The sequence below is a fragment of the Cheilinus undulatus genome, linkage group 7 (assembly GCF_018320785.1).
Source record: "Cheilinus undulatus linkage group 7, ASM1832078v1, whole genome shotgun sequence".
Classification (NCBI taxonomy): Eukaryota; Metazoa; Chordata; class Actinopteri; order Labriformes; family Labridae; genus Cheilinus; species Cheilinus undulatus.
This window is the reverse complement of record NC_054871.1, coordinates 32,529,679-32,673,857: the sequence shown is the minus strand read 5'-3', so window position 1 is coordinate 32,673,857 and position 144,179 is coordinate 32,529,679. Positions and strand designations below refer to the sequence as shown.

Sequence of the window (144,179 nt, the reverse complement as noted above, 5' to 3'; positions counted from 1 at the left end):
GCAGCTGCGGTTTCAGAGCCTCGTTGTTCGTTAAGCACAGCATCGTGTGCTGTAAGTAGTGAGACACGCATGTACAAGCAACGCCTTTGAAATCCTCTGGTGGGAGAGCAACAGTCATTTTCTGGAGGTTATACCTCGAGGCTATTTGGTTTTAATCCCGGGTTCAGTGCGGCTCAGACCAGATGAAATGACATCTCACGCCTTGCATCATTATCTGCAAGCAGGCAATAAGATGCTGGCTGCATGTTTGAGAAGGAAGCCGATTAATTCAGCGGTATGTTTGCATAAATCTTCATGTTAAAGGCTGCTGTGAGTCGTCTTTATGGAATGCGCCATGCAACTTACATAAGGATGGGGTCTAAACATGCAGCTTGAGTTACGATGCACACAGTCTGCTGAGATTTCTGTATAACACAGGAGCATATCACAGCCTGCAAACGTGTCGCCTCCCCGTTTCTCCTCTCCTGTGTGTATGTGATCAGGATGTAGAGTGCGTCTGCGCCACATTGTTAAGGCCGATCTGGCGAGCCCTGAATCTGTATCGATTTCCATTCCCCGGCCTCTGCCTTCCATCTCTGGAGCTGCGCCATGCAGCCATGCAACCCCCTCCATCTCCACCATGCAACACCATTTCTCCCATTAACAGCTCACCCTTCAAACACACACTCTACACAACGACTAATAAACTTCGCATGTTCTCTCTGTACACCTATCCTGATGACTTTTTTTTTATTATTCCAAAAGGTTTCAGTCGCTGATCTCCATTTCTGTGATAGAGGAGGATTAGCAGCACGAGACAGCTTACAGTTCACACACAGTTAACCTCTTTCTGCTCATTATACATCCCACCCACACTGCTCCGACCAGCCGACCTTATTATTCTAAATTATGTAATTTTAATAGAAATCAGATTAGCGACAGAAGCACGAGCCTGCACTGTCTCCCACATCCTCATCCATTTCTCTTTTTAGGCGCGCGCGCGCACACACACACCTCGGTCCAATTCACACGGGGGGCGTACTTAGCAATTATACATGCAGCAGAGGTCTGGACTCTGTACAGTCTCGAACACCGTCTCTTCTATTTTAGATGATCAATTCCTACGCTCCTCCGTCGCCCCCTCGCCAAACCGGATCGATAGGAGAGAATGACCTTTAAATCAAATTGCTGGCAGAGTCGACTGAATGCACGCGGCTAGCTTCAAAGGGTTAACGGCGCTGCGTGCGCGCCCCATTTCAATGCAAGAATACAAAGGACTGAAAAAATTAAGATCATCACAATTAAAGTCATTACATGTCCTCGTGCTCTTTGCTAGATTGGCTTCTTAAAGTGATGCTGCTGCTTGCTTTAGTTCTGTGTGTGTGTGTGTGTGTGTGTGTGTGTGTTCCTTAGTGGAAAAAAAAAAAACAAATCATACAGTGGCTTTTGACCTGCCACAATCTGCAGAGGTTTACACAAGAGCAGAAGCAGGTGACGTGTCCAAAGAGCAGACTGGTTGTGCGATTAAAAATGTTGACCACAGCAAATCAGCTCAGCTGTTATGTAACAACGGGATGCCCCCAAAATAGTGTTGCTGCTGCACCGTGCGTCCTGCGCGCTTGGACGCATCACAAGTAGATAGAACGGTGTTTCCCGAAATCTTTATTTCTAAGGAATGATCTCTGAAATGAGTTTAAGTCACATTATAATATCATCATATCGTTTTACTCTCTTTTTGCTGCTAAAGTGTCAGATGTCTCCACTCCTGCAGAGGGAAAAGTGTGACAGTATCGGATTACTTTTGGGGACCTTGGTTATAAATCTGTGTCCTGCTCTCACTGGCTGCTTATCTGACACCCTGGCAGGCCATCGCTTATTAAAGGTCCGATAATGGTTTGTTTAATGCACAGCAGAGGAACACGAGGCATAGACAATGTCCGCGCAATTAAAGAAAAGGATTAACTACTATCAAGTCTTTTAATCTCGTGTTAGACGAGATTACTCCGCCTTATTCTCGCGTTTTAATTTGGATATTAAAAATTATAAGATCACAATTTGGGATAAAAGGGATAAAATCTACCTTTGCTGCTGAAAAGGGAATATTTTCCTTTTTCTGAAATGAAATCGTCTTTTGAAATTTTGTTCCAAGCGTTGAAGGGAAATATTGATTTCAGGAGACAATACATTATTAATTTTGGGTTTGAAAGAAAAAAAAAAAATCAACATTTTTGTAAAGCATTCCGTGAAGTGCGAGGAGCCGTTTTCTCTCCTTTTTGAGGTTTAATGATGTGTTGTAAAAAAATAAAGCAGCAGGTAGATTCAGAAATGTTGAAACAAATCACGTCTCCTCCTCTCCGGCCTTTTTGAAACGAGATCCTACAGATGGTTTGAACAGAACCTGTGTAAGTCTTTGTGTAGGGTCGATCACAACAAAACCGCAAACACACACACTTACACACACACACACATACATGCAACCCGAAACTCCGGTTGGGCAACCCCACACAGATCAACAAAGGAACAAAACGGCTGTGAAATCAATTGATGAATGAATCGATGAGTGCGCATGAAGCCTGTATTAAACATGGTATTAAATATAAGCAAGAGGCTGCAGGTTATCTACTCACTAATATTCATTTGATCCATTTACTGCTGACTGTTCTTATCTTATCAGGATTTCTACATGTCTGCTAAAGCGTGTGTGGATTACATTTACTCCATAAATCTAACAATAATAATATGTTTACACCATCAGGTTAAATGATAAAAAATACAATTTTCATTACAATGAATTTTATCTTAAAAATGCATGGTTGATAAAACCGGAATGATACATATACAATTAATTATTCTGATGATTTGGAGTGTTCAGGAAAAACAAAATGAAATATATTTAAAATAGGGGGAAAAAATACGTTTCAGAGAATTAACACCCTTGTAAAAAATTAAATCTAGACAAGATGTGCTAAACTGAGCTCAGAGATGTAAAATAAATAATAATAATAAATAAATACAATTATAATCAATAATAATAATACAAACCCCCAAATAAAAGAAACGAATTTGCTTTATTGAAACGTGTACTAATTTTAATCTAATATGTTTTGTTTGGTGTTGTGGTAAAATAGACAATATAAATGTAGTTAAACAGCGCAGTAAGGTTTCTCATGTGACTGAGTGAGGTCTATACTGAACTGAATGTGGAAAATTCCTGCATATAAAAAAGCCGTCTGAGAATAAAAACAGTCATCTGACTGCACATCAGTCTGAAGATGCTCCTGCGACAAACACGTAAATCAACTCTGATATTTACGCAATATTTAAGTGTTTGGAGAAATGTTCATAAACCTCCACAGTTATGGTGTGAATAAGGAAACTGTGACCTTATTGACCTCTGATGTTCTAATCACATTCAGATTTTGCTCTTCTTAATTCTTCCTTTAAAAAAAAAAAAAAAAAAAAAAAAAAAAACATTTTACGCACGTTTGTTCTTTTGGGTAAATGCGTAAAGGCAGATCTTTAGATTCAAAACTCAATTTACTGAATGAAAACATAACCAAGAACGCGAGTCCTGGCCTGGCCTTCGTGCGGGACTATTTTTCACGAGGCGGATTTATTTTTCTAACAAGTTAAATATTGAGTCATAATTTTACACCTTATATATTTTTGTGGAATTGGATGTGCATTTTTATTTTTTCATTTTAAGCTCTAACATGTAATGAACGGGCTGATGCTTGAATACAGGAAAATACACCGTGCAGGCCTACACCTGTTGTCTGCAGCGCGCCTGCCCTTTCAAAATAAAGCATCATGATCATTACCGCTATCACGCATAACTGGTCAAAGCAATTATGAATGAAATCAATGCTGATCGCAGATAAGAGTAGCACTCCAACAATGGAGCTGCTCATACAAATAAGTGGCACATGCGGAAGCAAGGCTGCTATTAAACTGGCACCAAATGATGCAGGTTCAAATCCAGTCATTTATACGCTCCTCTCAATGGCTCAGTGCGTTTAATTATCTAAAACCTCATAAGGAGTGTGATCATCACAGGCTGCAGCCTTTACTCATTATTGATTTTTTTAAAACTTTGCAATGGGTTTAACACTTGGTTGCTAATAACAAATTACAGGCTAAAATTATTATTATTATAATGTGCTTTTTGCGCATCTTAAACCGACAGAGAGAAGATGACATTGTCTGATTTTTCTGTCAAAGCAAAGAGAGATTCCAGTGCATGATGCAGCACAGAGGTAGAATTGAAATGTTTGCAGGCAGCCGAGCTGCAGAGGGCTGAGGTTTGATGTGGGCGAAGGTGTAACTGAGTTCAGGTTGAGTGTTATTGAAGTACTTGGAGAAGAAATGCCTCGCAGCCGAGTCGCTGGAGAAGGCAAACAAACAAATTGTGTCGCTTTATCAGTATATTAACACCAATTCTCACTCATTACATTAAGGAGTATTGAGCTGGAAGTGTTTTGGCCTCGTGCGAGAGAGAGAGAGAGAGAGAGATTGGCATTGCCCTGCAGCCAGTAGAAATAAATGCCACCGTATACACAGGCGGATATTCACACTGCTATCAATCTTTAGGGCAACAGTCCATGTGAACCTGCACATATGTTACTTAATAAAAACAGAGGCTTAAATATCAAATTGTCCCATCATGCAACGGGAAAGGAGTGCAACTACAAGCCCGCTGCAAAGATTACTGTGAGGATTGCTTTCCAACAATGACCGGGGTGTGAGTGTGTATAAATGCGCCGAACCGTGACCGGTAAACATGTTTATTGGTAAATTAATTAAATCAGCAGACTATGGCCCTGCTTGCTTAACAAACAGGGCTTCAGGAGTGTGCACGAGCGGAGTTTGGAAAGTAAAAAAGACTGTAGGGATGATTTGAGATGCAGATCTGTAATCATGCTTTCATAAAACACTACAGGCACAATATTAGGCCGTTTGACTTTCTCATTATGAGCAGGAAGGGCAGCGATGATCAATAAATGATTAATGCTCAAGGTGGACTCGCACATCTGCAGGGACACGAAGAGGCCGGAGACAGCTGTGAGCGCGCGCGCTCCAAACACCTAGGAACAGGTGATGATCATGTGCTTATTCCCCTCCTCTCTGATGTTTTCTCTTAAGAAAATCCGGATCATCATGCTTCCTTCCTCTCCACCCCTTCATGAATCTCCTCTCCAGGCCTCATGCACTCCCTCCCTTCGTCCTCTCCCTCCACCACCTCCTCCTTCTCCTCGGAGGCATAATTAATTGGACGAACTGAATTTCACACACGAATTATTCACGAATCTATCGATCGATATTGAACACCCTGGGCCTTTCTCTTAACCTCGCTTGGTTTGTCGTGAAGCAAAGAATATTAATGTCATCAGCGGAAGAGGAATAGGCCCGAGTTACACCTTTTTTTCATCCGAGTGGAGGAGAAGTTGAAGAATTTCTTATTTTGGAAATTTAGAGAGTTAAAAAGTAAAGACTGCTTGACTCTTGAATTGACAAACTGGACTTCTGCTTTGTATCATTTGGATTCTACTTCAGGGGAAATAAATAGAAAGCTGATCTAAAACAAAGCAAGGCTAACAAATATGCATTTGTTAATCAGTTTGCTTGTTTGTGAGGAGCCTGAAGGATGCATTCAAAGTAGGCCTGCTCCTGTTCACAGCTCCAAACAGCAAATAAATATTTCTGCATGCACGTGTAGTCCGATCAGCAGGGTGCACACCTCAGAATAAAAAAGACGCTCAAACCAGGATTTGTGCTCCTGTCCGGTGGCTCTTTGTGCATGAGTTTCAGTCCGTCTCTCTGCTCGGTGCCTACTGTAGCTCTAAAAGCTGCAATGATCGATTTTTTTTCTTTTCTACGCTGAGCTTGGTTCAGTAATCAGGGCCCCTTCCTCACCGATCGATCGATATTGATTACTAAATCCAGCGCCTGTAGCAAACGCAGCGCACTATGGCGCCCCTGTGCAGCCGGGGCCACGGCGAGAGCGACACCTGCCGACCGACACGGCACATAGCACGCGGTGGGTGGTGGTGGTGGTGGTGGGGAGGGGGATTAGGTGTGTGAGGATGTTAGGAAAGCACACACTCCAAAGCTTCTAGTACTTAAAACCCAATGTGCTGATATAATCCTGATTTCTACGAAAGCCCAAAGTGGACACACAGCCATGCATTTTAGTGTACCTTTTACTGTGATGATTCATTTCACTAAGTCCTAGAAATGTTGATCTATAGGATGCTGGTAGCCTAGAGGTTCTGTCAGTGCTTTCAAGACATACTACTCATAATCTTAAGCTTCTTCCTGCATGTCTTACTCCACTCTCTCCGCCCACCCCAACCTTGTCCACTGTCTTCTGTGCATAAAGCCATTTCATATGTGCTTTTCTAAATATCGATATCAGATGCATCAACTGTAAAGAGTATGTTGCACTTTTTGAGTAATTCATGAAAATATTTTTTCTTTTGGATATGTTTGAAATAAACAAAGATCAAATCAGGGCACCGTTTTATCTCAGTTGGTAGAGCAGGAGCCCATATACAGAGGCCTGGCATGATCGATTCCCAGTCTCTGCGCTTATTTGGGACATGTCTTCCTCACTCGCTCATCCCATGTTTTCTTTCTCACTTCAGCTGTCCTTTTTTGTATGAAGGCGAAAATACCAAAAAATTATCTTAAAAAGACCAAATCAAATAAAAAACAGTGTAGTTACCCTGAGATAACAAGATGCAATAAAAGACAACTAAAACATTAATTTAACTTTAATTTTCACTGAAATTAAAATTCATAGGGTCCTGGGACTGAATCCCAGTCTGTGCGCTTATTTGGTCCATGTCATCCCCGACTCTCTCATCCCATGATTCCTTTCTCTCTCCAGCTGTCCTGCCTGAGTAACGGCAAAATGCTCAAAAATAATCTTAAAGAACAAAGATCAAATCAGATCAAAACAGTACAGTTATCTTGCTATAACAAGCTGTGAAAATAAAAAACCAAAACAAAATTAACTGATTACTTTTAATTGAAAATTCAGTAGAATAAAACATGTAGATGTCCGCTAAGGGCTTCTAAGGGTAGTAGGTTTGATTCCGGGTCTCAGCACATATTTGGTGCTATACGATCAAATCAAAAACAATATAGCTATCTTTGGCTAACAGGGTGAAATAACAGACAACCAATCAACCACAATTTATTCATTTTCATTGAAAACTCAGAAAATTTAGATGTGCAAATGTCTGTTAAGGGCTTCTATGGGTCAGGGGATTGATTCCCAGTCTCCGTGCATATTTGGTGCACGTCGTCCCCTCTCTTGTGCCAAGTTTTCTGTCTCTCTTTAGCTGTCCTATCAGAATGAAGGTCAAAGTCCAAAAATAATCAATAAAAAACAAAGATCAAATCAAATAAAAATAGTATGCTATCTTGGGATAACAAGATGAAAAATTAGACAACCAAAACAACCTCGATTGACCTATTTCATCCAAAATTTTGTAAAATAAAAGATGTAGATGTTTGCTAAGGTCTTCTGCAGACTTTTATCTATTGAATATTACATTTTCAGGACTTAATGTGCCTAAAAGTTCAACTACTTTCTGAGTTTCTTTACTTTTGAACCACAGATACTCGTCAAATCGGTTTCTTTTGTTTTTTATCTTTGCTTTGATTAAATAGATCTGTCTTTATTTCAGACAGAGTAAGGGAGCCTTTTTGTGAAGTCGGCACATCTCTAATCAGATTATTGAAAAATGATCCTTTTCCCTGTTTTTTTTTATGAACCATGACTCATTTTCCCACGAGAAATAAAGTCTGTAAATCCAGCACTTCACATTACATGGTGTGTGTGACTGCATACCTGTACAAGGTTACACATCCAAAGGAATCATGGGAGAAAAAGGTTGTGCTCAGGTGAAGCAAAGGAGGTCTTCTGGCCAAGCTACATAAAAATAAATGGGAACTCAGAGTGGTCTCCAATATTGAGATAGTAATAAATCTATATTGATAATGCCATAAACTTTATTGTTCCAGATATTAAAAAAAACAGTGGAAGTTGCTCTAAAAGCTGTCAAAATGTTCCTGCACCAGTTCCTGTTCATTAAAACATATTCTTAGTCATGTGAAAATGAACATTACATGTTCATTATGAAGTCAAACTGTGTGTCGTATTTTAAACATTACATGGCAACAGAAAATTCTCCAATGCTTTTAGACATTCCTGTGTTCTCATAGGCGGTCAGTATCTTTGCATACTCACTGCTTCTGCGTGGTCTTCAAACAGGCTGCCGCAGAGCTTCTCTGCATGTTCAGGATCTTAGTCCTGCTGAGAGACGAATCCTCTGCATACAAGTCCGAGCAGGAGGGGAGTGCATGTAGCTGCTGAGTAGTTGTAGCTTCTTGTTGGTCAGTGGGGAGCTGATGCAGCCCCAAATGTAGAACACGCAGCGCATCCTCATGTGGATAAAATCATGCATGCTCAGGGAATCCTTGTATATGCAGGCCTGTAAATAAAACTGGGGCCATGGATTGACACAGTTCACTCAGTCCAAAATCTTGGTGTTATTTTGCACATGTGAGAATTCCTATTTCAAAAGAAATGGTTTGAAAAGTGTGAGGTGCAGAAGAGAAAGTTGGAAAGAGCTCAGCTTGTTAGTAGTCAGTTAATATACAATCTTGAGAATGTGGTAGTTTGGCTTTGAATTAATACAACTAATAACGTCCAGTCATAACATTGATGGACATTTACCAGTGATAAAACAGACATACATTTACCATGCCATATCGAAAATGACTATATCATTGTGTCCGTGTCTGATGGTGAGATAAGGAAGCCAATTCAAACTGTTTAAGGAGAATTATATTGAGTTAAACATTAGAAAATAATGACCACATGGTTTATGAAACAGACATGTGCTTTGGGCAGGATTCTTCTAAAAAAGTAGGTTACTGTAATCAGGAATGATTTATTTCTAAGTGGTTAACTTGGGATGAAAATATGATTTCAAAGGTCAATAAGTGACACAGAATCTATTTCCTAAAGAATTCATCAACCACTGAAAATGACAGGAGGTATCTTGTTTTGTTTGTTGCTTTTAAGTTTTGCATACAAAACTTTGCAAAATGCTGCTATTTTGTAAAATTTAGAGCAATTTGGCAAAAAAGCATCAATACCTGTAATATTGTTATTCTTTTGCAAAGATACCCTTCATAAGCGTAATTTTTTGATCAGTTAGTATAGCCTCTGAGCTACAGGGACAATTTTAGATAAAATTATGAAATGATAATCACCCTGAGCCTCTTCCTCTTGGTTGGGAATATCTTTAATCCTATAATAAATCAAAGCCTTTTTATATGATGATATACAAACTGCAAACACAAGTGTGTATTTAGACAAATTTGTGTGCAGCATATTAACATATGTGTATGTGTGCATGATATATATATAGCTGCGGTGTTGATGTGAAATATGAATATGATGGATGGGCCAGTGTGCAGGTTAGACATCTGTAGTAAACAGATTGGACTGCAATGGCTGATCAATGGGCTCTGTTCCACTGTAATTAGACACACAGCGCCACTGCTTGGCTCCAGCCACTTCAGCATAATCACAACCTTCCTCCCTAAACACACACATACACAAACTCAAACCCACACAGGAAGAACACAAGAGAGCAAATTCTGTCCTTAAATGCATCAAGATTCGCACACACGGCGTGGGAGGGAGACATTATTGAAAGCGAGTATGAAAGTATCAGAGAATACCAACGGCAGCAGGTGGAGACCCCACTGGGATGGCATCTTTCTCTCTCTCCCTCTCCAATTTGCTCTCGTTCTGTGGAGACGGTAGGGAGGCAGAGAGGGACATGCAGTCCGTTCTGGCAGGATTCGATCCTCAGTCAGCAGGGGGAACATGTGGCTGCAGAGGTGGAGCCTTAACCTTCTACACTCACTCAACTCCCGCTTCATCATCTCTGGACACCGTTTGTGTCTTTTATGCTGAGCCTGTCTGCGGCTTTCCACTCATCTCCCACAAAAACTTTGACTTACAACACCCTTACCCACAATACAACAGTCTATTAACTATTAATTTCTGTGTTTCGCTGCCTACAACCTCAACGCCCCCCTTGGACCCCCTCCCCAAACCTAAAAAGAGTGTTTCTTTTGAAAATCGCTCTGCGTATAGGAAGGGGCTTGTAGCAGCCAGTGCAGGCACCTCTCAAGCATTTGGGGAGGGGGTTGGGTTGGGGGGTGAGTGGGTTATAAATACCCTCTCAGAGCTCAATAGAGTGGGCTCCAGTGGGCTACGTTTGAAGTAGCAGACTGTAGACCTGCTGGGGGGGATTCTGACCTCAGTCCCTACAGAGAACCCCCCAATTCCTACAGCAAAGTCGGTCAATATCTCTCTTTCTCCTTCGCTCGCCGCCCCTCCCTCGTCTTCTCAGCCCTCGCTTTGGCTCTCTCTCACACACTCACACATTTTTTTCTTCCTCCTCCACCTTTTCTGTTCTTTTCTCCCCAACCTTTTTCTCTCTATCTGCCCCTCCTCTATCTCTCATTTCCACACACACAAAATGCTTACTTTTGTGCAACAGTCACTCAGTCCCCCATTGCGACTCAAACTGCATTAATATTGAATCAAACAGCAGTGTCTCCAGCTAGCAGGCAACAGCCAGTCCCCCCTCCTCACCCTCCTCCTCACCCCATCTTTCTCTCACCGCAGGCTGGCTCCCTGTCTGCACTCTGCAGGATGGAAGGAATATTCCCACTGGGCAGGAGGCATGGATTAGCTTTAAATCAACTTTAATATGGCGATAGAGATGGAGCTGTAGAATCTCTGCTGCTGTAGAAACTAGCTTTCATGTGTTTAAGTACTGGCTAATGATACATTCTGTAACTTTGCTTCCCTCCACATCTATGTCATTGGTTTTTTTATCAGGACAAAAATCACTTTTGTATATTTACCTGGCTTTGTGTTCTTTTCCCCTCTTTGCCTCCCACTCTCATCCCAATCCCTCCCACCGCTGCCATCCATACCAAGCCTGCAAGCGCAAAGAACAGGAGCAACACAAGGACCGCAACACGGCGCCCAAGAAGCAGCGTCTGGTCTTCACCGACCTGCAGCGCCGCACGCTCATCGCCATCTTCAAGGAAAACAAGCGTCCATCCAAGGAAATGCAGATCACCATCTCCCAGCAGCTGGGCCTGGAGCTCAGCACCGTCAGCAACTTCTTCATGAATGCACGCCGCCGCTGCGTGGATCGCTGGCACGACGACCACGGAGCCAGCCCCGGGCAGCCAGGAACATCTGCCACCACCTTCTCCAAGGCCTGAGAGGAGGAGAGGGCATTCAGAGGGCTGGGGAACCAGGTGGGAACAACAGGCATCATGGGAAATTGGCTGTGAAACCTGTCTATGACAACCCCTACCTGGTTCTGGACTGTCTGAATGCCAGAAAAAATCCTTTGTGCCATGCAATCATCTTTTTCGTCTGTCAGAAGTTCAAGCTCTCACCTGAAACATAATCTAAAAGGTGAAAGGTGAAGTCAGGTTCACTCTGCATTACACACAAGGACAATCATTGATTCTGTCTTTTTTTGAAAGAAAAATCATTTTTATGGCATCTGAGAAAGTAAAGAGACACCAAAGATTTGATGTTTTTTGTTGGACGGTTCCAGACATGCGTCGGCCTCCTCCACCACCAAAGTAGCCACAGATTCTGCTTCTTCTCCCAACTCACCTCCTTTGTGTCTGCCTCTCTCTCTCTCTCATCCTCCCTCTACGCCTGCACATGGAAGCAACAAGGGCAAAAAGAACGGCAATAAATCTGACAACAGAACAGCACATAGCCTTATTATCCGAGCCCTGTCCTGCACACACATAAGGCCGTCATAAAGAAAACAAATGCAGCCTGTGAAAAAATAAACAACAAGGCTTTCTTAATCTCCGTCTCTCTACCCCCTCAACCCTCCTGTAGTCTCCTTCATTCCTCGGCCAAAGGTATTCCCTGATGGCCAGCCATTTCAGAGAGCAGCTCAGCCTGATCATACGGCAAACTAATGAATTGAAAAATGAATCGATGCAGACAGAGAGAGCGGGGCCTTGACCCCTCCTGAAGGTGAAACTCAAGACGCTCGCTCGGCAGTAGATACTCAGGTCTTCCAGGCCCAGGTCTATATTTTTTGCACAGATGTTGGGAGGCCTGCAGGGACATGTGTCATTGTTACTCCAAGCCGAGCCTAGAGTCTGTGTGTTTTTCTGACCAACACAAGAGGCGGGTGAGATGTCTGGACATGCTCTTTGTTCTGCTGGGAGCTCTTCCTCTGATCAATAACTTGAGAACCAAGCGACAACAACACGATCGGGCATCCAGCCAACTACATTACAGCTGCATATGAAAAGCAGGATGTAAGAGGAGCACATGGAACCCACTGGAGATGGGGACACAAAGGCCACATAGCAGCAGCAGAAGCAGCAGCAGCACACCTCTTTCTCCCTCCCCGGCCCTGCCTGTGCTGGCAGAGCAACAGTGCCCCCTACTGTCGAGAGCAGAGACCTGAACCCTCAGAGAGGAGGAGGAGAGGGGAGGGAAGAGCCACTAGATGCTGAGGAGAAGTCATGGCACAACACGTTCAAGCCCTTGCAGCTCTTTGAAGGCAGATCAATAGTTAACCATTATCCTATTGTTGTTCCTCATCCAACCAGCACTGGTGAAGCCGGAGGGGGGGGTTCAAGTGAATGCTGAAAACGCAGGGATTTAGCAAAAGGCAGGGATTTATTAAACCAATCCAAATCTTAAAGAATTCACAGAATACAAGTACAGAGGGGATAGAAAACAACCAGTGCTGACACAGACACATCTGAGGTGCAGCGGAGGTTTGATTTACATTATTTTGGGACGCTCTCTCATTTTTCTATTATTTTGGCTCATCTGTTTGCAAAAAAACGGTTTTCAACAGATGTTATTCAAACCAGAATCCTCTGATTATTCCCACAGAAGGGTTATGAGTAGCTAACCCGAAGCTAACCACCACACTCAGCTGTCAAAATGCTACAATAATTAGTGCCAATGCTTACTGCCTTAATGCGAATCAAAGAATATGGTACTAGGGTTCACACACAGCGACAGTGCGCCCCCATGATGACGGGCAGTGTGTGCCATAGCAACCAACAATCAGCTTTTAACTGAATTAAAATATACTTTTGTAGTAAAAAATAAAAAAAGAATCAGATTTTAAGGCATACAATAACCAAACCTCAAATGACAAAGATACCACAAACAGTTTGTGTTGCAAATACAAAAACAAAAATGTCTCCAACACATACTGGACACATTTTAAAGCAGAAGAAAAATCTGTCATTCTATCTTTGGTTCTCTACCTCCTCTGTCCCTCTAAAACCCCCATTGCCCCCCCACCTCTTTCTCTTCCTCTCTATATTGATGCGGGTATTTAATTAGTACCATAGACACAAAGTTTCTATTTCTTGTTACTATTGTGCTCTGTTGTGCATAAGTAAGGCACCTTGTTGATAAATCAAAAACAAAAAAGGAAGGACTTTTTAAAAGGGAAAAAAAAGAGGGATGCAAGGACCGAGGCCAACGAAGGATGTATTTTTTTTTATTTTGCATTCTATGTGAATAAAGACTTGGAAGAGACATTTACCATGTGAAAGAGAGAGAAAAAAAACACAGGGAGCTGCTGAAGAGAAGATTAAACAACGGACGCTCTCTCTCTTTTGGCATCTCATGTCAGAACTGTGCTACTTTCAGCCCCCCCTTTAAGTGGAGCCCAAAGAAGTGGGGCAAAACGAAGGGGGACAAAACACGACCTCCAAATGTCCTGGCTGATTCAGTGTGTTTTATTGGAGGCTAGGTGGGTGGGGGGATGAAGCTTGGGACTCAATAGTTCTCTGTACGGTCTTAAAAAATGCAACTGTAGCATTTCCAACAATGTAGTCAGATTAGCGGTGCAGATTAGATAAGTGATGGTCACTGTAGAGGAGTCAACTGAGAGCTTCTTACTTCACATTGCTGTAAGCAGTGAGTTAACGTCGCCAAAGGATGATGGGTTAAAAATCGATTTGTGGTATACAGTTCAGTGAGCATAGGTAAATAGCTAGAATCAGCGCTAGGAATTAGGCTGACAAAATGACATTTGTTTGTAGTGAGAACCAATGTGGCTACCTCACTAAGCTGAGTGGTTTGTGAAACCGCCACTAATACCAAAGATACTGCAGCCTACCGGTCCCAAACTGCCTAGGGGGACACACAAACCAAAAAATATAAAAAAATTTAAAAAGCAAAAAAAGGAAAAAAAAAAAAAAGCTCCCCCCTCTTTGCCCAACACCGTTGAACACACACAGACAGTGTTACACATATGTTGCTATTAACAGCGCAGTCAGACTGCATTGTGCCACTTTGGAGGAGGTGGCTACCTTGCAGACAGAGTTGAGTGCCTTTTCCCTTCAACCACGGGTGGGACTGCACTGGACACACATACACTCACAGTCATGCGGGTGCATGCATAGAGCTGCACACCCGTTTACAAACACATTCAGACAATGCATCCATAATTGGATGGACAGAAAGGGGGGGCAAAGAGAGGGACACAGAGTGGGGGCTGTGTCAGCATTTTCTCCCATATTGACTTTCCATCTTGATACACTAGAATACAAGCACTTTATCATGTAGAAAGTCTATAAAACATTTTCTATACACTATTTATTTGAAACAAAATTATATGTTACTCCTTAATCTGTCAGTCTTTGTTACCCTTTGGTTGATCTTCTTGTAGCTAACAGCTTTTTGTGCTTTTTACTTTTCTCTCTCCGCTCAGTGTGCTCAGACTCTCAGCCACTTTACCTCTCTCACATCAGAGATATTTTTGTGAAACAGAGAAAGAGGGGGGTAAAAAGGCAGAGGCTCTCAGCACTCATAGGGCGTTAGATGTAAAATCTTAACACTTAATGTCTCTTTTTTAAATCTACACTGCGTGCAAGCACAGAGGCTGCACTGGAAAAAGTGTGGGAGACTCACTGACAGTTTATAGACACAATTTCTCTCCTTCCTCCACCTTGTCTGTCCAGTCAACCTCTCCCCCTGGCTAGTGCTAAGACTCGGTAGGCGTGTGTTGACAATTAATTCTGAAATACCTCAAAAACCTTTCATGTAAACTTTATGTAATTTAGACTGAAAATAATACTGCTAATGATAACAATGATTATGAAACTATGATACTATGATAGTTAGTTTTGGAACTTGTGACTTGAAGCTTTATACTGTTAAATTCCTTTTATTTGTTTGCTCATTTTTCTTGTACGTTCTCTTGTTTGTTTTTTGCTACGGCATGTACTTAACTGTTTTCATAAAGGAAAAGACATTGTGAATGTTTCTGTGGAGGGTAACATGAGGAAAGAAGAGACAGAAGAGAAGGCTAGAGTAGAGAGAGAAGGGCAGGAGCTACTCTCTTCAGATGTTTAGTTCAAAGCTCTCTCAGAGGCGGGTACACTTAGAGGTAAAAACAAGGAAAAAAAAGAAAGAAATGATGAAAATATGATTTAGGCTGAATTCTGAACCAAAAATTTGATGTTATACCAAAGGAAGAAAAACCTTTTACTCATTGTTAGCTTTCTTCTGCCTTTAAGTTGTCTTTTCTCTAAAAAAAGAACAATTTCACAGTTACTTTTGAAGGTTTCCTGGGTGTGTTCAAGTGCTCCTGATGTTCTTAGAATATTAAAGACCAGCACCTCCTATTGAAAAGAAGGTGCAATTTTTTTTTGTGCATGGATATTGTATAACTGTATAGAAACCAACAGGAATGACCTGTGATTTTGTGGGGAGAGGAGGAGGACGGAAAGATGTGGGAGTGGGTGGAGAAGGGGTGGGGGATATTTTGGTTATCAAAACAAAAAAAATGAGGGTGGGAGGATTTGGGTTTTAGGCGTTGGAAGGGTCCTTGTTTTTAGAATTTCAGTCACTGTTGGATTCACTGGTTGTGTGCATGTGTTGTTGCAACCCTTCCCCTTTCCCCATGTTTCTTTGATGTATATAAATCCAGACAGTAGGGGGCAGTGTGCTGGGGGAGGTCAAACTCCTCTCCTACCAATCAATAGCATTCAATCTTCATTCCTCAGCTTGTGGTCCTCACTCGGGTCCTGAATTGTGTGTCTTGCTTTTCCAAAGACGGGCTGTTTACTTGGAGTTAATCAGAGGGACACACACAGGCACGAGCGGCCTTGAATATGCCTGTATGTCTGGCTACATGCTTTTCTTCAATCTGTGTTTGTTTGTTCATTTGTATCTATGTGGAAGAAAATGTTTCTTTTTTATGTTCCTTTACCATGGGTTGCAATATTTGTCATGCAAAAATTTTAAACCATTTCTTACTGACTGACCAACTAACCGCAGTACCGCTCGGCAACCGATAAATTCGCCCTGAAATGTCTTCAGCATTTACTGTCAAACAGCATACGTGTGTGACATTTCAGTGTGGGATCGAAGGTTGCCGGTGGGACTGATGTAGACACCCCCAGTCACACTGTGCTCTCCCTCTTCTGTTACCTGTTAATCAATCAGAACCAAGTGTCTTTGTGATGGTAGAAGACAATCAGTTTCAAAACAAGAAAAAAGGTAGAGAGAGGGCAGGCCAGTGGGGAGGAGGAAGGGGAGGATGGAGGAACAAAAATCAAGGGAAAAGAGGCTCTCTGGAAAGTGATGAGCTGTAGTGCCCGACCCCCAAACAACTGCCCACCATCTACCCTCTGTCTTTCATCTCATCATTGTTAAATCTGACTCTATGAGAACTCATTTGACATTTCAATTCCACCTCTTTTTTTCCCCTTTCACCCTCCTGTATTCCCACTGCCACTATGTAGTGCACTGCAGGGGAAAAAAACACACCTGTAGTGCAAAGACCATAATTCCTATCACCACCACAATTTCCTGCTGATCTACTGATGATGTAGCCAGCCGCGAGGAATAAAAAATGGCTCCGGTTGGTGGCTTTTGCACAGAGAACTATGCAAACACCTGACCCCCCCAATCTTAATCGTTGCTGCTGGGTCAGAGTGTACAACCCTCAACCCTCAACCCCCCCCCCCCGCCCTTCTCCTCTCCCAAACATTTAGACTCACAATTTGACCTCCATGACCTACTCTCATTCCCTCCCCTCCCTATGAGAACGCCCCCCCTCCCGTCTCAGCCGCTCTGGGTACAGTAGAGAGCGGCTGAGGGAGAGAGGAGCACTACAGCTCCCCACGTTTCATCAGACTGATGTCCTACAGCTTTACACAAATGCCCCAAACTGCCACTGACATCAAAATGGAGTCCATGTTGATGTTTGCAAGCCGATCCTCCCCGCTCATGGCTCCATTGTTCTACAATGTTGGACTGTCTTTGTCCCCTAGTGCCAAGGAAGGGCCACAATCAATGCAAAGACACCTACATTGTACTAACTTAAGTTTACAAAGTCGTCTGGAGATGGTGGCTTATATTGCACTCAGACAGACAGACAGACACACAAACAGACACAGGCACATGCTGGAGAGGGTGAGTCTGCCTTTTGAGAGTGTTTGTTGAAACCAAAGATGAAATCAGAGGTATGACAATCTGGCTACCAAACCTAGAAGACAATGCTCTGCTCTCTGGGCTGCTCTACGGGTCCTGTGATTTACCGGCCATGTGGACATTCCACCAATTGCACTTAAACACACAAATACATGCACACACCCTGGTGAAAAAACACACACACGTCCGCCCACGCAGAAACGAGGGATACACCCACTCACAACGTCTGGTCAGGAAGCCTCTTTTCCCTCCTCCCACTGCAGAAGCCGGAGAGCCTGTGGAGGACTTTTAGTTTCACTCTAGTTGAGACTTTTGAGAAGGAAAAAAATCTGAGTAATAACTGTTACAGAAAATAAAATCTTAAAAGGATAATATGGGTAAAATTGCGTGTTTTGAAATAAATTAACAAATAAAACAATTGTAAAACAAAGCGGTGCTGTTGGTTTATTGTGTTAGGTTTGAGCTTCAAAGAAAACCCCCCATGAACGTAATACTAATAATAATAAAATTAATTTGTATAGTACCTTTAAAAACAGAGGTTTACAAAGTGCTTTGACAATAAGCAGAATCACAGTTACGACAAAGCATCAAACACAAACGGCAGAACATCACAAGAAAGACAAAACCCCAACAACAGAGGAACCCATGAAAAACTCAGCCAGCAATGTAACTCCAACATCATAAAACTAACAGAACACTAGCATAAACATGAAAATTATGTCAAATTAGAAAGAAAATTTGATTTGATTTTTACCACAACAGTCTGAAACAACAAAGATCACAGCTTTGTCTGCAGAGGTAAACTGTCTATAAAAAGATGAAAAAGATTTATAGTTCATTATGCAATTTTTATAAAATCATGAATTCAGGCACTGAAATGAACATGCTCAAAGTACAGACATGAGTCTTGAATCATTGCTATGCTGCAGTGAAAAATCTATATCACCACATGTCAGAACATGAAATCTAACAGAAAGCATTCACATGTCATTTTGGGGTACATTAGTGTCCATGATATGAATTTGGCACTGTGAGTCAGAGGGTTTGTTACTTGCAGTCACGATCTCATCCACCGTCGGGACTGTGCTGCGGATGCAGGTCCCTGAAGAGATGAGGCGTCCGGGCCCAGCTCCCTGAGAGAGGGCGTAAGAGGAGCGGCGAAGAGATGTATTCCTTGTCAGCTGTGACCTGAGCTCCACTGGTGGACGAGACATACTGTGGACCTGCAGAGAGTAAATGTTAGTCTTTTCCTCATAGAAATAAAGCTTGAGTTAGTTAATGAATGGGAAAAAAATCCACCCAACTATCAGATTTCAGCTTAATCAAAATTAAAAATGCCCACTAAATTTGATATCATTGTTTGTTGGTGCTTACATCAAATATTTTTTCATTTTAACTGATCTAAAGCAATCCGCTTGTTTTGGATTAAGTACCCAATGGCATGGGTGCAACAAAAAAACTAGGACAAAACTACAAGATTACTGCTGACAGGATTTCTATATACTTTTAAAAATCTAATTTAAGACTTTTTCAGACCTGAACCAAGGAAAAATTAACACCACTTTTTGGATGGTAAATGGGGAAAATGAAAGGCATGAGATGCTTAATTTTCTGATTTAATGAGCAGATTATGAAATGTAAAACAGTATAGGGCAAAAAAAAAAAAAAAAAGATCCTAAACGCCCAAATTTGATGATTTCTGACACTTTTAATGCCTCTTTTCTACCAATATAGAGTATATTGATATTTATCAGAACACATTTTTTCATGTGTGCTGTGCTGATTCTAAACCGTCCAATTATTAAAAGCAGAATAATATTTTTTGTCAGATAAGGCCTGTTAAAATTACAGTGGGCTGCAAGGATCTTTAAGTTGGCAACCTGGTAGCCCTGAGAACAAGACTAGTTTTTCACAATGGTACCGAGTTCATTTAATCACAGTAAGTCAGACAAAATCAGAGAAGGATCTGGGGTCTTCCTCCAGGAAATGTAGAGCATCCAACCCTAAATTCCCTGAATTAGGGAGAATATCTTTGCAACAATTATGAAAATCAGTTGGCTGGAAAATAAAGATTAGGTAAGGGCATGTCTTTGTCATAGTGCCTTCTAAAATTTACGCTGGTAAAAATCAGACTTTTTAAGACTTTTTATGGCCTTAAATTTCAAATGTGCAATTCAAGACTATTTAAGGCTTCAAGGTTCTGCAGGAACCCTCTTCTGAGCTAGGTCTGAATGAGGTGGAAGAAGACTGGTTTAAAAACATAAACATGGATTCAAAAAAGGGTAAGATTGTGTTTTTTAGATATTACACTCTTTTACTTTTCTTTAATAACTTCTGAGTTCCCCTCACACTTCAAATTACATCTCTTCATTTTTCCTTTTACTACTATCTCATTTATTTCAACCTTTCTTTGTTAGAGTTTACCTCACCTTGTGTTTGTCATGGCCAGTGAGAATGACACTGAGAGCCAGTGCAGTGAATGAGGGCAGAACAGCCGTCCAGGCGGTGAGCAGAGCTGTGAGCCACACAACGGGATCAATGAAGGCTTCATCAGACACACCTGATAGAAAAAGCACACAGAGAGCAATCAGACCTTTTCACAGGGATGAAAGATCAGTAAAAAATAACAAAACGGTAAAAATGGACATCTCTGTGTGCTTGCTCTTGAGTGTATTTTGTCCACACTTAATATCATTTCTCTCAAACAGAACGTAATCCAGCAGACTAAGCAGTAACAGACGTAAAAAAGGTCAAAGCGTGAACATCACTCTGGTGAAAGAAGATCATATGAGAAGTGTACCGATAAAGAAATAGTCGCTGGGTGCTTTCTCAAACAGGCGGCGGCTCTGTGTGATCTTTGAACAGATGAAGAATAACAGAACAGAGATGCACACAGCAGCAATATTGAACTTGGTCCAGTATCTGGTGAGCAGCACAACCTGGGAGACAAACAGAAACAATGTGTTGAATATGGAGTCGTTATCATTGAGATTAAAAATAAATGGTCAATAAGAATGCGATTAAAAAAATTTAACTAAGTAACAATTAAGAAACATTGTGGTAACTGGAGCTCTAAATCATACAAGTAATTTCAATAATGATTCAACTGTCACACATCTTTTTAAGTAAGAACAATAGAGTGTTAAGTAGTGTGAAAGAAGTACATAAATAAAACTGTGTTTACTCTTCGTCTCATGTTTTCAAATTACATTTTTTTTGGCTTGTTAAAAATCTCTGCTGTGTGCTAGCATGTATAAAAAGTGCTATCATCACCTCAATGTTGGCAGTAAACATGGCCGACATGGCGACAGTGATGGCCATGGTCTGGAGGTCATAGGCTGTGTTACAGACGACTCCAAACGGGATGAAGAAGAGAACTAGCGATGCATAGACGGCATACAGCAGTGACAAGAAAAGCATGAGAGGGCTGGAGAGCTCCTGTTTCTGTCCAGACCTGTACAGCTCCGGCCATTTAAGGCTGCTCTCAGCACTTACATCCTACAACACGACAAGACAATGAAGCATCAAAACTAATGTTTAAAATGAGTGCTGATGAACAGTAACATGATTGTGAAAGTGCCAGTGAGGATACTTTTAAAGAGATATTTCTGTATTTTTTACATGGGACTGTTTAAGGTAGTTTTCAATAGTAGTGGCATTAATCTCCAGAGATTTCTATGAGCATTGCCCTTTGAATATGATGGGATTAGGCCATATAGCAAAGCAGATGGGTACAGTTTCTCAGTGTAATTTAGCAAGTTTAAGGTAAAAATAGGCCATAAAACAATGCTGGCTCAGCTGTAGGCTATACTGAATTTTTTTTATGCATTGTATCTTTCACTCAGAAAGCCTCTGTGTTTGGCACTATTTTGCAAAGTGAGCTTCAGCTGCCTGCTACATGTCCTTCTGCCTGAACAGCTGTTTGGTTCTTTGGGCTTCATCAGAGGAAACAACAAGTTACCAAACTAAAACAACACTAAAACAGGCAGTTTTGAATGAAGTGACGATGACGTGCCATTTACTGTAAATATGAGGGGATACTTCAATGAGCAGAGTCCATAGAGGAAATTCTATGGGACTCAGCATCGAGACTCAGCAGAAAGAAAGACTGGGAGAAACTTTAGTGAGACTGGCTAGCAGGAGAGATCCTGAGGTACCTGCTGGTTCAGGTGTGAGCCCATAACCACTGAGCTATTGTTGTCTTGTTGAGACTTCCCAACAGCGGTTCACAGATGCCTGCAGCCTGCATCACTCCCCATCCAGAGCTCCCTGGCTTACTAAATGCTGGTGTTTTACCAACTTTGTTCAACTTTCAATGAATAAATTGGAGAAAACCACCCCAACCAGAAGAGCTGAATGGAAATTTGTCATCCAAGAAAGTTTATGGCTGTCACTTAATCTTCAAATGGCTAATAATTAGACAAACTACAGTTGGCACATTTTATGAAAATGTGTCAACTGTTGAAGCGGAAAACTGAGTTGAAATAACAATTTTTAGTTTGGTTTGTTGTTGTTGTCTCTGACAAAAGTCATGTGCCCAAACAGCTGTTCTGATAAGCTGAGGCAGGAGAGCCAGCATTACAAAAAGTGCCAAACACAGAGGCTTTCTGGATGAAAATTAAAACGCTTAAATATTTTTTGATACAGCGTACAACTGAGCCAGCATTGTTTTATGCCCCTTTTTACTTTAAACTCACTAAATTACACAGAGAAACTGTACCTGTCTGATAAGCTGTATAGCCTAGCTTGTCTTGTTTGAAGGTATAATGCTCACTGAAATCACTGAAGGCTAATGCCACCACTATCGCCAAGTACCATATTCAACCAAACTTCATAAATGCAAAAATATCCCTTTTCTAGTTATGAAAAAACATTGGACATAGTATTCTTGACTCCACGTAAAGTAAAAAAAAAAAAACACAAAATGAAATGAATTTTAAACAGACTCACCTGTTCAAAGAAAGCCAAACACATAATGGGAGCAGCTGTGTAAAAGACAGTGTAGAAGGCGATGAACCATGTCTCGTACAAAGACTGTAAGACAGAAATTAAAAGAATAAAATCTGGACCTTTCCTCCATGTTTAACTTTACTGGTTTAGGTTATTCAGTATTATTTATGTTTGTCTAACCTGAGCACTGAAGCCATTAAAGCAACCAAACCATATGTGCACAAGAGCAAAGCTACAAGTCTTAAAGAGGAAGTATCGCAAGAAGAAGGAGATGCGCCTGTAGGACCACCGGCCGTGGATCAGCAGCAGTCTCTGCAGGAATCTGAACTGAGACAACGCAAAGTCTGCGTTCAGCACCGCTTGTCCTCCTTCTACTCCAGCTATTCCCACGCCAACATGGGCTGCTGTAGTCATGGAAAAATAGTATGAAAAGACAAGTTTTTAAACAGTAGAAAAAAGATTCAAGTGATCAGCAGATCTGTACAGTTCAGAGCTAAGAAACCCCTTTTCTGTGACTTTTTTTTTCAAATCTAACTTACTCTTGATCATGTTTACATCATTAGCACCATCCCCGATGGACATGGTGACTGAGCTGGTGTGTTTCCTGACCAGCGTGACAATGTCAGCTTTCTGACCAGGAGTCACACGGCAGCAAAGCACGGACTGACACTGTTCTGCCAGGCGCATGAAGATGGCTCCCCACTCTGGTCTCTGGTCAAACTCCGCCTGCACATAAACACAATCAAATACCTCAGTTAGATTCTTTTAGTAAAACATGGGACCAGTCTTAACCCTTTACAGGACACTCATTTAAATACTTGGATATTCATAAGTTAAGCCCAAGAATATTATTGGAGGACATACCAATACTTTTTAAAAAACTTTTGTCACTGGTTTATTTATTTTTTATCATTATGGTGAAAACTGAAGTCAACAAAGTGACCATATATGGTTCCGTGCCTGTAAATGGTATAAAAATAAACAAATATATACATTAAATGTATGCATAATAAGATGTTAAAAAACATATAGTCTAATGAGTATTTCTTTGCACATTATAAAGTTATTTAAAAACATAATATTAATTTTACAAGACATGTTGAGGTTGCTTTTAGATTCTGACCTCTTTTAGATAAAAGACACGACAAACTTCAAAATACTGAATAAGTAATGTTGGTACCACCGGTTTTATCTTAGAGATCCAACAGGAAACATATAATAACCCCAAATATTGAATAATTTTAGCAGTAGTGAGGCTCACAATAAAAATACAAAACTGATATATGAAATTTATGTTTAATAAAACTGAAATCATGTATATTTCACAATTTATGCCACTTAGGTTTATTTATAATTCAACCAGAAAAAAGGTAAAAAATCATCACAACTATTGAATATCTAATTTAATTTAAGCAGAAATATAGCTCATGGTAAAATAAAAACTGATATAAACCATTTAAGTTTAATAAAACTATTATAAGATTATAAAACTCACAAAAAGTTTATAACATTTTACTATTATTACCTTGAAAATTTCAAAAAAATAGTAAAAATTTACCCCTGGATCACTCTTTAATTTTTGAAACAGAGTATTTTTAGATTAGAGTAGAGTATTAGAGTAAGTTATATGTCAAGAAAATACCTTTAGTATAGTTACCTCTGCCAAGGAGGTTATGTGATTGGCAGGGTTTGTTAGTTTGTTAGCAAAATAACTCAAAAAGTTATGGATGGATTTTGATTACATTTTCAGGAAATGTCACAAATGGCTTAAGGAAGAACTGATTAGATTTTGGGAGTGATCTGGGTCACCACCTGGATCTAGGAATTTTTTTAAAGGATTCTTTACTATTGGGAGATAGGGCTAATGGCGGAGGTCTGCCTCTCCGAGTGCTTTTCTAGTTACTATTTGAGTTGGCCACATGTCTAATATAGACAACATTTTACATCCCTAAACAGACTTAAACTGCTCTAAAAAATAAAGGGAACACATAATCATCACAATAGAACTTCAAGTCAATCAAACTTCTGGGATATCAACCTGAGGCGACACTGATTGTGACTCAGTTCCATCGCTGTTGTGCAAATGGGAAAGACAACAGATGGAAAGGAAAGGCAACTAGCAAGACAACCCCTATAAAGGAATGCTTTTGCAGGTGGTGGCCACAGACCATTTCCCTCTCCTCATCCTTTCTGGCTGATTTTTGGTTACTTTTGCATTTTTCCAGTGCCTTCACCACTAGTGGTAGCAGGATGCGGTATCTACAAACCACAGAAGTTGCACAGGTAGTGCAGCTCATCCAAGCCGGCACATCCATGCACGCCTTGGCAAGGTTTGCTGTATCTCCTAGTACACTGCCAAGAGCGTGGAGGAGATATCAGGAACCAGTCCAGTACACCAGGCGACGTGGAGGGGGTGGTAGGAGGCCAAAAACCCAGCAGCAGGACCGCTGTCTGCTCCTTTGTTCAAGGAGGAACAGGAAGAGCACTGCCAGAGCCCTAAAAAATGTTGCCCAGCAGTCCACTGATGTGCATGTTTCTGCTCAAACTGTCAGAAACAGACTCCATGAGGGTGGTAGGAGGGCCTGATGTCCACAATAGAGGCCTGTTCTCACAGCCCAGCACCGTACACCCGATTGGACTTTGCCAGAGAACACCAGAACTGGCAGATTCACCATTGGTGCCCTGTGCTCTTCACGGATGAGAGCAGGTTCACACTGAGCACATGTGACAGACGTGAAAGAGTCTGGAGATGTTGTGGAGAATGTTTTGCCACCTGCAACATCCTCCAGCATGACTGGTTCGTGATGGGTAAGTGATGGTCTGGGCACATCCTTGGAGGGCTGCACAGACCTCCATGTGTTAGCCAGAGGTACCCTGACTGCCATTAGGTAGCAGGATGAGGTCCTCAGACCCATTTTTAGACCACATGCTGGTGTAGTCGGTTCCTTCTGATGCATGACAATGCTCGGCCTCATGTTGCTGGAGTGTGTAAGCAGTTCCTGTATGCTATGGACTGGCCTGCCCATTCCCCAGACCTGAATCTAATCGAGCACCTCTAGGACATCACATCTCATTCCATCAACTGCCACCAAGTTGCACCGCAGACTGTCCAGGAGCTGACTGATGCCCTGATCCTGTATGTAATGCCGTATTTTTAATCAAGAGTGGACGACGAAATATTTTGCTACAAGCGTCGGTTCAAAGGCTGCATGTTTAATATGCCAGAAAAAGGTTGTTTGCACAAATAGGTGGAGCCAAACAAAACAAGCATCCTCTGCCAACTTTTCTCTTTTTTGAAGAATGCATGGCTAATCTGTCATGTCTCTGTTATCACAGGAGGAAAATAGAATGACCTCTTGGCCTATAGTCCTATTTATACACAGTGCCCTCTGCTGGAGTCAGGCTAAACGCACACCCAGGACATCTTTCCCTCGAGATTCAACATGTTATTATTTTTAATTGATTTAAATATTTTTTGAGAGCATTGCAGCTGGATTGAGATGGTCTGCAGGCCATAATTTGCCCTTGTGTGCTTTAGAAAAATATGCAAATCCTCTATGTAACATCTGATGTGAACTGTGCAGCATATATTTAGCACAAGACAGGTTAAAGAAAACCATTTTTGTAGATACAAAAAAAAGATAAAAGTGTGATAATTGTAAAAGCAATACTGCTTAAAAGTGATTAAAAAGTTGGCTCCTTATCCAATAGGTTTGAAAAATGTTTCATATTTTGGAGTGTTTTATATTGACTTATAAGGTTTTAGCTTGTTTCTGCAGGTGGAAGTCACCTGAAAATCAGTTATTAGTGGTTGAGGGTACAATGGTTCCTATTACAACATCCCATTCCCATTGTCCCTTGCCCTGCTCTACATAAACAACACAGTGTATCATGATACAGAGTCACAGGCAAATAAGCGATACCAGCTATTCAGCAATTTAAAACCTATACGAGTGACCCCTTCCAGTATGTCCGATGTTTACCAGCTCAGGTCCAGTGAGGACCACAGCAGTCTTTACTCCTGTCGTCTCCTTGTCTACAGCCCACAGCTCGGTCTGTCTGGCCTTGAAGAAACTGACCCCTGGGTCTGGGGACTGGAGTATCTGTCTGCAGGGGCAAACACACAAAGATCAATGAGAAGGTTTGTGCTGGTGCATAAGTGTCTTTGTGTATTTTTATCACTGCTAACCTCAGCTCCTGCCATTCCAGTAATTTAGTATCAGGATGCAGGAGTTTGCAAGAATATCCAATATTCACTGCAGTCTCTACAAGGACAAAGAGAGAGGGAGTGGAAAAGAAAGAGTACAGTGAGAACTGAAGCTAAAATAAAGAATTAAAAACAAACAGCTACTTAGCGTGCACTGATACCTTTTTTGTCCCCAGTTAGAACCCATACTTTAATTCCAGCCTGCTGAACCAGAGCTATAGTTTCTGGAACGCCTTCTTGAAGCCGGTCTTCTATGGCTGTCACTCCCAGAAGCTACAAAACATATTCAGATTTGTCTTTAAAAATTTACCCTGACATTTAATTCACTAAATAGAAACATGTTGTCAAATAAAGGTACAAGTAATCTCTACCACAGAACAAGAAAATTCATGTAGACCAGTTTGGAGGTTTACTAAATGAAGCATTGGAAGGAAACTTGTTTTAAGTACGTGTAGCATAAACCCACCTGCAGCTCTCTCTCCATCTGATCGTACAGCTTTTCTAGCAGTGCGTCACGGTCACCGGTTGTCATGGCAGCAGACTCGGCCAAGATTTTACTCCACTGCTCCCATGATGCCTCAGGAACAGATCGAACCGTAACACATAAGGTCCTCAGACAGGCCTGGGCAAACAGCTGGCAGTAGATAAGTTGACAAATTGTTTGAATGGTTGCACATTATCAGGTGAGCAGTCTCACAGGCAGAATTGAAGATTTGGCAAAGAAAAAAACAAGATAAATGCCTCAGATTTAACAGAGGTCAGATTTAGCAGATTTAGCCAAATATGAGAGCATACAAGAAAAATGCTTTAAATTTTTTAATGCTGTCGATGTATTTAGACAGTGTAGATGGAGCATGGTGATATGTGCATGTTAAAAAGAGCACTATAAACTTAAAAACTCTTTAATAAAGTAAGTGGATGTCTTGGTGTTACAGGGTTACTGACAGTGAATGACCAGTGTTAACTGTTCATCAGAGTGATTGCCTGCGTGGAAAACAACTATATTGTCTTACTTAGGCCTATAGAGACCTGTAGTGGCTTCCAGAGAAGAGAAGTTGGAATATGTTGTTTGGAGGCCAATTGGTTTGGGACTGAAGTTTCTCCCACTCCCATGACTTAAGTCATGTCCAAGTCCAGAATGGGCCAGGGGGTATAAAGTTCAGAAGGTTATCAATTCTTAAAATACCGACTATTGATTGAAAAATGTTCTGTTGGTCTTGACAACTCTGAGCTATTCCATACACTGTGTTAAAGTTTTGATAATCAATTTAAAACAATAATTGAATCCATATACATGTGGACTGGAAACAAGTAACAGGAAAACTTCATTAAATGTTTCATAAAGACAACCATGATCCCCTCCAAAGGCATCATATCAACCACAGAGTACCTTCTACATTTGATCCAGAGTCACTGGTGGGTGTGTGTGTGTGTGTGGGGGGGGGGGGGGGCATCCTCCAGACCTCGGTTAAATCCATCATCAAGCAAAGGAAGGAATATAGTGCATGTGTAAATCTGCCTTGATCAGGCTGTCCTCACAGACTGAGTGACCATGCAAGTAGGAGACTAGTGAAAGAGACCACCAAGAAACCTCTGACTACTCTGAAGGATTTACAGCTTCAGCAGCTGAGATGGGAGAAACTCTGCATACAAAACTGTTGCCCAGGTTCTTCACCAGTCAAAGCTCGATGGCAAAGTGGCAAAGAAAAAGCCACCATTGAAGAAAATGAATGAAGCTTCAACTAGAGTTCACAAAAAGGCATATGGGAGACTCCATGGGCAAGTGGAAGAAAATTCTTTGGTCCGATGAGACCAAAAGGTGTTTTTTGGCCATCAGACAAGATGCTGTGTCTCGCAGGCACCAAACACTACATATCACCACAAACACACCATCCCCACTGTAAAGCACCGGGTTGGCAGCATCATGCTGTGGGGATGTTCCTCAGCAGCCAGCCCTGGAAGGCTTCTAAAGGTAGAGGGTAAAATAAATGCAGCAAAACATAGGAAAATCCTGGAGGACAATCTTATTCAGTATGCAAGAGAACTACAGCTTGGGAGATTTATTTTCCAGCAAGACAAAGACTCGAAAAATACAGCGAAAGCTTGACAGAAATGATTTAAAGACAACAAGGTGAATGTTCTGGAGTAGCCGAGTCAAAGCCTTGACCTCAATCTAACAAATCATTTGTGGCTGAAACTTTAAAAGGGCTGTTCATGCCTGATCCCTGTGCAGCCTGACAGAGTTTAAGCAGTTTGGCAAAGATGAATGGAGTAAAATTGCAGAGTCCAGATGTGCAAGCCTGACTGAGACCTATCCACACAGACTCAATGCTGATTGCAGCCAAAGGTGCATCTACTAAATACTGACTTGAAGGGGATGAATATTTATGCAATCAACTATTTTACATTACTTATTTTTATTTAATTGACATTACTTTAAAGAAATCCATTTTTCACTTTGACGTTAAAGAGTATTTGTTTATTTTTTTGTCACAAAAGCCAAATTATTTTGACAATGATTGATTTATAAGATCAATAAAAAGTTAAAACTTTTTATATACTTTTTTATAAGCACTGTATGAGCCTCTGATCTTGACACTGAACATCTCAAAACACTTGCATTGTGATCTTTTGTTATTAGATTCAGACCCTTTTCACATGTATATACCACAAAGATGACACAGGAATTTGAATAATGTGAACAGACAAGCCAAAAAACATCTGATCTGAGTCCAAAGAGTAGTTTAAGTGAAACTATTGAAAATAATACTGTCCTGAAATATTATCAAATATCATTATAAATTTCGTTCAAAACCTTGATTCATGATATAATTCCAACGCCAGTGGCGACATCCCTGGAAGACTCATCTGTATGAGTTTTTTTTGTGTGTAAATTATCATATTTAAAAACACAAAGGTCACATCTACATGGAGAAGACTTCACCCGCCTTGCATCAGTAAGACTGCATTGTTGTTGCGAGCATATTGGTATTATGTGAACCTTCAATAATTGATTGTTACATTTTTACAAGCGATTGGGTTTTGGCATTTTTTTCTCTCACATTATTTTGGGTCTCTTGCCTTTATTGACAGGACAGCTGAGGACAGACCATAAATGCTGGAAAGAAAGTCGGGTAGGCATGCATCAAAAGGCTGAGGACAGGAACCAAACCTACAGCCTGTGTGATGTGGGGTGCCTGCTGTACTGACTGAGTTAAACTGGCACCTCAATCTCATTCAAACTTTATTGACAACCAAAAGATACTAGCAAAGAGCCATAAGTTTAAGTTCGTTCAATAAAAACACATATTGATTGTTAAGTAGAAACTCCTGCTCACCTCCAAAGCTCTTTCAGTTCTTTCCTGATATGGACAGTCCTTCTGCAGTCTCTCCAAGATCACTATATCCGCCCCTTTACAGTACAGCTTTAACCCACCCTCCGGCTCCCGCACTGAAAGAAAACACAAAACAACTATGGAAAACTTATAAAGAAGAAAAGTCAACATGGGAGAACTTAGCCCAAGTGTACATCAAATGAATAACAACAGACTGCAGATTTGCGGTTTGTGTGTTTTTGAGGGGGTTACCCTCACCAAGTACAGACATGCGTCTCCTCTTGCTTGTGAAATCCAGCAATGCCAGCAACTGATACTGCCGAGTGAAACCAAGCTCAGAGACAACAATAAAGTCTCTTGTCCTGGAAAGAAAGACCCAGCCCAGCTCCCTGGCAGCACCGACGAGAGCCTCTTCATCTGGGGACGCAGCCTGGTAAACCGGACCCTCTGGAGAAATGCAGGCAACACAAAAGGTGCACAATAACAAGCTGTCTTACTAAAATGTCTAATATGGTAATCAGTAAATTTCCACATGATATAAGGGTCAGACATGTGGTTTAAGGTTGGAAAAATAATCTCAAATATTGGATAATCTATTCCTGTTTTTTTAATTAGACTACTTGTGTCTGAAATTATGTCTACAGGTTTTTTTGACCTTCAATTTCAGCACCCAAATCAGGTCAATCATTATTATTCAAAAACACAACAGAAACAGATCTACACTGATCTAAGAGCCAAAACAAAATCTGATACACTTCAACAAGCGAACCTTCCTTCCACTCTGCCATGACGGTGTGACATACAGACAGCGCTGTGAGAAAGTGTTGGCTGAAAGCACACTGCTGTCCTCTAAGCTTCTCCACCAAGCCCGGGGCAGACATGTGCAAGCCACCACAGGAGAAAGGGTTCCAGCTTAAATCCATGGGCTGCGTGTGTAGGGAAAAAGAAAGTACCCATGGTTCATTTTACTCTACATTTAAACTAAACAGGATTAGATAGATTTACCCAGATGGGGAAAGCAAAGAAAGAACAAAATACATCTTAAAGATTCAGCTGTGAGAGTAATGTTGTGGTACCTTTGTGTCCTCTGCCCTGATTGTTGCATCACCTGTGAAAGAAGAGGAATCATTTTATCAAATCACAAGCACAAAGAATATTAAGGATCATTAAACAAATTTTAGTATTAAAAAAGATAACCCAAGTAAATACAAAATGACATTTTCAAATGAACCTACTTGGCCCTACATGGAAATGTAATTACCCCATAAACCTAATGACTGATTGTGCCACCCTTGGAGGCAACACTGGCCTATTTAAGGAAATACTACAGGATCTCAATCATATTTAAGTCTGAACTTTGATTAGGCCACTCCATAACCTTTTGTTTTTAAGCCATAAAGGGGTGGACTTGCTGGTGCGTTTCGGATCATTGTCTTGCTGTATAACCCAAGTGCGCTTGAGCTCGAGATCACAAACTGATGGCCAGACATTTTCCTTCAGGATTTTCTGGAAAAGAGAGCAGAATTCATGGCTCCATCAAGTCATCCAGGTCCTGAAGCAGCACAGTATCCCCTGACCATCACTCTCCCACCACCATGTTTGACTGTTTGTATGATGTTATTTTTTATAAACAGCTGTGTTAGTTTATGCTAGGTGTAACAGGATGGGAGAGTTTCCTCTTTTGTCAGCAGTGGTTTTGGTCTTGAAACTGTCTGATGGATGCCATTTTTGCCCAGTCTCTTTCTTATTGTTGAATTATGAACAGTGACCTTAACTGAATCAAGTGTGGCCTGTAGGTCTTTAAATTTTCTAGGTTCCTTTGTGACCTCCTGGATGAGTCATCCTGGAGGAATTTTTGTAGGCCTTGCCTTCCTGGGAAGGTTCACCACTGTTCCAAGTCCCTACTTGTGGATAATGGTTCTCACCATGGTTTGCTGGAGTCCCAAAGCCTCAGAAATGGTTTCATAACCCTTTCCAGACTGATAGACATCAGAGACTTTGTTTCTCATCCGTTCTTGTACTTCTTTAGTTTGCGGCATGATGTTTTGCTTTTTGAGATCTTCTTCCCTTTCTCAGACAGGTTCTATTAATGTGGTTTCTTGATTAAACAGATCTGGCAGTAATCAGGCCTGGGTGTAGCTAGTAAAATTGAACCCAGCTTTCCAAAAAAAATAGGTTAGGAACAATTAATTCATGATTTAACAATACTTTTGCACACAGGTAGGTTTGGGCGGCTTTTTTCCTTATTAAATGAAATCATCATTTAAAAAAGCCTTTTGTATTTACTTGGGTTACCTTTGTCTTATATTAAAATTTGTTTGATGATCTGAAACATTGAAGTGTGACAAATACAGGTAAAAAAAGAAATCAGGACAGTGTCAAATACTTTCTCACGACAAAATAACAAGAAGAAAACAAACATGTGAGCTGGCCAAGGAAGTTGCTCAGACACATGCCATATGATTGATGTGACTCTGACAAAGTGTCAATCACAGTATGTGTTCATATGGCAGAGTTGTAGTTAAATATTTTGTACATGGATTGGTGGCTGTTGGATTTGTGCATATAAAGTGTTTTCTGTTGTCTCTCTCTTGAGGAACAAGTTCTTAAAATAAACATTTATGAGAGAAAACATCCCAGGAGAAATCTTCTTTTTACGGTAAACCAGCACCGAAACGCCAATATATAGATTTGATAAAACTAGAAGAGATAAAGATTTATAATTTCTCTAAACTTTGTGGAAAGAAACATTTAATCTAAACATTATGGTCAACAGATCTACCTGACATACACAGTATACTATGACTGTGCATTTAGACATGTTGAATACTTAGTATGATGTACACTACATCTTCAAAAGGTGCTGAATTAAAATACACAGCAAGAGAAAGGAGCAAATGTATTTGCTGGACAAGGCTGAGATTTTAAATGTGGTTTTAATTCAAGGCTACCTATGTAGTGTGAAGTTCCAGTAACATTCAGAAAGCTCATCTGAAGACTCAGAGTAGTGATTTTGTTCCGTAGGTTCAATTAAAATACTTCAGATATTTTTAGATTTTTGATCAAGTTAATTGGTTCTCTATGTGGAAACTGTAAATTTTTAGATTATTTTATTTATTACCATAGATCTCCCCGGCTACGCAGCATTGTCTGAAGAGCAGACGGTTCTGTGTAAGTGTCCCGGTTTTGTCACTCAGCAGGTATCCCACTTGGCCTAGCTCTTCATTCAGTGAGGTATTTCTGGCCTGGGCTGGTTTGTCTGCCTGCTGCCAATACATTTCTAAATCCCAACCGATAAATTTACTGTGGACTGTGTGGATCACTTCAAACCTGTAGACACACAGATGGGAGATACAGACAGTATACACATAAACCTTCTGTTCATTTTGACACAGATAAATACACAGAAATTCTATTTTTATAAGTGCTCTTATATAATTGAACATCTTGACTGAAAATATACTTTGTGAATAATACATACATTGTTGTGATAAAAACTATATCAACATGTAAAATGTCTGGAATAATGTTAAGAATTGTTATAGGATTCATTTTAATACAACAGTGTAATAATTATCTATTCTAAATTATGCAGATGAGTTAGGATTAAATAAGTTTAAACTTCTTTTCAAATGTGTAATCTAATTCATGACATGTCATCGTTTCTTTTTCATCACTTCATTTATTTACTTTGTATTTGTCTCTATGAATTTGTACACTAACTTTCTTTTTTCCTGTTTTTTTTAAAACATTTTCCAAATAAACAAACAATCAAGAGCATTGTTCAGAACTGACGTGATGTAGAGCGCTATGGGCATGGCCGGGCTGAGCAGAATGATGTAGCTCCAGAAGATGAGGAACCCTGTGTAGACTGGATTTCCATTCACCACCAATACAGACAGAAAGCTTCCCTGGCTCATAACCACACTTGAAAACACGCCACTGCCGATAGCAAGCAGCAGTGCTGCCAGCAGCACGGACAGGACTATCTAGAGATCCAGAACACAGACACATAAAAGTTTGTATTAACTGCACAAGTCGCCTCATTCTTGTCCCCTTGCCCTTCACCCACTCACCCCCAAGACAACTTTGTTGAAAACTTTCTCTGTTCGAGTCCTCTTCACTCTCAGTTTCCCACAGTTCCTCAGGATCTTGGTGTCTGCGCCTGTTACAAAACAGACAAGAGTTAAATGCTATCGCTCCAGCAGTCTGGCCCGGCGAGCTGGGAAACCATCGTGCAGTCATGCAGTGAAAGTTCAAGCCCTCATGTCAGTGAGTATCTGCTGACGTGCCCTTGAGCAAGATGCTGAATCCCCACCAGTTCCGGGGGTGTCTGACCTCGCTGCCAAGAGGTCAGAGGGAAGAGAGTACTTCCCTTGCAGGGATCAATAAAGTATCACATTATGTTTTCCAGTGATGATGTCTCTGTCTCACATGGACTACTGATAGCTTCATGTGTAAAATGACAAAAAATGAGGAGTGCCCTCTGTCTTCAAACAGTTTAGGACAGAGACAACCAATTATTCTATAACTTTGATCAGGCATAATTCAAAGTCAGCCTTAGTAAATGTGAGTCTGAAGGGTAACAGTTCTAATCAAACTGACAGTCTCTGATGAATAGCATAAAAACCTATCTTTGAATGAATTTGATGTATTGATTGTCTTTACCAGAAGTGAAAGGGTCAGAGAAGTGAAATCTATGACACCTCTGCCTGGTCCAGTAAAATCCGATCAATGATCACTTAAAGACAAGGGGAGGCTTTAATCTGCCACACGTTAACTCTTGAAGCTGTGAGTCGGTTAAGTACTGTTCATAATTAGCCGTATAATGTATTCCATTTAATAAAATTTGTCATTGAAATAACCAAAGGCCACAGAAGATGGTGATACGAGCATATGAGGTCTTGACAACATCATTCCACTGAAATGTATGTTTGTGTGAATAAATTCTTCTACATGTACCAGTGTATATAGTCAAGCCATAGGCAAACTCTGTATTGCGTAGGACTGTTCCCCTCAGGAGGATGTGCTCGTTGTCCAACAGAAAACACTCTCCTCTCCAGTGCAGCTGCCCTCTGAAGGTGTACAGGCGGTTATTAGGCTCCTCACAGAGAACCACACCTGTGAAACAAAGGCTTTTAATTTACTGTCACATTAGACAAGAAAGTCATAAAGTATAGAGGGCACTTATTTATCTTTTCAGTAGTTTAAATGATCAGACATGAATTTGTATTCTTCACACAAAGCATTTACTCACCATCAAAGGCAGCGAGTGTCTCCTCTGAGGGATGAGAGGTCAGCTCGTTGTGCGTTTCACTGAGCGCCTGGTGGTACTTGAGGTTAGTTTCTCTGTACAAGGAAAAACATCACACATTGTATCAACACAAAACTGTTGATTCATTTTGTAAAAATAAAAAAGTATGGAGAGAAGAAATGAAAGTTATTTCTTTATTGGTGAAATTTGTTTTGACACCTCCGACGCAGACTCATCCAGAAAGTTTTAAGTTGGTTAACAGCCACAGGACCCTTTCATATCTAATCGGTTTTGCTAGTTTTGAAATTATAACAATGACACAAAAGACAAAAAATGGCACAAAATTGATACTGTTCCTTCACTTGTCCTATTTGTAAACAATATTTGACATGAATTCAATCTCAGACCTTGCACCAGGTCAAAAATGTTCAGGAAAGGCCCTCTGGCTGTCCCAGAGTGTGCGTATAATATTAGACCTCTAAATGTGGCCAAGTTTTCACAGCCAAGACCTAATGGGTAACTCTTCACTAATTCTCACTTTTAAAACCACATATTAAAACCAGGGCTGGAAAGTTACTCATTTCATTTAGTCAAATTACTGTAATTGAGGAGCTTTTAGTGCACTTGTACATTTTAATCAGTAGTTTTACTTTTACCAAAGTATATTTTGGGGGAAGTTTTGTTCCTCACTACATTTTAAACTATAGACTAACTATAGTCTAACTATAGACTTTAGCCATGTCAGTAACAACACAATGACGTCATGGTGCAGTATCTCACATTATAACACTCACTCATGCATGCTGCCAGATAAGACCAGAGCAAATTAGAGTAACAGGAGATATGACCAGTGGGAAAGGTTGGGGTAGAGTGGGGTTGTCATCTCATTTACATTCTTTATAATGTAATTCTTGTTTTTTTCTTATCGTTTTATTTCTTTTAATGGAACATGAAAAGATTCACAGCTACCTTTACTACTGCTTACTTCTACTGGTATAACCCTCAAAACAATGACACATGCCAGACAGCTGAATGATGCCTATGTGATAATTATAATCTTGGAGTTATTAAGAGGAGTGACCAACTGTGTTTCTTACCCGTCAATGTCTGCCGTCTCCACATAGCACAGACTGTGAGGCTCTGAACTACACAGGAGCAGAAGGTCAGCCTGGAAAAAAATGGAAGAAAACAGAAGGCCCAATGGAAAAATTACTGACGGATGCAAACAGGGCAAAAGACCTTTTAATCAAATCTATAACACTTAAGAAAGAAAACTTTTCTTGCTTCATGAAGAAACTTAGAAATTAAATTTGTTCTACATTTAATACATCAATTGAACTGTTTTTTTTAAACCCATTTTGGCATTGATTTTATTTTCAACACTGAAAAACTCACTGGGATGACTTGGTCTTTGTGGATCAGCAGTACATCCCCCACACTCAAATCTTTCCACTGCTCTGTGTTGAACCTGATGATCAAAAGGAGTGAGAATATAAAAACATATGGATGAACTAGACCAGAACTTCACCTAAATTATATATTTCTCCTACTGAAGTAAAAGAGCTAGGTCTATAGTTTATAGTACAAGAAGAAATATGATAAAATGATAACATACAGCTAAACCTACCATGTTTCATTTTTCATGAAACATGTAATATCCTTTTACATGTACTATCCAAAATTTGAGGGGCACTGAGCGCTGTTTTTGCTAAGCTGTCTACTAGTCTACATGGAAAATACTGTCATATCGAGTATGTTACCATAACTGAAGCTTAAGTACTCCTGAAGGTGCTACCAAGATGTTGGTAATAGTTCCCATCTTCTGATAAGGGTAGAAAACGCTGGGTGTGGATGTGTTTTGCCCTGCTTTAATGCACAAAGGGACCATCTAGGGATTCACTCATTCACACTTCATTAGAGCTTCATTAGAGGGTTGTTTCATACTGGAACTGCACTGAGTCTTGAGAGAATAACCCACTGTCTTTGTCCTCACCTCTGGGAGATGAGTATGTCACAGGGTCGGGAGTTAATCCTCAAGTCGCTGCGTCTTCTTGCCTGAACCAGAGATGAAGAGAAAGAATGAAACCAAAAAGAGAAAGAGCAGAAAGAGATAGATTAAGAAGCAGAACAAGGATGTGGAAAAAGAGTGATGGTCAAGCGGTGTTTGAGACAGAGTGAGGGTGGCCATGAAAGGTTGAACAGGAGAAAGGAGAAACGCCATTATGAGGCTCTACAGTGACACCAGCTGGGAGATTTACGCCCTTCACTAAATGATTAGTCAATAGAGAGGGGTCAAGCAAGCGTTTCACCCAGAGCTGTTAACGACCGTAACTCAGTGATGCACTTAACCAGAGAAGACTCCATGCAAAACATCACACCTGCATTTAAAAGGAAAAGCTTTAATGATAGGGGAGAAAATTAATGCTACTGGGATGACTGGTTTTGTCAGTGAGGAGAGGACAAGGAGTCAATGAGGACAATGAAGGAGAGAAAAGAGTGCCGAGATGCTTAAGTGCCAGGTGCATAAATGCATCCTGAGCCGGTCGTATTTTCATGTTTAAGCATTTGTGTGTGAAGGAGTGACAGTCTTAACTGGGGGGAGGGGGGCTACATACTGAGCGGTGGTCTCACCATGTCATTGGCAAGGTCTTTAAGGCCTCTCACAGAGAGAACGGTGAGCAGAGGGATGATGGTGATGTACCAGGGGATGGACGAGATGGCAGGGACACACTGGGAAACAAATGGGAAGAGATGGACAGAAGAAAAATATGATAAAGTAACACATAAGATGGAGTAACACATACTATGAGAAACACAGAGACATAGAAAACACTTTCAAAACTACAACTAAAGTAAAAGTTGAAGGCTTTGGGGGGAAAACGGAAAATGGTTTGAGATTATTTTGTCAAAAAAAGACAACTGTGAATATTACACAGATGGATATAATCTTCGGGAAGAACGATTCATGATGAAATGTGCAAAAAGGCTTTATTACTGTTTGAAAAAAGTAATAGTACATTTTAAAGGGATTATTTTTGTTCTGGATACAGTCTTTTGAAAAAAAAAAAACCCAATATTTATAGTTTTTATCTCAATGGATTACACACAGCGATGAGAGTAATGAGGTATACTAGGTACAGTACACCAAAAGAATTATTAAAAAAAGATAAAAACAGGAAAAAATTGTGATTTACAACCTATAAACATCAGGTTCTATTAGGCACTATCAGGTATCATTGCTAATTTTCACAATAGGCACATCTCTAATTGAGGGATCAATATTAGCTGTAGCTTAATTTCTTCATCTATTCTACACAGAATACCTGTGTTTTTAGCATGTCCTAAGTTCCAATTAAACCCAAAAATGCTTTTTTTTTTGTTTATTGCAAATACTCATGTTGTTATGATGATGATAATATTGCAAATTATTAGACAGTCCTACATGTGACACACTTGATTTTCAATGGATGTAATAAAAAGCACTTGATTTGTAGTTCAAATAACACAACACAAATAAGGGGAAGACACCAGACAGTCTGCATGAACCACAGTCACACAGTTCTGATAGTGTGAACATTTGTTATTGTTTTAAAACATGAAATTTAGTTGAAAGCTTATCCCATTAAGGAAGGCTTCTAGAGTCCAAGAGCTCTTAAGATCATCAGAGCCTTTATCTGACCTGCAACACCAACATTAGGAGAAAGTAGAGATTGGCAACCCGCTGGAACTGTTCGAACAGCGTCAGGGGCAGGAAAGTCAGCAGGGAGTACTTGTGGCTGCGCAGCACATTGTCCTGGTAACAGAAAGAAAGAAGCAGAGGGAAGATATCAACACATCCATCAGCATGCCAACAGGTGTTTGGTTTCCATGTGAATGGGAAGAAGTAGATGTGTGAATGACTCACTGCATATCGTCCCCAGCGGAAGCAGAGGAAGGATTTCTTCTGTTTATGTTTGTGGAAGTGGCGATCGTTCGCTCTCACCTCCCATGTGAGGCCTGTCAGACACATGATAACTCTTACAGAGACCATTTATATACAATTATTTGATTTTTCATCAGCAAATAAACAAATAATGCATGTTAGAGAAACACAACACTCTGTAAAATATTTGGATTGAAACGCAACCACATGCCCCGAGTTGTGAATATGACACTGAAAGTCGTAGTGCATAAATATAAAAGATAAAATTGGTTTCAGTGTAAACCATGTAAAGAAAACAGACAATACAAGATGACAAGACTAGAGACATACCAGAGTCAGCGCTTTCCTTGGCCATGATGCTGATGGAACTCAGACGTCGATGGACACTGGTTATGCTGGAAAAAGGGACAACAGGGTGAGTAGGTCAAACTATATCCACCTCCTAAAGGTATTTATACATCTTGTAACTCATTAAACCGGGTTTCCATGCTCACCTTAACTAAAGCACAACAGACGAAAGGTTATAAATCACTACAGACATTACAAACAAACTTCGTGATAGTTTTATACACTCAGCTCCTGTATCTACCATATTATTAGATGAAGAAACAGTTACTTAGGTTAACTCATAGACACACTGGGCTTGATTTCTGTACAATGAAGCAAAGAGAAATTTACCAACTCGTCTGGCTGAAGCTCTGCTGAAAGGTGCGTGAGAAAGCCTGATGAGGGAGAACAGAGGTTGATGAGATCCAAACATTTTCATCTGACTGGCAAGAAATAATGGCTAGATTATCTTATGAACATGTAGCAACTGAATTTCATGCTATATTTAACCTGTGCTTAAGCAATAACTTACCTAACATAAGGAAACGAGTCAACAAACACGCAAAAAACAGTTCAGCCTGCTACTTGTTAAGCTGTCAACAGCAGCGACAAAGTTTAACAAAATGTCACGCACCTACCTGCATCCTGCCTCATTATCATCCATGGATATGGCATAGCGTGTGTAGTCAGACGATATGGTTTGGCCATCAATCAAAAAGCCCTACTGACCACACACATGGATTAACACGGTTGTTTTCATAACAATTTGCCACCTGCTTTTCATAGCACACCTGTGTTAGCCATCCCCCTCCTTGCTCTGTTTCCACACTCTGGCGAGACCTGTAACCAGCCCCACCCAGCTCCCTCCCAGGTGAAGGATCAGGTATCACAGACGGTGCTCCCTGTGCAGCTTCTCTGTGGAGAGGTAGAGGAGGGGAGGAGGCACAGTGAGGACAGTGGAATATATTCAGTGACTGTTTTGCTTACTTATTTTTAATAAAAACGTAATCACTTCTCAAAATACTTTAACAGGCTGAATTTCCTTGTGAAGAAAAAGCATGTCAGTGTTACAAAGAGGCTTTTTTTTACAGCTAGGTTATGATGCTTTTAAGCCATGCAACAGTGGGAGTATTTTATTACAGGAATGTAAAAGCAGTAAAACTCCGCATTTAGGGTAGGCTTGAAGAGCCAACAGTAAACTCATTTAATGCTTTTCCTGTCACATAGTTTCTGTCTCTCTCTGTATATCCTTTTCTTGACATACTTTTATTTAACTTGTTTTTATGTTTCATAAGCACACAAATGTGAGTTAAAACAGATCACTAGGAACTGTTTCTGGCCTTGCATCCTTAGTTGCTTCTGTGGCTAAAAAGGGCAATGTCCCTAAGCTAATATAGTGCACCTGGAAATACACAAAAAACAATGTATATATTATTTGATGTTACTTTTGTACGGCACAGTTTGGTAATAAAAATTGCAATTAAACTGGACAGTATTGAGAATTGCAACTACAACATAATATATAAAGGGTATCATGAGTCTACTTCCCTGGTTATCAAGGGAAATGCAGAGAACAACAATAGTTTTTAAGTATTTCTCAAATAAAAACACTGAAATATTAAATAGCATAAAATATATCAAACCCTCAAGTTTTTACAGTACTGCTTCAAAATACCTTGATATTTAAAAAATAATAATAAAGGTTTTTCCTGTTTTGATAGCAAAGGTACTCCTACCAAGTGCAATAGTGGCCCAATTGTAAACTTAAAGGCCTTTCTGAAGGCTTTTTTGTAAACCTCTCAAGTACAATGATTACTGTAGCCTTTAATGCAGTTATGTAATCCCACAGCCTGACATTGTGATTGTGACAGCAACTGCTACTAGATTAACTGTGTAACACTACTTTATTTATAATTTACAAATGCATTCACATGGTGTTCTGAATCTCAGAGTTTGATGAACCAGATGTACATTTTTAGATTAATTCAAAGGATCTGAATGGTTAGAAAATAAAGAACTGATTTCTTTTAAGCTTCAAAATCATTGGTAGACACTAAGTAAAGGCAACCACATAGTGCTGTGACCACATAATCAAAAATTCAGTAAAAATTTAAATAGATTCATAAGCTTTTTCTTTTTTTTTTTTTTTTTTTTACTGACCCAAATGGCCTTCTGTTCACGGCAGACTCTAAAGCCTCAATAAAAGACTAGATTAGCATGTAGACCTTAAAACTTAAGATACAAATAGAGATCCTGTCTCTAGGTCACAAATGTTGTAAAGATTATAAAGCATTTTTAATGGCTTTGGAGAGCTAGCACATGAAACCAAACCATAGTTCATTGCTTGCCTTGGTGTCATTATGCACTTTCAGTTAAGCTTTGAGTCTCATCTTAGAAAAGTAGGAACATTTTCATATTTTCATTTACTGGTTGGACTACTAATAATGCCTTTTTACTGGGTAGTGAAAAAGTTCAGTTTAATTTAAAAACCTAAAAAGATTAACTTGATACCTATATACAGACAGACATTCAGTTAGGCTGGTATTTCTTTATTCATCCTTTATTTCATATCTGCATTGGGATACATCAATGTGGTTCTGCTTAGACAACCACATTGAGTTGTAACTCTTATGTTGCTAAACAAACAGAATAAATCAAATACATTAGTTGTATTCAGTAGTTGGAAATCTCTAAAAACTCCTGGTAGATGGCTGACAGCATTGACTCTGATTTCCAAAATTAAAAATTTACTTTTATCTAAAAACAGGACTTTGTACCACTGAGTAACGGTCCAGTTCTTTTTCTCCTTAGACCATGTGAGAAGCTTGCATTGCTCTCCGGGGTTCAGGATTGGCTTGACACTAGGAACACAACACTTGTACAGTAGTCCATTTCCTGGAGAGGTGTGTGGTGGCTCTTGATAGACTGACTCCAGTCACAGTCAGCTCCTTGCAAAGTTCTTGAATCTACTTTGTTTGACAATCCTCTGAAGGCTGAGCTCATTCCTGTTGCTTGCAGACCCTTTCATACCACACACAAGTCAAATTTCCACAAACAGAACAGCTTGCCCTGCCAGCAGTGGCCTTATGTGGCCTACCTTCCTTGTGGAGGATGACAGTGAATGTCTTTAGGACATTTGTCGAGTCAGCAGTCTTGACCATGATTGTGGTTGTGTGTACTGAACCAGAGTGAGAGGATGAAGGCTAAGGAAACTTTTGCAAATTTGACTTTTCCACAATGTTCTAATATTTGTAGGAAGTTGATTTTTTGTGAGCTCTAAGATGTAATGATATTGATTTTATGTTTTTAACTAAAACATGTGGCAGCACTCATGCACCTGTAACCCTAGTTAATGATTTTAATCCACATGTGGAAAATCAGACTCTTTTAGCTTAAAACTTTTAAACTTGATCAATTATAGGAATTTTACCCAACATGTCACACAGCCCACTCACAGAGGTCATATTTTAGATCTAGTAAAAGTCTGTGGCCTATCAGCAGCTGTGAGCTCTGTTATTGACACAGGCTTTTTAAAGTAATGATTTTAAGCAAGAGGAAATCCCAGTGCACACCATCATCAAACTATCTTACAACAGAAGTGGCTGCAGATTTTATTGACTTGTCTCTAATCTGCCATTTTTAAGTGAAATTTTAGAAAAGCTGGTTTTTAACCAGTTAAATGATCTCAATAATGCCAGCAATATTTGTGAAATGTATCAATCTATCAAAACCACATCACAGAGACAGCAACAGTTAAAATTGTTAATGACCTCAGTTCAAGCATGGATAAGAAAATGTCCACTGTTTTAATGGTACTGGATCTGAGTGCAGCCTTTGATAAGGTTGACCACACAATTCTTTTAAATAGACTTCATAATCTTTTTGACATCTCTGGCACTGTTTTTAAATGGTTCAAATCATATCTATCTAATCATATCTAAATTTTATATGAGTAGGGGGGAATGCTCATCTAAACTTTCTAAAATGAAATGTGGTGTTCTCCAAGGTTCCATTTTAGGCCCTACACTTTTAAACCTTTATATGATTATATGTTACCACTAGGAAATGTCACTAGATTTTTATTGGTTTATAAAGCTCTTTATGATCTTGGAACTTCTTACTTATCCACTTTGTTTTAACCTTATGAAGCTATAAGAGTCCTAAGGTCTCAGGAAGTACTCTGTGAATAGTCCCCAAAGTTAGCGCCAAAACATACAGTTAAGACTTTTTTTTAACAACCCCTGTCCGTGGAAGCGCTTATCTGAAGACCTGAGGGGAGTAATTAATGTTAATGTTTTTAAATGCAAACTCAAGACCTACCTCTTTAGTCTGGCTTTCAACTGAATTTTATATTGCCATTCTAATCTCTTTTATTATTTTAGGTTTTATCTCAAACTATTTTAAATTTAGGTTTATCTTTTAGTCATATATCCTCAGATTTTATCATATTTAACTGAGTTCTCTTTAAGTGTTTTATTTTCAGATTTTATCATATTTAACCGAGTTATCTTGTAGTCTTCTTATTATTTGAGCATCATTCGATTCTATTCTTTTATTAATTCTAATTTATTGTATTTCTACATTTTAATCTGACCTTCTGTGTTCCCTGATAAATCTGAAGATAGCGTTTCCTCAGTTCGTGGGTTCCTGTTCTTACAGAATCCTTTATTTAGGACATAAATGCAAAATAAGAATCCAACAGCAGTCCAAAAGCGAAAATAATCAACTTTTTCTTGTACAAAAAGAAAAAAAGCACACATTTTGATTGTCGACAGCCAATTTCAGCTTGTTTATGTAAGACACCTGATAGACTTTCATAGAATTAAATCCTTCAGAGTAAAAATCTGATAATCATCTTCAACTGTACTATTTGAAACATATAATTTTAATGGTTTACTCTCATAAGATGACTTTAATACTTTTATTTTGTAGTTTTCCATTGGATGTTTTGATCTATTTTATAAGCATGTTTATCTTTCACCATTTTTTAATTTAATGCCAAACTATAAAGCCTTTGAGCTGAAAGTTTTTTCATCATTATTCAGTATTTCAATCATTACTTATTAGTTCAAGTTTCACCTGAAAACAAAAGTGTCCTTTATCTGTGTTAAGGCTTTGTTTATCCACCCTGCCATCTTCATGAATCTAATGCCACCTGGTGGAGATAAGCACCAACTGCACCCAAAAACTGAGATGAATGTCAAAAAAGGTGAATTTGACAACAAAGGAACCCCTTACAGAAGCTCTGAGAATATATGTTCACACCATGACAGTTAAATGTACTATTTGTGGTTTCATATCTCTTTGTCTGCTTTCTCTTTCCTATGTAAGGAAGGTTACTCCCACAAACGCCACACACCAACAGCTGAAGGTGTGTGTATTGCACGTCTGCTATGTGTGTGTATGTGAGTATGCGTGCATATCTGGTGCGATCTTTCCTATCTTATTTGTACAGCTGGGCTTTGCAGCAGAGTGGTTAGTGTTCGGTGTAAGTGCTGTGGCATGGGGTGCTCTTAGGCCTTCACAAACTATGACAGACAATAGGCCAAGCTTTTCCACCACAGTTTAACCGTTCTTCATCACAGCTGCCAGATCTCATGACTATCACTCTTATATTACAGCCTATATATCAGATCAAACCAACTCAAATGCAAATGACAACACATTCATGCAACTGTTGAAAGCAAGTATAAGCCCAAGGTGACATCAAAATTAAGTCTTTAGAGCCAAAAACTGGAGGACAAATGAAAGATTTAGAGAGCAAGCTCACAAAAATGTCAAGTACTTTTTTAAATAAAAATACTTATATTTACAGATATTTACTCTGATAAAAACTGTTGCTCTGATGTTACTTCCTCTGCATACAAGCTTAAAAGGTATATATTACATGTTTTTTGTCATCTGATGTCTCTGATGGATTACAGTAATATGTTTTTTGTAATATTTTGGTAATTTTATGTGTGGTTTCTTATTTTCAGAAACTTTGTTCTTTTGTGCTGATGCCTGTCTTGGCCAGGACACCCTTGGAAAATAATTCCAACAACTTTTCTACTTGTTACATAAATGTGAAATGAAAAGAACAAAACAATTAAATACACCAATAATTACTCAAATGTACGTCGCTTTGGAGAAAAGCATCTGCTAAATGACATTGTAACATTGTAACATAATTAAAAACAAAGTAAAATGTTTGATTACTTAATAAAAGTGCAATCATGTCTCTATAAATATAAGAAAGCTTCACGGGGTCATCTAAATAGGTATACAGCAAAGTTATGGTCTTTTAACATCAAATGACTCTACATTTAAACAGATATATGCCTTTAGAAAATAAACACTGTCCAGGGACCCAAAAGAATTGGAAAATCTTCACTTAATCTGACCAACTCAGATTACTAGAGCTCAGAATTAGCTTAACCTGTACTACAGAGTTAATGTAACTGCTTTTTCGTTTTTTAATTGAACTGCTCCTTTAAATAAATCTTAATGACAGCTTATATATGTAGGCATATCTGAGTCTTAAGATACATACATTTTCAGCTGTCTTTGGCAGCAAAGACTGAGGAAGAGGAAAAATACAAACACAGAACAAATTCATCTAAGGTAGTAAGACAAGAAACAAGTAAGGCATAAAACAGATATGGCCCTGCCCAGCTACTGCAGGTCCCCTGGTATCTCTTCCATGCTCTAGGGACTGTGCTGGGAGACAAAGCAAAGCCTCTTAAAACTGCACATATGGATGTGCCATTTCGGAGGAGTTGGACTACTTCTGCAGCCTAATTGGGTTGCTCGTGGGCTACTGCCTCGTGCTGCCAGTAATAACAGAAAGAATAGCAAAACACAAAACTAGAGGATAATGAGTCAGGAAATCAACTGTATAAGGCCATCCCATGCAAAAAAATCCCCTTTTTTTTGGTTATTTTGCCATTGCCTTTCCAATGCACTCATTTTCTTTCATTTGTCCCACATCAGGTTGAACTAATTTAGAATCACTTGTGCTTCCTAAATGGACAAATAGAGATGCCTTAAGTCAGGGGTGTCAAACTTCCGGCCCGCGGGCCACTTCTGGCCCACCAGCAGGTGCCAATGGCCCGCGAGACGTTTAGGGAAAAAGATGGACATTTTTTGACAAATATTAGTTTTCAATATTTACAAACTTAGGAGCTTTGAAAGTCTTTGAAATACAAATTTCCACTCATTTTTCATGATCTTATTATAATATAGAAACTAAAGATCATAATATGATGCAATAAATGAGTAAATATAGTACGTTGTACTTAGGGACGGGACTGATCCGATCCAATATCGGTATCAGGTCTGATATGGACGTAATTAATAGATTGGATATCTGACTGACGGCGCCGATCCAAGTGACCGATCCAAATCCATCCAACAGTTTGCGGTAGACCATGACACACCGCAGTCTAACACGAGACAGTCTGTGTGTAACTGAGCTAGTATTAGTTGGGGATGTTCTTAGCGGTATAATTACCTAGTAGATTAAACTTAAATCTATATTTAGAAGGATCAAAACTAGTCTAAAGATGAGAGAACACAATGAAGAGTGGCTTGATAACGGCGGTGCTAGCATTGAAAGCTAGCGCCGCCCACCTCTGTTCCTCTTTGCAGATTAATATGGTGCTTTGATATTAGGCCCCTTTTCACTTCGGGTGAGTAGTCATACGTGAGCTTAACCCTCAACAGCCCACATACCACTTTATTTCCATTTAGTACTTTGGAAAACTGTCATACCGCGGTCTTCCTACTATACACTAACAGGTTAGCCGTTAGCCAACGCCGTCCTTCTCATTGTTTAGGCCTACATCCTGTGAAGAGTCAGAGAGGAAGGCTGCTGCCATTAACTGAAGCTACAGCGGTCTCTAGTGGTGGGGGGTTCATTAAAGAGCATTATAGACAGGGATTTATACCTTCTACTCAGTTGTTGTTTTTTAGGTAATGCTGATATTTATTCTTTAGTAGTAGTTCAAATAAATTTGTTCGGAATACATTTAAATTCAATTGATTTTTGTATTTTTTTTTTTTGCTTTTTAATAAGAGGAGCTGGGTGGTTTACTACAGCGTCATGTGACCTCACACATTATACCAACAATAATAATTGTTAAAAATATATATCGGAATCATTATCGGTATTGGCACATATTTATCGGAATCAGATCGGAACTGAAAAAAAGTGGCTCGGTGCATTCCTAGTTGTACTCTCTTTAGAGCAGAGAGGGACATAAAAAAAAGACGCACAGCAGAGCGTACGGCAGAGCACCTGCTTCGTCTCAGCTCCACAAACACGCTGAAAAAGAGAGAAGAAAGAAAAGAGACGCTGATACAGACTGTATGATTTTTGAGACGAAAGGAGAAGGATTTACTTTGTCTTTTCATTTATTTATTGATTTATTTATCGATTAAGAAGAAGAACAGAATCACAGTGCACAGCTGCACCTTGCTCTCTCATAGAGTCTGGTCCAGTCTGCACCTCAGTTTTCCTGTTTCCTTCCTTGCGCCTTAACGAATGTCAGAGGTTTTTGCACTGTGAAAGCAAACATCTATCCCTGTGGGGATTGAAGCAGCAACTGTCTGTCAGCCACAAATGCAGACATCATATCTGTTCTGGTGAGTGACACAGCTTAATCTCCAGCCTGATTTAATCCCTAATTATAATAAATGCGTGATGCCAAACTACTATCGACTATATTTGCTTACATATGGTTTCATTTTATGTCAACATGAAGTGCAATTATGGTCTTGGTCACATACGTTTAAATGGGACATGGTTTATAAATCCTGTAGCATATTTAACAAAATGGTACGAACGATAGAACAGATGCTTTATAACTGAACATTTAATCCTAATCTTGACACGTGCTGTCTGATGACATGAGAGGTGTGTGTGCCTGTGTATGTATATGTTACTAAAAAAAATAGCCCGGCCCGCAGAAAAACAAATTACAATTTTTAAGTGTTTTAATTCTTAGAAATTCTTTGAAACATTTGTATTCTTATCACAGATTTACTAGCCAAAGAGAAGCCCACATGAGAAAGACATTATAACTTTGACTTCCTACTGCTGTAGTTTCATCAAAAAGGTAAATATAAACTAACAACTACTTCTCCATCCACAGCTGTCACTGGGTTAGAGGCAGAGTACACCCTGGACTAGTCACCAGTTAATCACAGGGCTGACACATATGGAAAAACAAACAAACAAGCACATTTACATTTATGGGCCACCCATGGGAGAACATGTGAGCTTCACACTGAAATTTAATTTGATATTTTTTCTTTTTCCAGTTCTAATTTCTGCAGTTGTTCATACAAAGTATGTTCTGTTCCTTGCAGTATGCAGAAAGTTGGGGCACACAACATATTCATATAATTAGGCCTTAGACTAACTATGACACCCACAACACATACATTAGTTGCAGAAAGTAGCACATTTATTGACACTTTCTCTCTCTCTCTCTCAGTTAGTGTGACATGTTTACTGACACGGGAGAGAATGTTGGTGAGAAAGAGGCAATAAAAATGGTGCTACTTACATGCTGTCAATGACACCTGATGCATGTTGTGCCCTTTGACTGCAACTGACTGAAAAACTCGTGGGAAGGGAAATGGCCTCATTACATCAGTTCCTGCTTCTTTTCACTGGTTATCTGTAAGTTTGGACATTATTTCAAGATCTTACTGCTTGCTTTTTGAGGCTCAAATGGCCAGACATATCCGAGATCTGTGATTTGCAAACTCCCTGTGAGCTTGACAGCTGACGAAGATCCTCCAGCAGTGCTTTTCTAGCACTTCCTACAAAAATCAACTGGTCACATCAGGAAGGTGCCTTTGCAGTTGAGGCGCCCTGCGACTAAGGCCCTTCATGCAGATCTCAGACCAGCATATTCATTGTCCTCCATTAAATCTCTTTTTAAAGCTCCCTTTTAATGGCTGGCTTTTCTCAAGTATTGCCTTTGCTGTGCTTTGTTATCAGGCTTAATTGATACAACTGTGTTCAAAATAATGGCAGTGCGCTCAAAAAGTAAAGCTTAAAATTGTTATAAAAGCGTATATTTCCATACACGCAAATGTACACTATACATTCAATTCCACATCAAAACATGAAGAAAAAATCTATATGATTTGCTATTACTTTACAGAAAGTGAAGAAAAAGGAATATCAGGCTGTTAAAAAATAGCATTTTTCTTTGCAAACTCAAACATTTACTGTATAAACTGAAAAATGCTTGAAGATTCAGCTTTCTTGTGAATAAGTGACCTAATACTTAGTTGTGTAACTACTGTTTCTAAGATCTGCTTCACAACTGTGTTGCATGGAGTTGACCAACTTCTGGCACCTATGAACAGGTATTCCAGCCCACGACAATTGGACTACATTCCTCAATTCCTCTGCATTTCTTGGTTTTGCTTCAGAAACAGCTTTTATGAGGCCATCCCACAAGTCTACAATTGGATTTATGTCGGGGGATTGGGCTGGCCACTCCATAACGCTAATGTTGTTAAGGAACCAAGATGCGGCTGGCTTGCTGATGTGTTTGGGGTCGTTGTCTTGTTGAAACACTGATTTCAAGGGCATTTCCTCTTCGGCATAAGGGAACATGACCTCTTCAGGTATTCTGATGTATTCAAACAGATCTGTGATCCCTGGTATGCACCAAAACCATAGTATGAGAAACATCCCCATATCATGATGCTTGCACCACCATGCTTCACTGTCTTCACAGTGTACTGTGGCTTCAGTTCAGTATTTGGGGGTTGTCTGACAAACTGTCTTCGGCCCCTGGGCCCAAAAAGAACAATCTTGCTTTAATCTGTCCACAGAATGTTGCGCAATTTTTCTTTAGGCCAGTCACTGGAAAATTGTAGCCTCTATAGCACATGTCATTTTTTTCAACAACGGGACTTCAGGGGGGCTTCTTGCCAATAGCCTGGCTTCACATAGGCGTCTTGTAATTGTTACAGTACTCAAAAGTAACTTAGACTTTCGTTGAGCACCCTGGTACTGATCATTGGCTGAGCCTTCTGTTTTCTTCCACGTCTGCCTGGTTGCCATTTTAAAGTATTTGAGATCATTTTAGCTGAGCAGCCTATCATCTTCTGCATATGTTTACCCCTCTCTAATCAACTTTTCAATCAAAGTAGCCTACACTGTTCTTTTGAACAATGTCTGGAACGACCCATTTTATCTAGATTTTCAGAGAGAAATGAATGACAGTCAGGAAGTACAACATCTGCTGCATTTGTCCTGAAATAAGGGACACCTGTTTTTCAGAGAATGAATGACCTCACTTAGTGAACTCCACACTGCTATTATTTTGAACTTTCAACTAATGATTCAATCACATAGAAACAGTAGCATGCACGTCATGACTGTTGGCTCTGTTGTTTTTCTACTACTCTACTATACCTACAAGTAAATTATTTGCCATGAAGAAATATCATTTCTACCTAAAGAAGTAACTGCTCTGGTTAGTAATGTTGGACTGCTATTACTCTGACCACAACTGTAAGTGTTTAATTGTTGTTTGTATCTTATCATTAATTTCTGTATTTATTTATTTTATTATTTTTCAATTTGTTCACTTGTTTCTACTATTTTTCCTATTTTTAATTTTCTGCAACATGTTTTTAAAAAGTGCTGTTAAAAAAATAAGTTGTAAATACCTTCTATTATAAAAATCGACCTCCCACATGTATTGGAAGATGCTGATTCTTTTGCAAACTAAACAGAATGGGAGACTGAATATTTGCAAATATCCTACTTTTCAGACACGAGCAATATGGGACTCATTTATAGTAATCTGGATGGGTAGAATAAGGAGGACATTTTGCTATATTGCAGAAATACTAGAACATCACTAAATCTAAGCTTTGTTCACCTGAGTGATTGTTGAGTAACAGAATTAAAGGTGTTTTCAGGACATGACTCTCCAAACTGCATTGCAACATTCATTTTGAATTATCGCCCGTTAAGAACAATCAGCCACAATATCCAGAAACAGATGTATATATCATCTCTATGCCAATAATTGGAACAGAAGGAAAGTTCTCACTACACTCCAAATGCAGACCCTTTTGTTTCTGTATCATTTTGTGTGTCACAGGATCTGAGAAGGGCACGACCCTCAGACCACGGTGGCTTCGGTACAGTACATGTGAGAAAGCCCTCTGCTGTGGGAAGCTTCTCAGTGTTCTTATTTTTCAAAGACCCACATTACAACGGTGATAGTTTTCATGTGGCAGTATAAAAAAAACTCAAAATGCATCTTACAGTGAAGAAGCAACAACCTCCATGCTTGCTGAAGCTCAACTTCCTGTAGAAAGCGGTTAAGAGCTGTTTGTTAAACAGCGGGAATCAGGCCAGCAGACACAAACCCTAAACAATCACACAACTGGCTTCCTTTAAAAAAATGCAAAAGAGGTTGATATGACATACAAAGAGATGTTAAATAGGTTAACATAAAGCCAAAGCCAAAGCAGTGGTATTTCCATTTAAGTGGACATTTTGATTGTGCAGCAGCTTGGTGAAAGTAGAGCATGGTAGTGTTTGTTGATGAGGGGTGGGGGTGTTATAACAACATCAAAGCTTACTGGAACAATGCAATTAGATTAACACCCACAAATGAGTCAGCTCATCAATAGTAACTTTCACCTGAACCAAGAGAGATCACTGCTAGCTGAGATGTGTGGGTGCACTGAAACATATGAGTGATGGTAAAGCTGTTGTGGTTCGGAGGGTACTGGTAAGATATGGAGCACAAATAAATAGTGAGAGTATATCTAAATAAGAATTAGCTTTAAGTAGTACTCTTAAATAAGCTGTGCATCTAAATAAACATTTTGCCTCACAAAACATATTTTGTGCTTTTGACTGGAAGCCGTTACTAAAAAATATAATGATAATACATATTTTCTTATTTTTAGCAAATCAAAGAACAGATCAGATTTAATGATCCTATAAATAATCAACAGTGCTACTTTAAATATACAAAACAGTTTCAGAAAATATAGAAATTAAAAAATTGGTCACAATGTTGCACTGAATGTAAGATTTCTTTTTGGTCATTAAAAACAGAAATTTAAAACAGCAATGGGCTGCACCCTAAGGAAAAATCTGGACAAATCAGCTGAACTAAAACTAATATAGGTATCTAAAACCTATTTTCTTCTTATTTTAAGGAGAGCTTTTGGAGATGAGAGAGTTAACTTACTGTATAAGAGAGAGATTAAGAAAGGCAGTAAAGAATAGGGATCTTTACCACTAAACATCAGATTTAAGGTGGACCAAACTGCAGTTACATTTATCTGACCTTTTCTATTTTAGTCAAATGGTTAAAAGGCCTTTTATTGACTAAATACACTGTACATGCCGAACCATGTTAAGAACAACCAAGATAATTCATGGCATCTGAGGCTGCACAGTTTGTTGAATGTTCATTGTAAGTACAATTTAGGCCTTCCCACAATCAAATAAACATGACTGACAGCAGCATTGGTGTTTAGGTTGATGCATACTCCACAACTGAATGGCCTCATGGGCATACATGGGCCTTAACAACCTAAACTAAACCACACTGAGTGAGAAAGCATTTCTTGGTGACTCAAGCAATTACTGCTACAAAATCAGACCTTCACTTTCTAACAGCAACTTCTCATACAGCGATACTAATATAAGACTGAGATGTACTGTGCAGCCTCAATAATCACTGATATCAACACTACTGTGGTTACTGTTTTAACCATGCAGCCAAATGGCATCTGCAAAGGCATGAATGCAGTTTGAGCAAACTTTAAATAAACCAAGAAATAACAAAGTGTAACCAAATTAAAATTAGGTTTTAAATACAGGATAATATGAAATTATTCCAAAAGAGGAACTTCTGATTAAAGAAATTAATGCAATGCATGGTTAGAAAGATATTATAGAGTAAATGTAAGTAAGAAAAAAGTGTCTCATCCAGCTTGTCACTGTAATCAAATCTGTATTTATTCACAGCTGAGAGCAGATAGGAATTGTAGGCTATAATAGCCACAGATAAGCTACAAAACTAAAAATTAAAATGATGGATTGTTTTATGTAGCATAGGATTTGACTACAACAGGAAAGGCTGTCTTTACATTTGAACAAAGGCTCATTAGAAAGACCTGCTGCCTCCATATCAATCACATTTAAAGGGTGTTCATTTGGTAACAGAGACATTACACTTTTCATTCAGCTTACCAAACTGATAATTCTGTTATTATAAAACCATCCTCTACACTGGTTTTAATAAGTCATCCACATAGAGAGAAATCTTCTGCAACATGCAGTCAGGATGTGGTCATGCCACACAATGAGAAGGTGGCAGGGGTAACTATTAGGCAGGCCAATCGTGACATACCACAAGCAGGCTCTCTGAGCCTTTTTTATTTGAACAGCAACAAAGAGACATGCTAAAAGGGAGCAGAACCTTAACAAAGCTGAGAAATGTATCTGTCCATACTAAATTAATTAACCTCTTACTTCACCTGCCAATTATACTCATGACTTTATTGCCATTAATGCATCTTTATAGATACAACTCTGTACACTGCAGGAACAGCTTCACTTCAAAAATCTGACAGATGAATTGTTCTTTAAGACTAAACTGTTGTTAGAACATGTTTGATTGTGGCCTCTGTGGTTATACTGAGTCAGAAAGAAAATCTGTTGGAAGATTTCCATCAACAGAGCTGATGCCTCAGAGGACATCCCCCTCCTCATTTGGACATCCCCACATGCAGCACAGCAAAGTGAAATGTGAAATGTGCAATGTACAATGCTGTGTGGTTTCTCATTCTGGTGGCATGTTCAGTGCGGTTGAGCTGTTAAGATTGGGTGTACACAGTCTTACTTCAAAATGACCAATCTGAAGTAAAAAAAAAAAGGCCAGGGGGGTACAAGCTGACATTTACATTTTTCACACCTCATAGCTATTTTAAGGATCAACGATGAAGATCTAAAGAGCTGATAAGACAACCAATGTTGGATTAAACAGCTGAGGAAAAAGCAAAAGGCTTACATGTATAACTATTTTTATAATCTGTCTTATAAAAACTATAACTAGTCTTGTGGAGCTTGGAAGTTCATGAAACATAAGTTAAAATAACTGAACAGTTGGAAAAAGACAGTTGTTGCATCCCTTTTGATATAGGCTCAGCATGTGATGATGCTACAAACTTTGCAATCCACACCCTTGCTACACATTATATCATGTTACACATACTCATGATAAGATTTACAATCACAGGTTAGTCTGATTGTTATGGTGTTGGCAGCCTATGAGTTTTAAACTTTCTTTAAAGTGTTATTTGGACAGAGGGATCCATGCACCAAGCTAAAACAGACCATGGAGCTGGAGTTTTTTCTTCACATATTTGGCAATTTACCTCTATTGAAATTTCGAGTGTTTGCATTGTGTTTAACCAACATATCAAGGATTCAGAGAGGAAGGCAAGAATGCTACATCAAAATTTACAAAAACAAACTATATAGCTAGTAGACTGGGCATTTCTTTTGTGAAAGACACTACTCTCACAGGTTTTCTTTCATTTTACCAATAACGTAACAAAGTAAGCAAAACTGTTCTTTGCAAGCTTAAGTGTGGGCGGTGAGCTCATCTTGAGTGAACTATTAGGGGTTATTGTGCCCTGGAAGTTTTCATATGCTTAAAAAACAGACTCAAAGTAATGCTGATGTCTCTCCATGATTTCTGTAGGTTAACAAGTGCATCAGAAGAATAATGGTTATTTCTGTATTTGTATTTGATTGCTTGTCATCTCTGCCACATGATCATTATCAGATGTAAATTTTGCCATGCAGACAAAAACTAATTCTAATTTCTACAGAAACAATTTAGAGTGAGGGATATTATTGATTATAAAAACTAGCAGGATGTTTTTCTTCATTTGTATGTATTTTTTTCAGTTTGAGAGCACTGGTTACACATGAGCAACTTAAACTTTGTTGTTAACGGCATCACCAGAACTAACGTAAAATTAAAGTTTCTGACAGTAGCTTTTACGCTTTGAAATATTGCAGTGAAGTTTCAGAGAAAATCTCCATTTTCTATTATCAAACTCTCAATTTTCCACGAGTCTGACTTGTTACATAAATCAATTTATTGCCCTTATAAGCATAAATACACTGCAGAATTAGTTTAGACTAACTGATGGGCCGTCCTGCTCATAATTTTTCATGCTTTTATTGTTTAATTGTTTCACAAAGAGTAGTAACATGTCATTTACAGGCTTAGCAGCAACATATATACAATGAAAATCAATTCCAAAGAAATTTGGAGAAGGCACTGAAACAGATCTGGCACTCAATAATTTCACATTTTAATGAAGAGCAGCCAAAGGTTCTACATGCTAATGAGAAATATATGGCAGGTGTCAACAATGTTTATAAGCAGACAATCCATTTCATTTTATAGGCATCTTCACACATTTGAATGTCATTTATTAAATTTTTTCAACTTGATTTCAATTCTAGAATTAAACTCCTTTTTAAAATTAAATTCCCTTTTAAAAACAACTCCTTCTGTTCGTTTCAAAACGTGTTACGTTTTGCTATATGTCAGTAATATTCATAAACAAATTATCATTCATTTATCACGCAAACACCAGAGATACATCCGCGACAGGTCTGAAACCGTGCATGTCACTGTAAAGTGTGCAGACCCTCATGTAAATGGTTGTGCTGCACACTCGCGCATGATAGTGGGGTAGCAGATCCAGAGTGACTCATTTTGGAGTTAACTGGTGGTTTACTGGTGATCACACACGGTTGAATTGGCCTTCCGCTGTGAAGTCGGATAAAGTGAAGTCGGCTGATAAGTTTCCACATCACCACACAGAACACGGCACGGACGGCTGTGAGGTGTCTTAGTATTTGTGTGTGTGCCGCCCCGCAGCTCTGCTCTCTTCAGCACCGCGGATTGTGATTGACAGGTAGGCTCATCCTTGACATCCACGGTTTCCTAAATGTAATCAAATAATAGATTCGATATTTAAGTGAAGCCAGACGCAATTGAGTGTGCTGCAGAATTGAAGCTTCTTTTAAAGTTAACCTGGTCCTTCAAATCCTCCTCTAAATGCCACGTTTCCAGTCAGAATAGTGTGTAGTTTGATAATGTTAAACGGTCTGATCAGAAAAATAAGGACATCTTTAATGCATAACATAATAAAGATTGATTGATTTTTCATATCCTCTCAGTCAGAGCGCAAAACGCTGCGCAATATTTAACAGACATGTTTGGATTTTACTTTTAGCAAATGTTAATCTGCAGTTATAGAATCTTATAAAATCAGTTGTGCCAATTGTTTCCTTCAGGTTAGATTTCTTAGCAAACTGTTATTGATAGATGTCACTTTAATTTCTAGCTCAACAAGTGACTACAGATGCTTATCTGAAAGTAGAGTCTATGAAACAGCGCGAGTGTTTAAAATGTGAGTATAAACTGGAAAATAAAACATTACAAATTAAATATTTCTCACATGGAACATTTGTATTAAATTACTTTAGATGGCTATTTATTTGTTTGTTGTCTGATCAATGAAGACGTGTTTTAACTCAAACTTCTGCTTTCATTCCTGCAGACTATGTCCGCCTCGAGAAGCCGTGACAGTCCTGGGACAGCTGCCCCCTGCCTTCCTTCCTCCTCAGTCAGGAGAAGCGGTTTGACAGAGCCCGATGCGAACCCTGGACCCCTCTTCCCGATGACTCGGTCCCCCGCGCTGACCCGACATCTCCTGCGTTTACGGGCCTACAGCAGTCCCGTTACGCGCCGCAAGAGGGAGATGATCCCGGCAGACAAGAAAGACGCGGTGTACTGGGACAAACGCCAGAAGAACAACGAAGCAGCCAAACGGTCCAGGGAGAAGAGGAGGCTGAACGACCTGATGATGGAGGATCAGCTGCTGGCTCTGAGCGACGAGAACGCACAGCTGCGTGCTCAGATGCTCAGCCTGCAGTATCACTGCAGGCTGAGCGCGGAGAAAAGTCACTCTATTGCGTGTGAAACATCAGATTCTACTGTAACATTTCCACCCAGGCTTCCCTACAACCCTGCCCTCTTCCACAACGGGCTCTGGGGAAGCTACACTAGCAGCCCAGTCTCTCTGCTGGGTGTCGGGCGGCAGGAAGCACCGAAACATCCTTCTGCGGCTACGATCTCCTATGACACTTCCAACATGCAAGCTTCTGGCTCGCAAGGCATCTCCCTGCTCTCCGGGTCGTGCTTCCTCCCTCCTGGAGCAGTTTTGGGCGTTGGGAAGTCAGTGGACGATCAGCGACAGATCTCATCCAGCGTTGACATTCCCAGTTCCACTGATCCCGCAACTTCCATGCGCTTATTTCCGGACTCCTTCCCGCGGGCCTCCCCACTGCCGTGCCCCCCTCAGACATGGCCAGTTCCCAGCTCGGCACTGTGTAACAATTACCTGCTGCCTTGGCGGTCTTCCTACCTGCCCCCACCGGCCGTCTACCCAGGCCTGCCTCCTCTCTGTGTACAGGAGCGACACGGCCAGGGTCTTGGTCTGGAGGCAGACCCTCAGCGGGGGTGTAGGAGTGGGGTCAGCAGAGCACCAGCAGGTCTGAATCAGCTCAGGATGCACCCTAGTCCTAATGGACTCTAACAGTCATAATGCCACTTCATTTCAAGTAAAATACTGATGCTGCATTCATCTCTAGTAAAAAAGCCCGAAACGGGCGTTCAAACCTGTCTGGCAACACGCCTTTAACCCTGTGATCACAATAAAGAAGGAAAATGAGCACATGCTGCTTACACTCAGCTGTAGTTTTTAATGTGTTCATCAGGATAAAAAAAAGCTATGACGCACACACGATTAATCACACTGATCGGTTAAAGGATGGGAAAAATATACAGCCAATGTCTCCATTCAGTTGGTATTCAGAGGATATGACGCGTAAACGTGCATCTAGAAGTAATAAACAGTTCTTTGTAATTTTTACATTTCGGTGGCAAAATTGATCCATATTGGTGTGAAGGTAAAATATGACAGTTTCTTATATTTAGACAGTTTAATTGCGGTTCAAAAACACCAGCGAGGAGGTCAGTGAAACCGGCAGTGTGCCGGGTTGGTATTCCCCCGATCACCTCGGCGTTATTTCCCATGCACACTTTGATGAAAGAGAACGTTTAATTGGAGGTTTGCGGTCGATATGCAATTATTTCTGTGGCTGACTATACCATCTTTATTCTCAGGAATATTAAAATTATGCTTCAGCATGACTTTGAAGCCCTTTGCACTGCTAAATGTAAACTTACATTATAAGGACAATGTGTTTGCAACAGTGGTGCAATAGAATATCAAAGACATTCAGATAAAACCCTCATACACCATATTTTAAAAAGAACTAGTTCTCTTTATGTTGACGTGGAAATATTGTTGATTTGATTATGTAAAGGACGCTTACACACGAGGTGAACGTCCCCGTCTATAGCTTTAATCTGAATGCAAAACAATCCAACCTTAGAGGCGTTAAAACTTCCACCCCAGTCTACCAGCACGTGTTTGGAGGCCACCAGCAGAGGGAGCTAGAGCATCAATACTGCTAGAGCTTTGATTTTTATCTCCAAGATAGTGAAGTAGGAAATGCCAAACTATTTTCTGCTTCCCTGTACACGTGGGCTTTCCCTCTTCATCTAACATTTTAAAAAGACACAATAATTTTTCTAGATAGAAAATAATCTCAGAATATTGTTATGGGGAAAAACAAGTCAAGAGGAAAGGAAATATCATTTTTCTGCCAGGCATATTTCATCTGAATCCTGAGCTCATAAACATTTAAAGTCATTGTTTAGTTAACTTTTGTGCTTTATTTCAGATGACTGTGACATTTTTCATTTTAGATTAAAAACTTATAAAAGAAAACTAACACAGTTACGTCAAAATTTGAAAATAACTCTACACTTTGTGGTTCTCAGCATCTATGCATTTTACAAAAACAAAGCCTATTTGTTTCCCCATGAACATTTAATGCATGTTATTTTCACATTAAAGACTCACAAGCGCATCACAACAGGAAGCAAAAATCGTACTTGCCCACAAGCAACACTGTCCAAATATAGAAATGGGGTTGAGGTCAAATTGTCACAAAAGCAAGTTATGATTCAGATATAAAGCTGTTTTGTCCTTCTTGACATTATGCATTGCAACATTTAATCAAAGGATATTTAACATCAGAAGTTCTACCTTAAAGCTGATTAAGTGACAAGCACTTCCTTCTTCTAAAATCAGAGGTGCTAAAGATTATTTAACACTTAAACTGAGCACTTCTCATTACTTCAGTTTCATCCTCTTAATTATGCTTTTATAAATATCTGATAGTAACATAACTTTTGTTGTATTTAGATTTGGCTAATTCAACTACTGGAACTACAACTACTGTCTGGATGAAACATACATTAAATACCACACAACACACCTAAATGCAGCTGCAAAACACACACCAAGACAGCAATGCACAGCAAAGACAAACTTAATGACACAGATGTAGCAGAAGAACATTATTCTGTATATTCTCTCTGAGCATAATATACCAAATATGTCTATAAGAAACTGACAGCAGGATCAAACAGAACAGACCCCTTGTGGGCTAGCCCCTAAAACCATAACACCCTGAACATGAGACACTTCATGTCACATCGGAGGTGGACAGTCAAAGACTTGCGAAGGAGGAGGGGAGGTAGGAGGCTAGAGAGAGCAGCCAGACATCATCAGCCCCCCTCTGCTAATGTGTGCATCAATCTAATGACGCAGTAACAGAGGAGAGATCCCAGCTAAAGTTGTTCAGAACAACTGTGTGAATACAGTTGTTTGCAGTTTCCAGATACGACATTTGAAGGTAAGGCCTCAAGCTGATTTTTTAACATACAGTAGTTTGTAGCACTGATTTAAAGGTGTCTGTATTCAGGTGATTTAAAAGTAAAGATGTGATTTACCAAATGATAGAGAATTTTAATGAATATACAACCATATTTTTCATTCTGTGATGTACAACATGTTCGATTCTGTTTAAATAAAGGACAGCTCAGAGAACACTTGAAAAAAATCTTTCATATCTAGCTGACAGGCAAGAAAGGGGAACAGGTGTTTAATTTTTTCATATTTTCATTTATACTATAAAACAAATCATTTTACTCTACATAAAGCACTTGAAATTGTCGCTCCTTTATCTGTCACCTATTGTTTCAGGAAGAGGAAGTGCTCCTGCCTTGTTAATACCTACAAGATAATTTAGCACATCATCTGTATAGAGGATGTGCTTATTATAGACCCTTTGATTATAAAACTCTAATCATTTTTAGTCAAAAGTGGAAATCACAGAAAGTTTGAAATATATAATATAAAATCAGGTCATCTTCTCTAGCATCTGTCTACAATAGGGAAGCATAGATAGTTTTATAGTCTTGTTTTACATAGTTGTGTTAGTTTTCTGTGTGTTTTCAATTATTTTTACTTTGGCGTTGCAAATTAGCTTGTTCAATAAATGCAGTTATATGTAGCACCAGTTTACATTTTCAGCATAAGTACTAATACAAATAAAAAATGTAATAAATGATATTTTGTAGTTGATAAATGAGATGTGACAGAAGCTGGAAAGATATGTGAACCGAGAAAGGAGTGCTGTGCACAGTGTGTTTCTAATGTTCCCATAACATCAAAGTGTAAGGGAGGCTAGAAAAGTACAAGAGCGAGACATTTATTTGCTAATTCCAAAGTCCTATCTGCTGTTATTGTAATATCTTTGGATATAAAGTAACCTGGATTTTGGAATAAAATGCGATTTAATTGGAGCTAACTATGTATGCACTACTTAAAAAATAAAAGGAGCGGGGTCATAGATTGCCTAGTGGTTAGGTTGCGCCCCATGTATGCAGTTGGCCTGGGTCAAATCTGGCCTGTGGCTTTTTCACCACATCATTTCCTACTCTTGCGTCCCTGTTTCCGACTCTATCCCCTGCCCTTTCTCTCTCTCTCTAATAAAGGAAAATAAATAAATAAATAAATAAATCATCAAAAAAAAGAGAGCGAGAGAAAATTAAGGAGCAGGCAGTCATCAAATTTTTTGCCTTTTTCTAGACAGCATAGCAGAGTTGGAAACTAGGAAGAGCCAGAGTACAAGATACATGTGATTTAATCAAAATCACATGAATCATTTAACAAAAGTAATTTTTATTAATTACTTCTTGAAACATACTGTGAGAAATGAAGAATTAAGAAGACTGAAACACAGAACACTATGTGAAAACAGTTCATAAATTGCTTCCTGCTTCTACAATGCCTTTACTGTTTGACTCCAGATTCACTTCTTTGTAAAGCCACCATATAAATAATTTAATGTTGTTTTATAATGCTTTTCATTTAAATTTAAACCAGTAGTATTTAATGGTGCATTTCACTCATGAACAGAAATTTCACACCATGAACTGAGGTGAACGTTTTATTTTCCCAAGGGAGCCTTTATTCACTCTTTTTCCAAGCTGGCAGTTAACAAAACCATTAACTCTGTAGACTGAGGGGAAAAAAAGCCACAGAACAAGGACTGGCCAGTTTTTCCTCCCATAGTCATTTCACAACAGAGCATTCGGAAACAAAAGCATGTGGTAGACTATGAGAAAAAGGATTGACACAAAAGAAGAAGTTTGAGAGTTCCTTACTAAAAAGCAGCCTGGATATAAATAGCCAAATAAGAAACAGGTGCAAATGTGCAGCGCAGTATTGAGAAGGCCTCAAGAGATTTCACTCAGGAACCCTCTCTCTCTCTCCCTCTTAGTCTTTCTGTCTCTGTCCCTGTGTGATTGTTTTCTCTCTTCCTGCTGCTTCTTTTTTGAGACTTGCTCTCGCTTAGAGTATAAAACGTATCATCCACACACAACAATGCAGGTGGGCATGTTCAGAGGACTCGCACATGCACAGAAAAGGTGTGGGTCTACATTCTCAGTGGGCACAGCCCTGAATATTTTTAACCCATTTTGTTCTCACCATCGATGAGCATGCCTGGCCTCTTTGAAGCTTTTGTTTTGATGTTGCATACTGGGTCTGACTGGCATGTCAAAAATAAGACTGTGTGAAAATAAGATGTTGCACTATGTGTGGATAACAGAAATAAAAATGAGAACTTACAACTAAATAAGAGACTACATTATAATTTTGAGGTTACAGACAGTGAAGTTATGGTCTGAGCTTATTAGAGTTCCTCTTGTGTGAAATCGTACGTGACAGTTTATAACGCAGCTCATCAAACTTGTCATCTGAAGTGTTATTTGCAAAAAAAAAGTGTGGGGAGCGTATCAATGAGATAAAAGGCATAAGTGTGAGCTTAATGTGTGTTTCCACGTATATTATACGCCAAAGGGGGTGACTGTGGTTTTAGCACTATGATCATCCTTCTTGCACAGCTTCCCGAGACTACCCACAAAGCCATGCATGAAAGAGACAATGTGAAAAGTCTGTTTTTTCACAAGACTGAATTTACTTTTTGCAACAAATATAAAAAACCCAAAGTAGAAGAACAAATTGGAAAGGTATTGAAAGATATGGAGAAAAATAAAGATATAATTGATCACCTGAACCAAACAGTAACTAATGGAGCAACTCTGTGGCCTCAGAAACCTTATTTAAAATCAGTCCCACACAGGGATATCCAGACTATGGCCTGTGGGCCAAATGACTATGGCCTATGGGCCAAATGTGTCCACCTGTATTTGTCCCACAGCTAATTCTAAAAAAAATGAAATATGGCCAGCATTAGAACATGAAGCTTGTGCTCAACTGTATTAGGGATGAAATGGAAACTGCTAATTAAAACTATCAGTAATAACTGCACTATAATATTATGGCAAGTAATGTCCAAATGGCATATAGACCACTTCATATAGACCACTTCTATTTAAATGTATTGTTCTGTTTTTCCACTCTTTCAACCCTGTTTCCTGCTCCTTCCACTGTCCTATCTCTGAAATAAAGGGAAGAAAAGCCCAAAAGTAAATCTTTGAGAAAAAAAAAAAAAAAAACATAATTGTTCAGAGCACATGGCATCAAAAAATAAAATTGTACTGAAAATTTTCGCAGTCATAAACAAAATACCTTTGTTAATGTACATTTGAAAAAGTTTTCATGCTTACTTTTAATATGTTACTTTTATTTATGTTTACACAACCAAAATGTGAATGTGCTATATGCTGCTAATTTGATTTGTAGTACTTTTTATACAGAACTTGATCAAATGATTTGAAATGTTGATTCTGTACTTTTTGAAGATTTTCAGGAAATGATGGCACTACCACGATAATATTGATAAATGCACTATTTTAGATCGCAATAATAGTGATATGAGTTTAATATACATCTTTTGATTGTATAACTCTTTTAGTTCAATAGTAGACAGTGCTGCTTTGTTAGTTCTGTAAACAAACATTTTGACAAGAAGAGCTTGTTGACAGCTTTTTTTCATGACTAAATTGAGATGGCAACATAACTGTTAACCATATTAACAACAAAAATAACATCTAGATTCAAAAAGCCTTGATGAATAAAGGCAAAAGGATTAAAACAGCAAATAGCAGCATGATTAGTGCTCATTTGCTCCACTATCCACTCCGTCTCAGGGTCTGTTTACAAATATCACACCAATCATTTTCAAGCACCAACACTCCTATATGGTTTGGCAGCTTGGTGCAGTTTGCTCTCGTTTTCTCTCTGAACAAGGGGAGAAAGGCCATCACTATCTCCCCTCTCTGCTGCACTGAGTGTCGTTCTTACCCAGACCAGGGGTGGGGCCAGTGGTGGTCATGGCTTATAGTATAACCTGTATGTGACCCTCAGTGAAAAACATTCAGGCATCCCTGTTCTACAATGTCAAAATCTGTTTGTTTTTATTAACTATCCTAACTAATATTAGCTCAGTTACACACAGACTGTCTCGTGTTAGACTGCGATGCGTTCATGGTCTACCGCAAACTGTAGGATGGATTTGGATCGGCGCCGTCAGTCAGATATCCGATCTATTAATTACGTCCACATCGGACCCGATACCGATATTGGATCGGATCGGCCCCATCCCTATTTTTGAATAGACCTGAATGCGGTGCACTTATGACTTTCAGTTGTTTAAAGGACATATTTTCCACCCATGTATTTTTTTTTTCCAAATTCAAAAAAAGTGTCAAATCTCGTCTCGTGAGATATGTCTCGTTACACCCCTAGTTCTGAGGATGAGGTTATGATAGAGTAGCTTCTTTTGAACTAGGTATGATTACAATGACAAGTATGAAACTGAAAAGACTGACACATAAGCCTCCATTCTCACTCTTAATGTAATGTGCCCTATACAGGAAGTCAGACAAAGTCATGTCATAAAGTCATAAGGTTATGTCTGAATGATGACAGCATTGGATTTAACAGAGGGTTAATGGTTGTCTCTGCAGCTCAGAGCTCTTTTGTTTCGTCCTATGAATTCACAACAATTTTTATGATCTAAGGATCAATACTATGATCTAAGGATCAATACCATTTAACACCAACTCAAAAAAACTTCACTTAGTAAATGTTTTGCTCTTCAATACAATAAATACTATGGAGTCTACCTTTGAATGTAAAAAATGCCCTGTAACATACAAAGTCATAGCACTACTTTCTTTTTCTTGAAATCTGCACACAAAAATAAACATGCTTTCATCAGCGCATTATCTATGAATTACAATTAAATATATTGGTTTTGAAAATCAAAAACATGTAGGGTTGTTGGTTCTGATACCAGTATCGGAATTACGTCCAATACTGCTTAAAATGCAGGTATTGGTAGCGACAAGTAGACAAGGTTATGCACCAATCCAATGCTGTTTGGTCTGGATTTATATTTTGCTTCATTTAGCCATGCTAAATGCTAACTCCATAAACCAGAAATCACTGCATGTTTATAGAGCAGCGAAGAAGAACCAAAGGACCCACTGCAGCAGGAAAGAATGTCGGCTACCTGACAGTTTTTCTCTGAATGTGAGCATTAAAATGCCCTCTGAACCAGTGCACGACAAGAAGTGACACAGTTTATTAAAGGTTAATTAACTTTTGAGCCACAAAATGTTGCCTCTTATTAGTTTTTCCTCTTGAAGCTGCCTTCTCATTGACAGTATCGATGCTTTTGAATCCCTTATAGCAGGATTTTCAGCGAGCCTGGAACTCATGTGATATTGAACGTCCCTTAATTTACTTTAATCGAATTACGATCATTTATTGCCACTAGCTCGAATACTAACTTGAATGCTAACCGCCATATTGTTTACCCTTTGTGAGAGTCTGTCAGTCATTTGCAGGCTGTTCCATAATCATGTGATGCTAGTGAGAGATAGAGATCCTGTGATGCAGCCCCTGTATAACTGTTATTTTAATATTTAGGAGTAAAACTCAACAATCAGCAGGAAACTACTGTAGAGTCACAGAGATGCTATACATTATGATTCAAAACCCAACACCGTGGTATCAGAAACATATCAGGAAGGGAAAAAATGGTATTGAAACCAAGATTATAATAATTTTTGATTTTTCTTTAGTTTTATTTTGATTTCATTTCCACCTCTTGTGTGCAATTTCAGTTTCGTTTTTATTAGTTTTTACTGCTGGTTTGCTAGTTTATTTTGGTTTTTATTTTGCAGAAATGTTTCATTTTAGTTCAGTTTTTATTAGTTTTCGTGTTAGTTTGAGGTTTTTTCAGAGACATGTCAGGGCTGAGTGAACAAAATACATTTTAAAAAACATATTCAAACAGGCTATCATTAATTCAAAGATGACATCTGAATACAACTCCAGAAGTAAAACAACCACTGTGCGAAGTCTTAACCAATAAATCAGGTCATTTTACACTCCCCAGGCTTGGGTGTAGGTGCCAGTCAGTGTGGTTATGTCAAAGACTAAAACTAAAACTAGAACAGTCTTAGTTATTATTATTTTTTTTTTTTTGTTTTGTTTTTTTTTTGTGTTTTTTTCCCAAGCTTAGTTTTTGTTTAGTTTCAGTTAACTAAAATGATTTTCAAATTTTAGTAATAAACTTGATCGGAACATCCCTAATTGTCACAAAACATATTATTCTAACATTTATGTGCACTCATATTTTCTAACATCCCTTATACAAACATGAAAAATAACTGTAAAGTATAACACAGAAAAGACAAAGTTAAATCAGATAAGATCACAACTATCTATAAAGGAGGTATAGTATTCAAGCTCCAACAAAAGCATTAACCTCCATTTCTATTTCTTTCAGGTCTTTGTTGATTGTCTCTCAGTTTATCCATCATGGAGCCTCTGCTGTTACCTTTTCATGGAGGGCAAAACAGTAAGGGATCCCGTCGCAAACGTGAGTTCATACCTGAGGAGAAAAAGGACGCCCTCTACTGGGAGAAACGTCGTAAGAATAACGAGGCCGCCAAACGATCCAGAGAGAAGAGGAGGTTGAATGACTACGTGCTGGAGACCCATCTCATGGCCCTGAAAGAAGAAAATACCAGGCTCAGTGCTGAATTACTGGCTATCAAACTTCACTTTGGCCTGGTCCATCCTGCAGCCTACAGCGCTCACCAGAGTAGCCAACAACAACGCAGTGTCCACAGTAGCAGCCAGCCCATCAGTGCTAATAACACGCAATACCCCTCTCTGCATAGGGACTACTACTGGGTTGGCAGAGACCCTTCTGTTATTCCTAGCCACTTAATGTCTGTTTTCCCCACGTATGCCCTTGAAACCCTGAGAGGTTATCCATATACAAACACATCAGGAACTGTTAGCTCTGGCCTATTCACTCCCCTGGTGCTTCCTCGAAATCTCCTGCCCACCCACTCACCATATCCAGCACCTCCTGTACTGAAGCCTGTTCCCACTAGAGGCACCTCAGATGAGGAAGAGGAGCAGTGGGTCCCGGGAACAATGCCACTGTACTGCTCTGATCCACCTTGCAAAAACTCATCAGACAGAAACCTCTCCACAAAGACATTCAATGTCTGATTGACTGTCAAATATTTAGGCTTTCTTCTCAACTTATTTTCTCTTAAGTACTGTTCTGCTCACACTGTTACTTTAAGAGCTTGAATTGAGGAGTACCTTGCCTTTGAAATAAAAACTGTAAGCATCTGAACAGAATGGCGTTATGTATTAGTTCACATAGCACCCTGCACTGTCCCAGAGCACTGAGGCTACTTTTGCTCCTCTCTGTATACCTTTTTCATCAATGCTTAATACAGGTTTAGCTGAATAACACAATGACTCAATTTACAAGTTGGCTATCCAGCTGCTAAGCAGCATAAACTTTGACAGTGCACAATGTGGGTCTAATATCTTGGTTGATGGGAAACATACCTTGATGTTGAAGTAGACTATTAACATGTAGACTATGAATAAAACATCTTACTTGACATAGGGAACAGTGTAGTATGCTGATGTATTTTTTGTTTTATCTCGGGGTGGGGGGGGGCAGCATTGATCATAATGTTCCATTTTGCGGTCACTGTGTGTTGAACAATCCAAAAATAAAACCAGAGAACTAACAATTGGGCTAATTCTTACAATTCTGATTAAATTGAAGGCATGTGGGCTGGTGTACTGAAAAAAAACATCACTCTACAGTAAATGATTGCATTAGATTGCAGAAACAGTTGCTAACTGCACTGTTTTGTTTTTTTTTACTCCAGTGCTCGTTTTTTCCCTTACAGTGTATTTGTGAGTCAGCAGCAGGACTCAAAAGTACATCAGGTTGTTGGCTGTTTGCCTGACAGCACTAATGCCAACATTGCTGCTGCCCAGGCAAACAGCCAGTCCTGCTGCCTCAAAGGCAAACTCAAAGAAACAATCAGTGCCAACACAGGAGCACGAGTGAGTAGAGATGACTACAAAGGAAGGCCCTGATCACACAGGATTCCTTTTTATATATAACCTGTTGTTCAGGGCAAGGGATGCAAGAACCTACCAACTAGTGGTTATAGCTATCAAACAAGGATATTTGAGCTTTTAAAAGCAGATAGTAAATCAGCTCCCAAGACAAACCATCATAAAACGCTATACTCTTAAAAATTAATTTCTAGTCAAAGTTACATTTACACATCAACTAACCTGACTCCTGGTGGGTTAACACATTCTTATTCCATCTGGCAGCTAAAAATAGCAATCCACAGAGCCTGGGGAAGTCCTTCCAACATGTAATATTATTCTTTTTGAAAATTTGTTTATTCTGTGGTATAATTTTTGAATTCTTCCTTTCAAGCAGTTTCAGTTTGGCCACAGTCTGCCCATGGAAGTCTTGGTTGGTAAACAATACTAGTATGACTTATGACGGTTGGCTAACAAACGCCAAAAACTAGCAATTAAAGGTCCTTAAAAACCTTAATATCACAGCTATTCTTTCCAAGCTTTTCATTAGGTATGAAAATTCTCAGTTACATAATTGAACTGGTTAACTGGCAAAGCAGTAAGCTCACAGCATTCAGTGTCGAATGATGTTAGTTAGCTAGGACTGTTAGCTAGCTGCAACAAACATTGTTTTTAGTAGCTTTTCTCCTATGAACTGCGTTAACTAGCTGCCCATAAACGGCATGTAGAGGAAAAGGGAGACCATAAGCACATCTTACCACCACCTGTTTTTCAACGAGCCGTTCAATTTATCAGCATGGACTTCGTAAGCGTCGACACCGAAGGCATAATCTACTGAGAGGTAGGTATATCATTAGAACCTGCACGTTGTTGAAAACCAGTAGGATTCGCTCGTGCGTTCACCGAGGACTGAATCCTGCGCGACTGGCTGATTACTCTGTTGACAACATTGGAGTACAACTGAAAAACTTTATTTATTGCACTGGTTATTCTGATATGTCGCCTTTGTAAGTGAAGGTCAACCTAAGGCCGGCAGTTAACAAAAAATAATAAAACATAATAAAATATATTTTTTAATTACTTCCGGCCATGAAGGGTTTTTTCTTTACATTCTGAAAGGCGACCTACAAAGCAAGAATGCAGATAGAGATTAAATATAATTTCTTAAAGTGGAGTGTTAGCTACACTTGAAAAAAGTTTATAGCGATTTATTAAAACTCAGTCACTGTCATATAACATCAGATTGTATACATTATTTTATCTGGGCAGCGGTGTCCAAACTGTGGCCCCGGGATTTGAGGAAGGCGGTTGCAGCATGCAGACTGAACTGGAGGCCATTGTAATCAAGGAATGGACTTAGATTCCTCAGAAATGCTGCAGAAGCCGGTGTCTGGCTATGCATGTTGTTTACAGCTGATCATAGAAGCAAACGGGTGCTCTACTAAGTAGCCATCTAAAGAGTCTTGCCAAAGGGCTGAGTAATTTTTGAGATGGGAGAAGTCCTTATAAGTTGCATTTTAAGTTCAATTTGGGGAAAGCATTTGAAGAATTAGTGTTATTGAGCTATTGCAATTGCTTTTGTGTGATTTGTTCATTGCCAAAAGCAAAAAGTCTGTAAATTTTCATAATAAACCTGATTTCCAATGAATGATTTTGATTTCAACTGTATATCACAGTACATCAAGCCAAACAACACTCTTTGTCTTGACTAGTGGTCAGAGTTTCTGACACTGTTGATGACAACATGCTTCCTGCTGCTGCTGAGTCTGTTTCCTTACCAAAAGTAAAATGACTTTGTTATGAATCTTTTAAATGGTTTCCTGTCACACACCCACAGCAAAACAATTTGCACTTTAATATGAGCACTGAAACACACACACACACAAAAACAATTTTACTATTAATTACTTTCCCAAGTGACTACTTTTATAATTCAGAACTGAATAACTCTGCTACCTTTTGAAAATAGTAGCTAATCTCAGTAACTTGCTCACCATGGCTAATATCTACATGAATAGCGAACCAAGGTGTTTGAATGCATTTGGCAAGCTAAACAGAGTAGCTGTAGAATATTACTACTGAAGCAGATTGGATGGGCATGCTTGAAATGCTTTATAGGATTATTCTAGCTATTTTAATAGGAACTACCATCATGGTGGGATGGGGGTCATCTGGCTCTGAAAGCTAATTGATCATAAAACAAAATGTACCCATAAAAGTAACACCCTATTTCAATATCCCTGTCTTGCGGTGTCTCCAAGTGCTGTAAAGGTTTAATGTTGACTGAACCTATTTTCACTGGCAAGACTCACCTTAGCCAACTTATTTACATTTCATTCTGACCCCGGCTTGACATGTTTTAAGATGTTTACCCAACCATGATTTAAAATCACTTCTGAATGCCTCAGCTCAGCCTCCAAAAGGGCTACTATGTCCAGAGCAATGTGTCATTAGCACTTTATTCCTTATTAAACTGAATTATGCTGTTTTTTATGTCAATAGGTGTCACAGTTTACAGGCTGTGGCAGATTTTGATTTAGTGGAAAATAAAAAGAGAAGACCTTGATCCTTCTATTTTAATTGGGAAATTAACTAAACCAGCATCAATATTTTTGTTGTCAAATCGATACATTGTTTCTTCTTTCATATTGAAGATTTAATTATACTGAGTGTCTAATGCAAGGACTCACATTTTCTCGCTTTGAAGCAGGACACTGAATCCAGCATGTGTCCTTTTCCAGTACTTTTGTACTTTACTCTCTCTATATGACACTACTTGCATTTTTTGGCAACTTGAAACACCAAGCTAAGACAGCACAGCCTGTCACAGCTGAACCATTTGGTTTGAAACAGATTACACATAAATTTAGAAACCAAAACTGAATGATGGTTGTGACTGTCTAAACTGTGTGACTAATTCTGAGCATCAGGGACACCAGTGTCATCAAATGTCAGCTGATATAACGTTAATCTTTAAAATGAAAATGCCTCATTTCAGTTAGATGTTTCAACCTGTCGCTCAGTTTCATCAATCAAAAACAAAACAGAAACTGCAAATCTTCTGAGGCATTATAAATTTACTGAAGAATGGCAAGTAGGAGTTGTTTGCGGTGTATGAAAAGATGTTAACAGGAACATAGGTGCACATGTTTTCTGCTGGTAAGTCAATTGTTCAGTAACTGCTAACCACTACAAACCTGTGTAGACCACCACTTTTCAACAACATGGTAACACTGAATGAGTGATTACAACCCACACACACCTTATAAACACACATAGATGTTATAATTGTTACATCACCCCACCATTGTCCCTATATAGCAGGAAATAACTTTTGTGAAGCAGAAGATGGGTGTCTCAGTGTTCAAGTGTGTTTTTACATCATTTCCTGTCTGAAGCAAATGAAAGCCATGCTGAAGTGGAGGGCCTTACGGGGTTGTGCACTTTACCGCTACTACCTACTCCCAGTGACAAAAGGGAAACAGAGAGCCGAGCAAATTAGTGTAAACGGTCTGCGTAGTCTGATGATGGTGTCTAATAGTTGGTTGATGACACATCTTCACACGTATCTATTACTCTTTAGTTGTCACCCCTCCTCTGCTAACATCAACTTGTTACCAAGTGGGAGGTAGTTTCACATAATTTACTTTGTATTCTAAACTGACTGCACAAATTCACTTGCAGAGATTATGTTGACAATTCTATTATTTTAAAATCTAATTCCTTTCTTTCACAAAACTCCAACACTGATCCAAATGGCAGAGACCTGACTGCACAAGAAAGTAGCATGTAATGAAACAACAAATACACAGGACAGCTATAGTTCACTTATTTTGCTTCTTTCTTTTTTAGGTGAATGCATCAAAAGAAAAACAGCACGCCTTCTCATGCAGTAATTGCCTAGATCATTAACAAAAGTGACTCACAGTAGGTAGTAAACAAAGCAAGGCTGTCGGAATCTGCTTGAAACAAGCTTCAAAATAATTCCTGTTCATCCAACACTAACCTTTTTTTTCCACTTGTTCCAGTTTCAAAATAATCAAACATTATATTATGTGAAAAAGAGGATATATATAAAAACAGTGCAATCAGAAAATATTTTTCCCTTCACTTTTTTGTATTTTGTTATGTTGCAGCCTGATGCTACAGTCAGAAAAATATATTCTCATTATCCACACTCAGTCCCCCATCAGAAGTGAAACACAATTTTAGAAATTTCTGCAACATTTGAAAAAAAACAAACAAACAAACTGAAATATCATATTGACGAAAGTACAAAAACACTTGAAAGTATCCCTGGTTCCTCCTATTTCTCTTTTTCTTTGGTTGGAGTCCATCTTTAGTGAATTAAATTGATTGGAAATGATTTAGTAAGGCTTTATTTTTAATAAAGGTGCAGAAATTTCTTAAAATCTTTTTTTTCTTTGTCATGGTGATGTACGGAGTGTAGATTAATAATATAAATGATCTGTTTTACTGTAGCATCAGACTGCAGCATAACAAAATAAAAAAGTGAAGAGGGTCTGAATACTTTCTGAATAAGCTTATCATCTCACAGAGCCTGAAGTATCAGAACAAATACAAATGCCTCATTCAGGTCTTGTTCATGGTTCAAATGAGCATTAAACATTCTGTCATCATGCTCCCTGATGTGTATGACAATGCTTAGCACCAAGCTGACAAAAGTGACTCATTGCAAACCCACCTGACAGAAAGCTGTGAACGGGTTTTAGGTTCAGATGAGTCATTCAGCATATTCTTTGCAAGTGGGTCGAGGTGAAAGCATGACATGACACCCACAGTGAGGGGGCCCTTTGGTCCTGTCAAGTTCTGGCATGGTCACTTGTCTCCTAAGAGGGAGGAATGTCTGTAAACCAACACAGTTACTCTGACTAATCAGCTTAATCATGACCAAAAACTTCTGTCAACTGTCTGCTCTAAGACACTCTAATCAGAGCAACAAAAATAATTGTATTTATCAATGCTGCACAATATAGCTTTTTTCAAGATGTAAAACCATTTTTATTACCTTTTATTACCTTAAATTACCTTTTTTCCCCCCAAGGTTATGATAAAAATGAGGATGGACACATTGACTAAACCATTTGAAAAATGCCAGATATAAATAAAATCAAGAAATAAAGAAGAAAAAAATGTTACAAAAATGATTAAGAAAAAAAAAATTAATTGGAAAATTACTCAGACATGGGTGACAATTGGAAAAATGAATTAAAAGTGATAACAAAGCTGCATAACTTGGTTTGAAGCTGACAAAAAAGTGGTTAAAATGGGTTAAAAGCTGCAAAAAAAAAAGTGATAAAAAAGGAGTTCAAAATGAAAAAATGGTTACTGTGGCAAGTAAGTGGTGAAACTAGGTTAAAAGTGGCAAGAATGGGTTAAAAGTGTCAATAAGTGCAAAAGAAAGGGTTTTCAGTACCTGTTATCCAGGATGCTAGAAACAAAGCTATTGGTCCAACACACATATTTGTGAACAAATCACAACTGGGTTTTACATGGGCCTGGCCTCCCACTCTTTTTCAAGGGGGGTAGGCCTGAGTATGGGACACAAGCTGAGAATAAATTATGTAAGTGTTTAGCCACACTTTTATTGGAAATGTTTGACCACCATGTTTAGCAGCATTTATCCCCCAAAACAGTAGTGTTTTTGGCAGAAAGATGTCCATTCCTCCTTCTTAGCTCCAGCTCCTGATCTTAGTCATTGCCAAAGAAGCTGGAAGCTGGGAGTGGCCAAAAATCTGATAAGAAATAAGATTGTAATGCATGCAGAACCCTATTCCATTCATTAGTTTTGATAAGGAACTTACTGAAAGATCCCCCAGTTATCTTTTAATCCTTGAATTATAATGTTACAATTTTAATGGAATCTCAGTTATCTTAACTGGTACCTGCAAAATGTGAATGTGTGAATTAATCAACAATAAATATTACAAGTTACTTCTCAGCTGTGGTGTTTCATATATCATACATCAAACTTGATCAGTTGCCTACAGTTTATTGCTCTCTTCTATGACAAAGTTAGCGATCAGCTCAGACTTTAGGAGTATGCAGAGAAACTTCCCCCTTTGGCAACTTCAGTGAGAACCTTTTAGAGTCCGAGTCTGACCATACTTTACATTACAGTAGGTTTCTAAGACATTAGTTAAATACAGATTAGTAAAGCATGTCTTAGACAATGACATTAAAACAGATTTTGATCAAAACAAGAGTAATTGGACCTCAGCAGCTTCCTGTACTCTCTACTTCCTCCTTTTGTTGTGACTGTCACTGGGGTGAGTGCCAGCCCCCATCAGAGGACCTCACCCTGTTTCTGCTTCCCCTCCCCTCTTTTGAAGCTCTCTCTTTTTTCTGTTTGTCTACTTTCTATCGTGCTCTCTTTGCAGTTCTATTCTTTATCATGCAGTGTTGACACCAGAGGGTGTGGCTTTGTTTGTAGGGGCCATAAGAGGTCATGGGCTCGGGTTAGTATCAGCATTATCACTTCCTGAAGCTTGCATGGATTGAGCCTGAGACTGCTGAAGATGGTGATGCCGTGTGGGCTTTTATGGCTATGTGGTAGAGTAGGTAAGATGAAGGAGATCTTGTGATGGAATGACACGGTTGGCTTTGGGATGCCAGGGCTCATTGTCAGGCCTCCCTGAGTTGTCATGGAACTAAACACACTAAACACCTGGGAAAGAAAGCTCCCACTTGACAGCCCTACTGATGTCCTGGCTCTTGATGGCGTCAGTCTGCATAGTTGGAATGAAGGCATATGAGGGGCTGTGTGGTAGAGAAGGTAGCATTGGTGTAGCTGCAAACAGTGCCTATGAAAAGTATTCACCCCCCTCGGATGTTTTTCCTTTTATTTATTTCATAAATCAATCATGGTCAATATAATTTGTTTGGGGGTTTTTTTTTGCAAAAAAAAAAAAACTCTGTAATGTCAAAATGAAAACAGATTTCTACAAAGCAATGTCAATTCAATAAAAATGTGTAATGTAAAACAAGTGACTGCATAAATATTCTCTCCCTTCAAGTCACATATAGTAGATGCAACTTTGGCTCAAATCACAGCACTGAGTTTGTGTGGATAGGTTCAGTTGGAAGGGAGAGTTGTGCTTCACATCAGTGTACACCATCAGTGGAGTGCTAAGCCCAAGCTTAGTAATAAACTAGTTAAAATGTTTTGTCCTCCATAACTTGGATTCCGAGATGTGCGGCCTTTTTTGAAACTTTTGAATGATTTCTGTGTGGATAGGTCTCAATCAGGCTTGCACATCTAGACACTGCAGTTTCACTCCCTTTCTCTTTGCAAAACTGCTCAAGCTCTGTCAGGCTGCATGGGGATCAGCATGAACAGCCCTTTTCAAGTCCAGCCACAAGTTCTCTTTTGAATAGGGGTCTGGGCATTGACTCGGCCACTCCAGAACATTCTCCTTGTTGACTTTAAACCATTTCTGTGTAGCTTTCGCTGTTTGCTTTGGGTCATTGTCTCACTGAAAAATAAATCTTCTCCCAAGCTGCAGTTCTCTTGCAGACTGAATAAAATTGGCCTCAAGGATTTTCATATATTTGACCACATAAATTTTAGCCAGAGCCGGCTGCTTAGAAGCATCCCCACAGCATGATGTTGCCACCACCATGCTTCACAGTAGAGATGGTCTGTTTGTGGAGATGTGTAGTGTTTGGTGTCTGCCAGACATAGCATCTTGTCTCATGGACAAAAAGCACCATTTTGGTCTCATCAGACCAAAGAACTTTCTCCTACCTCATGAAGTCTCCCACATTTTGGCGAACTCTAATTGGGTTTTAATATGAGTTTTCTTAAAGAGTGACTTTCTCTTTGCCACTCTCCCGTAAAGTTTTGACTGGTGAAGAACCCAGGCAAAAGTTTGTATGCAGAGTCTCTCCGATCTCAGCTGCTGAAGCTTGTAACTCCTTCAGAGTAGTCATAGGCGTCTTGGTGGCCTCTCTCACTAGTCTCCTTCCTGCACCGGCATGCTCAGTTTGTGAGGACAGTCTGATCTAGGCAGATTTACACATTTTTACTGTAACCTTTCCTCGGAGTTGCTTGGAGTGTTATTTTGTCTTCATGGTGTAATGGTAGCCAGGAATACTAATTAACCAGTGACTGGATGTTCCAGATATAGTATTATATTACAGTCACTTGAGACACATTAACTGCACTCAGATGATCCCTATTGACTGGAGTTCTGTTGAATTAGGTCAGTCATTTTAAAGTGGGTGAATATTTATGCAATCACTTATTTTATCTTATATATTTTTTTCATTTACATGACTTTGAATCTGTTTTCAATTTGACGTTTTTAAAATATTTTTGGTCAATTATTTTTTGTAAAAAAAATTATATTGATCATGATTGTTTTAAAAAATCGATGAAAGGGTGAAAGATCTAAGGGTGTGGATACTTTTATAGGCACTGTATATGGAGTCTGTTGAAGGCAGTGATGCTGTGGCAGCTAAGGGCCATGTGGTGGGTTATGTAACTTGTAGGTTCCACAGGAGCATAGTTGGGAGCAAGCATTGTGTGTTTATTTTAGTTCATGTCCTATTTAAGGAATCCTACATCAGATAATCAATGTGTTCTGTTGTGAATAAAAATACTATTTTTGATCAGCTTACAACATTTTATTTATTCTGAACAACATTAAAATTTCTTGTACAGCTTAAGCAGTATCTAAACAACAGAGTGACTCATTTATTTCTAGACTGGTTTGGAGACCGGGGAAAGCATTAAAAAACTGCAACACAAAATTTCACAGTGACGGGGTCACAGGTTTATTGTAGACTCTCAATCAACTTCTCAGACTGCCACCATACAGGTAGAGTGACCAGATAACTGCTATAAAAAAAACAAGACAGGAGACGAGACACCATTATAGAAGATAATACAGCATGCTTTATAAACAATGTGCTTGATTTTTTATAAAACAATACAATACAAAACAGTCACACAATTTCCTGACACAATGGCTGTCATATTTACAGGATGGGTTCAGTACAGTTGAATGTGAATATCATCAGTGGTTTGTCTGAGAGGAGGCTTCACTGATGTCACATCAGTCAGGTTATATATCCACAGTAATCCCGCAATGGGAATAATAACTTTAATGTGAAACATTTGTTGTGCCAGATGAATGCAGATGAACAAAGACACTGGATGAGGCAATGTGGGACTTGTTTGACCCTGCAAAAGAGGTTCATTATCTATACACATACACCTTTTGGTTACATAGGGAATATCACAGTTTAGTATCATCTGTTGCCAACAGAGGGCAGCAGAGTAACACCGTAGAAGTACTGCAGATGAAGGTGATCAGGAAGCGTTGGCATTTAAGCTTGTGTTATTTGTTTTAAAGGCCTTAACCCAACAATCAAGAGACAAACTTTTAAACTTAAACAATTTTAAGCAGATTTTTAAGGATTAATTCTCTCTCTTTCCAATTCATATCAGCTGTACTGTGAAAAACTGTTCCTGCTTTCACTAAAACAGATGCTGCTCGAGGCCATGTGTTTAAAAGCTGTGACTGCAAATTCATATGAAAGAATCAAAGAAAGTATATCATCTTCTTTGTCACAGAAACTGTTTTGACCATTATAAAAAAAAACTCTTTTGCTTTAAGTATGAGCACAGAAACATCCATTGCACCATTTAAACATGCTAATTTATGATTAGAGATTAAATGACACCCTAGTAACCATTTCCACCAACTTTAACAAATGTTGTACAGCTATCATATGGGCCATTTATGTTTATTGAATTGAGTTGTGTCCTCATCGAGTACATCGGCTCCATTTCATTGTGACCTTTGCTCAAGTCATCAAGGTCCTTATCACATTAGCATTTTCTCTCCCTGCATCTATCAAACACATCAATGTCCTGATGAGAACCAGTTTAACTCATTCCCCTGCTGGTCAGCTGAGCCTCCCTGCTGTCACTCATGGCCAAAAATAGGCAAGAGAACTGAAACCTGATGTAAATGCCCTTCATGATTTAGTGTGATAGCCCGGGGAGTGAGCAGGCAGGTCTCAGTGTTAATATCTATCTGATGACATTTCAAGGTAGGAGTGAAAAAAGCTCTGGAGAATTTAAGATTAGAGTAACAGTAGAACTCACATAACTGTACTTTAAACAACCACAAAGATTTAAATATAAATATTTACAATATATATGGTACATGTTATACAGTATATAGACTTTTTATACAGTATGAGCTGATCAACTTTGGGACAAACACACCCCAATAAATGTTTCATTTACAAATATACATTGTTCAAAGTGAGGCTCTAACTCTGTACATGCATTCATCTTCCAATTTAGACAACAATGGAAAACCAAGCATTGCAAGTGTGCATCTGTTTCTATGCACAGATGCATGTTGGGTAGTTTAGAGTTTCATTTTTAGTTAAATAATTACAACTTTAAGATGTTGACAGAGAAAATGGCATTGCATTGATGTTACATGGTGCTTTACGGTCACACTGGCAGTGTTGCAGAGAGTCGGCTCTCAGTATCTAATGTATTCTGTACAAATCTAGCATCAGAAAAAAAAGCAGAGCTTCTATATTTAGTCTTAAGAATGCTCTAAATTCCTGACTGTAAATAAGTTTAGATACGCAGTATGTAGCTGGAACTATTCAAATACTTATTGGCAAGTCCTTGGCATTCACTGAGCACCACCCTATAACAATAATGTATTCATGAGTTTGGAGACGAGGAGCTTGAATCAGCTCAGACAGAGCACAGGGGTGAAGTCCTTTCAGCATGAGGAGGACAGAGTTCCTTGTAGAGAGGAAGGACAGAGTTGGCAAAAGCTTTGTTGAGGTTAAAGACTTCTGGGACTCTGAGTGCGTTTGTTGCTTGGTCCTTTAACAGTCTCATTACATTTAAGACATCTTTAACTGTAATCCAGCTTTCATCTGTAGAATAATCAGGGGCGTGTCCAGACTTTTTTTTTTTCTCTGGTGGCCAAAGACGGGCAATGATTTAACCCTCTGAACTCTGCTGATGATCCTATGAGATATCACATGTTGTTTACAAATTCTCAGGAACCCTAAGACACATTTTAAAGGAGTATATTGTGATCTGAAGCTTCCCTTTTTGCCAATCTATATGCGGCTCATGGCATTTGTATCCCTTCTACAACATTTTATATCCAGGCACAAAGTGTGGTGTTTATTTAGAGCTCTGATACTACAAATCCACATTGCTAAATCCATGATAATGTGACCATTTATTACATTTTTTGAAATGAAAAACTTAGCAGTGTTGCGATAAGTCCTCCATTTTGAATCTGGCAGTACATACAACAGCTTCCTGTTAGCCTGTTGGCCAATCATGAGGCTCCAATTTTTTTTCCTCTATTATTTTCTTAATGGTAGTGGCCAATCAGGGCCAACCAAAGATCAACGAGAGACAAGATAGTTATCTGCCAGTTTGGAAAGGTAAGAAAACTCGTCCTCTATGGCCCAAATCATGAAATTCAGACGTTTGAGCTCCTACAATGTGATTCATGCACACTGGAATACCACATGTGTGCAAAATGTGAATAGATTTTATGAATAAATGATACTGATAGTTTCTGTTGCGTATTTGTTAGCAGGTTGTTATATTTTCTCCTGATAGACAAGGCCTGAAAGAACTAAACGCAGATGTGAAAAAGCTTGTTGATTGATGATCTGGTTGAGATTTGTATAAAGTTCTTAGAGATTCAGTTTCCATTTCATTCTTGCTTGGTCTTTCTGGTCATATAACTTTTGATGCATTCATCTGACATCCTTGCATTACACATACTCTGATAGTCCAGATTGTCCTGAAAAAGTAGAAGCCTATAACTTTATCGTTCACAAAAGGATTTAAATTCTACATTTATGCATAAAAATACAGGCAGAAAAACAATGCAAAAACCCTCCAAGGGTTAAGCAAGGAATGCTTTAAGTATGTGCACACATGAATGACAAGCATTTATCAAGGCTTTCTCTCTCAAATAATCACAGCAGCATTGTCTGTGGTAATGTGAAAAAATTCAAATATTTTGGAAGGCAGTATGTGCAGGTGTTATCACAGCAATAGGTCAGCAGGTGTCAGTAAACCCAATTCTTTGTTTACTTGGAAAGAGCTCTGTGTCTCTTAGAAAAATTACGGTGTGGTCCAATCTCTTTAAATGCTAGCAAGGAAAGCGATAATGGAGAAATGGATCATCCTCCAAATACTCCGATGTGGATGACTAGTAATCTCAGAGGTCGTGACCCTGGAAAAACTGGGACACTATGTTAACGGAAGGGTTCACTTTTTCTGCAGAAATGGAGGAAGTGGAAATTTTGGGACTTGACTATAATCTGGAGCTTAATAAAAAATGTATCAGGCAGTTGGAACATTTTTAGATTTAGAGAAATGGACAGAAGCGCGATTCATATTACACCTTTTTACCCTATAATTCAGGTTACTTTGCAAGTACAGTGCCTTGTTTCATTGTTTATCCATCCTACAACACCTCTTTTTATATGGACCAACCAGTCTTGTAGTATTATTACCTTTTAATCTGCTTGTGCATTTACTTTTTTCTGTTATGTTTCTTAAAAGTAACAGTTTAAAACAAACGTGCCACATTGAAAGCAAGGAAAGCTAATGGCACCTTGTGCAACAGCCCAAATATTGACACTAGTCCATCCTCAAACAGCCATTTTTAGCTGGGTCCTAATTCAGGGTGGACACTCTGGTCCACAGAGGATTTCCTGTTAGCGCAACTCACTGTCCAGCCATAAGTTGCACCAGTTATTGGTGTTCATGTTGAGATCGTTTCAACAAAGGCTCAAGTTTAATATTGCACCTATCACCTATTGGGTACCACGTTTGGGTTTTTTCTGATACCAACGCTAAATCGATACTGATTACAAGGTGCTGGTGCCTGAACATTGCCTGAATCGGTTCTTTTAAGAGAAAAAATGTTTTGCTGAATAAAAGCTTTCTCTGTCTTGTAAATGATTCAGAAATACATGCCAAAAAAAATGTAAGTCAATGAAACAGGCATAACTTCTTCTAATAACGTATTTCATGCCTTTGCCTTGGAGTGATGGCGCAGCAAGGTACAGAAAAAAAGCACCGAAATCTGTCTTGTAATCCGTTATGGTAGGTATCAGATGCATTGGTACTGGTACTAAGTTGGTACCAGATTTCAATACTCATCCACTGAGTCTTAAGTCCTGCGTAGTTCAGTAGTTATTGTGAAAGTTTTGAAAATTTCGTATAGCTCTGAGGATGACGAGCAGCTGAGGATTTTACTTCTAGTTGTAATCAGAGTTGTAATCCTCAGCAACCAGCTGAATTTAAAAAAAATGTGTTTCTGTTATTCTTTTCCTTCTGTGGTACTCTAGAAACATGCAAGATGTAAAAATCCAAGATGGTGGAGTCCATGGAGGGGACCCTCCTTATGTATGACTAAAAGGCTTAGTCTAAGTAAATAAGTAATAGTTTATTAAACAGTAATTAAGATAGGCGTATTTATACATATTATGTTTCATTTTTATCAAGTCTGTTTCGCTAAATGTTTCTTGGCTAAAAATTGCACACCGCACCTTTAAAATTGTATTACTTGGTCACTCAAGAGTCTGCCTGCTTGTTTAAAGCGAGGTGTGATGAATGTTGGGCTATACTGGACCGTGCACAATGCACCAGATGGGTCTTTCATTGCCTGTAAGAAGGAGGCTGTATTTATAATAGGACTGTGTGTGATGCACTACAGTGAGAACTGAATCTGTCTTAAAATGCAACATCTGAAAGATGCAGCCCCTGAATTGGGACATAGCTATCGTTTAGGATTTTGAAGGCCAATCAAAATTTGAATGTGGCCTGGGCCACCCCTGACTAAACCTCTTGACACGCCCCTGAGTATAATGTGAACCCAGAACAAAGCAGTACAAAATATTTATAGTCCATACAGATCTTTTTTTATATGTATATATACATATATATATATATACACAGTATTTTAAGGACAAAACCTTGCCTTGTGAAATGTCCTATAAATAGTTTCATTTAGTGTTTTGCACCCATAAAGGTTCATTTCACTGCTTTTCTGTTCATGTCCTTCCTCCAGACTGCTTATAAAATCATGAAGGAAAAAATGCTAAAAAAAAACAAAAAAAAAAAACATAAAAATATAGATCTCCATAATCAAATCATTTTCATGTTGAACTTGCGTGCTCCACCCTGTCCTCCACTAGCAGCAGGTCCATCCACCTTTCTGAATGAATACTCCACAGAGAAATTGTTCTTGTGCTGCCCTCTACCTCGACTCCACACAAACAACAGGATGAAACAGAAGAGCACCACCCCCAGGAACATGATACAGCCCATAGCTGTGGATATGAGGATGGTTTTTAGGTCCAGAGTAAACTTCAAGAAGACTCTAGTGTCATTTAGGTTTGTGTCATTAAGGTCCCCAGCATAGTAGGTACGGTTGGCCATGAGTGCTGCATCTAGTGGCAGCCCACTAACTGTTAGAGTGGCAAAATAGGTGTCATTCCCACCTGCATTGCTGGCTATGCAGATGTAAGTCCCACTATCTGTCACCTGTGCGTACCGTATTTCTAATGTGCCTTCTGGTAGCACAGTGAGGCGGCCGCTGCTCTTTGTGGTGATGCGGCGGCGTTGAGGAGAGATCCAGAATATCACAGGTGTTGGCTCTCCTTCTGCTCTGCATATAAATGACACCACCTGCCCCTCGCGGGCGGATATCTGCTGTAGCTTCCTGTTGCGGATTTTGGGCTTCTGGCATGTAAAGTGATCAAAGAGAGCAGAGTCAGAGAAAGCGTTTAGCGCTCGTCCCTGCACTTCCACAGGTGTTGTACACACCGGGGCAGCGCCATCGAAGTTGAGGGTCTTCCTGCGTTGAAGGATCCACAGCAGACGGCAGTCGCAGGCCAGAGGGTTTGCGTCCAATCGCAGCGTCTCCAGAGTGTTCACAGACTGGAACGCTCCCTCCTCCAGGGTCACCAGGCTGTTAGTGGAGAGGTTAAGGAGACGGATTTGCCTTAGACCACCCAGTGCATATGGTTGCACCACTGCAAGGTTAGTGTTGACCAGATGCAGCTCTTTTAGCCTGACAAGGTCCCGCAGCGCCCACGACTCCAGCACAGAGATGGGGTTGTAGGAGAGGTTGAGGCTGGTGAGGTGAGCCAGGCTGCGCAGGGCGGAGGTGGGCACAGTGGTGATGTTGGTGTGTGTGATGGACAGCCAGGATAAGTTCAGACCCTGCAGACTGTGGGGGGATATGTACTCCAGAAAGGGCCAGTGATCGATTTCCAGGCCCCGCAGGTTTCCAAGCTTACGGAAGTTCTGGTCCTCTAAGGCGGAGATGCTGAGGTAGCGCAGCCGTAGAGTTACCAGGTTATGCAGGTAAGACAGAGACTGACTGGACACTGATGTAAGATTACACCTCTCAATGGTCAGCTCCCTCAGCCCCACCAGACCAAGAAAAGCCTTGTTGGAAATATAAACTAAATCGTTGTCTCCAACTTCAAGGTTTCTTAGACTTCTCAGGTCTTGGAAGGTAAAATCCAAGAGAATAACAATCTTATTCCCACTCAGGTCCAGTGAAGTTAGGTTAGCAAGACGAGAGAAAGCCGCCATGGGGACAAGTTTTAACTGGTTACCTCTCAGTGAAAGCGTTTGCAGGTTCTGCAGACTTGAGAAAGCATTCGGCTCCAGCACACTGATCATGTTCTCACTCAGGTCCAGTTTTTCCAGACGTTGATAAGGAAGCAGGTCACCTTGCTCCACCCATCTGAGTTTATTCCCACTCAGGTCGAGGACCTTAGTGTCCGTTGGGATGCCATCTGGCATTGCAGACAGGCGTTTACCTTGACAGGACACTGTTTTGAGTTTTGTGATGCACTCACAGCGCTGAGGACATCCTTGACCATAAGTGGGTGACACCGCTATCATCATCAGCCAGAACAGGAATGGCAGGAGCCAGTCAACGCCCCGGCCCCGGCTCATCCCCATGGCCCGCCTTTCTTCTGCTCTCCTGTCAGGGGTTGAATCACTGGGCAAGACACCTGAAAAGAAGGAAAGAAGGAAGAAATAGTACAAGAGAGGGAGAGAAAGAAGGAGAGACAGTGAGACAAATTAATTAAACTCTATTACCCTTCAACAGCAGTGATTAAACACTCTAACTGAATGAAATTACAATTATGAACTCCAATTGACCCGACACAGCTCTGAAATTAAAGCCAGCTCCAAGTTAATCCTCAAAGGACTGGGTCTGCATTCAGCTGAAACCAGTCGATTTCACATTGGTCGACTGTGCCTCACCGGCAGTCCAGTCCTAAAAATCATATGCCTGTACACACATAAAATTACCCTAATAGCCACAAGTCAATTTTAAATCTTGTGGTTGTTTGGTTCCCAAGCTATTTCATGCATTGTAAATGAAAACAGAAAATTGAAAATCTCTTCTATTCACGAGGCTTTATGTTAGACATCTTAAAATGCATGAAAAGGGAAAACAATTGCTGCCTCTCAAAAGCCTTTAAGAGCAAATTGCCCTTCAAAAAACCTCAATTGGTCCATTTATGCCGTCTGAGGAAGCAGAATGCTAACAAATAAAATTACAGCCCTGTAGGAGAAAATACCAACAAACACAGGCTGATTATATCCAGCCGATAGCCCTGTGAGGCCCAAACCATCAAATTATGTTAATCTATATCCTTTAAATCTTACCAATATGTTTTTCTGCTCATCCTCCAAGGTTCAAGCCCCCCCCCCCCCATTTTGGCCCTCATCTGCTTTGTCGGTTGTGCTGATATTTGCTTCCCAAAAAGAGTATCCAAAACAGATTTAATTCCTTGTTTCTTTTCTAGATCAAGTTACCCAAGGAATCCTCCAGTACATCATTATATTCATACAGGTTGCATGTTATAATTAAGACTAGAAAAGGCCATTCAAGCCATCAGTTTAGTTAAAAACCCTTTTGAGGAGTTTTTAGGTGGTGATGACACACTAAATGTAATATTTAGGACTCATTATTACTCTCAAAAGCAACAAAGACCATCGGCATAAGAGTGACCATTATTTTACTGTTATTTTCTAATGTCTGTAACTGCTGCTGGGAGGGTGTGGGTGTCCTGCAACGTGAGTTACAGCATGCTGTCAAAATTCTTTGCATTTTGCACTGCAAAATTTCAAAGTGAGTGATACATTTGACGGCAAAAGAAAGAAAGATTTTTATTTGTTAAAAATATCTACATTCATGTGTACGGGGCAAAATCAGCAAAAGCACAAGTAGCACCTTTGTCCACAGGAACAGATATGGGTGGGACTTATGGTCCTGGGCCCGTCCACTTGTCCAACTGGCCCAACTGGCCCACCCTTAAGCATTGGAAGATGACTGACTTTTATTGTCGTACTTTATTGATTCATATCGCTGGCGTAAGAGCCAAAACCTAGTATCTCCATTTTTACGATTTTAATATTTTAAAATAAATCAGTGCTATTGGTCGCTCTTTACATCTGTCAGTGGGTTTTAAAGCAATAAAAAGTGTCAGAAAGATGTTGATTATGTTGACCATTCAGTGTCAAATAAATTGCAAAATATAGTGGATTTTTTTTCATTCTCTGAAAAATAGGGATATTAAAGAGAAACGTTTTTGGCCCGACACCAGTGATATTTGACACTGGAATGCTTGTTAAAACCTAAAATATAATTATGCAGCTATCATTCATAATATCACGTAATGCTTCTCAATGTAGAAGCAAATAGATCCATGACTGTTGGAAAAAGAGAGCTACTGAACTTGGTGAACTTTCACCAGATAAAAGTCAAACAACTTCTCAAGATTTTCCAACATCTTTCCCTCATTAGTATCATACACAGTGACTGGCACTGCATCGGCTGTGAGAGTCGTGTCTAATTTCATAACTGGATTAATCTGACAAGCAGAAAAAGCAGGAGGTAGTACTGAAAGTTTCTGTCTGATCTGACAGTTTTTAATATGTCTTAATAGCACAAACTGTCTGTGTTGATATAAGCTCAAACACTGAGGTGTGCCACTGTTTTTCAAGCTCTCTCTCTCCTCCTCCTCTCACCTATCTATAAACAAAATAATTCATCTTTATCATCAAAAGAGGGGGTTTTCTTTAATAAAAGTAAAAGTGATCTGAAAATTGATTTGAGTTACAGTCTGACCTGCAAAACCTCATTACAAAATGTTTAAAGTAAACAGTCTGCTTACAGGAAAAACGTTTGTCCTCCATGAAAACACTAACGCAGCTAACACAGATAAGGCTAAAGTTAACAAAGTTACATCATCTTCGTAAGCTAGGTAAAGTTGCTACAAAACTACATAGCTAACATAGTTAAGGCTAAAGTTTACAAAGCTACATTATCTATGTAAGCTACTTAGGTAATGTTGCTACAAAACTACATGGCTAACATAGCTTAAGATAACGATGTTACATTAGCTATGTAGCTACATTACCTATGTAACAAACAAAACTGCTTTAGCTTTTGCTACATCTTCTTCAACTCATGGGGCTAAAGCTAAAGCTAAAATAGCCATACTGGCTTACTTTGTGACATTAGCTATGCAGCTAGAATAGCTACTTTAGCTTTGGGTAAAGCTAACAAGCAGAAGTATGCCAAAATAAGCTACATTAGCTTCAATAGATTATGCTATATTTGATAAAGCTATACCCATTTTAGAAACAGTTGTGCAAATGGTGGCTCACTTTAGCTATGTTAGCTTTTCATCACTATATGAGCTTAAAAGTAACATTAACTGCATAGCTAACAAAGCTAAAGCAAGTCATCATTGGCATAGCTACATCCAAAACAGGTCTTTACAAAAATCTATCCCGTATTAGACGGCTCCCCCTTTTTTTGGTTATTTCATAAATGTTACTGCCAGATTTTGTATATGAACAAAGTTGAGTTAAAAAATAAATAAATTCTTAAACTAGTCATACGTTGTACCGGCATATTGCGTCACTTCCATTCTGACAGAGGTGGCATCTCACAGTAGTGGTTTGCTAAAGGGAGCATCAAAAATCTGAGGTCTGCAGCCAAACCCCTCTCATATTGACATGTTGGGCCAAAATTACATGGGTCCATCCAAAATATAATCCTGGTGCAGCACTTGCCCAGAGGCGTCAAAAAAAAGTCAAAATTTATCTCATCACCTTCAAATAATTAAGGGTCAACTCTTAATGGATGCAAATGCATTAAGAACAAAAATGATGATTTAAACCAGCAGTCTATACATAGCGAATGTATTACCCTTACCCAGTAAGTGTTCTTATTGAGATTTAGCAAGAATTAATGGATTTCTTGCTTAATCTCTATTAAATATTCACGAAAAACCCAAGTGATGACCTCTGGTGCTGAAATATGAGGTCAATCCATGAGTGCAAACAATTGCAATAACTTCAGTTTCCACTTGAGGCTGTCTGCTTAAGCTTCTGACACACACTAGCACAAACTTTAAAAGTCCATTTTGACAGTAGAGATTAGCATGTTACAGCCTGGTATTCCAAATCGCTAATCCATGTTTTATAGTGTCAGCGTTTGATGATTGCATGTACCATACGAGAAGGTGCCTTTGGAAAATGCCTTTTTCCCCTTGGTGGATGTCTGTGCACTTGGACTGAATATATTCATATCATATTCATGCCCCCCTAATCTCAAAAAGTTGTCCATCAAATATAATTCTCTTGGTGATATAGGACTCCTGCCTCAAGTAAATGCTTCACAAGGTCACTCAGCGTAGCAGCAATTAAAGAGTCCATCACATCATCTGCATAAGTCTCTGATGCATGACGCTGCCTATAGGTTTCATATGACACACACAGAAATACACACATACACTACTCCCCCTCTGTGATACTGTTCTATACACTAACGCCTGTCTGCCAGAGTGGTAATCTCTTTATAAAGCCTTTGTGAAATGACTTGGATGGGAAGTAACTCCAGCAAATATGTCCCTTAACAGCCTGATAATTAAGTGGTGAGGGAGGTTGGCAGTGTGTTAAAACATACTGAAAGGACACTAGTTCAAAGGGTCCCCAAACTACAACATGTGCCGGTTATGTCATAGAATGACTTGGAAAATTGTGCACAAGAAATAAAAGGTATGTCATGGTCTTTTTTTGTTTCTGGCACATGTTTCTAAAGTAAGAGTAGACACATCCATAGTTATGATCATTTGCTAAGTTTGCTAAGACAAAAGTTTCCTAAAAGATGCTGTAATCCATGCACCAAATTACCTGAATCAATAGGTCAAACAAGACAGGAGGTGTTTGGCATTTGGAGGAGAACTAACTGTGTTGAAGGGTTTTCAATTCCTTCCTTCTGCTGTTACAGATGATTTAATAACTCCTGTTATGTCCCTCACCTCTACAAATGTTCTAATTTACAATTCACCCTGGCACAGACGAAGACTTCCATTAGCCATCCTGCCACCGGGTGAAATTAGCTGTCTGAGCATGTGAGCAGGACTGTCTTCTAGCAGATGGCTTAAAAAGAGTAGAACAATGTGAAAATTCAGAGGACAGAAACTCTAAAAATGCCAGACTTTTGAAAACCCATTAGTAGAATAGAAAAGACACAAGAGAGAGGTTGACAACAATGCATGCTGTCAACATCTCACCACTAGCCCTATAAATAAACAACAGTCATGAATTTCATCCGGACACATATCCTTTCAGTCAGCACACTAATTCTGTGTCATTCATTCTGGTCTGACAAGGACGACCCAGAATCTGAGGCAGATGAAGAAAACCCGACAAAGGCACTGCCACATTTCAGCTTAAAAGATTCCCTCACTCATTTAACTCCTCGCTCCTGTGACATTTTGTCTTTAAATCAATGCAGTGGGACCAGTCATGCTGTCTTATCTATTCCATGCTTCCTGTTACTTGTCAAGACCTGGCATCCATTACCCACAATGCAACTATAGATCTGGAAATTTTGGTTTAGAGAGTTGGTTATATTTCTGTTTTCCTAAATAGCAGCAGCTTTGTCTTTGTAGCCTCAAGATGCTGAACTCAAGCAGATGTTTTTTTTATACTGTTCTAATATTAAGTTGTTTTTTTAGCCTTGTATTGCTGATCTAACAAGAGGGGTCTGGCTGCTACAGCTCCAAGGCTCTCCCTCTTGCAGACCACTACTGTTAGACGCCATCTCTGTTAGAACCAAAGGGATGAAATTTGCAGGAACATTTTTTTTAAGTCAGCCTTATTCATAGACAAAGCCTGGCAGTTACATTCATAAATTAAACAAATTGCAAACATTACAGACTAAGCAGAATTTCATAAATAAAACAGTTATGATAGTTAGTCATCATAACTTTGTTAGCTCTAGGTTTAGAATTGTAGCTACGTAACTACATTATTTACGCTGCTAGCGTAGCTTCAATAGCTGTAGCCTTAGCTACATGAGGAGTATTAGACTGTTTCATGGAGGAAAAGTTTTTTTTTCTGCAGGAAAACAGTTGACTTGGCTTTATTAAATGTTTCGCCATGAGGTTTTGCTGGTCAGGTTTTTGACTTTTAACGTTTGGTTACCCTAATCCTAACCTAAGCAGAAATTTAATCCAATTTTGGTTTGTAAAGATTTAGCATGTATGTCCATTCTGACGGATATGGTGTGTCACCATAGTGGTCTGCAAGGGGCATCTGAGATCTGTATTCCACAGCCAGACTGTCCTGGAATTAACAGTGCTACTAAAAAATGCCTTTATAATTTTGTTGTGATAAAAATCAGTACAATGCCAATATAGATTCATATTCATACTTGTTTAAGTCTTGTATGAGTAAAACTTTGTTGTAAGCATCATTCTTTCGTACACAAATCTTTTTTTTAATTGGTCTTTAACTAACTAAAATCAAATTTCTTTTTGCAGCTGTTTTTGCAACTGCAAAGTTTTGCACAACCCTGTTTTTACATATTGTATGTCCTGTATTTGTCCCATTAAAACATCATTGAATCAGTGTCTAAATGAAAAAAAATAAAATAAAAAAAAGGCCTTGCAAATACTGAATTGTGAGCGATTTTGAGGGAGTTGGTGTTGTTAAGACTCAGTAGTTCAGTAGAGCTTGGCTTTGCCAGAAAGCACATACATTCATGCTTTCTATACAAAGTGTCATGTTAGACTGAGTGTCAGTGTGTACTTCAGTCCAAATTCATATTTTGCAATTTTGTGTATGCAAGACATCCCAGGATTTCATTTATTGGTTGTTATGTATTGGATTATTGGTATCCACAGATCATGAACACGTGTACTTAGCACACTCAGAAAGGTAGAAAAGGTTTTAAAAATGTCTCGGTACATCCAAACTGATAGTACACATTGGACATGCTTTAGTCAGACCACATGCCCAAAACAAGTTCCAGTGTCACTCATCACAGGGGCTTCCATAGAAATATAATCAGCCAGTGGAAAAAGTAGCTTCCAACTTTTAACAAAGAAAAGATGCAAAATCAGATCTCATGGCATGAGAGATCTCATCACATCAAAAAAAAAACCAAAAAAAAAAAACCAAAAAAAAAAAAAAAACAAGGCTTTATTTTATATTAATATACAGTTGAAAGAATCCAAAATGTACAATATATAAAGTGAACCCCGACTTGTAGGTCAAACTATTTTATAAAATTATGAAGTAGATGTTTTTAAGGAACTGGTCGGCTGTTTGGCTGACAGCTCATGGAAATCCCTGCCTTTAGCAATTACTTTAGGTCATTTTGGTTTTGTTCATAATGCTTATTCCTTTAAAAAATATTCCATGTGTGATTCCCTTTTTTTGACATTAAACCAGCTGGTAAAATTAGCAACTAACTTTTCAAAGCAGTAAAGACTGATGTCATAGTTCTTCAACCTACTGTACACGAATTCTGTGCAAATATTTCTAACCTATATTCTCTTGGTGTTAAACCGACTGTACTTTCTCTCCTTAGTGCTAACAAGGAGGAAATAAAAGAGTCTGCTGATGCTACAAACAGCCTGCAGTGTCTCCACAGACAAGTTTGTTGTGTGCATGTGTGATTAGGCTGCTTTTCAGGGCAGATACTCTGTGTTTCTCCAGTTTTTGGACATGAATTGTGAAGATGTTTAACTTGCTGCTTTATCTATTATCTAACAATAACGTCTACTCAACTTTAAGAGTTATTCCTTTTCATTTGTTTAATTACTTGGTCTATCAATTAATGTACACTGGCATGTTAATGACTGCTATTGAAAAATTCCAACTTGTTTCTTCAGACTTTTAAATTTCTTTCTTCCATAAACAGGTGGTGAGCAGAAACTGAAACAGAAAACCATAACGGCCCTCCTTCGACCCCCTCCGTACATTTTAAAATGCCAGTCACATGATCTGTTGTCCAAAGCCATATCTGGTAGCAGTCACTCAGCAATAAGCCGAGGGGCCCGGGACAGCTTATGCTCCTCAGGTCAACAGCAGGTGGATAGAGCGGTGTGCACTCTACTGTATACAGCATGATCCCTCCCTGTGGGCCTCCGGCTGCACACAGCACTGCTGTCTGAGAGGCTACTGTTACCTGCTGGTGAGCTGCAGTCCAAAATAACCATCGTATTTTTTTTTTTGATTACACAGCAGAAGTACAACAGAGCTGTTCCCTGCTGACCTTCAGTCGCTGCAGGCGACAGAAGACTGAGGAGAGGTGCTGCTGGAAGGGATGAGCTGCTTGTCCTGACACAAGACGGATGTTATATTTTAGTTTTTGTCTTAAAATGATAAATTAATGCCATTAGACCCAAATGAAATGCTTGTACAAGCAGGGAACAGAGATAATGCACCAAACATTTCTGGCACTTTTAAATCAGAATATATAAACAGCAAACAAACATCAAAAATACTACAGCAACAATTGCAGAAGAGAAACAAGACTGTTTTTTATAAATTATGAATAAAATATGGTTAAATGTGTCTGCTTCATTGAGTTGTTGCAGGGATGTTTGCAGAGGATTGTTCAGTGAAGTTCAGTTATATAAAAGATGAAGTCAGAGGATGTACAGCAGACTGAAGAACACCAGTTTGTCTCCCAGGCACAATCAATACAAAGCTCTGATATAAACTGCAATGCTCAGGTCAGCTTCGAAAGGACAATAGGTATCTTATGTTGTCATGGAGACGCCCGCAACCCCCCTCCCCCCAACTCATCCTGCTTCTGACTCTCCTCGGTGTAGCCTTTAAAACCTGGATGCAGCTGAAACATGATGGTCCTGCAGACAGTCAGCAAGTTTCCCACCTCTGCTGCACTCACCTGAACCTTAATAGTTCTTAAGGCAATTTGGAAAGTATTTCATGCATTTTGGTTGTGGTAATAATATATAAAAGTGCTTATTTTCTTACAACTTCTTATGAAGTTAATTTACACATTTATAAAGCGGTACATATAACCTGCAGTTCTGCTTACACATAAGTAACAACAGTCCGTGCATGGGCACACTTGTGTACACAGTCCAATAGGGCAGGGGTTCCCAAACTTTTCAGCCAGCGACCCCCAAAGTAACAGTGACGAAGACCGAGGACCCCCCAGGTCCTGAAGACTGGTTGTAGCATAGATGATCACAGTCATGCACATTCAAGAATGGTCATGTGCAGGACTTTTTAAACATTGCTTTGATTTCAGCATAAATCTCGACAAATGACCATGTTTTTATTTTCACTTTAACCAATTTTTAGGCATATTTGTACAGTAATGTGCAAAATACACAATTTAAAACCAAACTACTCTTTGATTATTGGAAGGACTCTGGCGAACCCCACTCAGTGTCTCACGAACCCCTAGGGGGTCCCAACCACCACTTTGGGAACCACTGCAATAGGGTAAGTGACGGTGAACATGCAACTGGTTTGAAAATTGCTCAAGAAGAAAGAAGAAGCAAAAATGGCAACCACTTGAGTGATGAATTTTAAATGGCTATCTTTTGATATCATATTTTAATCACATTTAAGACACTAAAAAAAGCCCTCTTCTTACTTCCACATCTACTGTTCAGCTCAGAGGATGAAATCGACCTGTGCTGCATGGCTACAACAGGTTTTAAAAGACAGGAGACATTAAGAATTGACTTTACAGCTCTAATATAGTTGACCGCAACTTGCAGTCATCCATAAGGTCACACAACACCATCTACATCTCCTGTGTACCATGCTGAGTCTCTGTGATTCATGCCTAAGACCAGCTCTCCAACCGCACTCATAACACCTCATGTATCCAACATATACAATGAATCCTAGTGTCAAACGCAAGGAAGTTCACATTTTACGGATACAGTAGATAGAAGCCTGGAATATGTGTTTGGAGAATTACTACAACAAAAGCAGGACTAATATTGCATGTCGAGAAATGAATGAAGAAGCTGGCCTGTCCGGAACATAGTATATTTTGAGAAGTATTTTATTAAAAAGATGTATGAATGGCCAAACAAGCTAAGCTACCTCAAACAACAAGACAAAATGGGTTGGTAGACATGTGTGATCCCGACCTAGATGGTGGCTAATATTACTGCTAAAGCCTATCAGGATATGTGCAAAAACATCTTCTCTGCTAAGAGAGGCTTTCAATGTGGCTCTTTGCTCTTGTTCTGATAAAGAAATATGGTCAAAGTCTGTTTGAACTGCCACTTTTCTACAGCTACATCAAAGCTAATCACTACCATGGTGGCAGCCATTGTATAAAGTAAAACTCAACCCAACCCATAATGACTGCAAACTCATGCCAAAGCAGGCTGAGAAAAGAGTGAAAACACTTTTTCTTTCATGAGAAGCTTTGAATGTAGCTCTTTGTTCTTGTTTTATTAAGAAATGTATTGCAGATCTAATAAAACTGCAGCTGTGGCTACACCAGTAGCCGATGCATCTACCCACTACAAACCCCCTGTAACGATCATGCAAAGTCATGCCGAAGCAGGTCAGCAGAAAAGTGAAACACGTTTTCCATCAGGAACAGCTTCCAGTACTGTTCTTTCTCTTTGTTTCACAAAAAGTGGTCCAATTCTTATAAAACTAACACTAAACTATAGCTACAGCCAAGCTAACAGCTACACTTGCAGTAGCCGTTGCTGTTGGCTCACAGTACAACTAAACTCTGCCCGTAGCTACTGCCTCATTCTCCTCAAATGGCACTGATTAGTCTGAACAAACAACGTTGTATATTGAAGCTTTGCATGATAGCTTTGCCTGTTGTCAGACATGAAGTTGGGCAAATCCATGTAAGATTGAAAACTGGATACATTTCTAGGAACAAAATCAGTTGTTGAATCAGCCAATAGTCCTGTCCTGTTCTGCTGATGAGACAATGAGTAACTTTGGCCTGTTGCTGTTTTTATGAGAATAAGTGCCTGAGCATTAAAAGCTGTTATCCATTATTTACCAAAAATGTGACAAAGAACAGATGGTTAATGTCTATTTTATCTAAAACGAGTGCATTTGAAGTGCAAACATCTCAAACCAATAACAAAAGGTAAAATCAGTCTTTTTATTTAAGTTTCATGCAGTATTAAATCATCTTGTACTTCCTATTAGAGCCTAACTTTTCCGCCTGAAGTGATGTGATGTTCTATTCTGGTAATGCTTCAATATTTAAACTCAGGGGTGGGAGTTGATTTGAAGCATCTATTTTGTAGTTCGTGAGAAGAGCGCTCTGCTCTTCGCCACTGCAGCTTTATGTGTTTGGGCTCTTCAGCTGTCAACAGACTGGAAAATCCTGGATGTAATGATTTTGAGGCCAAAGGGCTTAAAGAGACATCACCAGCATCACCGGCAAGTTTGCTGTGGCCTTTAAGTGCATGAAAGTTTAACAGACATTTTACTTAAAAGGCACAGAGTCAGACGGTGTTTAGCCAAGGAGCTAATAGAGCTTTTAGACAGCAGACATTTTGACTTGACCCTGAAACAGAAGCACTCAAATGGAAATCAGAGGTCATTATTGTGGGCAAAGATATATTTCTTTATATTTTCTTTCAAATGTTTAAAAAGGGGTGTTAACAGATATTTTCCTTTATGTTTCCACCAACCTTCATAATCCAACCCTATTATCAGACAGGTTTCATCTACAAGGAGTTAGATTGATTTGTGGATGTAAGACATAAAATCATATGGAATATCAGAACCAAAAAACATACTCTGCACAAATTAACGCCAGCCTGCTTGTGCAAAGCCAACATATGGCTCAGTATTACAAACCTATTATGTGCTTTTGTGTCCTGGTGGAGGTAAAATCTGTCCAAAGTCCTCAACTCAGGGTGACAATGAAACTCCAACTGTGTTGCCCTGACAGTGAAATACAACCTATGAGCACAAATCTGAAGACTGTGGCTTTGTGCTGTTGTTGGATGCCCTCATGATGCTTTTTATTACATCTGAGATCCCTATTGCAACATAAATCTCACACATCTGCACCAAGAAATACATTACATTGCCTGAAGTGTTCAAATAACACAGTGTTGGTTTCTGTTGTATGAAAAACAAAGCACAGATTCCCCATGGAGTCAAGTATTCTCTTAAATTTCCTAAAAAAGAAAAATTGTGAAAGCTAGCTGTGATGTTGAGGAGCACTGAAGGAACATGCGTGATCAAAAGTCTACTGAAGAAATCTCTCTCTCCACATACTTAATGCGCACATCAATCAGCCTTAAAAAGCAGCCAGAACACAACTTCTAGTACATGTGTGGGTAATGACATGCAGTGATTGCCATGGCATCAACAGTCCCCAGAACAACGGGGGAGCAAGATGTTATTAAAATTTCATTAAAGAGACTTTCGAAGAGGAGCTGCTGTTGCCTGTTCTGTCATACAGTCCATACAAGCTGTTGATCCAGAGATGCAGATCTATTGTTACTGATTCTATTTTTATTATATCGCCATACTCAACTGATCTTGTCCCTAAATGCCCCGTCTTGCCTGGATTATAATGTATTAGATCCTGAATTCAAAGGCAATGTCATTGTGAGCATGTTAGCATTTATGATGTTTAGCCTTTAGCAATTATTCAAAAGCAACCCAGCTCCCTGGTGGAGCCTCACAGAGCAGCAAAAATAGCTGCAGAAAAGCCTGCATCATAAGAAAGATCTGCAATGAGCACTAACATTATTGGATTTTCTAATGAAGATACAAAATGTGATAAATCACCAACAGTGCATATAAAAGTTTCAGGGTTGTTGGAATCTCTTTCAAATCAAATATTTGGTTTCATAGGGGACTTAATGGCTTTAGTGGCCCATCACCCATGATTGGTTTCAAGATTTTTGCTAATTTTACAAGCTAGTTTAATAGTATTCCCTGTATTTTTTTTTTTTTTTTTTCTTGAAAGAAAATTTAACAAGCTGCCATATGTGCTGTCATGAATGCAGTCTGTCCCATGAACAAGCAAAACCACAAATAAGACAAAAAATATATTACAATATGTAGAATTGATAAAGTATTCAGACATGTCTTAGTGGGCCATTGAAAAACTAAGAACACTCACTTATTAAAGAGTAGATATTTTTAAGTCTCTCAGTTTCACTATTTCAAGTGATGATTTGCATCTCATGTTGGTTCAGTTGTAAAATGTGTGCCCATTTAATTGATTGGGCACAATTTGGAAAGACACACACCTCTCTATAGAAGGTCTCAGAGCTGACAATGCATATCAAAGCAAAAACCATCCCATGAGGTCTAAGGAACTGCCTGCACAGCTCAGAGACTGGATTGTTCCAAGAAAAAGATCTGGTGAAGGCTACAAGGAATTCTTCTGCACAGAAGGTTCCCAAGAGCCCAGCTGAAGCTTGGTGCAAGAAGGACTCTTCCAAGTGCCCAGCAAAACTGAGCAATCTTGAAAGAAGGGACTTAGCAAGAGAGGGGATGGTCACCTAATGGTCACTCTGACTGAGCTCCAGAGATCCTGTGAGAAAAGGGATGATGATTCCAGAAGGAAAATCATGGCAGAGTGGCTAGATAGAAGCCTCTCCTCAGTTCAGAACACATGAAAGCCTGCTTAGAGTTTTAAAAAAAGTACCTGAAGGACTCTCCGACTGTGAGAAACGAGGTTCTCTGGTCTGCTGAATACAAGATTGAACTGGTTGGCCTCAATTCTGAACTTTTTTGTCTGAAAGACACCACGTACTGCTCATCGTTCGCCCAATACCATGCCAACTGTGGTGGAAGAAGCATCATGCTGTGGGGGTGTTTTTCAGCAGCAGGGACTGGGAGACAAAGCACAGAGCAAAGTATAGTGATATCCTCAAAGAAAACCTGCACCACAGCACTCAGGACCTCAGCCTCAGGAGGTTCACCTTCCAACGTGACAGTGACATTAAGCACACAGCCAAGACAACACAGGAGCGATTGAGGGACAACTCTGTTTACCTTGACTTGAACCCTACTGAACATCCCTGGAGAAACCTGAAAACGGCCGCCCACTAACAGTCCTGCTCCAACCTGACTGAGCTTGAGAAGATTTGTTAAGAAGAATGGCAGAAAATCCCCCAATCCAGGTGTTCAAAGCTTGTGGCATCATATTCAGAAAGACTAAAGGCTGTAATTGGTGCCAGAGGTGCTTCAACTAAGGACTGAGTAAAGGGTCTGAATGCTATGATATTTCAGTTTTTTATTTATTATTTTTGGGCATTTTTGTGCCTTTATTAGATAGAGGAGGACAGTGGATAGAGTTGTAAACAGGGTCAAGAGTGGGGGTGAGACATGTGGTAAAGGGCATCAGGCTGGATTCGAACCCGGGCCGCCCGCGTAATTGGGGAGCACCTTTAACAACTAGGCCATCTGCTCCCCATATTTGTTTTTTATTTCTAATAAATCTGCTAAAAAATATAAGATTCTAGTTTCACCTTGTCATGACGGGTACTGAGTGTGGATTATCGATTAATTAATTATGCACTCCTGAATGTGTTTTTACTAAACAGTACACTGACATTTTCATTTCATTTCATTAATTCAAAATAATGAAGAGGAAAAGCTGTTAAAAGTGGACTGCACTGTTAATGCTGCAGGCTACTTGCAAAACATCTGGGATCACTTGCAGCATGAAGGTCACTTCTAACGGCTTTTCTCCCTCGTTATGTTAAATTCATCTATGAAACAAGAAAGCACTTTTCTATTTAACAGTCCTGATTCAAAATGAGGGGTAATCAACAAAGGTGGGCAGGGCTGAACAGTGGCTCTCTCTGTATATGATGATTTCTTAATGTTTTGATTGAGAGCCCCCTGGCAGCAGAATTTGAAGAAGCTTTAAAAATATTTAGGGTCTTTAATGTGTTTATTTAGAAGGAAACCAGAGAGAGAGTGGGAAATGACATGCCTGAAAAGAGTGCAGGATGGGAGTCAAACCTGAGCCACCCACTTTGAGGATTTCTGAACACAGGATGCATGACTGTATAGTTGGCCAACCAGTGACCTTTAAGAATTATTAGTTATCTGCCGTAACCCTGCAGTCTCCTTGGTGTTTGATTGTCTGAGGCTTCATCTTCATCGTCTTATTTAGGTTGTTTGTAATGTGTTTGTGAAGATCACGGACTCAGTGCACACAACCAATTCAACATCCTCCCAGGCTTGCTGGTCACTTGTCTTCAATTAATTAGTCAATTTAATTCCAACAGTTCCCACAGGGGTTTAATTATGTTATAGTTTATCATTTTTTTACTAAAAAGGAATAATTCTGGCATAATGAAAAAGAAAATATGTTTAAAGTTGCAATCACAGCAAGCTTTGAGAAGTAAATGTTTTAATGGATTTCTGATCTTCATTCAAATTCACAATCATTATGTTAACGGCTTATCAATCATAGCCAGAGTATATTTATTTAATTGCTTAAGTGGTGATAAATCATGAGACAATTAAAGTCATCGCTCATGCTTCTCCTTACATGATGAGCTCCCTCTGCAGCTACAGACAGCGAGGGTCCTCCTCGTTTAGAGTCTGAAAAGTGCAGATGGTGGAGTAGGTGACCCGGAACTCATTTGCTCTCTGACTGCTACCCAATTACCATCCAAAAGCTGCAGATACCCAGTGAGTCTGGGAGGGCAAGGGAGAAGTGTTGCTTTTAAGCAGAAAAAAGCATAGTCTAAGTTAGATGGCAACAGGGCCCAATTTAGACAGTGGAGTGGACTGAGGAGCTACAGGGGCAGGGGGCTGACTATGATGTTCTGCTACCTCTTACCATCTCTACTGCTGCATCATCTATTCTCAGACTGCCTTTACTCAAGCGTCACCTACCCTTCAACCTCCTTTTGTATAAACAGAAGCCATTAGGGCTTAAAAGACACTAAATTATATACATGGCCCTCATGCAAATGCCGCCTTCCTCAGCTTTTTAAAATGATAGATAGCCAGACCCCCACATGTTTCAGCATGAGCACATTAGTATGGGATCAGACAGAGGGCAGTGCTAATGTTCGGCACAAACTTACACATAAAACACGCACACACGCCATTAATGTATGCATGGAGATTCTCTAATGAGCCAAAATGTGTGTGTTTGTGTGTGAGTGCGCAGAGATTTAAATGCAGCCCGGCAGCTAGCAGACTGAGCATGTGTATGCAAATGTAGAGTCCGTACATGTGTCTAAGCTGGTGAGATGTGAGACGTTAATGGATGGTGATGTTTCATGATTTTGTTCATTTTGAAAAACTCCATAAAATATACAGCCATGCATATTAAGATTTCCCCACTGTGCCAGTTTGTTTATATAAAGTCTGTTTAAAACTATGATTGGTAAAACCAGGTCACTGATTTAAACTTTATTTCTTTACTTTTAAAAGAGCTGGGTGAGGAAGTTCTTAAAGCTCCTGAGAGTAGTTTCAAACTAGCTATGAAAAAGACTCAAATTCCTCTTTATGAGCTACAAAATCAAAGGGATAAAACTTTATTCATAAAAAGATTCAAGCAGTTACATTCATGACATAACCACATTGCAAATATAAAAGACTACATTTTATACAAAAAAAAATAAAGAAAAACAGTCACGAATAACATCTCTAAGTTTTTCAAAATCCAGCTTCAAAATCATGAAAATTGAGGCGGTCAAGTCTGCTCTAGGATGGTGTGGCCATGTCAGTTGAATGAGCTGAAGCCACGCCCACTCCTGAGAAATACAATCCACTCAGATTTTGAAAAATGCTTCAGATCAGTGCGCAGCTGCCTGGCTCTGTGTCAGGGTACAGAGACAGAAGTTGGGGACTAGATTTACTTTTTTCTGGCACAAATCTCTCCGGTGTGATAGTTTTGATGACCTCTAGGCCACAAATGGCTGATAGATTTGGGACATTATTTTCTTAAAATGAACAAAAACACAGCACACCATACTGAGATTAACTGCTCTGTGATTTTATATCATTGTAACCTTCAAGGGGCTGGTTAATTCCCCATCAAGACCAGTGATATCATGGTCTTCTATATTAGTCCTTCCCAAACACTTTCTGACAGTCTAAATCCAAATTTCAGTCACATATAGATCTCAGATTTTTTATGTTTACAGCAACTTTATTCCAACATATCTTGTGTGTTAAGACACAACGTTTGGATTTAACTTCACAGGGATGAAGTGGAATATAACTAAAGTTACTTTACATTTACTTGAGTACAATAGTCTTGTTCTCTTTCCACCTCTGCCTAAGATACACAGGAGAGGAGAGTAAGGGTTCGCTGACAATAAAAACCATTAAGAAATGAACAGACCTTTCCTTTTACATGAAAACAGGCATGATTTAAAAATTCACCATGATGCCGAGTATTACTCTCATGCTCTCAAGCATCTCCTTCCCATGCAGTCGGATATATAAGAGCATACAGATGGAAGCATGCATGTACCCATCTATATATAAATCTCTGTGTGAGTTTGTTCTCTACGGCAGAAAAAAAGCCATTAAGCAGCAGAGCTGAGACTGCAAGAGCCATAATCATGCTGCAGGTGTAGGACACAGCTGACAAATGAGCAAGAAGTGTGTTGAAGAGTGTGTAGGTGTAGCTGAGCACTCTCCAGAAAGGCACACAGGCCGAGGCATAACATCCACAAAAAGCTCCTCAAATGGCTGCACTCATTCCTACCATGCCCACTCACTGCCTTTTACATAAGCTCTAACTCTATGTGTGTGTGTGTGTGTGTGTGTGGTACGTGTGCCCACTGGAGAAAACACATTACTCATCCCCTCTCCACCAAGGGATGCCATCGTCAGTGTCCATCAATCCATGTGGGGAGACCCTGAAACCCCCCGGTGGTGCTCAGTCCTGGAAACACACATAAATAGTCACACAGGTCATTACACACACACACACACACACACACCCCCACACACACACCATCACCTGATGGGAAGAAGGAGAAGACAGAGACAGAGAGGATGGAGTTTTATGACCCTGATGTCCACCCTGCAGTCTGGTGATGGATCGTTAGTACAGGCGGGGCTGTGGCACCCACAGGCAAGGACACCGGGTGAAGAACAGAAAAACGCTGTCTATGTGGGGGTGTGTGTGTGTGTGTGTGGGGGTGTGTGTGTGTGTGTGTGTGTGTGTCTGTGACTTCCTGCAGTTGTTGGCTTTTGTTTGTATTTACATGAGCATGTAAGTTTTTGAACACAAAGCAGCTGAGGTGACAGCAGAAGTCAGAGGAAGATGGATGGGGGGCATCGTGTGCAAATAGTCCACCTTTTAATGTGCCTCTGTCCTCAGGCCCTGCATAATAAAAAAGTGCCGCAGTGGGCTGATCAGATATGAGGAAAATATCCATTACACTCTAACACTGCCTACAGATTGATATGAAATACTACTCAAAGGGTGCCAAATGGGATTTTAATTATAATAATGGATTACAGTGAGATTCTTAAATTGCACTTGTGCCGTATGCAAAGCATGAGCAGTGAAACCAAAGGACACAAAGGAGTGATTAAGAATGTGTCTTGCCATGTGCAATGAATCTTTAATAAGCCAGAACTGTTACAGGGCTTATGGATGTAAAGGCTTCGACCAACAGGAGCTGAATAATTGACAAGGTTATACTGCATGGTCATGTCCCACTGACATGGAGACTTTGACCTTACCTGCAGCTGAATGGCTTCATATCCGAAGACATAGAGGAGCTAACACATGATACAGACACCAACACTGACAAACAACACAGACAAAATAGAATAAGGAGGTTCTTTCTCAGTTTGAGCTAAGTGTGCCAGTACATTTTGAGATTTTTTAGTTTCAACAAACATCTGAAAATTAAATTCATGTAACACAAAGTGCATAAAAGCCCTCGACTCTCAGTCCATTCAGCCAAATAAATAACCAGACTCCTGCCAGCGCTATGTAAACAAAAATGTTAGGAAAGAGGCTTGTTAACCGAAAAATGTTTAACCTTAGTTCACACTCATAACATGCAGTACTTGACCTGCCCAAAAATGCTTGGGCCTCAAAATCCTATTTCCCTGACCGGCGTGAGGGCTCGGCTGATAACAGTAATGTATAACTGATATGCCTCTCAATACTCATTATAAATTATGGCGGAGTGTTAGAGGACCTTATCTGTCCAAAATGGCTCAAAATAATAGCCACAAAGTGAGTCAAGTCCCTGTCATACTATCTGTGTATTTCTTTACTGTGATGACTCTGAGACAGCATGTCTTGTAAACTGAATGTGTCATATCAAGGTGTGATGACGTTTCCATACTTAGGCCCGGTTGGGTTTAGAACAATGTGAGTGCAGGCCAGTGGGGGACTGGGAAGGTGGGATCAGTATGCTCCAGCTACTATGGAGGCAGCTGGGCCAAGTTTTTGTGTCCTTATTCATATACGCATAAAACTCCTTTAAACTTCCTTTAGTTTCTCACACTTTATGTGAACTAACAAGCCACTTAGGAAATTTTCTGTGTGAAGTAATGGTGACCTGATGTTAGAAAAATTCAGAATAACTCATTGCAGGCCAATGAGCAGGGGTGATGACATTTATTCTGCAACTGGTGAATACCCAGAGTATGTCAAACTAATTGTAGCGCTGATATAAAGGCAAATATCCTCATTATAGTGTCATGTCACAGAGTCTCTTGTTCTGTCTGCCACGTATTGTAACAGAAACGAAACTAAAGTTCCACCGGAGTTTTTACAACAACAAGCTATTTTTCGATTGCTAGCGTCTCATCTCCATCATGAGACACGGTTAATGATGAATATATCTACACAGGTTTACCGCTAATAATCAGATTATAATCAGGGAAGAACTAAACTAAACGAAAGTAAAGTTTATCAGCCGTCTGTGTGTGACGACAGACAGGAAGTTGAGACTCTGGTGTTCAGTGTAAGTTACAGAGCAGTGTCACATTTCATGATTACAATTTCAAACTCTTATTATGGTTCGTAAATGTGCGCAAATATAGACCATATGTTTAAATGGATCCATTCATACAATATAATTTACATTTTTAACTTCTGAAAAAAAAATCATAATTCTGAAGGCATGGCGGCTTTTATTTTGGCGTGGGGGTGTGCCACAATCAATTACATGTAGCGGAAACCCTGTATCTTGTCTCCTAAGACATAAATGCTCATTTTAATATGAGGCTGGAAATCAGTGTTATTGCCCTTGCACCTGATAGTTTCAGTGCTGTGAGAAACTATTTGCCTGCTTCCTGATTTCTTAACTTTTTGCATATTTATCACACTTAGATTTTTTAGAGTCAAACAAATTTTGATATTACACAAAGATAACCCGAGTAATTACAAAATACAGTTCCTTTTTAAATCATAATTTCATTTCTTAAATGAAAAAAGCCATCCAAGACTACCTGGGTCTATATGAAAAAGTATTTGCCCTTCTTGATAAAGCATGAATTGATTGTAATTAACTACATTTTTTTGTAAAAGCCGAGTTCAGTTTACACCAGCAACATCCAAATTGGCCTGATTTCTGCCAGACCTAGAGAATCCAGAAATCCCTTGCCCTTGATTTCCAAAGAGCGCTGCACATTGGACCAGGGCCCTGATCACAGGGAAGAGATCATGGTAGAACTGCAAGTTCAAGCAGGAAGTATGTCTACAGCAGATTATTTCACCTTTTTGGGGTTGATTTGTCATTCATTCTGACATGATTCCATGATACTACTGCTTTCACTATGGGTGAGTAGTACATTAGCAAGTTAAAAGATTTGTGTTTGCTTAAAGGATGTCTGATTTTATGTAAAAGGCTTTTTACCTCAAAAGTTAATTTTTCCTCATCAATGGCGCTGTTGTAGCTCTGTGACTCTCACTGTGTGAGAAAAAATGTTGGTACAGTGATGATTTACAATCAGGAGCATTGTTTTGTATTTTCAAAGTACCGGATACTCTACATTTTGACTTGCTGTTTGGAGATTTCGAATTGATGGGAACTGGTAGCGACTGGTCTTAAAATAGATCTGCAGCGTTATCTCCAAAGAAGAACAGTATAGTGGCACTTCAGGGATGTGCCGTGGCGGACTGGAGCGCAGGCAGTGGAACTGCTCTTATTGACTAGAGAGAGAGTGATTTGCTCTGCAGTATGATTCACTAGCGGATTGCAGCGCGGCCGCTGTATGTGAAAACTGGAGGTCAAATAAAACCTGTCTGACAAAGTGAAGTAGACAAAAATCTTAAAAAAGCAATTCACTATGTCACAATCTAAAGAAATTCAAGAACAATTGAGAAACAGAGTCACTGACATCTATTACTCAGGAAAAGGTTACAAAGCCACTTCTAAGGGTTTGGGACTCAAGTGAAACACAGTGAGAGCCATTATCCACAAATGGAGAAATCTCAGAACAGAACTGAGCCTTCCTGGGAGTTGCCAGCCTTCCAAACTTACTCCAAGAGTGCACTGTCAACTAATCCTGAGGGTCACACAGGAACCAAGAACAATATAAAAAGACCTGCAGTCCTCACGTGACTCAGTTAAGGTCAGTGTTCATGATTCAACAATAAGAAAGAGACTGGGTAAAAATGGCGTCAGTCGGAGAGTTCCCAGGCTAAAACCCCTGCTGACTAAAAAGAACATGAAGGCTCTTCTCACATTTACCAAAAAACATCTTCTGCGGACTGATGAGACAAAAGTTGAATTTTTTGGAAGATGTGTGTCCCGTTACATATGGTAAAAACTATCATAGCATTTCATAAAAAGATCATACCAACAGTCAAACGTGGTGGTAGTGTGGTGATCTGGATCACATCAGAATGGCCTAAAAAACAAAATTAAGATTTTGAATTTGCCTAGCCAAAGTCTGGACTTAAATTCAATTGAAATGCTGTGGCATGACCTTAAACGGGCAAAAATCCTCCACAGCAATGTGGAATAACCAGTTCTTAGATTTAAAGGGCATTACTTTTTCACAGGGGACAGGTAGGTTTCAATAGCTTTTTTCCCTTAATAAATGAAGTCATCATGTGAAAGCTGCATTTTGTTTTTATTCAGATCATCTTTGTGTAATAACAAAATTATTTTTGATGGTCTGAAACATTTAGGTGTGAAAAATGTGCAAAAAACAAGAAATCAGAGTGGAGGTAAATACTTTTTTAAAGTTCTGTATACAAAAATGTAATCATAATAACTAAATAATTTAACTGTAAACTTCTTTGCAGCACAAATTATACAGAAAGTATTGCTGTTATGATTTTTGCCCAAATTCAAAATGTCAATGTCGGCCCTAATATTAAGAAAAAAAATCTTCAAAACACCATAGTTAGTTATATTTCTCTGTTCTTATTGGTGTTTCTTTATGAAATATCCAATAAGCACATTGAGATTTTGTGGCTCTGCAATGCTGCTCTAACTCACAGCACTGCTCTTTTTATCTGTTTGTTCCAAGGAGTGTTCACAGCTGAAGGGTGAAGCAAATATTTGGGGTCTTACACAAGCACTCCCACACAATCAGAACTAATCCAGGCACATACAGTTTGAGTAAACACAAGGGGATCTGTGGCTCAGAAGAACATTAAGTTTGATGCCAGTCTTTGAGGAGCCACAGGCTGTGACTGTAATGCAGGGTGACATGTCGTCCCCAGGTCACATCTACACTTAACTACGCTAGTCGATGCTCAGCGGTCTTATCAACACAGACCCTTACACATTTTTATTTGCAACAGTAACTCATTACTGTGCTCCGTCAATTTAGGCCTATTACACGGATGGCTGACTTATTTATCCCTGGCTTATTTATTTCACGGCCTCATGAGACCTGAGAGCTCCCAGACTGATGATAATTCAAAAACCCTGTTACACTTATTAATGGTTCATCTCAAATAGTAAATGTTTTCGCCATGAATACTTTCTGTTAAGTCAACAATCCGTCTTTTAAAATAGAAGAGAATACATGCCTGAAAGAAGTCTGGAGAATGAGCTCATGCTTGGGATTAAATCCCTCTGAATGGAGACTCTTAATACAAGTGTTATCTCTTTCAGACAGCTAAACTGAAGGAATGCCTTTAAATTTTTACATAGAATTTTACTCTACTGCTAAATCAGGATATTAAGTAAATAGGTGCTCATTGCTAACAATTTTTCAGCTAACATCCAAGCACTGTGGTATAATAATTCACCTATGGCAGGGGTCAGGAACCTTTTTGGTTGAAAGAGCCATTTTTGGTCACACCTCCTTCCAGAAAATCTTTGAAGAGCTGCAAAACACATTTGAACCTTTCAATGAAGGGCAGTCAATTAGCCTAAGGCTTTGTCTATCAACATAACTGACTGAGCAAAGGTATGTGGCCATCCAATGATATGTTTTATCACACTGACAACTTTCCACTTAGTTGTTATTTTATTCTTACTTTGCATTTTAATCATAATTTTCATTTTGATGGATTAATGGATTTAGAACTACAATAGAAACAACTGTGTGTATATTATTATTTTCTTCTGTAAGTGCTATTATCAGCCAGCGATTATTTATTTTTATCCTTGATGATACTGATATAATCATTATCATTACTTCTTTATTCATCAAAACACACTCCTTACACCTGCTGTCAGACAGAGTTAATGCAGGATTTTGTAGTAGCCTACTGTTCACCTACAGATGAAACCTTCTCTACTCCATCTCCTCTCTATGCTGCTGTCTGTCTGTCTACGTCACATACAGGTGTGCAGTAGGAAAGACGAGTTTTGGCCGTATCAATAAACAATAGCATCCATGATCACTGGGTCACAGACTTCATCAACAATACAGTCAGGACAAACTGGAGCAATCACGATAATCACTCCAAATATCCATAAGAGAGTAGAATCAGCTATTTAGAGCCTTCCTCTCTGTGAGTGACACATGTCAGCACCGTGGACAGTGCAACATTACCGCACGTGACATTTTCAGCTCAAACATCACCAATTTGATCTTTTACAACACAAATGCACACCCATACACAACCTTGCATTCAATGAACGGCAAAAATATTTATATAATCATCAAATGTATCAATCTTTTGAATGATAATATCGACTTCAAAGCAGCAGAGTAAAAAATAACAATAAAATGTTAGCTCACCTGTTTATTTTGCAGCCCTCTATTGATCCCTTGGCCTCCTTTCTCTCTTTCTTTACCTGACTGATGCTGTTCAGTGTGAACTTTTCTTAGTTTTTCATGTTATTGACGTTATCACTGTTCACATTCTCCACTGACACTACATTAGTCCTCTTAGGGTCTGACGGACGCACCGGCTTGGTATGAAACTTATCAAAGTTGATCGTCGTTTTCGCATTCTGACCTTCCTTCTTGCTGTGCTAAACAAGATTTCAGGAATTCAAAACTTAACTTGCGTGATGAGCAAAACTCCTGCTTCAGGTGTCAGCTGTGACAAGACTGCATCCAGACCTTTGTTCCCAAGACAGGAAATAGTATGTGCTGCGCTACAGAGGCACAATATGACACATTTTTAAGTTGATAGAATAAGCTTAATTGTAAAAATGAGGTTAGAAGTGAATGAAAGAGCTACATTTTTTGGATGAAATATGCAAAACTATCCCCATATAGCATTACAAAAAATATTCGTCTAATGTAAAAAAAAAAAAAAAAGAAGTCCTTTATTTTAAATTTGGCACAGCTGCAGAGAGCCACTTGGGAGGGGTTCCCGACCCCAGATCTATGGTCATCTGCCAAACCCAGACTCACCCATCTGACTTCCAAACACACAAGCACAATTCGTCACTCCAAAGAACCAATTTCACTGCTCCACGGTCCAGTGTTAGTGTGCTTTACTACACTCAAATGACACTTGGCATTGGACTTGATGATGTGAGGCTTGCATGCAGCTGCTCAGCCATAGAAACTCCTGCTGCACATTTTTGGGCTTACATTAATGCCAGTGGCTATGGAATCAACTGAGAGTTGGCATATTTTGCACACCATGTGCATTAGCAGTCACTGACCCCACCCTAGAATTTACGTGGTCTTCAGCTTTGTGGCTGAGTTGCTGTTGTTCCTAAATGCTTCCACTTTCTAATAATAACACTTACAGTTGACTGTGAAATATCCAGCAGCATCTCTCCTTGTAGCGACAGACTTATTGCACAGTAACTTTAAAGTACATCACTTTAAAATGAATGACTGTGGGAGTCTTTGCTATTGAATGGTTACATTGTCTCTCCCAGATGCAGCCGTGCAACTGACTCTCAGGACATTGCAGCAGTCACAAGCAGTTGCAAGTTTTAAGTCATCTGGTTGCAAAACTTTTTTTTACTCTGATCTTTCTTCCAACATTCTGCTAGTTTGTGATCAGCATCTTCAAAAAGTGTCCATGGAACTCCTTTTAAATGAAATATGCCATTTTGGAAAGCAACACAAAGTAATTAAAAAGCAATATGGAGATTTCTGGAACACGTTGCGGAAGGAAACAACGATGTGGGTGTCACACTGGAAGAACGACAGCAGTCAGACACCAGTCTGTCTCTTCAGCCAGCTCGCCATGTGGACCGGCTGCTATACTGGCAGCTGGCCTATTAAGTGGCTATCCCATTTTTAAGCTGCAGCGATCAGAGTGTGTCAGTCAAACAGCAGCCCCCTCCCCAGGCAGCCTCTCAGGCTACTTATACCACCTCAGCAGGGATGAGAAGTGACAGACCACCAGGATAGAGAAGAACATAATTGGGGGATCTTTTACAACAGAGGGCTTATTTGTGCTCAGTGAACACATCAAAATGCTCCTTTTGTCCTTGTCCGAATCTGTGTGGGTTGTTTTTAAAAGACTGGAAATAAAATAGAATTTGAAAGGCGGCTGCCCTGATTGTGACTGGTAATGTCTGATAAAACAGCTAAATAAAAATGAAAATCCTATGGTATCAGGGACCATTTACCTACAAGATTTGTGTCCTTGAAAGCTCCCTGATCAAATACTAAAAGAAATGACTCGGAAACATCCATTACTTTGTGATTATAATAACTTTAGAATAAATGGCTGGTTGTCAGCTCCTCCGCCTCGATTAGCTTTAGTATGCATGGCACCTGTTCAGCCCATAACTGTATAATACTCTCTTTTATTTCCCCTGTGCTTCTGAAATAGAGAGCTGGGGACAATTTAATGCTGATGACTTCTGTTGTTTTCTCTCCTTCCAACTGGATCAGACACAGTCGAGCCAGACGGTTGTAAATTTGTACAAATAATAACAATCAGGCCTCGGTGCTGATGGCAAAAAATACAAATACTGAGTAATTTAAGCACCATTATTTCAGGGGCTATGTATAAAAATGTCCTTGGAGAGTGAATATCCAATTAAGCACGAATTCAAATGTGAGTCAAAGGTTAGTCTTCAGTTTCAAAAGCTGGAGCCTGGTCCATCTTGAAAGATTTTAAACTCTTAACAAATGTTGCTAATGTGACCTCACTTATTATGACTATCACTTAAATATCTAACAGTCTGATTTCTGCACGATGATGAAAGCAACAATATTAAGCACACTGTGTTCATTTCGTGTGCTCGGGGGCTTTTAGTCAAAACAATAACACGGTAAGATGAGCAGAGACTAGCTCTGCCAATCTCTGCTGTTTACATCTTGTTTTGAGTTGAGGACTCTGTTCACAGAACCCATCATTGAACCTGGACAAAAGACAGAAGGCTGAAATCCCATCCCAGTGACATCAATAATCTTGTAGTAGGCCTGTGCAAATGGCCTAAATATCAGATCACAATATTTTCCTTACCTTTTACTGGTATGACAAAATTTAAAGAGCTGATGCATTTTAATGAATATTCACATATAACCACCCCCTTCTATAAAAATGCCTGTGATGGCATAAGATCACAGAAGAATTATTTTCAGGTCTCTCCATGTTCACTTCCTTCCCACTGCACTTAGAGTTCTAACTATGAACGTTATTTCCTTATTCGGCTTAACACCCATTTAAGTTGCATTTAAAAGACTAGTCTAAGAGGACACACATGAAATTGCATTACATACCTAGTTTGAAGTATCATCTCTACCAGTGCTGCCAACTCCTCAGTAAGGAAAGGAGCTATTGGCTGTCCTAAAAGTCACCAGAAGTCGCTAAATGATGTCATCACCTAATATGCATAATTGGTGGTATGCATTTTATTGTAACGGACGCTGTAGGAGAGAGGAATAGCATCACGAGGCCTGTGGGTACTTTGAGATGGGGAGGGGCCCGCGGGTGCTGCTGTGGCGCGGAGCAGCACCCGCTGCTCATTGAGAGGAGCAAGAACGATACAGCATGTGCTTTCACATCAGAGTCTCTAAAAGTCTTCAATAACACCCGAAAAAGTCACTAGATTTGTCGCCAGTCGCTTTTTTTAAAAAGAGTCGCTAAATGTAGCAACAAAGTTGCTAAGTTGGCAACACTGATCTCCACCCTGCTGAGGTGTGTCAAGCTGCTACTGCCCTGAGAACATTTTCTGATGTGGGCCTTCCCAATAAAGCATTTAAGAAAAAATGACAACTACTGATTTAATTGTGGAAAATCTAGGGGAAGTAGTGCAGCTACAATTTACAATCCCTGCTTCTCTGACCAAGTTTAACACCAAAGCCTGGACCTTTAAATCATCATGGACTTAAAACAAGAGAGACATGAGTCAAAACACACCATTAAACAGTAAAGCCATTATAAGCTGAATCACTGCAGCGCTGGGCTCAAGACAAACAAATGCTGCACACAGCTTGTGTTAAAGGGATTTCAGGATTTTTGAAGTTGAATCGTATAAGGTACTCGGCAAAAGTAGTGGCACTGGCCTCCATAGATGTCAGTGAGTGTTGGCACTTTAAGATGATAACTCATTCCAGCGGAAAAGCTAGGCTATACAGTATAACAGACCAGTAAATGCAGCGAGTTGTAGGTAAAAATGGGCCAAAGTCTAGATTGTGTACAAATGTACGCTCTATTGAACATTTTTAAAGCATTTTAGCTTTCACCCAGAAAAGCAGCACTGTTTTGTAAAGCGAGCTTTGGCTAGTGCCCTTCCGCCTCTGCGTATCGTCTTCTCCTGATCAGCTGTTTGGGACTGTAAGCTTCGTCAGGCAGGAACTAAGCTAAAACTAAACTAGAATGATGGATTCTGACTCAAGTGACGATGACATGCCATTAACTATGGGTATGTCATGAGTGGAACATCATAACACTTCAGGACATTTCTGATCAAATATAGCTGCTCACAGATGTTTGCAGCCTGCATCACTCCCCATCCAGAGTTTCTTGCCTTACTGAACTCCACTCTTTTTCTTACCTTCTTCTACTTTATTGAAATAAAATGGATATAATGACCCGGACCAGAGGAGCTGAATGGAAATCTGTCATCCAATTAAGTTTATGGCTCTAGCTTTATTCTTGTAAAGGCTGATTAATGAAACAAGCTACAGTCAAGATATGTTTACTTTATGAAAACTATGTGTCAGCTGTTGCAAGAGGAAAACTGAGCTGAAATAACTTGAGTTTAGATTGTCGTTGTTTTCTCTGATGCAGTCTGCAGACCCAAACAGCTGATCAAATACACTGTGGTGGAAGAACACGTAGTTGAAGCTCACATTGAGAAATAATGCCAACCACAGAGGCTTCCTGTGTGGAAAAAAAAAAAAAAAAACTTTTTTGAATTTTCAATATGTCTACATTTGAGCCAACATTGTTTCTTGGCCCATTTTTACCTAAAACTTACAAACGTATATGGAGATAGTGTACCTATCTGTTACACTGTATAGCCAGCTTCTCTGTCAGAATGACCAATGCATCCACTTAAAGGGGCAACACACACTGAAATCACACTGCTATTGCCAAGTGCTTTATACAATCCAACCTCAATTACACTGAAATATCTCTTTAAGTCCCAGATGGGCCAACAGAGATGCTATCAGCAAATGTGATCTCTTGCTGTATGTTGCTGTTATCACAACCATCAAACTTGGAGAGGAAAGAACACACACTTTACAAGTTTAATGTGCTTAATTAAAACAGCACAAGACATTTGGTTGGTAGCCCAGCTGTTCAAAATGCTAGAGCAAAACATGCAAATGACTGGACTCAGATCGAGCTGTTGTTTGTCACATGTTACTCTGCTATGCCAATGGTTGCAGTGGTTTTACCTTAAGTATGCACTACAAAAGAAATTGTGGAAGAAATTTTTACCTGTGATGGTATTAATACCAGTTTAGCGCCCATCACTATCTTATAGTTTGTCCCCTGGTTTAAATGATGACTGTGGAGGGCCCTAAATATCACTCTGACCTTTAAATCCTCAGGAAAATGTATTAACACAGCCGCTTAAAAGTGCTATGTAGGGATAAGGGCCTGAAAGACAAATTCATCTGGAGGTGGAGGTCGGTGTGATCAGTGTCTCTAAAGGCGTCTATTTCCTGCCTGGCCAGCCTGTCTGCTGTGTCACCAGCCATCACTTCAACTCAGCCCCTTTTCTGCCAATTGGCTCGTCTCTCCGTCGCTCTCACACTCCCTGCCATATCCACAGAGGCAGAGACGGGACATATTAGGACGGCCTCTCACATCTCACGCTTCACATCATCACACAAACACTCACAGATTTATGTGCCCTAATTTACACATGAAAACACATGATTGCACCGGGATACACGAGCAGACAAGCAGCCAACGTGCATATCAGTGCACATGAAGACACTGGAAAGCGATGTTCTCAGCCATCAGAGGAATGTGTGCGAGGTGTATAGTAAAAGGTTAGTGTCTTGGGGACTTGACCTTTTAGAAAAATCTTTTTGTTTACAGACATCCCTGAATGGAGAGCAGCTTAGATCAAGGTAGAACAGCAGAAGAGATATCAGGCATGGTGTTAGGGATGTAAACCCTCATTCTACATTCTGACCCCGACACTTTCCTTGTCCTTTTTCCGCCCCTCAAGGTTGATAGACTCATGTAAGCATCGTAAGCCTAAATCTGCCGGAGCCTGCTCTAATCCTTCCTGAAGCCTTTGGGCTCTCCGTGTCCTTCTCATTGGCTTCATTAAATGGATCCCTGTCCTTTCTACTTCCCTTTCACTTCCTGCTGCCTGCTCATCAACCAGGCCAATTACAACCAGTTATCTGAAGTCACACATGCCCTTCGCCTTCCAAAGGAAAAGTGAGAAATGTTATCTACGGGTAAGAGGCTGTGCCACTCATGTAGGAGTCAAAGAGAGGGGCAGCAACGCGAGCACTCATTGTGTAACTGTATACAGTGCATTCAACATCCATAGAGATTCATTCCTCAAACTTTTTACATGATTGGCAGGGGTTAGATTTCAGGAGGCAATCTAATACTGCCCTCAGAGTCCCCGGAGAAAGAAGTCTGACTAGCGGTGCGAGCCAGCGAGGGAACGAGGGAAGCGGTGTGCAAATTGAAAGTAATCCTGTGGCCTGGCCGGCGGTGCTGCTGGAACCACATCTATTCATAATTCATCACTCGACAGCAGCGAGGTGGAGAAAGTTCTGTCCAAGTAATAAACCCAGGAAGAGACGTCTTCGAGAGGTGTGGGGCAAAATCAGGCAGATCAGTCTGTATGCTGCTGGAGGTCCCAAGTGAGAACAGCACTTGTTATAAGTAGGAAGACAGATGGAGCGGATAGCTGACAGTCTGCGTATTTCACATCATATTAGCTCCTACAGCAGTCAGTCCACAATGTTCAAGTGGAGATTAGCTGACTGAGCCAATGTCAGGTTGCTTTGAACTGTTAGAAGTCAAATTAAGCAGTGGCCACACATCACTAGCAAAGACTTTCATGACTGACTGAGGTTTTTCTCTCATTTGAGCCATTTAATCTTTTACTCCATTGACCAGAGGGGAGTTTACCTGTCCAGAACCCTTAGTGAGTGCTCCAACCAGAGGACACAGAGATAACTAATGAAGCTTGAACCCCAAAATAAACTGTCCACCCCAGGGAAGTAGAAACAAGCTGTGGACTAGATAATTATCTTTTAAATTGACTTGGTTTACTTGTCAGCAAACAGTTATCTACTCAGCCATAAACACAAGCCCTGTCTAAACATGCACTCCTATTTTTTTCTGAAAATCTTAGGACTCTGAGTTGTCTTTTAAACATATCACTGACATAGGAAAACTTCCCCTGATGCCTCAATCAGGAAGGTGTTCAAGAAATGATGATAAGAAGGAGCTGTGGAAGTCTCAGTGTATTATCAAAAACATAACATTGAATGCAGATGACACAATGGAGTCGAAGGCATGACATTTTATAACCACTTATAAACGTCATCTTCTGCATATTTTCTTGCCATCAATATTACAGCTATTCTACATGCTGTGTTCAGACTTGGCTTACCCAAACTTTTTGAAGAAATTTGCCAGAAGGCAAGAAGGAAACAGTTCCACCAAAAGTTAGGGTGGGAAAAAAAAGCATCCATTTGCTTACACACATGCACCTCATTCAAAACACTGCAAATCACCACAAACACACCATCCCTGCTGTGAAGCACAGTGGTGGCAGCAACATGCTTTTTGGCAGCCGGTCCTGGAAGGCTTGCAAAGGTAGAGAGTAAAATGAATACAGCAAAATTTAGAAAATACTATAGGAAAATCTTATTCAGCCTGAAAGAGCTTGGTATGGCTTGGTAGAAGATTTATTTTCCAGCAAGACAATTACCTGAAATATACAGTGAAAGCTACACAGAAATGGTGACAGAGCTTGAGCAGCTTTGCAAAGGTGTATAATTGTAGTGTCCAGAGTCAAATTCCTCAGGACTTTTTGACTGTGTCAAAAACAGGCCTAAGAAAGCAATAAAGCTAGCTAAAACAAATACACAGCAAAAAAGATTGATAACCAGTAAATCTCTGAATTATTTTATAGACTCTTGGAGCAACAGTCAACTTTTGGGGGCCTCCAGTGTAACCAGCAGTTAGGGATAAAGGACTCCTGGCCTAGATTTCCATCACCGCCCATTACCAGTTTACAGTCCAACTTGCAACTTGAGAAGCAAGAATAGAGTTCATGTTCAGAAACAATGTCAAAGAATAGATTGTTAGCACTTGTATGCAGATATCTGATTACATACATTTCTCAAAGCTACACTGTCAACAGAGGGGTGCAGATAAATTAAGGTGGATTGCATTTGCTCTTTTATCCCCACATGAGGACTTTCTTCCTTCCCACAACCAATGCCTGCAAAAATCCTGGTGATGATACAAGATTCCAATCATGCACTGGCAGATTTGTCATTAAATTTCCTAATCTTTAAACAAAGGTTATTATCTGTGGGGTTGTCCTTCTTAGTCATACCTTCTATGTGTCATTTTAAAGATATTGTTAAAGACACTCATGCTTGTAGTTAAAGCAGGAATTTACAACTGAACTAAAACATCCGAATAAGAGATGTTCAGACATTTTTTTTTCCTGATACTGATTTCGATGCCAGAGCTTTGGGTATCAGCTGATACCCATCGACTGTGCTGTGGAAAATATTATTTAGCCCTACAGTGAACTCAGAACATGGCTCAACAAATAGAATCATAATCTACAGCCTCTCTGTGACACTTAAAAGGTTTTTCCCTGCTAATTATTAGGAGTTTTGTTCAGCTGATAGCAAATTCTACATATTCTATCTCTAGAGCAGAAACATAACTTGAGGCTGAAAGTGTGCCACGCTCATCGACACAGAGAGCAGGAAGAAAGATGATACTGACACTTTTAGTGGACCGTCACTGTCATTCAAGGTGATTGATGACAACAGGCATTATCATGGACAGACAGCCTACTGACAGTTCCTCACAAAGCTCAACCCTACACATTATGATTGGGAACTGCTGAAAATTAAAAAAGAAACACACAATGCCAGAAAAATCTGTGATAACAAAAGTGGGAACATATCAGGGAGTCTGTGATATCTCTTCACCTCCTCTGAACACATTCACAAGTACATGAGTTTACTGAAATGTCTGTGCAGAAACACGCACAGCTTGTGGAGTGACAACATAAACTGTACACAGCGGAGGTGACTTTGGTTGTCTGGGATGTTGGCTCGTCCTGAAACATATTGGCTTCCCATAGTTTTGAGACCAGAGTGACCTGAAGGTGAGGAAGAAAGTGTGAGGATGACACAGGTGGAGGCAGAGGATGTGCTAGAGAGCGAGCAAAAGGAGAATGAGTTGAGGTAAGATGGGTAAAAATACCAACAGAGACTGAATTTTAAGGAGGAGTTTGGTAAATATAAACTTACTTGTGTCATATTCACATCAAGTCCACAAACAAAATAGCTGCGACTGATAAGCTCAATTTCAGGAGTCAAAGTTTAAAACTGTAGCTAATCAAAATACCATCAGTGTTACAGCGTCACTGAGTGACCCTGTAAAGTGGGGGCTTTACTCAAGTGTGTCCAAGGCTGAATTTGTATTACTTTAGTTTTTCATAGCCACATACTGATGAGGATATTTTCAGAATGGAATAAAAACTAATCCAAAAAAGGCATTTTTGATTTCTGTTTTCAACAGCTGTTGTAATAACATCTGCAAACAAAGTGTGATCAAAGTCTCTCTTTAACACAGACACAAATTCAGGCAAAATACCAGGTCATTATGTCTGTGCACACAGGACACTATGAAGAAACTGAGTGGAAAAGCTCAGAATTGCCAACATAATCGCTGTTGCCATGTTTATAGTTTACATCCCACACATCAGGGAGTTATATGCTCTTTGCAGTCATGTGATTATGATGAGGCGCGAATGTCCATTGGGGGTTAAGAAGTGGGGTACAGCCATTGGAAATGAATGGGAACAGAGGGCAATAGTTCCTTAAAGCTTTAAATGCACCTCTGCACTTTAATTATCAGAAAATTTCTACATAAATTGAGTATGATCCCTATACTTGACAAAAACAGGATTTTTACCAGAGTATAAATGATTTACCTGGCTTGGAGGTGATCAATATCACAAATTACTCATTCATGCAGACCTCTGGTGTTGTCCTGCTAGATGAAAGGAAACAACAGTCTAGAGCAGTGGTTCTCAACTGGTTGAGTCATGGGACCCACTATCAACTCCTCAAGGAGAGTTGTGACCCAAATTCTGGGAAATTTTTTGGTCAACCTGATGTACTCAATATAAAATAGAATTTGGGCCCAAGACAACACAAAAAGTGTAACAAAAACAATGAAACAGGACAAAAAATGCATGTTTTACAGAGTCTCATAGACAATTTGGTGCAGTTTTTTCACAGGCACACATCCGTGACCCACAGAAAAGGGCCTTGCGACCCCCTTTTGGGTCCCTACCTACCAGTTGAGAACCACTGGTCTAGAGGAGTCTAGTGCTGAGCTAAGATGCTAGCTGAAACCCTTTAGCATGTAAAATGCTTTAAATCGAAACAACGGTCTACTATGAACCAAATAAACCTTGTGGAGTAAGAGACAGAGTAAAGATTTGTCATTCACAAAGGGGCCTGTGCAAGGAATGGCTCTTTAATGTAGCCACTGTAGCTAGTTCTTAATTGAGTTCCAGTTTTCTTTCCTCCATCCTTTGTCATTATTTAATCCACACTGAAAAAAAGCCAAACTGGTACCAAATGCAGAACCGTTTGGGAGTCGAACAACTGGCTCCACTGACCTTAGCCAAATGATCTGGATCTCTTAAAAGAGGTTTCTCCTCGTAATGAGCGAGACTGGACAACTGAAAACTATGGGCAAGACCACAGTTTAATGTGCTTAACCATAGCAGAAAACGGACCATAGCAGTGCGAGACACTGCTCATCCAGGCTTTAGATGGAGACTTTCTTAATTCCTGCCTGCTGCCATTTCCCCATGAGTACTTTTAAAACTTTTTCTTTTGCCTTTATATTTCACTACTTTCGGGACACAAAAATAGCTTTAGGATTAAGAATGTTTCTATTTTTGTTCTTTCAACACTTGACATAGTTGTAATCAGCTCAAAGCATGGCCTTTTTGGTAACATCTCTCTATGCAGAAACGCTACTTGCCCCTCAAGGGAAGTTCTCCACTGTTGCATGACAAAAACTGCTGCAAAGATCTTGTATATATCCTCAGTTTGATAGATTGCCCTCTAGTGTTGTCCTCCAGCAACACATGGTGTTAACAGACAAGTAGAATAACAAGAACACTTGTGATGGAAACATAAGGTGAAACAGCAGTTAAATATATTAATGCGCTTTCTCTCTCCTCTCTACTTCCTCATTCAGACAAGTAAACATATGGCATGTTAAAGCACCAAGGAGTATTTTGATTAAGAAAACTGTGATTAAGTTGTACGTATGCTGTGTCAGGCTGAACTGGCATTCCTTCGCCAATGCCATGCAGAACTGCATCCAGCCCAGGCATGTGGACACTGACCTGTAAAAAGGCCAAAATTAAATGATGCCTGTACGTTTTCTGCTGGATGTCTGCTAAAATGTCCTAAAAGTTCGGATTATTTGGTATTCCCAGCGATGGATGTCAGTACTGAGGATATATCTGAAATTTGAAGTCTGCTTCTTCTGTGCTTCTCTGTTGTAACATGATGCCTGCTGGCATGTCTGACCTCTCCTTAGCTGCCCCCCTCTCATTTTCATCTGTCTTCACTCACCACCGATTGCAAGGCTGATCGTTATTACTGACACACAAGGAATCATCATGCTGGTTTGATTTTTCTCAACATGTCTTTCCATGTAGTTAGTCTCATTAAAATCTTTCAGCTTCTGAGAGGGTCTGAAAGGGTCGTCACCATCCGTCGCTCAGCCGCTCGAAACCAACGCCTGCTGTCAAATGAGTGTTCACAACCTTTTTTCAGTTTCGATCCAAACTGTGCCTCAATAGGTCTGGGTCTCTGCTGGATCACACTTGGAATTACAATGACCTGAATGACAGAAAACCCACAGAGACATCCTATGTGCATTATTATTGTGTTACACTTAGTACAATGTTGAAAATTAATTATAAGAATAGCCACAACTAAGGTTTTTTTCTTTTTTTTAACAATTTAGCACCTCACACTCCTAAAAAAAAAAGCTTTGTCTGATGTTCTTCTTTGAAGATCAGCTCCCAAATTCACCAGTTGTCAACTCTGGCAACAGTGCTTCAACATAAGCTTATACTTCCAAAAGACGACTCATCTCTCTCCTTACAGTCAAAACTGTTTTTTGCGGTTACATTCAACTCCACAACAGTACAAAACCACCACTCTCTCTGATGTCGGACGAGAAGGCCAGGCTTGCAAATTCCATTCAAGTTCTTCCCAAAGGTGCACAAGGGGGTTGAGGTCAGGGCTCTGTGCAGGCTAGTCAAATTATTCCACACTAAACAAATCAAACCATGCCTATATTGTCCTTGCTTTGTGCACTGGGGCACAGTCATGCTGGAAACTGTTGCCACAAAGTTGGAAGCATAGCATTGTCTGAAATGTCTTGGTATGTTGAAACATTAAGATTGTACTTCCCTGGAGATAGGGGGGCTAGCCAAAACCCTGAAAAACAAGCCCATACTATCATCCCTCCACCACCAAATTTCACATTTGGCACATTGCTGCCAGGCAGGTAACGTTCTCCAAGCATCCGCCAAACCCAAACGGCCTCATCTGACTGATAAATAGACAAGTTTAATTCATCACTCCACAGAACACATTTTCACTGCTCCACAGTCCAGAGACAGCGCGCTTTATACCACAGGACCCAACGCTTCGCACTGGAGTTGGTTATGTGAGGCTTGCATGCAGCCGCTTGGCCATGGAAACCCATTTCATGCAGCTCCCACCACACAGTCTTTGTGCTTACATTAATACCAGTGGAATAGGGATGGAACCGGTTCTCAACGGGAACCGATTCTCGGTTCAACCAGCATTGAGTTATGCTTCAGAATTTTCCTCAACTTTTAGACGGAACCAGGAGATCATAAGCAGCACTTAATGCTTTATTTGTAAAGACCTGAGCCAAACAGTGGCACTAACAACCAACTCGACAAGCAACTGCTTCAGACAGTGCAAGAAAATCCCCACTGATCGGTTCATCACCGAAACTTTGGTGCAGAAGTAAAGCGAAAAGTCATTCTTACAAATGCAATTGGCCTTGTAGTAAAGTAGAACCAGAAAAGTATGAACAACAACAGCAAGACAGAGAAAAGAGAGGGACATTTTACGTTTAAATAGTAAGCTATTGCTGTATTTATTAATAGCTCAAGGATTGTAAATACACTATTTCAATTTATTTAGATCTCTGAGGATCTTAATTTAAGTGTTCTAAAGTCTAGGTTTCTTTAATCATATATTCTGTGATCCTCAACAATAGAGACAAGCTGATGTAGTGACTTCAACATGTATTGAAATACGTGTCATATAGTGGTCTCTGTGTTGTGATACGTATCTCATCATGAGGCTGTGGGAAATACCAAGCCCTAGCAGCTGCCACTGTTCTTAGCTTTTTCCAGAATGTTACCAGGTATAGTCACAAAGACAAACCCAGAAAGTTTGGCTACATATAGCACTAAATAAGTTTACTACTTAAGTCTAAAACAACACCAGCAGAGTTTGAATGTGATGAAAAATTGCTTGTGTACTTGTTTAATTTAAACATCAGATCAATGGTTTTGCAACAAAAAACAGAATAAAAATACCCAGAAAATCAGAGCAGGATGGGTATTTTTTCATATTAACACAATCTCACAATTTCAAGATTGCATCAGTGAAACAGAAAAGAATATTACTTTTTAGGGTCAATACTATATGCTTCCTTACATACGTACTGTATGAGTAATACAAATGTCAAATTCCATATGATAATAATATTTGAAAATGTTTTTTAAAAGGAACAATGTGTCTAGATTCTTCACAGCCTTCTCTGTTCAAAACGGAAAGTGGATTCCTTGTATCTGAACCCAAATATTACACAAAGGAATCCTGCCCCAAATACAATTTCAGTTAAATAGGGCATGTTTTGGTTTAAGTCTTGTAATGCAGCATCAAGGTGAAATAGTAATATCCACAAGTATCCCTGAGCAATAACTCTGTGTCTGACACACATGCAGCCGGCGGCATGGCTGGCCTGGGATTACAGCGTAATGACATGCTGATGAAATGTTCTGGCCCATTCATTCCTCTCTGTGTTATGGTCTAATGTCCATGTTTTGGCCTACTTCATCCGTCCCTTCCTCTAATCCTGTGCCACTGGGAGCCGCCACACTAGCCCTGTCCACTTCCCGTCTCTCTTCCACTCAGCCTTAATCTCACCATGGTCAAGATTCTGAATGTAGGACTAGGAACTGTCTGAATGACAGCCTTGGATGAAATATGATCTCGTTTGTACGAAACAAAAACCAGTGTGGCATCGGTAAAAATAAAAGAATCAGATCTTGTAACGTGCTGCGTAATGTCTGTTCGTGCATGTGCATGTTTTCCTTCCTGCTGCCCTGAGCCTAAAAACCTGAGAATAGCAAGGTCTGAGAATCTGGCGTAGTTATCCGTAAGCGGTAATTACAGGAAGATTTCTGAGGCAATAATAAGATCTCAAGAAACAACACGGGCACTGAATCTGCTCTCACCGCACGGAGACACACGGAGACTCTCACAGCACATCAAGCCTGCTAATTGTTGATTTATCTGCAAACATCAATATCATTTTCAGGGTTCTGCATTCACAGAAACACATGCACAAAATCTATACGGATAATTATTCATTTGTAGGGCTGGAATGTTTCCTTTTTTGATGCAGGTTAATGAAGAGGGGGTATTTGTTGGTAGAAGCGAGCAGAAGGGGAAGAAGAGTAGTGTCTGTATCTGTGCCATGCCTTCTGAGAGATTAGCTAATGCAACAATAGACTCCTTGTTAAACAGAAGCAAGAAGTCATGCTTTTGAAGGAAAAAAGAAAGGTGGCAGAGAAGAGAGGCACATGGAGGTGCTGAGGGTATAAGTAAAAACTAAAGTAATAAGAAAAGAGAATGCACGTGCCTTCAATCCTCTTGTAAAAACAGGTGACCACACAGAAATGAAAGCAGAAATTGAAGAAGACATGAAAGAAGTAGAGAGAGATTTTTTTGTACAAGGTGACAGATGAAAACAGAAAGCAGAGATATGAGCCGGCTTAGGCAAGGTGATGAGGGATTATACATTTTGACAGAGCCACGGAAGGAAAAGAGCTTTGGAAATGTTTTTGACGAAAGTGAGCCACTTCATAAGAGCACAGACTGAAACCGTTCATGTGTGTGTGTTCATGTGTTTGTGTGCTTGTCCTTGGATGCCTGGTTGACAGCCACACACTCTTATCTTTCTGGCGTAAATCACAAGTGGAGAGAGATCCCATCAACGACTCTGCTGCCGCTGTCCGATGCAACAGCTCTGACTAATAGGACGGCGTGCTGGCTGACAGTAAGAATCACAAGTTTGCTGATAAATTCTGTTAAAAATCCACATGTGCACTGTCATCCCCAGCTCTGCAGGGACTTAAAAGTGAACCACGGCAGGTGACACCAGGTTGTCAGCTCCTGTGACAAAGGCTTAGGGAGAGAAAACAGAAGGAGGGTGGAGGAAAAGGATGAAGAGAAGGAGGAGATGGTGACTCAGCTGCTCTCCCTGAAGGCCTTAGGGAGGAAGAGAAAGAAGATAGGGATGGAGTGGCATCATGCTCCCTCTGCTCTTCCAGGAGTCATCATAAATTTTCACTCTGAAATAAAGGCCAGGGGTCTTAAATAACTCCAAAGGGTAATTTACCCTGAAGAGAACAACAAATTTGAGAGTAAGGGATGAGAAATCAGTGTCCTTAAAGGGGATCATCGTGCCATGCCATCTCACCAATCGTGTCCGGGAGCGATTACGACATCACAGCCTGTTATCTGGCATGCAAGGGGGCCTCTTTAACATCTCTAGGTACGGCTACAGGGGCAGAGTAATTGGGCTCTGCCTGCACATTAAACATAGATCCGTCCTGGCATCACACAGGAACTCAGCACTGGATGTACTGGGATAAAACAGAATTCAAGATGGAGTTAGAAACACACACTCTGCACCACGCTTTAAAAAAAACCCTAGTCCATGCAAACAGAAACAACCGCAGCTACATCCTGACATAGAAATTATTCACAGGCTCTCTGGAATCTGTTTACTCTGCCTTCCCCACATCGAGGCAGAGGAGAAGCTCTGATGAGACAAAAGCAAGAAGCAGTGGGAGTGAAAAAAGAAGATTCTCAGTCAGACAGCTATGGGTGTTCACTATATGGGACGGAGTGAAAGGAGAGCATGCAGAGCTGTCTTTGAAAGAGACGAGGTGGCTCTGACAGGCTGTCATGAGAGCAGACTGATCTCTGATTCTATGATCAATGTTTTTCTAAGAAAAAATAAAAAAAAAGATGAATAATTCATCTTCAACCAATGACAGGCTTGTGAAGACAAGCTGAAGCGTCAGACCCATGCAACACTCTCTCACTGCATCGCTTTTGGCTCCTTTGATGAATTCATGACGTTTTCACGGATGTCCAGGAGCAGATTGTCCTCTTCACCTCAAAGTGTGGCATCAGCACAGATCAGGGATGTAGCTTGTGAAAGAAGTGGATGTAGCCAGTGGTCTGAAAATTGAGGTCAGAGTACAAGTGCCTTAAAACTGCATTCTTGCTAATTTGATGATGTCCAGCAGGTTCAAACTGGGGTTGTCAGAATTCTTCTCACAATAGACTTTAAAACATGGGCTGTAGCTAGGACCCCTTTCAGGGGCTGCATCCTTTGGAGGGCGAATTTGAAGTCTTATCGAGGGCTTTATTAAATGATGCAAACAGATGAATCCTACTTTCCTTGGCTAACACAAAATCTATTCAGTGCATCCTCTGTAGCACAACATATCCTAGGACTCAGTGTTCTCATTCAAAAAAGCAAGTAAATATATATATATGTATAGTGCATTTATTTGATAGGAGATAGAGTAGGAGATTGGGAAGAGCAAGAAAGAAATGATATACGGGAAAAGAGCCACAGATTGGTTTGAACCCTGGCCGTCCACTATGAGGACTCGTCTCCATATTAGCTACAATATATCTACAAAGACTGGGTTCTTTGAAGGGTGCTACCCCTGAAATAAGACAGAAGAAGTCTCATGGAAACGTGGCTACCTTCTTGGCTTGTTGCTACTTGTAAGTCAAAATGGATACATAGCAGTGTGTTCCCCACATCTCATACAAACATGGTGTCCACTGCCTCCAAAATCTAGGGATGACAAAGTCCAAGATACCAAATTTGAGGCTTCACAAAAGAAATCTGCTATCATGGTTAGTGCTTTTGTATATCAGACCATGTATCTTGTATTATTCAGACGCAGATGTGTTTCTATTCACAGCAGCTTGCACACACATTCATAGACTCACAAATGCACAGATTATACTCACAAACATAACCTTTTACTTTTTAGTACAGGCATTCATCTCTATGTATAAAAACAGAGCAGGTACACAGTGTTCAGCTCCTTTACAAGAGTTTGTCCTCTATGATGCCCCAAACAAAAGAATAGAAACTGGCCACAGCAGTAAGTCAGTTCAAAGCAGAGATTCTCAGCAGACAACTTCTGATCAAACACTTCTGACAGGCCTGCTGAATCCTTATGTGAAAAAAGAGAGCGAGGAAGAGGAAAAAGGCGAAGGAGGAAGAGGAAGCACAGTCTGTTAAGCACAATCTCATCACATCCATCTGTCACAGTTACGCATGGACACATGCAGCTGCAGATTTATTAGTTCAAATGATGCAGAAACAACGCAGGGGAGAGATTTTTCCTCAGAGCTTGGACATCCTTTTCCAAATGACAGTCTGCACAAAAACACAAAGCATTTGTGGCAGAAATATGTGGCCTTCTGTCTGAGGCTGCATGTGAAGAATATTTTTAATCCCATGTGAAAGAAAAAAATGCCTATTTCCTGACATATCAAATGCTGCCAAGTCCAATATTCTACAAAGAACAAATATCCAGAGTGGAAAAACCTCCGTTTCTCATCAAACTAAAAGGTCACCTGGAAATAGCCGCGCAGCACCAATTAACAGCTCAATAATGAAGTAATGTGTTACATTTTTTGTCAGCGGGCAGATGGCTGTAACACCTTCTAGCTACAAGCTCTTAAACACTAATGAACACAGGAAGTACAAGATGACATCTCTGACCTCAGAGAGAACTCCACATTATTGAGACATAAGCAAGGAGGAATGCAACCAAGTCCCTCTGGTAATAAAAGTCTTTAATGATGATGCATATGAAGTCTTGCATACCTTGCAGCAGTTACACAGTGTACTGGATGTATTGCATTCAGTCGGCTAGTGCTGCAGAGAACATTGATTGAACATTTTAATAAAGTAGTCTTTAAACTTTTTAAAGTTGGTTCCATTTTGATTGAAAGATGTTGGTAGATGTTTTTGTCTCTTTTGGACAGAACCAGGAAAGCTTCTTCCTGTTTCCAGTCTATTTAACCATGCTAACTTTACTACGAGTAGCTTAAACGCACAGTTTGTAAATTACGACGCCACATGGCTCTCAATCAAAACAATAACACAAAAGGATGAGCAGAGACCAGCACTGCTCATCTCTGCCCATCTCCACTGTTTATTTCCTGATTTGAATTGTTGACTCTTCATCAAAAACCCTTCCATATGGGGCATTTACTAACTATTAAACTGCATTTTAGTTTCTCTATTTCTAGAGGACTTTATTTTTTTTAACACATTATTTCTCTAGTAATATGCAAAGACATCCAGAGCACAACCAGGGTTGTGACAATCCTCCTTCCTGCCATAATGTGCCCTCAGTTGGGTTACTCCCCACATCTACACTTTACTTCAGTCTGTTTTTGGTCCAAATGTGCCTAAAAGTTTGAGCTGTACTGTATTTCACAAGACAAGTGTAGGAGAGGGAAAATCCATCAAAAATGCAAATTGTCAAAATGGCCATATATAGAGTGTGTAAGATTTTGATTATTTGATCAAAACAGGTATCAATATCAAATTTTAATTTTTACGAGAATCACATTAAAAGTTTCAGTTTCAATATTCTGGCAACCCTACACCTAACTTTAAAAAACAGTAAAATCCCTTTAATACTAAAGGTAGTATTAAACAGCATGATCCCTACAATGGAAAAATAAGTCAGATGATAGTTTAGAAGTTGATTGTTGCAAAGCCACCCAAACAATCTCCTCACACAGTTGGAAGCAGACACATTCCCTCAAAGAATCATTTCAAATTAGTAACATCCAGTGGTGTAAATGTATTTTTAATCCAACATTTTACAGGTGATGATCACTCAATGAGTGATGCATCTGGAAAGGTTGAATCTCAGCTTTTATTTCATTCCTCTCCTCTTCCAAACAAGAGGCTGATCACCATGAAAACTGTCAAAGAAATAAAAAAGGGGCACTCTAAAAAAATGTAAAGGTAAATCAAGCAAAGACAAAGAGAGAAATGCTACACGGAGCAGTTCACTCTCATCCCTCAGCTGTTCTGATCTCCACTTCAGGAAGATTGGTTTGATCAACTGATTATCTGATTTATGTTCAGCGGCTGAAAAGGAGATAAGAGTCGGCTTTAGCTCTGATCGTGTGAAGCATAGCGAGAGAGTGGAGTCTGAGGGGTTAATGACTGATATGAAGATGCAGAGAGGCATGAATCTTTAATCTTCATTTAAAGCAATGGCTCACTGGGATATTTAAAATAGGTTCATAAGGTTCAGGGACCAATTTTTTAATGAGGATGAGAGAGGGAAGCAGACAATACCTGAGAGAGATGCATAAACAAAAACAATGACGTAAATCTCTAGTGCAGAAGGAGTCTTTATTATTTGCATGAACAATCACATTAATCTTGATCCAAATGTGTGCTCATATCCAGAAAAAATTCTAATGATTGCTTCAGTGCACAGATACATCCGTGTGAGTCATTAATGCAGTCTTAAATGGCCTCGCAGTGAGCTAGGTTCATCTATACTACATGTTAACTACATTAGAGTCAAGTTTCAGGAATGATGCAATATCTATGGTGAAGAAATGCCACTTTGAGTTGCATTACTCATTTGGGAGTCAGGCCGACTTTCAGTTTGATCATGCATTTTTTTGTTGTGCAAGCCATAGGGAGACACATTGGCTGACAAAGGCCAGATCAGCTGCTTCCCACTGGTCGGATGGATTTCTGATTATTTTGATTGTACAACTCCACACACTTGCAAGTGAGAGCAGAGCCGCTAGCATTTCCCGCAACTTTGAAACTTTTTTCTTCGTAAACTGTCTGACAGCATCTTAAATTATCATGACAACAGTAGAAATGCCTGTTTGATGAGCTTTCCCCGCCTATCATGAAAGGTGAGATTGAGCAGAAAATTTTAATGAGCAGGAAACAGGCCGATATGCGAACCTCCAGCTGACAGCCTTGATGTGCCGTTCATGGACGAGTCAGGTCTAGGAGGCAGCTCTTTTATGTGAACAATAGGAGCCATTTTCCTTTATTACCCTATTAGTTCTTATTAAATACACCTCAGAATAAATGGATGATATTTACCTCCAACTATGCGGTCTCAGGTAGAGCTACTGCTCAATAGTAAAACATTAACGTTTAGACCAGATGTCATGCAAAGAAAGTTTTTCTCTGTGAGATCTATGGTTTGGTTTTATTATGATGAATAAGTTCATTGATACAAATGCACACACATACTGGTCAAAACATTGTTGAATTTGACTGATTCTTTAAAAGCCAGAGATGTTTGGTAGCTGAAAGAATTAGCTCTTATTGCTGTGTTGAACCAAATGATCCACATCAGCAAAAATAGCTTGAATTCCCATCACATTGCTGATATTTGTTTAATTTGGCTGCTAGTTGTGTTTTGCCGGGACACTGTGCATATCAGGGAGAGCATGTTACCAGTTTTAATAGCTATTAGAGCAGTGCAAGCAAGACAACTGATCTTACTTCAACCTCTATCTGTGAGACTTTTTAAGGGGTGGATGTGGCAAGTTAGTATGGCCTAGGACAGTGGTTCCCAAACTTTTTCTTTTTCATCCCACTCATCCACAAATTAAGATTTATAGATAAGCGCTAAACACAGAGTCACAGTGTTTGCTAACAAAAGTCCACCTTTCCTTTTATATTTTATATTAAACATTGTCAACTAAAAGTACAGAAAATCAAGTGCAACATCAAACTTCCATTTAGACTGAAACTTTCAGCTCTTTTTTCTATGTACCAGATCAAGGCAACAGCAGAATCATTATTTACCAGTATTTAATGCTGGTAATATGTAGCAAATGGAGGGATCAGGTTTTTCTCATAATCTAGCAATGTACAGGAGAACTCGTCATAGTTTAAGGTCTTAAGTTTAGTAACTGTGATGTCTTGTGAAGATTCATTTTTAGCCCTGCACTGACTTGGCAAGAATTCTTAAAAACTTTCTATTGGTTTGATAGTAGTGCTAAATGTTGTACATTGACTTTATTACGCCTTCTTGCCCCCCCTCCCCAATCATAATTTTGGGTCCTGCTTTGGGAAACACTGGCCTAGAGTACCATGGGTAGGGTGGGTAGTAAGGTTGCCATGACGCCCTGGTGATGCTGTGGGAGTCCCAAGGGCCCAAAAAATCATTGCCTGACTCTGCCCCCCAAACTCCATCCCTCCTTTCTGGCCCTAGGTTGTGGTACATTGCCCGTGATGAATCCTTAGCAACCTGCATGCCTTAAACTTATGCAAAGTACTGTTAATACTCTTTATTGTGTGTCTCTTTACTTAAAAGTGGGTATACTCTATGGAGGCAAATAAAATAAGTGGGTATACAAAGTATACCTCCGTATACCCAGCACTACACTACTGCCAACAATCATACTGTACAGTGTTAGCACATTGAGTGCCGGTCGTCTTTTGAAAACAATTCTGTAGTAGTCACAGTATTTGGCATTGCTTGCAGGCGCAGTGATGCATTTTTTAGCTGTTTTTCTGAACTATCTGGTCAATTTCAATCTACAATGCACCCTTTTTTGGATGTATCATATTCTCATTGACAGCAAATTGAACTCTGGCACACCTGGAAGAAAATGACACCCCTGTTTACAAGTGAACCAGTTAGTTTTTTTGCTCCATTGCAGAGTTTGTTCGAGCTCTCACACCACCAAAAACCAAAGCACACCATTGTTTCAAATAGACAAAACAGCTCAAGTGTGACTGTCTCCTTTGACTGTGCAGATTTCTCTGAGTGTGTAAATGAAGATGCAGCTACAGGGATCTGAATTTAATTACCAATTCTGATCCAATAACAGGATGTTTTTCTCTAAATCCCACAAAAGTGCTGAAGCTTCAGGGCTGAGAAGAAAAATTAAAAATGGTAAACGTGTGCGTTGCAGCTCAGCCCTACAGAGAAACATGCTCTGTGTCCTGTGTTAATCTAATTTCACTCATAATTACATAATTGAAGAGAGCTGATTAAAGAGCTATCTCGTGTGCAGGGCCCGTGGAGAGATGGTTTGAACGATGTGTGTAACTTGAGTCGACCCGCAGGACAAAGCTGGCTCTGCTCAGATAGAGTCGGCCATGTCTGCCTGGCTCAGCTGCTGCAAATGGGCTTAATAACAGGCTGATACCCTTCCAAGAATAAAGAAATAACATCCCTGGAATGTATACCAAGCGTATTAATATATGTATGAATTCAGGGATAAAAAGTTGTATGTGATCAAAGCATTTAGAGAAACTTTGGCAGTTGTTTTGAAGATGTATTTTTACAAAAAATGCAAATGTGGTTAATGGTATGAGAGTAACGGATGAAAAAAAACATAAAAAGAGCCTTTTAAAAAAACAGTCCAAGAACAGCCTTGACACTTTAAAAGCATAACATCTTTTAAATCTGGTATTTTTTTGTTCAAAGTAGAGAAACATTTTAAAAACTGTGAATGGGCAGACAAAAGTTTCTAGAGATTTAACACAACATAAAAATCTGCCTTGCTGTCTTAGATAAGAGCTGTGCGAACATTTGAAGAGAGGTCACGTTATTTATCTCAAACTGAATCATATTAGAGTGATTTGCTGATGCAGCTGCACTGCGCTGACTGAGGACAGTTTGCTTACAGATCAGGTGTTGTGATGTGTCAGAGGAGACGGTGCCGGTCGTTGCAGGGATCAAATAAGCTGATAAGGATATACTGCAGTACAAATGCCCTTTACTCTGTTTATCTGCTTCCTCCAGCTCACAGCTCATTAGACGATCAGTGGCAGCAATGCTGCTGCATGAATCCTGCGTGTATCATCGCAAGGAAAAGGACAGTTAGGGACAAAGCAGAGTGCACAGTGAGGACAGGACAACAGTGAAGTCATCCCGTAGGTAAACAGTCTGTTGAGTCACGACTTTTTAGAGAACAGTTTTAATTGTTTTAAGAGAGGGAGTTTTTTAGTATTTAACATCAGGCAGAATTAAACTATTAGCAGTGTCAATCATTATATTTTTCCATAATTATCACATTTAAAGAGGGATTCCAAAATTCAGTTTTGAGTGATGAATCAGTCCAGCCACCAAAACAAACCAGAGGAGGAATTTTATTTATGTTACACTTCTCAAGTCTTTGGACCATTTAGAGAGTCTTCACACTGTCTTATTCACAAACTAATTTCAGAGGATGTTATGGAAAATGTCTATCAGTATCAGCTAACCCAGCTCATACACATTCACTCTCTGCTGACTATGACACAAGACAAGACACACTTGACAGACAAACTTTTTATCCTGAAACAAATTTTAAATTTTTAAAAATGCAACCAACTGTGAAGTGCATACCAGTCAAATATGAACTAATATGTCCAAATTCCTTTTTCAAACCAGGCAATAAACATGTTGATCTTTGCAGTGAAAACTGGTTCTTGTAAATTGATGTTGATGGGATTTCCAGGGCTTTGCAGCCAGCTTTAAGTGGACACTGAAAAGAACTACATTTTTCTACATCAGAAAGTACTGCTTGGATTTGAACTATATTTTGATTTGACATTTGAAGTGAGTAATAATTATTAGTAGTTACAGTTCCTATAAAAAGTATTCACTCCCTTGAATGTTTTGCCCTTTTATTTATTTCATAAATCAATCAAAGTTAATGGTTTTCTGGCAAGAGAAAAGTTACAAAAACAAAGTTATGTCACTTAAAGAAAAATGTACAGTATAAGAAAAAATGAGCAATTCCATAATTATTCACCCCTTTTAAAGTGACTGACCTTATTCAACAGAGGTCCAGCCAATCGGTGCTAGTAGTCTCACAATTAGTGAAATGGGGATCAGTAAGTGCAGTGAATGTGTCTCAAGTAATTGTTCTATAAAGACACATGTGTCTGGAAGGTCCAGTCAGTGGTTAATCAGTATTCCTGGCTACTATTACACCATGAAGACAAATGACCACTCCAAGAAATTCAGAGAAAAGGTTATCAGAAAGTGGGCATTGATCATCCCCTGGAGTTCAGTTAAATCCATCATAAAAAAAACTGAAGGTAAATGGCACACATGTAAATCTGCCTTGATCAGGCCATCCTCACGAGTAAAGACTATGCAAGAAGGAGACTAGTGAGAAAGACCACCAAGACACCTGAAAGAGTGGCAAAGAGGAAACCACTGTTGAAGAAAACTCATATTAAATCTGGACTAGAGTTTGCCAAAACACACGAGGGAGACTGTATGGTCAAGCGGAAGAAAGGCCTTTGGTCTGATGAGACCAAAATGCCTTCTTTGACCATCAGGCAAGATGCTAGGTTTGGCAGACACCAAACACTGCACCTCTCCACAAAAACACCATCCCCACTGTGACACATAGTGGTGGCAGCATCATGCTGTGGGGGTGCTTCTCAGCAGTAGGCCCTGGAAGGTTTGTTAAGGTAGAGGGCAAAATGAATGTGGCAAAATATAGGAAATTCTTCAAGGACAATCTTATTCAGTCTGCAAGAGAACTACGGCTTTGTAGAAGGTTTATTTTCCAAAAAGACAATGACATTAAGTATACAGTGAAAGCTACACAGAAATGGTTTAAAGACAACAAGGTGAATGTACCCAGACTTCAATCCAATAGAGAATTTGTGGCTGGACTTGAAAAGGTTTGTTCACGTCTGATTCCTGTGCATCCTAACAGAGCTTGAGCAGTTTTACAAAGAATGGAGCAAAGCTGTAGTTTCCAGATGTGCAAGCCTGATTGAGACCTATCGACAAACTTGGTAAAAAAGAAAGATAATGTTTATAAGTATGTTTGAATTAGTGTTTCATCACTTGAATATATTAATACTGTTTTATTTTTATTATCTTAAAACAAGCCTTTTATTCATACATAAAAAGGATCCCCTCAGGCTCTGCTGTTGGCTGTCGCCAGCATTCCAAATTTTACACTCTGAACATTTATTTGCATGTTACATTTTGTTTTTGTTTTCCTTCTGAGTACAATATATGAAAAATATGAAAAGTATTCATACAAAATCTACAATGAAATTGTTGTAATCCAAGTTTTCTTTTTATTAACATTTAATCTGCACCACTGATGTGAACCCCTTGGAAGGAGAAGTTGTATGTTTTTGGTCTTGCCAAGTTTTGGTTGATTGAAGGAGATTTATTCACATGAATCCATAGCTCACTCAGTCAAAATCAAACAACATCTTCTGTCAGTATGAAGAACGCTATGCAGAAAGCAATCTTTAGCCTTCTTTTCAATCAGGTCATATGACAGTAAAGATGATTCTCTCCTGAGCAGAAGGAGCCTTAAACTCTATTTTCTCCTGCAATCTCAGTCATGACGGTCGATCCGTAGTGGAGATTATTATTTTATGGCAGACCAGCCTCAGTGCCTCAAGCTGCCAGCAGCAATAGAAATACATAAAATGAAATGAGGTGGAGAGAGTGACAAGTATATAAACTCCTCAAATACCCTGCTCTTCATCCTATAACACCACTCAGGGTCGAGACACTTTAGTCTCTGTTCCACTCAAAGAGACGTGACCAAAAACATCCAAACCATTGAGTGAGGGGATATTGATCTTGCATCACCTATATAAAAGCAAAGAGAACTTTCTCTGATGCTATCCCATAATGAAAACAACTCTATGTAAGAAGAAAAAGATGTAGGGTAGTTCTGAAATCCTTTTACTGTAAGTGTGTGAGCACTGCCTACATGCACTCATGAGAATCCTTGGCTCTGCTTTTAGTCCTTATGTAATCCTACGGCCATCTCATCACACATTTTTTCATCCGGAGACCTCAGAACACATAAAATATGCAGCATCCAAAGAGCAAAAACTGTTTTTCTCCCCATCAGCTTCCTCTGTGAGGCTCATGTCCTCCAGTAAAGTCAAACAGAACATTTCGTCTGCTAAAACAGGCCAGATTTGATTAGTGATGACTTATGTGAAACATCGAGAAAGAGAAAGCTGGGGTAAAACCATTAAGAAATGCAAAAAGCAGATTAGAGAGGAGTTAGACAGCCATCATGGTGCTGGATGCTATTGTAGTGCTGTGACAGTGTGTACTCTGCTCAACAATTTATGCCGCAACTGTGTGACTAGAAATCTTTGTAACCTAATAAAGTTTTAAATTATAGATGGTTAAAATTTCTAAGGGGCCTCTTGGGTAAATTACATCATCTTCACAAAGCAAAAACACATTAAATTCACTCTTAACCATCAGAGCACTTCTATAAACCTGCTTTGTCAGTGGGCTCATACAGTACAGTGAAGAAGTCTTTGCCCCCTCATTTCTTTATTTTTTTGCATATTTGTCACAACTAATAATGATTTCATTTATTAAGGGAGAAAGCCATCCAACCCTAACTGGCTCTGTATGAAAATATAATTAAAGACAGCATCATAACTCGTGATGTTTTTTGTCTTTCTGCCGTTCTTCATTTTTTGCACATTAGATGTGTTTGAATCACAAAACCAAAATTCAATCCTTAGAGCAGGTTTCTCACCACTAAATCAGCACCTGTTAATGTGAGGGTGGCTGATATCTAATTAAGCCTTTTCTGACTGCATCCAAATGGTGTGAAAGCATGGCTGCTATACTCAGGCTTCCACCCAAAAGGTAAAATTAACACACTGAGTAGGAAATGCTCTCTCGACAACATAAAATGGTTTCTTATTTAATGTGATAAGCTAAGAGTTTTAGAGAGTGTTTATTTTAAATTCTAATATTATGTGAATTTTGAAATTGTACTAAATTGGGCAGCCTTACAATTAATGAATGCCTAATCAGTATTATGAATTTAAAATGTTTGTTTTTATCAATAAAACTTGACCAGGGTGACCTGAGATTTTTCCCATTTTAAACATCTTATATTTTACCCTTTTTAAGACAAGTTTATATTGGTCTCAGAGGTCCCCAAAACATGCCTGTGAAGTTTGCTGCTGAAAAAAAAACACTCCAGCAATGGGATTTTGCATGTCTCAAAACCCCTCTGTTTCAGCCCTGCTCAGAGTGAGCTGTTTCTGTGTCTGTGGCTTTAAAGGTTAATGAGCTGTCAGACTCCGCCCCTATCAGGAAATGGATGTGGCTTTCCTGATCAATAATACCCAACTGCAGCCACAGGTACCGTACAAACCACGCCCCCTACAAAACATGGTCCCTACAAAACACGCCCACTTGTGCTATTTGCTTAGTTTAAGGTTAACTTAGATTAGTTTAGATAGGCCTTAATTAGCTTTAGGTTAGGTTTAGCATTTAATTTCCACTGGTTAGATTTAGGGGTAGCTGATTGGGGTAGGTTTGTATTTTAATTAATTAGCTTCCTGGGGTTAGGTTTAGCAATAAAATTCCACTGGTTAGGGTTAGAATTAATTTATTGTATGTATTGATGGGGCGTGTTTTGTAGGGGGCGTGGTTTGTAGCGGCTGCGGCTGCAGCTAGACTCTTCTCCTGATCCTCATCAGGGCGGGGCTAACTTCACACATGGCATCATGAGGGGAAAATCTGAGAACAGCTAGTTTCAGCACACATTCTCTGAAAGATGTGTATGTTTGTGTGTGTGTGTGTGTGTTGGGGGGGCGGTTCTTGGGGGGATTGTGGACAGGCCAGGGGCAAATATTTTTGTTAGAAAAGACTAAAAAAGTGTAAATCTGATCACAACATTAACAAGCTGCACATTAAATTAAGAGATAAGTGTTGTGATGGTGATGAGCTGAATAAGGAGTGTGACCTACAATGTCAGGCAACAACCAGTGCCATTGTCTGGTTGATTAGAAGGAGCTGAAGAAGTCCACCAGTGGTCATTGGGCTAATGTCAAATCTAAACACTGACAGTGTATGTATAGGTAGCAACCACAAAGGAGCTATTAAAGCCATAAATAATTAAATCAAATGAACACATTGCAAACATAAAAATAGTTAGAGAGGTAGTCCGCTATAGCTGATGTGATAGGCCAGTGTCATTTTGTCTTATCAACAGGCAGCCACTGCTCTGAGGTAACCAGGTCATCCAACTGCTATCGTCACACATGTCAAATGAAGCAGCCATGTTTTCAAATGAATGACTTGTAAGACCCAGATGCTTTCTAAGCACCACATTAAGGCCCAAGCCCCGTCTGAGTGTCTATAATGGCATTACAGCAGTCAGAAAGCGGGAGGACGGCCAGCACATTGGCCTGTGATCGTTCCAGCTGGACAACTTAGCAGAGACAGCTGACATATCAGCATGTCTGCAGGTATCTGACTTACACTCTCCTTTTCCTCCTGCACTTCTTCACTGCATAGAACCTCGCTCCTTGCTACGCACTGCCCTTACCATTGCCTTCATCCTGCTGACAACAGATGCATCCCTGCTTTTAGTGCCCTCATAAATACTCCAGAGTTGGAAAACAATAAGAATGGCCATTGGCAGGGTAAAGGGATGGTAATTTCACTATTGAGCCTGGCTGACAGCTTTATGTGCGACAGAAAGGATCAAAAAGCGAAGGTAAGTGTAGGTGTAGTAATGGACAAGACTAACTGATTTCACAAAACACTCTGACGGCCACATAGACCCGTCAGCACACTTTTCATTACTGACGCATAAATCTGACAAACAGAGAGGCTAAGTGGCACCTCGGGTAACATTAAGAGCCGTTGTATAATTGCTTTTACTTCAATGCCTGCACTTTCCTCTTGATTTTTGGACAGTAAAAGCTGCTGTGACTCTCATCAGGCTGGCAGCTGTCTATGATACTCTGATGATGTGCTGTATGAAAATGTCACCACAAGACTGGCAAGATGCTTCCATACAGTTTCAGTAAAAATCAAACAATGTTAGTACCTGTTGCAATGCCAGAGAATGTAACAATAAATTCAACTCTCAATCCGATATGGATCACAATACATGATTTGAGGTATGACTTTAAGATATGTGTTTTTGTGGGAATTTGTGCCCATTCATTCTGTAGAGCATTTATGAGGTCAGCCAAACAGGTGTAGTCAAATACTTTTGTAAGTATAGTGTAGATGAAGGGACAGTGCTGTCAGTGTCACTGTCACTGTACTGCTGTCATCCAAAAAAGCTCCAAAAGCAGATAGCAACCTCTTCTGATAATAAAAAGTATTATCATATTTATTTTTGTCAGATATATTCAAATTGTCCATTCTTGATTTTGGGATGTATCATTGCATCCCTACATAAAATGGCAACGAACATAAAAGACATTGGCACTAAATATAGAGTAATTCCTTGTTTTTAATAAAAAATGCTGAAAACTTCCAGACACACTTTTATGTTAATTAAGATTATCTTCCCATTATCTGATTTTTGGTGAACATATGGCTGAAGATCTGGAAACTTTTAAAACTTTGGCACTTTGTAAAATTCTACTCTCTGAAATATTACAGTTTTTATCCATTTTAAAACACCTGATATTGCAAAAGTGCTGAAGATTTTAAATTTACACAACCGCAGGCTCTGTACTGTTCCATGTTTTTAAATCAATGTGAATTCAGAAAAATCAAAAAACATGAAGAATTGTTTCTTTTTAAAAGAATCATTTTTTGGCTTTTGCCAAGAAATTGGGGGTTGGTTTGGGAAAGGAGCCACAAACATGCCATTACAAACAATTTGGTATTTTTTTAACCCAAGAGATCATCAAAAGGATAAAAAGGAGCAGGAATATAACAACCAAACACTTAAGTGTCCATCTGCTTCAGCTCCAGAGCAGAATCCTCTTTAAAAAATAAGACTTGAGATGCACATAGAAAACTAGGGCTGATGCTGATGTTTAATATAACAAATAAGCAGATGCCAATACCAATATTTTGGTCACTATTTTTGACAAAAACATATCTTTATTTGATGTAGCAGTCACAGTCAGAGTCACTCTGATGTTGGCCTAGGTGACTTGGCCTAAAATCTAATCCAAGATTTTCCTTTAAAAAAAAAAAAAAAAAATCAGTGTATGATTTTAAACGATTTTTTTCTTATCCTTGTTTAAAAAACACACACAAATGACCAAAAAAAGGAAAAGCATGTTTTTATTTTATTTTATGAATTAAATGTATCAAATACCAACTGAATTTTCCTCTTGGGTAAGAGCAAGCTGTAATTTGGTCTCAGAAATGCACCTTTTTACTGCAAAGAGAGTTTACATCAACACAGAAAGGCTGCAATTATTTGCAGAAACCTGTGGTGGCATACATAATTCATGTTTGAGCATAACATGAAAAAAAATGTTTTTTTATTTCTATATGTTCAATATTGTGTTGCTTCTATAAATTTAGGTTGCACTTCTGTAATGCTGACCTTATTTCCAATTGGGGGCGTTCACAATAAAAGCCCTTAAAAATATCAACAGCTACAGACTTTTATTGTGAAGGAATTGTCGGAAGTAGCCTTTTTTTCATTGTTCAGCTAAGTTTCTGCAGCGGTACCAGTGACTTTCTGCAAAGTGCAGCATTTACAGCTGCATCTCTTCAAACATCTCTGTTTCGTTTAACACCACAGCTCGCTTCTAGGACTGAACATGGAATTAAGCGAGTCAGGAGTTTAAACACATTTCAAACTGTCACTGCAGCGTTGAGCTAAAAACAAACCAAGGAGACCCAACTTGTGTTAAAGCCCCAGACAGACCGACAGATAGGCTCTGCAAAGCGAATATGCTCCTTATTATTACAGACATCAAACTAAGAGAGGAAAAACACAGGCTTAACCTGTTTACTGCATTACAGTTTAAATACAGCAGCACGAGTGGGTGACGTTCAGTTAGTTATGTGGCTGCTTTTACTGCTAGAGCAAAACTTACTGCTTACGGGCCTCAAAATAAACCGTTTCCCATCACTTTGCTAGCTAGTGGCTGCGTCGTGCCTTGCATGGGCTCTGCGGCTGAAAGCACCAAATTAAAAGCTGGTAATGACGGCGATGCAGAAATGCATTCCATGGCATAATTTTTACAATTGACAGTATTGATAAGAGTTTACTGCCCAGTGCTCACCACTAGATTTCAGTGTTATTGACTGCTTTAAGTGTGTGTTTGATGGATGTAGTGGTCTTGTCAATTCTGTAGTGAGACACACTTTTGCCACTCGGCTGCATGTCTTTGATTGAGATGTTGACACACGTTTGCCGTGCTGCTTCCTTTAGTTGCCACAGCTTTTAAACAAATATTGCAGCATGCTGTGGCGTGTTCGTGGTCCGAAGCTGCAAACCTGAACCAGGTCCACACAGCTGACGAAAATATACAGTTCTTATGGGACATCACTCAGGATTTGTGCCGGTAGCCTTGCTGTTATGTGTGCGTCTCTGTGGGGAGGGTGTTAACTACGGGAGCCCCAGGGGGAGAGAAAGAGGAGCACGGAGGAATATTGGGCAATCTAGATTTTTTTTTTTTTAATCCGTCCTAAACAAAAAAATTTGAATTAATCAATAAAACCGATATATTGCAGAGGCCTACTCTGATGACCACTCAGCGGTCACAGAGTGTCAGAAAATAGAACTTTTACTTAACAAGCACCTTAGCCCTGCTTAATGTAAAATATCCAGCACTGTGTCTTTCTGCTTCACTGGTATCAAACACTCTAAGAAGCTCACTGTGGTAAAAGCCTCACTTCATATGCACATTTGCTCTAATTATTCTATTTGCCATACTAAACACTAATTTCATATTTCTGTCTTACTCAAATGCTGTAATTAGTTGACCCACTCACTTTAACTCAAATACTGTAGGAAGCTCACTGTGGTACAATTCCTCACCTCATATGTACATTTGTACTCATCGACTATCTTATCTACCTCATGCAAATCTGCCCACATCCCTATGTGCATATTTCATACTTCAGATTATGCCTAGTCGGCATTAAGGTTATAATAGTTTTGGATTTTTCATTAGTTTTTATTTCTATTTCGTTTTCACTTTCTGTGTTCGATATACTAGAAAAAAACACTAACAAAAGCTTGTGCATATTCATTTTTTTTCTATAAAACACAGCTGTTCTTTGCTGTAACTTCTTGCAGTTTTTGTTCTTGTCCAGGCCAAAAACGAGTTTTACAAATCTAACTTTAAGTTTCAGTATAACTTTTGATTCTAGATTTAAGTATAATTTTACTTTGGAAAGATTTTCACTGCTGTGTAGAAGTATGTGTAATTTTTCTTTTGGTTAATATGGGGGGATTAAATGTAAGGGATGTCTCATTTCATGTGTCTGTAAACTGCTACACGATATCTTGAATTTCTGCAGAGTTAATGAAGTATCTATCTATCAAGGATTACCAAATGCCATCATACAATTGATTTGGCAGAACAGATTATGCTGGTAACTGACATTTTTCATAAAAAATAATCTGGCTGATGTTGGTGTATCGACGTTATGAATGCTAAAACGATGCATTGGTGCATCCTCTTGAGGCACATACTCCCATTATTTTTTGTGTGAGATTTTCATGCACCTGCGAGAAAAAGTCTGGAATATTTAATGTAATGGTGAGTAAACCGAAATATGCTTCAGTCTCACATAACAAAGTTATCATTGTAAGGAGTCTTTATAAGGAAGATGTATTTCAACAATGCAAGAAGCATAACTTCTCTTCATCTGCATAATTTGTATAACTGTTGAGGAGAGCGTAAAAAATGACTATCTGTTACTCATGAGATGAAAAACGGTGTTGAAATAGTACCTGAGGGATACGCTGGTAACCTTACAGCAAGTTCGAACCCTGCCAGGGATCTTTGTTGCATGACACCCCCTCATTTCTCTACCACCACCTTTCCAAAACAGGCACAAAATGCCCACAAAAATCTTCTAAGGATATGCTACAGCAGCTGCAGCAATCATCAATTCCAGTGCAAATTAATTTCTTTCTGTTTTGTCTTTAAAACAGGAAAAACAGCTGTGCTATCTCAAGTGTAAACTGCAGTGAAATTTATGTTTTATAATGAATGTAATGCATGCAAGAACTCTCCAGACAGCAGAAAAGCAAAGTCCCTGACGAAGAGCGAGATTAAAGTAAAACTGAAGTCAGACCTTACATATAAAAACCCGCTTACTCCTCCAGCTGCGCTAAGCACTGAACAGAAGCACATAAAGGCAAGAGCAGAGCTGGGAGAGGGCTGAGCAAACACAGGCAGGGGCTTAGATGTATCACACCGACGACAGGCTCCGAGCCTCTCACACTGAGATGACTGCAGGGATCGATCAAAGGCTGCCTTCCCCTCTCTAGCCCACGTTTAGATCATTAAAACCTAATTGAGAAGTGGTAAGAAACACACACACGCACACAGAGGAAGACTGAGTGGCTGTGCTTGCATGGATACACAACCTCAAGGATGACAATAGGAAAGCACAGCCGGTGTGATAAAATGAGTCTCGATGTCCATGTGAGTTAGAGAGCAAATCGATCAGTTGAGACTGCACCATGAGGGGAAAGGGGCGAGGAGATAAAGTAGTGTCAGGGTGATCAGAGGGGGAGTCTCACGTTCAGCAGGTCATCTGTTAAGTGGAGCCTGATGAACGCTCACAGGAAACTGGATGAACGCATGCAGGGGCAGCAAGTGAAAGTAACACATCAGATAAACTGCATGTGCATCAGTGCAGCACAAAGTGTCACACAGCAGATCGAGTGGAAAAACAGACAAGTGAAGGTAAATATGTGTGTGAAGTTGGCTCACCCAGGACTAGAACTTGCACTGTGCTCCGTCCACATCTGTAAGCCTGGAGGAGGTGCTCTGGTCACTGCTTGCCGTTTGCTCCAGCTGAGTCTGTGCAGGATAATGCTTCTCCTCCAGCCTCTCCAGACACTGAGCTTCCTCCACCTCCTCCTCTTCTTCTTCTTCTTCCTTCTCCAGCAGCAGCAGCAGCAGCAGCAACAACAGTGGACTGCGTTCACTCACCTTCCCTTCTCTTTTCTCCTCCTCCTCGATGAGCTGCCGTTGAATTATCTACCGCCTCCTAAATGAGCTCCCTGCTCCCCTGCTCTCCTGCTCTGTGTAGTGCGGGCAGCAGGAGCTCCTCTCCCAGCGGGCTCCCGGCTCTGAGTCTCGGAAAGGCGGTGAGGGCTGCCACCGGCGGCGGAAGGCAGCTCGGACTAACGGAGCTCTCGTTAGTGGATTGCATGTGTTTGAGTGTGCTGGCATTTGTGTGTATGCTTGTGGGATGTGAAGCGTCGCGCGCTACAGCTTGTACGCGCGCTACAGTGTGTGTGTTTGAAGGAAGACCTGGCTGCTGTTCATTGGGGCTCATCTGTGCCTCTCTCTCTTTCTCTCTCTCTCACCGTACTCGGGCTGCTCAGTGCTGCTTTCAAATCCAGTGGGAAAAGTGGAAGACTAGATCTCTACTTTAAAATTCAGCTCGTGGGTTTACACGTTTCCTCTCCGGGGACAATGAATGAAAACATTCAAGAGACATAAATGATTAAGTGATAAATATTTAAATAGAATGCTTCCGAGACTGGTTTAAATTTACCACAGATTTGGCTAAAAATCCAAATCATTTAACAAAATTAATGCATTAAAACACTATTGTATCATTCATGTTGCTCTCTTTCTAGCCTTCTTATATTTTGTTAATAATCTCGACATGTGCTTTATAAAAAAAAATGTTTTATCCTTCTTTAAGTGTTTGATTTCATACGTTGAACCTGACAGGCCAGATGGAACCACTCATAGACGGCGTTTGGGAAAGGGCTGAGCCTTTGAAAAAAAAAAAACTCGGAGGGTGATTGGATGAACGTTCTGTCTGTCACATCTTTATGGGCCAATCAGAGCAATAAAACAAGTGACGTAGCCTACCGAGGTCTGTATAATGATTAAGTCATGGGTAAAGTTTATGAATAAGTAACTACTCAGTATGTTGCATTACTTTATTCTCTATTAAGTTATTATTAGCTTCTTGGTTCAGTATAATGAGAAAACTTACACTCTCACTATTAACTATTTGTTAAGTTGTAGTTAGTTACTCATTTTTTAATGGTTTACTAGAAGATGTATAAACATTAATTAATGGTTAACTAGTAGAAGGGTGGTCTTTTGTTAATGGTTAACAAGTAGTTGGATATGATTTAAATAATGATTAACTTATAGTTGACTAAACTTTCATTAATGGTTAACTAGTAGTTAGATAGGCTTTTGTGAATTATTAACCAGCAGTTTAACCTGACACGCCAGATGGATGTGTTTCACACATCCATCTGGGAAAGCTTCAATAGGAGACGTTTGAGAAAAGGCAAAGGATTTGAAAAAAACTCGGAGTGTGATTGGATGAACGTTCTGTCTGTCACATCTCCAGGGCCAAACAGAGCAACAAAACACGTGACGTAGCAGCTATCGAGCGGCGCTTGCGCTACTACTACTACTACCACTAGGTCGTCCTCAGGCGGCACTTGCGCTGCTACCAAGGATTAATGCGAAACATGGCGACTATAGACATGTTAGTACTCGACTTTTGTTGTTTTTGAGAAGAAAACAACTCACTACAGATCTTTGTTCTTCTTTTCATGAAGAAATGTCTTGAAGTTTTGATAAAACTGGTGCTTTAGCAGCATCCATGCTAATTTCTTCCTCCATAACTGCACCAGCTCTTGCTGCTGCTTGTTTACGTCACAACACTGCCGTGCCTGAAAGTACTGCCCCTCGTCACTGATTGGTCCTGTCACTGGCTAACTAACCGGTCTCAAACGGTTCAGACAGGAGCTTAACAAAATGGATTCGCCAGTGAAAAACAAGGAAACAGCGTATCCAAAATTCATATTAAGTTGTGTTTTGAGCCCAGTACTTACTTTCACTTTGGTTTGAGGCTAAAAAGTAATAAGAAAAATATATTATTGTAGCTGCCAAAGGTCATTCTGTCTTCACTGAGTAGGCACTAGCATCTTTTGTGGGCTGTTACCCAAAGCAGTACATTGAGCTGTAAATATATTAAACACAACAACACTACTAAAGAGAACCCCAGAATTAGGTGAT

At 39.6% G+C, this 144,179-nt stretch overlaps 3 protein-coding genes across 4 annotated transcripts in view; 1 reads left to right on the top strand and 2 right to left on the bottom strand.

Annotated features, from left to right (window-relative positions):
- Positions 1–11,310, top strand: part of onecut3a (one cut homeobox 3a) — a 16,209-nt gene extending 4,899 nt beyond the window's left edge. The window contains exon 2 of the mRNA XM_041792070.1: positions 11,018–11,310. Coding sequence (XP_041648004.1) covers positions 11,018–11,310 — 293 coding nt within the window. The remainder of the gene's footprint in view (positions 1–11,017) is intronic.
- A 6,673-nt stretch (positions 11,311–17,983) lies between these two features.
- On the bottom strand, positions 17,984–69,324 carry atp8b3 (ATPase phospholipid transporting 8B3). 2 transcript variants are annotated; one of them, XM_041790774.1, is made up of 32 exons: positions 69,216–69,324; positions 66,968–67,086; positions 40,329–40,452; positions 40,172–40,258; positions 39,889–39,932; positions 39,541–39,605; positions 39,193–39,284; positions 38,968–39,081; positions 37,920–38,018; positions 37,282–37,343; positions 36,684–36,756; positions 36,386–36,456; positions 35,292–35,383; positions 34,997–35,155; positions 34,111–34,199; positions 33,830–34,023; positions 33,156–33,364; positions 31,111–31,142; positions 30,804–30,960; positions 30,293–30,481; positions 30,038–30,150; positions 27,166–27,333; positions 26,861–26,972; positions 26,682–26,757; positions 26,476–26,599; positions 23,032–23,218; positions 22,673–22,896; positions 22,493–22,576; positions 20,816–21,040; positions 20,343–20,481; positions 19,972–20,102; positions 17,984–18,765 (listed from the first exon to the last, which is right to left on the bottom strand). In XM_041790774.1, exons 6-32 carry the CDS (start codon positions 39,563–39,565, stop codon positions 18,523–18,525), a joined length of 3,483 nt encoding a protein of 1,160 aa, XP_041646708.1. In that variant the 5' UTR covers positions 39,566–39,605; positions 39,889–39,932; positions 40,172–40,258; positions 40,329–40,452; positions 66,968–67,086; positions 69,216–69,324; the 3' UTR covers positions 17,984–18,522. The 2 variants fall into 2 exon arrangements, with proteins under 2 accessions (XP_041646708.1, XP_041646707.1); XM_041790773.1 differs by having other exon boundaries at positions 40,176–40,258.
- Positions 69,325–77,316: 7,992 nt separating this feature from the next.
- On the bottom strand, positions 77,317–142,358 carry lingo3a (leucine rich repeat and Ig domain containing 3a). The gene is made up of 2 exons (XM_041790815.1): positions 141,891–142,358; positions 77,317–84,537 (listed from the first exon to the last, which is right to left on the bottom strand). The coding sequence occupies exon 2, from the start codon at positions 84,482–84,484 to the stop codon at positions 82,652–82,654; it is 1,833 nt and encodes a 610-aa protein (XP_041646749.1). The 5' UTR covers positions 84,485–84,537; positions 141,891–142,358; the 3' UTR covers positions 77,317–82,651.
- Positions 142,359–144,179: the final 1,821 nt, after the last annotated feature.

Bases quoted from the DNA above. Each gene is read 5' to 3' on its own strand.
- atp8b3 (XM_041790773.1), bottom strand. The intron at 38,019-38,967 runs GTCAGATAAAGG...TTTGTTTCCCAG, and splicing joins TCCTAATGTTGGTGTTGCAG to TGTGTCCCTGCCATCTCGTC. The intron at 33,365-33,829 runs GTCAGTTCTGAA...GTGTGTCTACAG, and splicing joins CCCATAGCGCTCTACATCAC to GTTTGAAGTGATCCACACAG.
- lingo3a (XM_041790815.1), bottom strand. From the start codon at position 84,484: ATGGGGATGAGCCGGGGCCGGGGCGTTGACTGGCTCCTGCCATTCCTG.